Source organism: Panicum virgatum, chromosome 9K, assembly GCF_016808335.1.
Source record: "Panicum virgatum strain AP13 chromosome 9K, P.virgatum_v5, whole genome shotgun sequence".
NCBI lineage: Eukaryota > Viridiplantae > Streptophyta > Magnoliopsida > Poales > Poaceae > Panicum > Panicum virgatum.
Window position 1 is genome coordinate 23334649 of NC_053144.1, and position 143481 is coordinate 23478129.

At 49.9% G+C, this 143481-nt stretch overlaps 3 protein-coding genes, 1 long non-coding RNA gene and 1 pseudogene across 4 annotated transcripts; 3 read left to right on the forward strand and 2 right to left on the reverse strand.

Annotated features, from left to right (window-relative positions):
* Positions 1-26446: 26446 nt before the first annotated feature.
* LOC120650852 lies at positions 26447-27275 on the reverse strand. Its single transcript, XM_039928141.1, has one exon. The coding sequence runs from the start codon at positions 27195-27197 to the stop codon at positions 26811-26813; it is 387 nt and encodes a 128-aa protein (XP_039784075.1). The 5' UTR covers positions 27198-27275; the 3' UTR covers positions 26447-26810.
* A 2499-nt stretch (positions 27276-29774) lies between these two features.
* LOC120650853 lies at positions 29775-40186 on the forward strand. Its single transcript, XM_039928142.1, has 7 exons — positions 29775-30149; positions 31177-31326; positions 31443-31655; positions 32349-32470; positions 32638-32801; positions 39375-39529; positions 39906-40186. Exons 1-7 carry the CDS (start codon positions 29862-29864, stop codon positions 40002-40004), a joined length of 1191 nt encoding a protein of 396 aa, XP_039784076.1. The 5' UTR covers positions 29775-29861; the 3' UTR covers positions 40005-40186.
* A 3552-nt stretch (positions 40187-43738) lies between these two features.
* LOC120650854 lies at positions 43739-44694 on the forward strand. Its single transcript, XR_005665831.1, has 2 exons — positions 43739-44049; positions 44144-44694. It is a non-coding gene; the product is annotated as an uncharacterized LOC120650854 (long non-coding RNA).
* A 2958-nt stretch (positions 44695-47652) lies between these two features.
* LOC120650855 (two-component response regulator EHD1-like) lies at positions 47653-77719 on the forward strand. Its single transcript, XM_039928143.1, has 6 exons — positions 47653-47890; positions 61442-61554; positions 61700-61852; positions 62016-62354; positions 62443-62519; positions 77129-77719. Exons 2-6 carry the CDS (start codon positions 61449-61451, stop codon positions 77444-77446), a joined length of 993 nt encoding a protein of 330 aa, XP_039784077.1. The 5' UTR covers positions 47653-47890; positions 61442-61448; the 3' UTR covers positions 77447-77719.
* Positions 77720-135780: 58061 nt separating this feature from the next.
* LOC120648597 lies at positions 135781-136753 on the reverse strand (annotated as a pseudogene).
* Positions 136754-143481: the final 6728 nt, after the last annotated feature.

Consider the following 143481-nt stretch of genomic DNA (forward strand, 5'->3'; position numbering starts at 1 on the left):
GTTATGCTCCACGTGCGTGGAATCGAACCCAAACCCCCTCCCGACGCCGTTCCCCTCTTGCGCCGCCGCCGGCGAGCTCGGGCTCACCGCGGACCAGCCAGCTCCGAAGGAGACCGAGCCCGACAGCTACCCCAGAAGCATCCACGAGCTCACGCGGTGCTCGTGCGTGCCTTGTTCCCCTACCCCGAGCCCTCCTTCGCCTCCAGCGCCGGCGAACCGAACAACCGACCCGCCATCAACGCCGACGAGCTTGAACCCGTGCACCAAACGCTCGAACGTCGACCAGGGTAGGTGTTCCTCGAACCTTTCTCTCCCACGCGCCTCCCCGTGGCAGCCCCGGTAAGCCCTGCACCGCAGAACACCACCGGCAAGATGCCACGGCGGAGAAGGCCGGCGAAGGACCCGGTTGTAATTTGTTTTTTTTCGTTTAAGGGTGTTTCTGCAAGTTTTTCAGTGTATACCAGTGAACTCCTAAAAGGCGAAACAAATCACAAAAAAATCGGAAAAATGCAAACTCAACTGATCTGGATTCCTTGTAACAAGATCTACAAATTTTGTAACATTCACATTTGCAGAAACTCAACCGAGTTTAATCTAGGGAAAAGATTAAGAAAACCACCTTATGCATGTTCATGAAGTTCTGCTCATCAAATGACCTTGATTTTTGGATATGTTATCACTAATGGAATTTTAAGATCACAGTGAAAATATGACACAAACCCAAAACAGTTATCATGTTGGAACAATCAAGATTCTCTAATCTATTGTTAGCTTTCTCGATTTAATTCTGGAAAATATGCACATGAACTTGCCCTGGAATTTTTACTGCGTGCATGTAAAACTAAAACACTGTTAATACCTAAATTTCAGATTTATTAGAGTTTATTTGCTATATACCATGATTTATGCTTGTTTAGTCAACTTAATTCCTCATATATAGTTCTTATGCTTAGAAAAATCCATATTTATTTCTGGAGTCTCTTTTTAGATCTGTGTTCCTGTCAAAAAAATTTGAGCTGCAGTTACGGAGTTTGGCTTTGTCGAATAGTCATGCTTAGCATCTTAGGGCTAGATTTACTATTTTTGTTCTGAGTAATCTACAATGTTTCTGATCATTATTTTTGGGCATGATCTTGTTTAGAGTATATTCTACCTGTGATAAAAAGTTCAGATGCAATACTGGTCAAATGCATCTTGAGAAATTTATGCAAACTCATGTTAAGTTAACTGAATAACTAATTTATCATAGTGAGTTAAATCTTGAAAAATTTTCTGGAGTATGTTTAACTCAGGACTAGTCTGTGGTAAACATTTGAGAACCAAATCCTTAGTAAAACTTTCTGTAGAATTAATCTTTGTTAATGGCTTGCTGTTTTTATTCTTTTTATCACCTCTGCTGTATAAGTGTATAAAATCTGGAAAAATTTCAGTGCTGAGTACATGCTGTGAGCTTGCTCCCATAAAATTTGCAGCACCAGAACCCATGTTGAACATTCTGTACAAAAAGATGAAGCAACTAGAGTAATCCATTTGCATGAATAGTTATAGTTTTTGCTCTATGGTAGATGCTAAAATTTATACCATGAATGTTCAAGTTTGGATCTGAGTTACTTTAGTGTTTCATCACTAGCTCTTTAGTAGTTGTGTTGTTAAGAAAGAATGAAAGCATGCTATGTGTTGAAATTAAAAATGAAAACCCAAAACCCCACCCATTCATGAATAAACGTAGTTATGTTTACTACTCTATAAACGTTTGCCCATGCATTGAAATGTGAAATCGTCACTAAATTAACTTTCATTGGACTACAACTTTATAGTGAAGGAAAGAAATTGTTATCCATGAATAACTCATAATCTTGCATGGCATATAGAAACGATTAATCTCGCGGACGGTGACTACGAACTGGTGCCCGCGGACTCTCGTGCGGATCAGGAGGTCTCCTTGAACTGTACTAACTTGTCTCAAGACCTGGGCCAAGCCCCAGAAGCTTTTCTGCCTGACAGTGCCCAAGAAGTCAAGCCCCGGAGCATAATCCCACTATTTTTTTTCGAATTATCATTCTGCTATCTATTTATTAATGTATGGTAATAGTTGGTTTTCTGCATTTAAGTTCTCTAGGCGTTGATCGAAAACCCTAGATGCATGATCCATAGGAATCTATGTTTGATACCGGATCTCTCTATCGACTAGTTGCCATGCTAAATAGGTACGGTAGAAGTCGAGTGGTTTTCTGCCTCTCGCGAGCAAATAGGAATTGTACTGACTTTAATTCCTGTTGAAATGTAAGGACAACGGGCGGGGTTGTGTAGTTGTGATACCCCGCTGGTGTAGTCAAAAATGGCTAAGGTCGAGGTGTGTGGCTCATTTCGTTAAGCGTTTGAAAGTACTAGCCACATACCGAGAAATATGATAATCGGTAAGCTTAAGTACCTGATTGGACCGGCGAGTGGAACGATCTCGCACCCTCCTGGTAGAAGTAGGGTTTATTTTTATGTCGCGACGTACGGGTGCAGAGTGGTCGGACTCTGTAGTCGGGGAGGGTGTTCCGGATCCACGGACTGGAAAGAAAGGGGAAAAGTAGCGTGGGCGGGAGCGAAGTCAATCCCCATGCGTGTGGTCTAGGTTCCCCTGGCCAGGTTGAAATTCGATTCGGAATCGTCCGCCTCTCACGGCATGAGATTGCTTAATAATTTCGGTCACATAGAGTAACAAGTGGAATATGATGATGAAAATACTGCTGGTTGAATAAATGGTTGCTCTACCATGTTTGAGTAGAGTTAGTTGCAAATTTAGAATGGTTAATTCCACTAGAATCTGGCTAAGTAAAACCTGAAAGTAAGGATCAACACTTAGCGGCATTTTTGGCAAACAAACCCTACCAACCAAAAAAAAAACCTTGCATGTCTAGTTATCGGACTATGTTATATCCGGAGACGGGTCAGTCTTGCTGAGTATTAGTATACTCAGCCTTGCTTGTGGCACTGTTTTTCAGGTACTAACTTTGAAGATCTGTTTGCGAGTCTTACTTGGCCTTGTACTCTGCCTCCGGGTTGGTCTGTTGAGTGGGATGGCCCTTCAGCTGGTGCTAATCATCCTCCCGCTGAGTGACGCATTCGTACGGGCTTTACCGATGCGTCACGTTATCTCGCTAGTTATCTTTACTACTTTCGCTGAACATGAGACTTAAATAATTGAGTAGTTGTAACTCCGCAGTACTTGCTACTCTGAACATGGTTTGTAATAAAATTTCTTTCCGCTGCAATCACTCTGAGATGTATGAATTAGTTTGTGTTGTAATCTCTGGGCTCACCTTCGTGTGAGTGTTGTCTGCTGATCCTGGAATAGCGTGGCTTTTATCGAGGCTTCACTCGAGGAACTACCGGAGAGTGCCAAATTGGGTCAGAGTTGCTTAGCAACAAAGATCAGTGCACCCGGGCCCAGTAGTTTTGGGTGGTTCCGCCACAGCTGGCATCAGAGCTCGCAGACAGCCTACCAGAGATGGCAACCTCGGTTTTCAAAACAACAATTTAAAACTTGACTTCAAAGCTACTAAAGTTTTTGAAAGAGTTTAGGATCTCCAAGGACAAGTCTAGGACGTAAAGCCCTAGGGAATCTTATGGGTATAATCAGGTGGCTTATTTTGTATGGCTAACTTCCAGCACCTTACTTTTCAGTATTTAAATTCTGTAATTTAAATTCTGCAACTACATCATCGCCACGAAGGTATGCTTACTCAGTCAGCTGAGGGAGTCTGACCTTCCCGTCGATGATGCGAGCCGAACGCTGGAGCTCAAGCAGTGGCCTACTTGAGCTGCTGCCCATATACCAACTTCGGTTGAGTATATGGGGAGTAATGGTTCGAAATTGGAATTCAATTCCCCGTCAAAGACGGTACTCAGTCAATACGTTGTTTCGATAACGTATGATTAACGTTGTCCATACGGCGGTAATGGTATGGATGCCGATTCTATAGTGATCGGTAATGTATGAGGACGCTTTCGTGAGTGCTGGCACGAAAGGTTCATTTTATATACTGTCAATCTTCTGCAGGTACGCTAACTCGAAATCGAATTACAGGCTATCTAGCTATATCGAGTAGCTATATAGTGAGAGACGTAATAGGTAGGCTACCAAAGTCATTGCGTAAGACCAAGGTTACTTGGCAATTTTTTTTCCTTGGTGAGGACGTATAGGTTCTGCATTCATTCTCAAAAAGGTTAGCAAATAAATCTCTGGAGAAATCGCAAGCAAATCAGCTAAAACACTATCCTAAGGAGTATCCAGAAAGTCTGCAACCTGGTTTCCACGAATTTTAACCTTCTGTTAATTTACTCAAATCGACTTGGGGTAGTAAGACTAAATGGTGTTTCCTAAGTTATCCAGCTTCTGTAAAAATTTGAAAAATTTTGAAGCCTTCTAGCATGGTATTTGTATTTTTGGATCAACCCTGTGTAAAACTGTTAACTCTGAACAGTCTATACAACTGAAATTTTTCGACCTTTATAAGTTGTTCAAACTAAAAATCGTTCAACATGAAAGTTGTAGACAACTAAGTGATGAGCTTACTATAAAAATTTGAAATTTTTTTGACGTCTGGGTTGAGAGTTATAGTCAAAATACACCCTCTCTGGACACTCAGTTTTCCTGGTTGACATCACTCTGAATACCTGAGCATATCACCCCCATGGAATCCGAATTGAGCTTAGTGATGACTAGGTGAATTGTTCCTTAACATCAGAGCGATCTTTTGTAAATTTTTGAGAATTTTTGAAGCAAGTTCTCTACAGTTTTGGCCATTTCTTTCACTGTTCCAGAGTTAGTAGTTCTTGTTACCATCAGCTGATCCATCGGTCTTTTGTTGGGACAGATGGAAGAGCTGCTGGTCGTTGACGCGCAGGGACACGTGCACTCCGCTTGCCTGCACTGGGACGGGTTTCCCCGCCGTCTCTGGGAGCTTTTGAGTGCAGCCGGTTACCTCCAGCCACCGATTTACGATGGCCACGAGTTTGTGGAGGACGGAGTTCGTCGCTGCAGTGTGACGATGGTGATCCCACAGCACCCGCTCAACGGGTGGGAGCCGATCGTGACCCAGGTGGTCGGTCACTACCTGCTGGACACTTGGGAGCTTACCGCCATGAGGGCGATGACCGCTTTTTGCTCTTCGCACCCTCTGGAGGTGGTTCTGACCGCGTTCGGGTTGTTCCCTGCACCTGACCCGGCAGACCCGCTTTGGCTCGACCGGATGGCACACGTGGACGTGGTCGCTACCCTTGACCCGGTCGGGGCACTTCGGACGACAGCGATGTGCTTGGACGGCCTTTACAGACTTCACACTTACCAGAGTTACGCCATCGCTCAGTTGGTGGACCACGCTCAGGCCCTGCACCTGGCGGTCCAGCTGAGAGATGGGCAGCTTCAGGAGGCTAGTACCGAGCTCGAGAGCAGGGCTACTCTTATCGCCCAGCTCCACGGCCAGGTTCACGAGCTTCAGGACACTGTGTCGGATCGTGACGCTACGATCAACTTTCTGGAGGACCAGTTTCACGACCTGCAGCTTGAGATGGACGAGGCCCAGGGGCAGCTCCACGCGATACAGCACGCGCAGGATGCCCTTCACGCACCTCCCGACGAGATGCAGGTGGACGAGGAGGACGAGCCCCAGGAGATCGAGGGCGTTTCAGAGATGGACTCCGAGGACCAGGCGCCACAGCCCGCACCGGTTGAGGTTCACACTCCCGCGGCGAGTGAGGCATCGGTCAACATGTAGACCGAGGCGCGGTTGTCTAGCTTTTGTAGACTCCTCTTAGTGTGGCCTACCTTTGGATCATGGCTACTAGGCTAACCTAGAGTTGAGTAACCCCCTTAGTACTGATGTTAGGAGTGACCAAGTAGAAATGAGAGAACGATGGATGTAATGAACCCCTAATGCTACAAGCGTTAATTATCAGTGAACTGTGAAAAGCTGAAAGCAGCAGCTAGTTCGAATTTTTATCCTCTTTTCCTTTCGGATTTAGCTCCTGAGTTGAATACCAAAATTGTTCCAAATTTCATCGGGAACCTGCTCGCAAAATTTCAGCCCAAACGGATCAGTATCGCAGGAGATAATCGCAAATTACAGAAGCTCTGTTTTCTGTGAAACAGAAAAACCAGAGGAGGAGTAAATGAATTTTTCGACTAACCTACTCTGGAAATCTGACTTTGTGATGACTACCAAAGTTGTAGATCATGAAATTATCTATCTCCTGTGAAAATTTCAAGTTTATATCATGTACAGAACTCCAGTATGAACGTTTTTTGTATCACTGATTTTCTGCACGACGTGATTTAAGCAATTCCGAATATTTACATGTCATCTTGAGTTGAAATTCCCATTCGAGATGATGATAATGATGGGTCTAATGCAAAAGTACTCACATTTCAGATGGTGGGATCGACTCGAGGTACCCCTAGTGGTTTTGGAGCCGGGCGGAATGGCGATCCACCTCCACCTCCTCCACCAGTGGGTATCGCTGAGGTTCTTGCCGCCCAGACGGAAATTTTGCGGCAGCTGGTTCAAGCTCAGCAACAACCGCGGGGTGGGCATCATGCTCATCACGCACAAGAGGCGAGCTACCAAGATTTCCTCAGCACTCAGCCTCCGTTGTTCAATAAAGCGGATGAGCCTCTGGACGCGGACGCTTGGATTCGCACGATCGAGTCCAAGTTTTCTCTATTGACTACTCCTTGTTCCGAAGCGAACAAGACTCGCTATGCCGCGCAGCAGCTTCGCGGATCAGCTCGTATGTGGTGGGATCATTACCACGGGATGCTACCGGCTGATCATGTGGTGAATTGGAATGAATTCAAATTGGCTTTTCGAGATCATCATATTCCAGCTGGACTTCTTGACCGTAAGCTCAACGAGTTCTTGGCCTTGACTCAGGGCACTCGTACTGTGGTGCAGTATGCCCAAGTATTCCATCAATTGTGTCAATATGCTGGACATCACGCGGACACCGACGCTAAGAAGCGTGAACGCTTCCGTCGAGGCCTTAGTACCAAATTACAGGAGAGGCTAAATCTTGTCCGAGCAGACTCATTCAATGAATTGGTGAATATGGCTATATCTCAGGAGGATCTGATTTCTGCACACCGCGCTGAAAAGAAGCGCAAGGCACCTGCTGGACCCTCGAGTGCCTCTGCACCGAGGTATCGTATTGTGCAAAATAACCCACCCGCATCCTCTCAGAAGGCCCCTCAGCCAGGGCGTTGGATTATTCGGCCTCCTCAACAGCAGCAGCAGACTCGATTCGGGCTTCCCCAGCAAGCTCGATTTGCACCTCACCAGCAGCAGAACGGCCCTAGGCCGAATGCTCAGCCAGCCGCTCGCCCGGATAACAATAACCGTTGTTTTAGATGCGGGAGTCCGGATCACTTTGCCAAGATGTGCCCCCAGGCGGGACAATCTCAAGGGCAGGCTTCTCGCAGAAATGATCAGAACAAGGGCAAGAGGCAAACCATTCAAGTCAGGCAGGGCCGACTTAACTTCACCAACCTTGCTGAACTACCCGAGGGAGCACCAATCATGTCGGGTACATTCTCTATAAACCAACACCCCACAGTTATCTTATTCGATTCTGGTGCCTCTCATAGCTTCATTAGTTCTAAATTCGGAGCAAGGGTTGGATTAGATTTCTGTCACACGAAAGGTTCATTCATGATATCTACTCCGGGTGGTAAAGTCGCATCAAACCAAATCGTTCATAATGCGCCACTTAGTTTGGGTAGTAAAACCATTCCTACCACCTTGATATTGTTGCCACTAGAAGGTATGGACATTATTCTAGGAATGGATTGGATGAAAAGACATGGGGTAATGTTAGATATCTCTTCCCGAGCCGTTGAAATAAATTCTCCAACTCATGGTCATTCGGTTCTATATTTACCTCATCACCAATGCAACAACTCTTGTGCCTATGCCATGAAAGATATTCGTCTCGAAGATATTCCGGTAGTCCGTGAATATGCAGATGTGTTTCCGAATGATTTACCTGGTATGCCTCCAGACCGGGATATCGAATTTATCATTGAACTTCAGCCTGGTACAGCCCCTATTTCAAAAAGGCCATATTGAATGCCGCCTAAAGAATTAGCCGAATTAAAAATCCAGCTGCAAGAACTGCTGGACAAGGGTTTTATTCGCCCAAGTGCTTCACCTTGGGGTTGCCCAGCACTATTCGTAAAGAAGAAGGATGACAGTCTGAGGTTGTGTGTTGACTACCGGCCTCTCAATGCGGTGACCATCAAAAATAAATATCCACTTCCCCGCATTGATGTACTATTTGATCAATTGGCTGGAGCAAAGATCTTCTCCAAGATTGATCTTCGTTCGGGTTATCATCAAATTAAAATTCGGCCTTGTGATATTCCCAAGACCGCCTTCTCAACCAGATATGGACTCTATGAGTACTTGGTTATGTCTTTCGGTCTCACCAATGCTCCGGCCTATTTCATGTATCTCATGAACTCGGTATTTATGCCGGAACTTGACAAGTTTGTCGTGGTTTTTATTGACGACATTCTGATCTATTCCAAAGATGAGGCAGAACATGAGCAACATTTGCGCATTGTTCTTCAACGTCTCAGAGATCATAAGCTGTACGCAAAATTCTCCAAGTGTGAATTCTGGCTGGACACAGTCAAATTTCTGGGTCACACTATATCTAGTGAAGGCATATCAGTTGATCCCAGCAAAGTACAAGAAGTGATGGACTGGAAACCTCCTACTTCAGTTCATCAGATCCGCAGTTTTCTCGGCTTGGCGGGGTATTACCGCAGATTTATTCCAGACTTCTCCAGAATCGCTAAGCCCATGACAGAGCTACTAAGGAAGGATGTCAAGTTTAAATGGAACGCAAAGTGTGATGAAGCATTCCATACTTTGAGAGCACATCTAACCACTGCACCAGTCTTGGCTCAACCTGACAACAATAAACCATACGACGTTTATTGTGATGCTTCAGGCACTGGTCTTGGTTGTGTTCTAATGCAAAACAATCGGGTGATAGCGTATGCTTCCCGAGCTCTTCGGCCACACGAGCTAAATTATCCCACTCATGATCTTGAACTAGCCGCCGTTATTCACGCTCTCAAGCTTTGGAGACACTACCTTATGGGTACTCATTGCAATATCTATACCGACCATAAGAGTCTCAAATACATTTTCACTCAAAGTGAGCTGAATATGAGGCAACGAAGATGGCTGGAATTAATCAAAGATTATGATCTGGAGGTCCATTATCATCCGGGCAAGGCGAATGTTGTAGCCGATGCGCTCAGTCGCAAGGTTCACTGCAATTGCTTTTCAGTGGAGTCGTATAATGACACATTGTGTGCTGAAATGCAAAGGCTGAAATTGGAGATCATCCCTCAAGGTTCTTTGAATCATATTTCGGTGGAACCGACACTCTATGACAAGGTCATCATGGCACAATTATACGACAAAAGTGTTGGTATCATCAAGCAGAAAGTAGTAGAAGGTGAAAATAAATATAAGTGTTTCCGAGTAGACCATAAAGGGATTTTGTGGTTCGAGGATCGCCCAGTCGTTCCAAAGAATCATGAGCTGCGGAAACAAATCCTGGACGAAGCACATCTCTCTAAATTTTCTATTCATCCGGGTAGCACCAAGATGTACCAAGATCTCAGACAAAATTTTTGGTGGACTCGCATGAAGAGAGAGATTGCCAAATATGTCACAGAATGTGACACCTGCCAGAGAGTGAAAGCTAGTCACTTGAAAGTTGCTGGAACTCTCCAACCTCTACCAATTCCGTCTTGGAAATGGGAAGATATCAGCATGGATTTCATCGTAGGCTTACCAAATACTTCTCAGCACCATGATTCCATTTGGGTCATTGTTGATAGGCTCACAAAGACCGCTCATTTTATTCCAGTACATACTGAATATCGAGCCAAGAAATATGCTGAGATCTATATTGATCGGATTGTCTGCCTACACGGTATACCAAAAACAATTATATCGGATCGTGGTCCTTAGTTTGTGGCAAGGTTTTGGGAGCAACTTCAAGAGGCTCTCGGAACTAAATTAATTCGAAGCTCAGCTTACCATCCACAGACTGACGGACAGACCGAAAGGGTGAATCAAATTCTGGAGGATATGCTTCGAGCATGTGTCATCCATTATGACAAAAACTGGGACAAATGTTTATCCTTGGCTGAGTTTTCTTATAACAACAGCTATCAGGCCAGTCTGAAGATGGCACCCTTCGAGGCCTTGTATGGTCGACGGTGTCGAACCCCTTTGAGTTGGTCCCAGACTGGAGAACGTCAAATCTTTGGACCTGAATTAGTGGTCGAGGCTGAAGAGAAAGTAAAAATAGTACAAGCAAATCTCCGAGCAGCCCAGTCTCGGCAAAAGAGTTATTTCGATAAAAGAAGGGATCCTTTGAAGTTCATGGTTGGTAACCACGTCTATTTACGAGTGTCCCCAACTCGAGGCGTTCAACGTTTCGGAGTCAGGGGTAAGCTCGCACCTCGCTATGTCGGGCCATATGAAGTCATTGAAGAATGTGGACCCGTGGCTTATCGTTTGCGACTTCCTTCACGACTTGCCGCCATCCATAATGTTTTCCACATATCCCAACTCAAGAAATGTGTTCGAGTTCCTACGGAAATCATTGATCAACAGGAAATTTTAGTGGAGCCCGATCTCTCATATACCGAATATCCACTCAGAATTCTGGATCAAAAAGAGAGAGGTACTCGTCGAAAGGTGGTAAAAATGTATAAAATTCAGTGGTCCCATCACACTGAAGAAGAAGCCACCTGGGAGACGGAGGATTATCTTAATCGACATTATCCGGGTTTCATTAGCTCCACCTCAGGTATATCATTTTCCCCGCCTCAATTCAATCATCCAATCTCGGGACGAGATTCTTTTTAAGGGGGGTAGGTTGTGACACCTCAGGTGTCAGTATTTTTAAATACAATCAATGTACCTTAGTTAAAGTTAAAATAAAAATTTGAGAAATTAATTCAAAGAGAAAGGACCAAATAAAATACAAATCATACAAAAGAAATTAAAGGAAAAAAAGAAAGGAGTGAAAAGCTACTCAAAATTTAATTCAAAAATGTGCACAAAATTTTTGTTGGCTCATGAGAGGTGTTTCAATTGACATGTGCTCAATTGAACTTCAGCCAAAATCAAGTCAAAAACTGAATAAAACTAAAGTCCTTTTGTGCAAATATGCAAATGTACCAATAGTTCAAAATGTGAGTTTCAAACGAAAATTTGCATAACACAAAAGTTGTAGATCTTGAAAAGTTATGCAAAAATGGTATTCAACACTTTTCCATTTGAGCCCTCCAATTAGGAGATAATTTTAGTTTACTGAGAGGTCCCTGGATTTTCAGAAATCACAAATATGCCCTTATCTCCATCTCTCTCTCCCCCGGCCTGCTCTGTTCGCGCCGCCCGCCGTACGCCGCCGGTGGACTTCGTCCACCGCGCGCCCACGGCCAAATGGACCCGGGGAAACCGTTTAGCGCCACCTGGCCCGCCCCTTGGCATCTCCTCGCGCGCACACGCGTCCAGGCCACTCCCCGTGCCGCCACGACACCCTCCGCCATGCGCCGCGCCGCTGCCTCCTCCGCCCGCTCGCCGTCGAGTCGCCCAGGACCAAATCGACCGCCCCCAGTCACTGCATTCCTCCCCCAGGAGCTCCTTGGCCTATAAAGACCCCCAGCACCCCACAGTCGCGCCCCTTCTCCCTCTTCTTCCTCCTCCCGCCGCTCCGCCATGGCCGCCGAGATCCAGCTCGCGCGGGCCGGCTAGCCCAGCCCCACATTGCCCCCTCCGACCACAGCAGAAGCTTCTCCACCTCCTAGTTATGCTCCACGTGCGCGGAATCGAACCCAAACCCCCTCCCGACGCCGTTCCCCTCTTGCGCCGCCGCCGGCGAGCTCGGGCTCACCGCGGACCGGCCAGCTCCGAAGGAGACCGAGCCCGACAGCTACCCCAGAAGCATCCACGAGCTCACGCGGTGCTCGTGCGTGCCTTGTTCCCCTACCCCGAGCCCTCCTTCGCCTCCAGCGCCGGCGAACCGAACAACCGACCCGCCATCAACGCCGACGAGCTTGAACCCGTGCACCAAACGCTCGAACGTCGACCAGGGTAGGTGTTCCTCGAACCTTTCTCTCCCACGCGCCTCCCCGTGGCAGCCCCGGTAAGCCCTGCACCGCAGAACACCACCGGCAAGATGCCACGGCGGAGAAGGCCGGCGAAGGACCCGGTTGTAATTTGTTTTTTTTCGTTTAAGGGTGTTTCTGCAAGTTTTTCAGTGTATACCAGTGAACTCCTAAAAGGCGAAACAAATCACAGAAAAATCGGAAAAATGCAAACTCAACTGATCTGGATTCCTTGTAACAAGATCTACAAATTTTGTAACATTCACATTTGCATAAACTCAACCGAGTTTAATCTAGGGAAAAGATTAAGAAAACCACCTTATGCATGTTCATGAAGTTCTGCTCATCAAATGACCTTGATTTTTGGATATGTTATCACTAATGGAATTTTAAGATCACAGTGAAAAGATGACACCAACCCAAAACAGTTATCATGTTGGAACAATCAAGATTCTCTAATCTATTGTTAGCTTTCTCGATTTAATTCTGGAAAATATGCACATGAACTTGCCCTGGAATTTTTACTACGTGCATGTAAAACTAAAACACTGTTAATACCTAAATTTCAGATTTATTAGAGTTTATTTGCTATATACCATGATTTATGCTTGTTTAATCAACTTAATTCCTCATATATAGTTCTTATGCTCAGAAAAATCCATATTTATTTCTGGAGTCTCTTTTTATATCTGTATTCCTGTCAAAAAAATTTGAGCTGCAGTTACGGAGTTTGGCTTTGTCGAATAGTCATGCTTAGCATCTTAGGGCTAGATTTACTATTTTTGTTATGAGTAATCTACATTGTTTCTGATCATTATTTTTGGGCATGATCTTGTTTAGAGTATGTTCTACCTGTGATAAAAAGTTCAGATGCAATACTGGTCAAATGCATCTTGAGAAATTTATGCAAACTCATGTTAAGTTAACTGAATAACTAATTTATCATAGTGAGTTAAATCTTGAAAAATTTTCTGGAGTATGTTTAACTCAGGACTAGTCTCTGGTAAAAATTTGAGAACCAAATCCTTAGTCAAACTTTCTGTAGAATTAATCTTTGTTAATGGCTTGCTGTTTTTATTCTTTTTATCACCTCTTCTGTATAAGTGTATAAAATCTGGAAAAATTTCAGTGCTGAATACATGCTGTGAAGTTGCTCCCATAAAATTTGCAGCACCATAACCCATGTTGAACATTCTGTACAAAAAGATGAAGCAACTAGAGTAATCCATTTGCATGAATAGTTATAGTTTTTGCTCTATGGTAGATGCTGAAATTTATACCATGAATGTTCAAGTTTGGATCTGAGTTACTTTAGTGTTTCATCACTAGCTCTTTAGTAGTTGTGTTGTTAAGAAAGAATGAAAGCATGCTATGTGTTGAAATTAAAAATGAAAACCCAAAACCCCACCCATTCATGAATAAACGTAGTTATGTTTACTACTCTATAAACGTTTGCCCATGCATTGAAATGTGAAATCGTCACTAAATTAACTTTCATTGGACTACAACTTTATAGTGAAGGAAAGAAATTGTTATCCATGAATAACTCATAATCTTGCATGGCATATAGAAACGATTAATCTCGCGGACGGTGACTACGAACTGGTGCCCGCGGACTCTCGTGCGGATCAGGAGGTCTCCTTGAACTGTACTAACTTGTCTCAAGACCTGGGCCAAGCCCCAGAAGCTTTTCTGCCTGACAGTGCCCAAGAAGTCAAGCCCCGGAGCATAATCCCACTATTTTTTTTCGAATTATCATTCTGCTATCTATTTATTAATGTATGGTAATAGTTGGTTTTCTGCATTTAAGTTCTCTAGGCGTTGATCGAAAACCCTAGATGCATGATCCATAGGAATCTATGTTTGATACCGGATCTCTCTATCGACTAGTTGCCATGCTAAATAGGTACGGTAGAAGTCGAGTGGTTTTCTGCCTCTCGCGAGCAAATAGGAATTGTACTGACTTTAATTCCTGTTGAAATGTAAGGACAACGGGCGGGGTTGTGTAGTTGTGATACCCCGCTGGTGTAGTCAAAAATGGCTAAGGTCGAGGTGTGTGGCTCATTTCGTTAAGCGTTTGAAAGTACTAGCCACATACCGAGAAATATGATAATCGGTAAGCTTAAGTACCTGATTGGACCGGCGAGTGGAACGATCTCGCACCCTCCTGGTAGAAGTAGGGTTTATTTTTATGTCGCGACGTACGGGTGCAGAGTGGTCGGACTCTGTAGTCGGGGAGGGTGTTCCGGATCCACGGACTGGAAAGAAAGGGGAAAAGTAGCGTGGGCGGGAGCGAAGTCAATCCCCATGCGTGTGGTCTAGGTTCCCCTGGCCAGGTTGAAATTCGATTCGGAATCGTCCGCCTCTCACGGCATGAGATTGCTTAATAATTTCGGTCACATAGAGTAACAAGTGGAATATGATGATGAAAATACTGCTGGTTGAATAAATGGTTGCTCTACCATGTTTGAGTAGAGTTAGTTGCAAATTTAGAATGGTTAATTCCACTAGAATCTGGCTAAGTAAAACCTGAAAGTAAGGATCAACACTTAGCGGCATTTTTGGCAAACAAACCCTACCAACCAAAAAAAAAACCTTGCATGTCTAGTTATCGGACTATGTTATATCCGGAGACGGGTCAGTCTTGCTGAGTATTAGTATACTCAGCCTTGCTTGTGGCACTGTTTTTCAGGTACTAACTTTGAAGATCTGTTTGCGAGTCTTACTTGGCCTTGTACTCTGCCTCCGGGTTGGTCTGTTGAGTGGGATGGCCCTTCAGCTGGTGCTAATCATCCTCCCGCTGAGTGACGCATTCGTACGGGCTTTACCGATGCGTCACGTTATCTCGCTAGTTATCTTTACTACTTTCGCTGAACATGAGACTTAAATAATTGAGTAGTTGTAACTCCGCAGTACTTGCTACTCTGAACATGGTTTGTAATAAAATTTCTTTCCGCTGCAATCACTCTGAGATGTATGAATTGGTTTGTGTTGTAATCTCTGGGCTCACCTTCGTGTGAGTGTTGTCTGCTGATCCTGGAATAGCGTGGCTTTTATCGAGGCTTCACTCGAGGAACTACCGGAGAGTGCCAAATTGGGTCAGAGTTGCTTAGCAACAAAGATCAGTGCACCCGGGCCCAGTAGTTTTGGGTGGTTCCGCCACAAAGCGCACCATGCTACCCATGCCCGGGCCGCGAGCTATGGCTGCTTCGGTGAGCTATTATCGGGTAGTTCAAGTGGACGTCCGTGCCCCGTTCGATAAGGGTCGGCTCGTGGTTCGTGGACACGTCACATAAAGCGCTTGCGAAGGTTCGTTAGGCAGGGCTCGGACCCATTCGATCGGGTCCGAGGGCTCGATGCTCTCCCTCGATAGGATCCTCCTGCTAGGCACCCTCGACTGGCCTTGAACACTGCGTAGGACGTCTCGAACTCCGCATTCGAGGGTAGCTTGTACGGCACGTCCATGCAGTCCCTGACTCTGGCGATCTGGGGCGCCTGTCGAACCCTCGACGGGCCAGGCTTCGAACCCCTAATCAGTAAGGCCTCGGAATAAGGTTCCCTCGAGGGTGAGGGGCCCCCGAAAGGAATATTCCGTCACGGTTCGCGAGCGGCGCGGAGTCGCTGGTCGTGTGCGTGGGCCTTCCGCTGATCGTGGGCAACGTGGCCCGGTTCATGCGGTGCAGTGTGGGCGCGCCTTTTCAGGCGGCAACAGTCGCGCCGCGCCCATCGGTTACCGCGCCGTAGTCATAGGGCCCATCCGTCAGCAACACAAAATCTACCGCATTCAATGCGGGGGATTCGTGCCGTGGCGGCGAATCTGCCCGTCTCGGTGAATAAAAGCGAGAAAAGGGGGGATTGTTTGGGCTCACCTGGCCATTTGCCTTCATCTCCCTTGCCTTCTCCACCTCCCCTGCATCCCGAGCCACCGGCGAGCGTGACGTCCAGAGGGCCGCAGCGGAGCAGAAGGCACAGGAAGCCGAGGCGCAAACCGCCAAGCTGCAGCGCACTAGGATGGCACTCGAGCAGAAGGAAGCCGAGCTCCAACGCAAGGAGGCCGAGCTCCAGCGCAAGAAGGCAACCATCGCTACACTCACCGGGACCCTCGAGGAGAAGGGCAAAGCCCTCGAGGGAAAGGAGGTGGCCCTCCGGAAAGCGGAGGCCGCTCTCAAGGAGAAGGAGAACTCCTTGTCTTCACTCGAGGAGGCCGCCCGAGTCCAGCAGGAGGAGGCACAGAAGAACGTCGCAGGTGGGTGCTCGAAATTTCGCTATTGTTGGATTCTAGTTTTTCGCAGCTTATCTTGGTTCCTTTGATCAGAGCTGAGGCAGAGAATGGCGGACGAGACTACAGCGAAGGAGGCGGTCAACACCGCGCTCATGGCGGCGCAGGCGGAATACGCTGACCTGGAGCGGACCGCTGTGAGCGTGTGCCAGGAGCTAGAGGGGGAGGGCGCCGTGTGTGGTAGCTCGGTGATCAGCCGCCTGCAAGCGCTAGGTGGCCGGATCGCCGAGCACGCCAAGAGCACCTTTCGTCTTGGTGTCCTGTGAGCCCTCGCCGTGGCCTCTACGCACAATATCATGGACCTCCAGAGGGTGTCGTCGGGGTACGTCGTTCCCAACGACGCCGATGCGGACGCCGTGTAACGTCCCGCCTCCCCGAGGCCGGGCCCACTTACATCTGGCTGCTTTCTAGGGCATAGACTGTCCTCACATACCAACACCAGTCTTTTCTGCACACTTTGTCCTCACTCGTGCGCACCCGGGAAGAACTTCTCGGTCGGTCACCCATCCCCAAATTTCTCCAGGCCAAGCACGCTTAACCTCGGAGTTCTTTGGAGACCAGCTTCCGGAAAAAAGTTGCAACTTGTTGGTATGAGTATCCTATTAATCCTATTAAGCCCTGGGCCGGGGTGTCACACGCCGCGTCGGCCATCATGGACGACGCCGACGCAGCCGCTGAGGAGTTCGCCACAGTCCTGGCCGGGAAGCTCGAAGCTGACATGCCCCCGATAGCCGAATTCGATGCTGCTGCAGACCCGCAAAGGGGGGATGATAACATGTAGGGAGACTGGGCCTCGGAGCCCATGTAATGAATTAGTACTTGTTGTGATTGTACTTGTAAATTAAGAAATTCGTTATCATTAAATCGACAGTGTGGCCCATCGAGGCCTTGTGCATTCGAGCCCCCGTGTTCTTTACTCTACTTCCGTGTTCTCGTATGCGACTTTGGTAAACTTCTGCGAGGAATTTTGCGTTCATAAGCGACTTAGGCGTGGGGTGGTGAGGGGGGTGCCGTATCCCGGAGGCGTAGGCGGCCCCACGACTCGGCCGGCCCCGTACCGTAGTTGCTTATGCCTCGCGTCCGTTTTTTCCAATTGTACGATAAGCTTAGGGACGGAAATTTTTCGAAAAAACGCTGGCGATTTTTTGGGGACGTTCGGGGGTTCCCCCCGTAGTAGCCCCCGAGGGAGGCTTGGCTTTGCCGAGGGTAAAGCCAGGCGTACCTCAGTGTTCGTGCACATCCGAGCCCCCGAGGGTCCGGAAGGTTCCCAAAAAATAAATAAGTAAAGCATACTCCTTTATTGTTTCGGGAAATCGAAGATGCGAGTACAAACGATGTACAAATAGCTCGGAACTCTAAGGATAGAAGCGACGTAGCTGCTGTATGTTCCAAACATTGGTGAAGACTTCGCCGTTTTCGTTCTCCAGCTTGTACGTGCCGGGCTTGAGCACCTCGGCGATGATGTATGGGCCTTCCCACGGTGGTGAGAGCTTGTGGCGGCCCCTATTGTCTTGTCGAAGTCTCAGCACCAAGTCCCCTTTGTTGAGGTCACGGCGTTGAACTCTCTGCGCTTGATATCTTCGCAGGGACTGCTGATAACGCGCGGAGTGTAGGAGCGCCACGTCTCGAGCCTCGTCCACTCGATCTAGCGAGTCATCGCGGGCTTGCTGGTTCTGCTGCTCTTGATAGGCCTTGAGCCTCAGTGACCCATACTCCAGGTCCGTGGGGAGTATGGCCTCGGTGCCATAGACGAGGAAGAACGGGGTAAAGCCCGTGGCTCTGCTTGGGGTCGTCCTCAGGCTCCAAATAACCGAGGGTAGCTCTGTGAGCCACCTTCGGCCAAACTTTTTCAGCTTGTTGAAGATCCTTGGTTTCAGTCCTTGGAGGATCATGCCATTAGCACGCTCCACTTGCCTGTTCGTCTGTGGATGCACCACAGCCGACCACTCCACACGTATGTGGAAGCTGTCGCAGAACGCCAAGAATTTCTTGCCTGTGAACTGGGTGCCGTTGTCGGTGATGATCGAGTTCGGGACCCCGAACCTGAAGACAATATCAGTAAAGAACAGAACGGCTTGCTCGGATTTAATCCAGAACGGCTTGCTCGGATTTAATCTTGCCGATGGGTCGAGACTCGATCCACTTGGAGAATTTGTCGATCGCTACCAACAAGTGGGTGACGCCCCCGGGCGCCTTCTGCAGTGGGCCGACGAGGTCCGGCCCCCACACGGTAAACGACCACGTAATGGGGATGGTCTGCAGAGCGTGGGCCGGGAGGTGCGTCTTTCGAGCGTAGAACTGGCAACCCTCGTAGGTCCGCAGGACGTCGGTGGCGTCGGCAGCCGCGGTGGGCCAGTAAAAACCTTGTCGAAACGCGTTACCCACGAGGATTCGTGGCGCGGCGTGATGACCGCAGGTGCCAGCGTGGATGTCACAGATCGGCTCCTTGCCCTCGGGGATGGGAATGCATCGCTGCAAGACACCCGAGGGACTGCGCTTGTACAGCTCGTCGTTGATTAGGGTGAAGGACTTGGCCCGCCTATCGAGGCACTGCGCCTGAGCGCGGTCCGAGGGTAGGATCCCTTGAAGCATCCAGTCGAGGTACTGGGCGCGCCAATCTCGCGAAGTGGGGGCCTTGTCGATCTCCATTGCTTCGGCCTCGTCCGTGGAGGAGGTCTCGAAGTCAATGTCCATGGGCTCGACCTCGTCCGCCGGGGGTTCCCGCTGGAGGGCCCGGCGTTCGAGGGGCCTGGCTCTGCCGGATCCTTGAATTCGACGGAAGGGTTAGTGATGTCGCGAGTGAAGATATTCGGGGGAACGGTGGTCCGCCCTGATGCGATCTTGGCTAGTTCGTCGGCATCCTCGTTGTACTTGCGCGGGACATGATTGAGTTCTAGGCCGTCGAACTTGTCTTCAAGGTGGCGTGCCGCTTTGCAGTATGCCTCCATCTTCGGGTTGTGGCAGCTAGACTCCTTCATCACTTGGTCGATGATGAGTTGAGAGTCACCGCGTACGTCGAGGCGTTTGACGCCAAGCTCGATGGCGATGCGGAGGCCACTGAGGAGGGCTTCGTACTCCGCCATATTGTTGGACGCAGGAAAGTGCAAGCGTATTACGTATCGCATGTGATCTCCGAGGGGTGAGATGAAGAGGAGGCCAGTGCCGGCGCCGGTTTTCATCACCGACCCTTCGAAGTACATGGTCCTGCATTCAGCCTGGATTTGTGGTGGGGTAGCTGAGTGTCCGTCCACTCAGCCACGAAGTCAGCCAAGACTTGGGACTTGATCGCTTTGCGGGGCGTAGGTGAGAGTTTCTCCCATCAGCTCCACGGACCATTTGGCAATTCTACCCTCGGCTTCCCTGTTGCGGACTATCTCTCCCAGAGGGAAAGACGAGACCACGGTGACGGGATGGGCCTCGAAGTAGTGGCGCAGCTTGCGCCGTGCCAAAACCACTGCGTATAGCAGCTTCTGAATCTGCGGATAGCGTGTCTTGGTTTCAGACAACGCCTCGCTGATGTAGTACACCGGTCGTTGGATAGGCAGAGCATGGCCCTCCTCTTGTCTTTCGACGACGACCACCGCACTGACCACTTGGGTCATCGCGGCTACGTACAGATAGAGGGGCTCGCCATCCACGGGTGGCGTGAGAATGGGGGCGTGAGTGAGCGATGCTTTCAACCTGTCGAGGGCTTCTTGAGCTTCAGGGGTCCATGTGAAGCACTCAGTTTTCCTTAGGAGTCGATACAGGGGTAAGCCTTTCTCGCCGAGACGCGAGATGAATCGGCTGAGGGATGCTAGGCATCCCATGACTCTCTGTACCCCCTTTAGGTCTCGGATCGGTCCCATCCGAGTGATGGCCGAGACTTTCTCAGGGTTGGGTTCGATGCCCCGCTGGGAGACAATGAAGCCCAAGAGCATGCCTCGAGGGACTCCGAACATGCACTTCTCGGGGTTGAGTTTTACCCCTTTGGCCCTTAGGCAGTCGAATGCGATCCTGAGATCAGCAACCAGGTCGTCCGCCTTCCTAGATTTTACAACGATGTCGTCGACATGTGCCTCTACGTTCCACCCGAGATGGTCCCCAAAAACGTGGAGCATACACCGCTGATATGTAGCTCCGGTGTTTCTGAGGCCAAAGGGCATCGTGACGTAGCAGTACATGCCGAAAGGTGTGATAAAAGAAGTCGCGAGCTGGTCGGACTCTTTCATCTTGATTTGGTGGTAACCGGAGTAAGCATCAAGAAAGGATAAAAGTTCACATCCCGCAATTGAATCTACGATTTGATCAATGCGTGGCAAAGGAAAGTGAATCTTCGGACATACTTTATTTAAACTAGTGTAGTCTACGCACATCCGCCAACTCCCATTCTTTTTCTTCAATAATACAGGATTAGCTAGCCACTCGGGATGGAATACTTCCTTGATGAATCCGGCCGCCAGAAGTTTCTGCAGCTCTTCGCCGATCGCCCAGCGCTTGAGCTCGTCGAAGCGTCGCAGGCGCTGCTTCACCAGCTTGGAGTTGGGTCGGATATCAAGGGAGTGCTCGGCGACCTCCCTCGGTATGCCAGACACGTCCGAGGGGCTCCACACGAAGATGTCTGCGTTGGCGCGGAGAAAGTCGACGAGCACCACTTCCTATTTGCTGTCGAGGGTGGCGTTGACCTGCAACGCCTTGTCGTCGGGGCGATTCGGGTCGAGGGGCACCTTCTTGATACCCTTGGCGGGTTCGAAGCTTCCCGCATGTTGGTGCGTGGAGTCCAAGGCCTCGCTTGCCATTTTATCGAGGGTGGCTGCGAGGGCCTCATCCTCGTAGGCGTGCTCGAACGAAGAGCCGATGGTGATGACACCCTTCGGACCCGGCATCTTTAGCTTGAGGTAGGTGTAGTTGGGGATGGCCATGAACTTGACGTAACAGGGACGACCAAGAATGGCATGATAGGATCCCCGAAACCCCACCACCTCAAAGGTGAGTACTTCCTTGCGAAAGTTGGCTGCCGTGCCGAAGCAGACGGGTATGTCGATCTGGGCGAGGGGTTGGACTCGCCTCCCCGGCGCAATGCCATGAAATGGCGAATTGCTGGGGCGAAGCTTGTTCAATCCAATCCCCATGAGTTCTAAGGTGTGGGCGTACATGATGTTGAGGCTGCTACCTTCGTCCATGAGCACCTTGGAGAAGCGGGTGTTGCCGATGATGGGGTCGACAACAATCGGGTACCGTCCCAGGTGTGGGACGTAGTCGGGGTGGTCCTTGCGGCCAAAGGAAATGGTGTCCTTCGAACAGTCGAGGTAGGATGGCGTGGCCTTGGTGACGGAGAAGACTTCCTGGCGCTCACGCTTGCGTTGCCGAGAGATCATGTTCGTCGTTGGCCCTCCAAAGATGAAGAAGGTGTTCTCCACCGGGGGGAACTCGTCATCTCCACCTTTGTCGCCAGTGTCCTTCTCATCCTCGTCGCGATGCGCGATGTGGTTGTAGTACTTCCTGAGCATTTCGCACTGCTCGAGGGTGTGGTTGACCGAGCCCTTGTGGTAAGGGCACGGCTTCTTGAGCATGTCATCGAATAGGCCGCCTCCACCTCGAGGGGGGCCTCGAGGTCCTTTGCGGTCCGGAGCGGCGACGAAGGCCTCGTCGGAGTCTTCCGCCTGCCCCGATCCACGCTGGATTGGTGGGGGCTGCTTCTTCCCTCTCTTCCCCCGCTTTTGTTTCTTAGCGAGGGCGTTGATCTTGGCGTTGCCGCCCTCTGCGGGCACATCTTCCTTGCGTTTGTTCGGCTTGTTGTCGAAAATGGCACCAACTGCCTCCTCGCCGGCGGCGTAGTTGGTGGCAGCGTCGAATAGTTCGTTGGTATTGGCGGGATGGCTTCGCGCAAGCTCGTGCACTAGGTTCCTGCACGTCGTGCCCTCGAGGAAGGCGTTGATGACCTCGACGTGGGTGATGCTGGGAGCTCGGTGCATTGTTTGGAGAAGCGCCACACATAGTCGCGCAGGGACTCATTGGGCTTCTGGCGACACCCTTTGAGGTCCCAGGAGTTCCCAGGGCGCACGTACGTGCCCTGGAAGCTGCCCACGAAGATCTTCACTAAGTCGGCCCAGTTGTGGATCTGGACCACGGGCAAGTGCTCAAGCCACGTTCGTGTGGCGTCAGCAAGGTGAAGGGGAAGGTTGCGGATGATAACCGCATCTTCCGTCGCACCGCCTAGTTGGCATGCTAGGCGGTAGTCGTTGAGCCAGACTGCAGGATCGGTCTCGCCCGAGTACTTGACGAGGGTGGTGGGCTATCGAAAGCGTGGGGGAAAAGGAGCGGTTCGAATCTCCGGGCTGAACACACGGGTGACCGGAGGCTCAGGTGACTCGCCCCTGTCGTGCTCGGGGTCGAAGCGTCCACCCCGTCGAGTGGTGTACTTCCTGCCGTTGATGATGTAGCGGGCGTCGCCGTCGCCGGCATGCCCGCGCATGTCGTGGAGTCGCTCCCTTGCGGGAGCCTTTCCGATGTGGTCGTGCACCGAGGGTGCCTTCGCATCATGCGCTGCGGCTGCCTTTCCCTTCCCTCCTGGTGGAGTGTGCACCGAAACCTCGTGGTCCTGCCGTGCAGTCCCACCGGGCTGCTTCGAGACTATCAAGCGCATGCGAGACGCAGAGCTCTCGGCCTACTGCACTGCAGCTTGCTCGATGAGCGCCTGTGCCTCGCGGCGCAGGTTGCGACCCGAAGTTGTCGACGGCTCGGGCATCGCTGGGAATAGGTAGGCCACAGCGACGAGTTTTTCGCCGGTCGTTTTCAGTTCCGGAGGTTTGTCGAGTGGTGTGCTGCTGCTCGAGTGCGGTGCGCAGCTCCTAAGTCTACCGACGGTGCTCTTCGAGCTTGGATTGAAGCTCCTTGAGTTGCGCCAGCTATGCCTGCCGCGCTGCCGAGCTTGACGAAGAAGAAGGGGCCGCAGCTGGCACCACCGATTGGTTTGCCTGCGCGTCTGCCCCGCCGTTCCCGTCATCACCCGGAGCGTTGTCCTCTTGCCCTTCCGCAAGCTAGACCATGAAGCACTCCCGGGTGGGATCGTAATCCCCCTCGCTGGAGTTCTCGGAGCAGGTGAGGCAGTAAGCCGCCGCGAGCTAGAACGAGCGGATAGCGTCGGGGTCGCGGACCCCAGAGTAGTCCTCGGCCTCCTCGGCCGTGAAGTTGTCCATGAAGAAGCTGACGTCGTCGGCGATCGAGCTCGCCGTCTCGGGGTAGGAGTCGTTAGGAGATGATGTGATGAGGTTGCGGATCGACAGGAAGTGATGACCCGGCAGATCCTCATACTCGGCGAAGTTGGTGCTGGACGAAGAGGCGTAGGAGGCAGCGTTGCGCATCCCAATGGGGAAGGGCGACGCCGCAGTCGCGCCCCCCGTGGGAGGCACTAGGGCTGCAGTCGATGATGGTGCCGGCGTAGCTGGCGCCGAAGCACGTGACGACAAAGCGGTGGCCCCGTCGGCCGCGACGCTGAGCCGTGACATGGCGACCTCAACCCACGTGGGGGAGCTGAGGCGTGCCGCCCGGCGCCGCTCTACGCGCGCTTGTCGCGAGTGCTGGCCCTAGCGCCTGTTGCGCCAGGCTGGTGAAGTCGGAGTGTCCGGGTTGCGTCTGGGCGAGAGGAGCTCCATGAGGTAACCGTTGCCGGTTGCTCTGAACTCGAGGCTCCCGAACCAGATCACGTATTCTGCTGGGAGCGGATCCGAGACGCCCATGGGAATGGGTTGGATCTGCTCGCCATCCTTGGAGATCAAATGGGAACAAAAGAGAAAATGCCACGCAGCACCCCTACCTGGCGCGCCAACTGTCGGTGTCCTGACCCGGCGGCCCGGACCCAACTAGTGATGATGACGCGTGTTTCCTCGTCCCAGATGTTGATGCAAGAGGCAACACAGTAACGCATGGGTTTATCCTGGTTCCAGCCGCGGGGCCGTACGTCCAGCAAGGGGGTGTGCGAGGGCACTGTATTATCTTTCACCGGAGGTGCATGTAGTAGGGGGTACAGGCGAGGCGAGAGAGGGAGGGAGGCTCCCAAGTCTCTGCTAGAGGAGAAGTTGATTGAGGCGAGTGCCAATATCGGGTGCTCAGTGGTGCTGAGTGTTGCGTTCTATCGAATGGGTCTGATCGCGCGACCCCCTTAAAGGAAGCACGCCTCCTCCTTTTATAGACACAAAGAGGGACGATGTACATGCGCAGGGGATCTTGAAAGTCGTCGTCTTTCCCCCGAATCGCGGGGGTGCAGTGGTTGAGCACTGTGGGAAGTACACTGTGGGGCATGGCGTCGGGCGTGGCAGTCGTCCTGGATATCGTCCTTGGTCTTGCGGAGATCGCGCCAGCATCCTGCCAGCCCCAGCAGGCGGCGTGGTCGTCGTTGTAGGGTGTTCCATCTTCCAGATGTAGCGTGGCGGCGTTCCTTGGGCCCTGCAGGCCAGGGTCTTGCATATATATGTGCACCGGCGGTAGTGGGGCACGTGGCGGTCCCGGACCCCCCTGGGCGGAGTGCTAGCGCATGCACTAAGGGGGTCCGGGAGTCACGTGGAGGTCCCGGACCCCTCGAGGGGGGGGGGAGGTCCGGGCCTCCGGCTGCTAATGCTGAGCATCCCTCCTTGGGGGACATGTGGCGACGCCGGATCCCTTCCCGAGTAGGGGACGGGTCCGGGGCCGTAGGTGTGGTGAGGTGGAGTCCGGACAGCAGGAGTTGGCAGAATAGTAACGGGAGCTGTGCCGAGCACGTCTCGCACCGCGTCGCAGGTTCCCACAGTGCTGCCACAGCGTCCGGGATGGCGGAGCAGTGACCGGAGTTGGCGGATGGGACTCCGGTCACAGCCACTGTGGGGAATGGCGGCCTGACGCCGCCTGTCCTAGGCGATGTGGAGGAGTGGTTGGCATTTAATGCCTCCGTACGACGGGCAGGTGAGCGGAAGGGTTGTTTGTCCCTTTCGTCGAGGGGTGGCCTCGAGCGAGGCGGAGATGATTCGCCCTGCTCGAGGGTAGGTTCGCTACCCTCGAGCGAGGCGGAGACGATTCGCCTCCCCGAGGGTAGGCTCACTACCCTCGAGCGAGGCGGAGACGCGGGGCGCGGTCGAGGGTCTCGATGGGAGCCCTCGAGCGAGACGGAGATGACCCCGCGGGTCCGAGGGGGGTGCGGATGGACTGCGTGCTGGGCTCCTTTGAGTCCTTTACTTTCTTCCAGATTGGAAGGAGGCCGTGGGCCTTCGTGGGCTCTGTTGCCTAATATGTGTTTGCATTTTTAGGGGAGTTTTAGTACCCCGATTAGGGTGCCCCTAATCGTAGTCCTTGACAGAATCCATCTGGACCTGGGGCTTTGTCAGAGGGTAATGATCTGATTGTTTGCCACACTTCTTCCTCTGAGAAGGGTGCTTCAAGTGTATGAAGGTCAATACATGGCATGCCTAGCTCAGAGAGGTCGACAGTCACATTCCTGTCAACACTGCTGGCCAGCAAGCCATTGTAAAACTCAAATATATTCTGCTCCTTCTCTTCAAGCTTGGTAAGAATTGTCCCATCTGCTGTGGTGAGTTCAGCAATTAAGTTTTTCCTCTTGCGAGCATGCGCATGGAAAAGCACTGTATTGGCATCACCATCCGTAAGCTTATTCTAGACCTACTTCTTGCAATGGTGCGCTGCAGGGATGAGAGGGCTAAACAATGCGGCTTGAGCTTGTTTTTTTAGCCACAGTTCAAGTCTGGACAGCCCTCTGGAATCTTGTGCTATTTCCAATTGATGCAACACTTCCCTAGCAAGTGCAAGTTGAGTATTGACATGTTGTTTTCACAGACTCAGCAGTCCATTGTAAGGTTACACATTATCATATTTTGCCAGAGAGCCGCACTCCTAGGCAAATTTTGCAGTATTAAGCCAAATACGAAATCAAAATCAAGGGTAACACCTAAGAACTTAAATGGCCATTCAAAATATGAATTCATCAAACTATGAAAATTAGACCAACCACATCAATCGAACGGCACTGCATTGTACATGAGAACATTTCCAGTTAGCCAGTCTAGTACTCTCAAGTTATGAAAACATGGAGATTGCAGGATTGGGACCTCAAGTTCTGCCAATTTCATTTCAAAATCTCTAAAGGATAGATTCTACATGAAACAAGTCAATTCTCTGTGCAGAGCTTGAAGCTGGCAACATTTTCTCCCTTTTACAAAGGTGCAAACACTACCAGTCACAGTCAGAGCAACAAGTAGCTACTACTCGATTACCAACAACCAACAAGGAGTAAAATCTAGTCTACCTTGCCTTCGCAATCCCACACGAACCCATCAACAAGTCCTTCGCACCTAAGCAGAGGTGACGCGGCATGCGTCAGTAGGGGTGGTCTTCTTTGGAGAACCCTTCCTCCGGCCAGTAGCTCAGCCACGCAAACATGGGCCCCTTCGCCATGGCCAGCTCCAGGATGTCGGCACCCGCCACCCCCACCTCGACGTCCCTCCCGACCACCCTCACCGCCTCGGCAAGCCTGTCTATCCTCCGCCCTCGCGCCCCAACCGAATCCGGAGGCTGCGCGTCGGCTTTCCTCCTCCCGCCGCCGCGCGCGCCCCGGGACCTCCCGCTGGAGGAAGGAGGCGGGGGGACGAGGAGCAGCGTGCGGGGGAGCGCGCGAGGGACTGATGCGGGGGCCGAGGAAGTGGATGGACCGCCTTCGCCGGCGGGCGCCGCCGGGGGTGAGGTCAGCGGCGGCGCGTCCGCCATGGCTTCGCGCGGAAGGGCGCCGCTGCTCGCATTTGCGCGGTTTCTCCTTTTTTTATTAAAAAAACCCGGGTGCGTGGATTCATAATTTGCCAACTCCATTCTAAATTATAGTTGTTTGAAATTTTTTATCTCAAATTTGACTACTCATCTTATTCTAAAATTTAAGTAAAATGTTAGTTGGGGCTGTTTTATCACTACAAGGTCTTAAAAATAATTTAAATCTGATTATATTTGTACAAATTTTTTAAATGAGATAAGTGGTTAAATTTTAAATAAAAAATAAATGCATTATAATTTAAAATGGAAGTGGTAATAATTAAATAATAACTGAATTTTTCTAGACAGAGATTTTACGGATCAGTTTCGACCTTCCAATTCCACGGCCCAAGGCTTTGCTTTTTTTTTTGAGCAAACATACCTGTATTTTACAGAGATAAGGAAGAGTACAAAGACTAGTACAGATACGAATACACCGTACAAAGATACGGAATACAGCTTCTCCACCCTAACAGCACAAAGGGCCCTAAGAAAAACAAAAATTAGACAGGTCCTTGGACCCCTTGCTCGCCGGATTCCTCTAGACACCCCGCCGGCTGCCGGCGAGGAAGACGAGGACCAGCCGCCGCCACACCACAGGCCAAAGAGAACTCCATCGCTCAGAAGCTTTGGAAAGAGCCGCAGAAGACCCCCGACCCGGAGATCGAGGGAGAGCCGTCGGCGAACGCATCTCGGCCGGGGACACACCCCGAGCTCCCATGACCTTGGATCCGTCCTCGCCGGTGACGACAGCCGCCATGGGAGAGTCGAGGAATATCCATCCACCGCGCAACCGTAAGACCCGCAGCCACCTCCGTATTCTTGCAGCAAAAGACCGTGGGCAGCGTGGCAGGGGCGGCCAGGGGCAAGCGCGTGTGGGGGGAAAAGGGAGAGGGAGGACCAGGGCGCCTACCTTGGCCCTTGGCTCGAGTGGGGAGGCAGCAGGGCGGTGGCGCGGCTAGGGCCGGCGGCGGGCGGCCGTGGCAGCCGTGGTGGTGGCGCAACGAGCTAGGGGAGGCGGCTAGCGGTGGTGGGGTGAGTGGTGGTGGTGGTGGGCGACGTCGAGTGCCCTTTTATAGGCGGGGGTAAGGCGGTGGTGGAGGGGCCTCGTGGTGGCCGTCCGGCGAGCTTGGCGGGGCGCCTTCAATGGCGATGAGGCCGGCTCGGTGGCGCTGAGACGACAGCGTGCAGGCGACGCGACAGGTGGGCGGTGGCGCATAGCGGGGGAGGCGAGCTCAGGGGAGTCGCGGCGCATCGTGGCCGGCGGCAATGGCGGGGCGCCGTGCGCGGCTTTGCTCGCGGGCGTGCGTGCGGCTCGGGCGTCGAGGCGGCTACAAGGGCACGACGCAGGGGTTGGTGGCGAGCTGCTGGCGTCGGTGCTGTGCAGAATCGACGGGCGGTGCGGGAACAGGGTGACGATACCCGTCGGGCAGGGGCGCGTGTGCGGCGTGGAGCTCAGGAACGGCCGGCGGCGAAGGCGGGCACAGGAAGGCGGTGGCGGTGCTGACCAGCGGGCGGCGCGGCCGCGTGGCGCGCGTGGGCGCGCGCGTGCATCGCGTGGGGGCGGCCGGGAGCGGGCGCGCGCACGTGCATGCGGGGAGCAGGGCGTGTGCAGGCAAAGCAGGAAGAAAGGAGAAGGAAGGAGAAGAGAAAAAGAAAAAAAGGAAAAAGAAAAGGGAAAAAGAAAAAGAAAGGGAGAGAGAGAAAAAGACAGAGAGATTCGTGGCGGGATTCACGGCGGTGACCGCGGCTGGACGAGCACGCGCGCCGGTCGGCGACGCGCAGTGCATTGCGCGGAACGAGAGAGGGAGACGGGATGACATTTGAAATCGGGTGTCGGGACGGCGAAAATTTCTGGGAAGGGATTAGGGGTTTAGGGATGATCGAGCTCAACGATGAAAAAGTTTTGAAAATTATTTTTAGCGCGTGTTTTATTTTGGTAGATTTTTCGGGATGTCACACGACGAGCCGCCGCGAACGAGCTCCTGTACCATGGCTCCACAGACGAAGCCCTTCCTCCATGGACTCACCGTCGGAGCCAGAGCGGAGCGTCGACGGGGTGAGGAAGAATCCAGAAGGACTTATTCCGCGGCGACGCTGGCGCCGCCGCCTCGCCGTCGCCACCAGGAAACTAAACCTAGATTCACTAGGATCTAAACTACTAACTGCACCCCCAGCCGGCAGGAAGCCAATGGTCTCCGCCACCTCGCGACGCCACAGGGGCTGTCGGAGGTGGAAGAGACCGCCGGCGAGGACCGTTGCTGTCCCTTTCGCCTCTCTCAACAATAGCAGGTAGAAGAAGAGGAGAGGGTTCCAATGCCTTGCTTGACGACGCCTGTGAAAGCCCATTTCTAACTCAACACCCAGTGTACCCTATCTCTCCAAACGCATCGGTTTGTCATAAAACCAAAAAAAAAAAAAACCCTCGGAGGAGTCGAGCAGGCCCACTTCTAGACGGATCTCCGCCGGAGGTGGACAAACCCGCTCGCAACTCCAACTCCTTTCCACGTCAGCCCCGCCGTCGTCCGCTTCCTTCCATTCCATCCCCGTCCTCTTCCGCTGGCTTCCTTCGCGGGCACGACTTGTCCACCCCGCCCCGCTCCGCTCTTCATCACCCGCACCGCACGCATGTACTCTGCTGCTCTGCTCGCTTGTCGTGCTGATCCGCTCCACTCCGCTTTCCCCCCCGCTGCTCGCCTTATCTCGTCGGCTCCCCGAACCCCCATGTCCGCCGGGAGCGCGATCCTCGCCGCCGCTCGCTGCCCGGGGGCCGCGCTTCTCCGCCTGCGCCGTGGTGTCCCCGCGGCCGCTCCCCTCCGCATCCCCGCTCTTGGTGCCGGACCCGGGTACCGTCGCATTGCCATGGCCGCCGCGGCGGATAGCGGGGCTCCCGCCCCCGCCGACCCGCTTCCCAAGGTACGAACTCGCCGCCGCGAACGGGCGTGCTTTGCTTTCCACCTGCTGTCGCAAAGGGGATGTCAGTCTCTAGTCCTTTTTTTTTCCCGTTACATGTTTAAAAGATCTTATGCATGTCTCTGTAGTATGGGTAATTTAGTTCGTCACGCACATCCTTTCTTTTTTTTCTTTTTGAAAAAAAAACATTCGTTACGTACTTTCGGGGATGGAATTTGGTAGCATAGCAGGGCTGATGGATCTGCTTGCTATCTGCTCCTGATGCAGCTAGCTTGTTATTGTCAGAGGGACAGTGATAAGTCTCAAATGCGTAGGTGTACAATTTGGTTGTACCACAAGTCAGCACATATGGAAACACATTGAGGGGGGGCATGCGAGCATACAGATGTTCTGTTTGATTATTTGATCGATTAGCGCCATTAAGAAAAAAATTAATTGATTGATTTCACATATTTACGAAAAAAATCCATGATCCACCAAGTTATCAAAGAAACACCTTCTGGACTTAATAATCGCAGTTAGCAAAGTACGCTTCAGACGATTCTTTTACTTTTGGTACCTTCATATGAGCATTGGGCAGTGTCCTGGTTCCTGAGTCTGACTCTGATGGGGATATGAAAATTAAGTAGACTTTACCCATGGTGAGGCATGAGGCTCTGCAAATTTCTGTTGGTTGCACATGAAAACTACTAGCGGAAGATCTAAATACTGTAGTGATGGAAGACGCATCTTATAAGTTCTCTCCTGTAGAAAAAGCAGGGCATCCTACTGTGCCAGTGCCTGCTAAAATATTTATATAACCAATATTGGCATGGTTTGTTCCTTCCAATGTGGCAATGCTGTTCAAGACGGATATTAGACATGGCATATAAGATACTTGTGTGGCTGTAGTTGTCTGAATGATAAATATTCTTATTCACATTTGTTCACCTTGATGTACACCTTTTGTTTTTGTGCTGTGTTATTTATATATTTTTCCAAATTTCTGAGTGAAAATGGAGTGATGCTCTTAATTTTTTTTATATTTCAGGGTGCTGATTCCTTTTTCCGAACAGTTATATCAAATATGGAAAAGGTTTATTTGAACAGGAATCCAACAGCCAAAACAATTTTGGAGCTTATCCGTTCTTATGATGGTGACCACATTTGTTATGATCACCTTGCTTTCCGGACATTTGGGGTGAGTACAAGCATTAATAAAGTTACATAGTTTCCCTTTATGATTTGTGCTACATAGTGTCGAATCATGCAGTATATGGTAAATATAAGTAACGTGTTTATCTGCTACAATTGCAGGTTAATGGTTATGGAATAAATTCACTTGCTGATTTTTTTATTGATTTTGGTTATCTACCTCGTGAAGAACTAAGATTTCCCGCCAAAAAGCTTAGGGCAATATGGTTTTCGCCTCCAACCAATGATGGCTACACTGGAACTGGTGTATATGGACCTTTGCCAAGGATATTCATTTCGGAACTTCTTGTGGATCAGTTGAGTGCCCAAAGCCAGGTAAATTCCTGACTTTCTGCTTCACTTATTTCACCTATTTATTTTGTAAGAGGTATCACAATGAAGAACTGCACATTTCATTGATCACACTTAGCTGAAGGAAGGATTTTAAAATGCATCGCGAAGACATTGCATGTCTAAGGAGAAAAATAGGGGTATCAAATAAGTCAAATAAGAGTGATCTACATGACCATAGCTCCCATATCAGTTACAATTTCCTTTAATTAAAACAACTCTAAGTGTGATCAATGAAATGTGCAAAGTGCTTTCTGTGTTGCATGCCTTTTTGTTTTTAAAGGATCCAAAGTGCTTTCTATGTTGCATGTCTTTTTGTTTTTTCTGTGTTTCAGGTAGATGGCAGTGCCGCAATCAGTTCCTAATCTCTGATTAGGCAGACTAGGAGGCTGCTCTGCCCAGGCAGCTATTGCACTAGACAGAAGGAAGGGTGGTGCTTAGTGCCTAATTGTATTAGGTGATAGATTTTCGAAACAGAGATAGTACATAGTTTTTATACTCTCTATTACGAGATCAGACTGTAACCAACTGGTTTTAAAATCAGTTATGCTCTCAGACAGGGGATAGGATAGGATGTTATTTTCTGATAATAAGTCTCGCTTTATTTTTAATAGTTCATTATTTTTGTTGATATCTTTTGTGTACCAAACAAATTCACCAGGTTTCTTTTCTGTACAGGAAATTATACATAAGTACATTAAAACTTCTGGCAAAGGAAACAAACATGCTGTTGTTGCAAGTATATCTGGGGAGCTGACATGGGAGAAGCCCATTTATTCAGATTTCCAGGTTTTGTCTAGGTACAAGATTAACTACTGTTTGCAGAGTTAAAACACATGTTTGAACATATTAGTTATTCAATGCAAATGCTGGAAGATCTGAAGTTACCCTTTGGTTCCACCTTTTTCAATTTTGTTTTTGTTCTGTTGACACCTGTGCTTTCTTCACTCTTGTTTTTGGACATCAGGGAAAGTGAATATGCAGCATGGACTCTTGTTAATGGCTATGCACTAAATCATGCCACAATTGCCACACATTGCCTAGAGTCAGATATCAGAAGTATTAATAGGTTCAACAAATTTGTGGAGGACAATGGTTTCAAGTTAAATTCAGAAGGAGGGATTCTGAAAGGTCTGCTGCTGATATCTGCTCCATCCAGATTATATTTAGTAGTTAGTGGCTTCTTATATATTACCTTTATTGTTTTATGCTCTATATCACACTGAACATTGAATATATATTTGCTCGGGTGCACTACAGATAACTGCATTTCTGGTACTTGAAGTTTAATAAGTAGTGCAGTTTGACCATGTTGAAGACAAATATTTTTTTTTTTCGGGAAATAAGTAGACATGTATTGGGAGAAAGCTATTAGCTCTCTTGTCATCTTGAAATAAAAATTCTTTTTGTTAAGTGTATATCTGGCCCATCCCATATTGGTCCATACATTGTATCCATGTACACATCAAGACTATGGATTGATCTTTGCAAAATTTCCATCAAGATATTTTAAGTATATACAGCTAACTTATATGTTACCAACTTACCATGTTACTTTGACCTGAATCATGGGAAGAACAATGTCTCCATTAGTCTTGATGTATAATGTATTAGCCTGTCGGATAGATTAGCCTGATATATATACTCCACACTGCCACATTCTTTCCAGTCATTTGACATTTATATAGAGCTATTTACTATGTTTATTATGCATAGCAGTTCAAACAAAAAAAGTTTAAGGCACTTGTAGGAGAGAATAATGAGATGTATTCCTCCAAACCCTAGAAGGGTGGGATATATAGTAGCTATACATGGGCTCACATATACACCAACACCCCCCCGCAGGCTGAACTACCGGCGCAGCGGTGTTCAAGACTGGACAACAAGAAAGCCAACACCCCCCCGCAGTCTGAACAACCGGCGCAGCGGTGTTCAAGACTGGACAACGAGAAAGTACACACAGGGCAAATACCCCCCCCCCCCCCCCCCCCCCCGCAGCCACAACTAGCCACCGGCTACGTTGAGGCTGGAGCGAAACTCCGCGAAAGTCGAAGAGGGAAGACCCTTGGTGAAGATGTCAGCAAACTGGGAGGTGGTCGGGACATGGAGAACCCGAACATCGCAGATTGCGACCCTGTCGCCCACGAAGTGCAAGTCGATCTCCACATGCTTCGTCCGCTGATGCTGGACGGGGTTGGTGGAGAGATAGACGGCGCCGACTTGTCGCAGTAGACGAGCGTGCTCTTGGCGAGCGGGCTGTAGAGCTCTGCCAAGAGCTGTCGAAGCCAGAACGCCTCCGCCACGCCGTTAGCGACAACCCGGTACTCCGCCTCGGCACTGGAGCGGGAGACAACGGGCTGCCGCTTGGACGACCAGGAGACAAGGTTGCTGCCCAGAAGACAGCATAGCCGGAAGTGGAGCGTCGAGTGTCCGGACAGCCAGTCCAATCAGCGTCGGTGTAGACGACCAGCTCAGTAGAGTGCGAGCGGTGAAGAACCAAGCCGAAGCCAACAATGCCACGGACGTAGCGGAGGAGACGCTTCAGCGCAGCAAGGTGTGACTCCCGGGGATCATGCATGTGAAGACAGACCTGCTGAACGGCATATGTGAGATCCGGCCTGGTGAAGGTGAGATACTGCAAGGCACCGGCAAGGCTTCGGTAGGCAGTACGATCAGCCATGAGATCACCCAGATCAGCAGACAGCTTCGCTTGAGTGTCGATAAGAGTGGAGCAGGGCTTGCAATCAGTCATCCCAGCCCGCTCCAGAATGTCGAGAGCATACTGCCGCTGGTGAAGGAGAAGGCCAGACGGGCGATGCTCAACAGCAACACCCAAGAAGTGGAGCTGACCAAGATCCTTTATATCAAACTCCTGCTGTAGGGAGGAGATGACACGCTGAAGCAACTGCTGACTGGAGGCTGGGAGCACAATGTCATCAACATATAGCAGCAGGTAGGCAGTCTCATCCCCACGGCGGTAGATGAACAGAAAAGTGTCAGACTTGGCCTCGGTGAACCCCAATGTCAGCAAAAACGTGACGAACCGAGAATACCAAGCCCGAAGAGCCTGCTTCAGACCATAGAGAGACTTGTTGAGCCGACAGACCATGTTTGGACGACTGGAGTCCACAAATTCCGCCGGCTGAGAGCAGTAGACTGTCTCTAACAGAGTGCCATGGAGAAACGCATTCTTTACATCCAGCTGGTGCATAGGCCAAGAGCGAGAGAGCGCAAGCGAGAGGACCGTGCGCACCGTAGCATGCTTCACCACTGGACTGAAGGTCTCATCATAGTTCACACCAGGCCGCTGGGTGAAACCCCGGAGAACCCAGCGAGCCTTGTAGCGCTCCAGTGTGCCATCAGCCTGACGCTTATGTGTCCTGATCCACTTGCCGGTGACCACATTGCAACCAGACGGACGCGACACGAGGTCCCACGTCTGGTTGGCAAGAAGAGTCACGTACTCTTCCATCGCGCAACGGCAGTGAGGGTCCGCCAAGGCGTTGCGGACAGAGGAGGGTACCGGAGAGACCCGCGGCTCTCCCTCGGTGGCAGAGAATCGCGGCCTGAGACGCCATCCGCCGAGTCACCATGGGATGGATATGCCGAGGATCCCGATGGACTGTCGGGTGGTACTCCGCCGGCTCGACACGAGAGCGAGTTGGCGGAGGTGGCGGCTCCGGCGGCGACGACTCCGGTGTAGGCGCCGTAGGAGCCTCCGGAGTCGGAGGTGGCGCCGGTGTCGGCGCCGAACGACGCCGGTACACCTGCAGCGGCTGAGCGTACCGCACAGGTGCAGGGGGAGGCACCGGGGCCGCGCGTGGCGCAGCAGGAGACCGGGTCTGCGCGCGGCACGACCGGAGGTCCGGGGGCCGCGTGTGGCGCAGCAGGGATCTCCGGAAGCGATGCCGGTGTGCCGAGAAAACCTGCAGGGAAAGAACAGACAGGTAAAGGTGGCTGAACCACCGGGTCAGTCGAAAACAGGGACTCCAACTCGGGGTCAGGAGAAGGTGTGGAGGAGGTGGAGTAGGGGAAATCCGACTCGTCAAACACAATGTGTTGGGAGATCAGGACCCGGCGAGAGGTGAGATCAAAGCATCGGTACCCCTTGTGGTCAGGCGAGTAACCAAGAAATACATAACGAGTCGAGCGGGCGCCAGCTTGTGAGAAGCAGTGGCGGAGATGTTAGGGTAACATGCGCACCCGAAGACTCGAAGGTGGTCGTAGCGAGGAGGGGTACCGAACTGAGCGTGGTGTGGAGTGGGAGCAGGAGAAGCAGTGGACGGAAAACGGTTAAGCATGTAGGTGGCGGTGTGGAGGCTCTCTGCCTAGAAGCGGGGAGGCAGAGAGGCCTGGATCAGAAGGGTGCGCATGATGTCGTTCGTCGTGCGAATTATCCACTCAGTCTTACCGTGTATACAGACAAGACATACGTAGCTGAACACCCCGAGAGAGGAAGAAGGAACGGGAGGTGAAGTTATCGAACTCTCGCCCGTTGTCACACTGGACGGCCTTAATGGTGAGGCCGAACTGAGTGGACACCCAGGCAAAGAAGTGGAGGAGGGTGGGAAGGTCTCAGACTTGGCGCGCAAAGGAAAAGTCCAAGAGTAATGAGAAAAATCATCAACCACCACCAGATAGTATTTATAACCAGAAATGCTGAGTACAGGATAGGTCCACAGGTCACAGTGAACAAGATCAAAAGCATGCGTCGCATGCGAAGAAGAAGAAAAGGGAAGTCTAACATGACGATCTAACTGGCACGCATGACAAATGTGCTCAGCAGGAGCCCTAGTACATGGAACATGGATACTACGACTGAGCTGAGCCAAAACGTCGCGGCCGGGGTGACCAAGCCGGCGGTGCCAGGTGGTGGAAGATGGCGTCACAACAAAAGCAGCAGACGAAGAAGTCGAAGGCGGAGCAGCGGAAGCAGGAAGCAGGAAGAGTGTAAAGGGGCCCCGTGCTGTCACATCGGAGGAGCGGACGCCAGGAAACCGAATCCTTCACAGTAAGACCAGAAGAGTCAAATTCGATGGAACAAGAATTATCAGCAGTAAACTGGCAAATGGAAAGAATATTATGAACCATCTGAGGAGCAATAAGGACATTGGGAAGACGAAAAGAACCAGGAGCAGAACCCACGGCGGTGACAGGAAGGTAAGACCCATCACCAACCATGATGGAAGAAGGACAAGAGGAGTGTGGGGGTCAGACAGAAGAGAGGATACCGGCATCTGGGGTGGTGTGGAAGGAGGCACCCGAGTCGGCGATCCACTCGGTGCTGACCGGCGGCGTCAGCCCCATGGTGCTGAAGGACTGTGCCAGTGCGGCCTGGTCCCACCCCCCAGGCCAGGTCGTCTGCTGGCTGGGCTGAGCGGGCGGGGTCCAGGACGGCGCGAGCAGGGGAGCAGCACTGGTGAACATGGCAGCCGACTGGAGCTGAGGGCGAGGCACCTCCCCCACCGACCTTGAAACGGCCACATCGAGATGCGCCCTGACCATGGGTTGCTGAAGGATGGCCAGGGCGTACCTCCAGGGGCAGGAGCGAGAGCTGGAGCCGGAGTCGGCGCGCCCCGACGGCCCCCACCGGTACCAGTACCCCCAGAAGTAGGGCCACCAGTACCACCACCACCCCCCGCCGGCAACGTCCACGCCCCCTCCCCCCAACCTCCGGTCTGCCCGGCGGGAGCAGCACCAAGGAGGGAGGTGGCAGGAGCGACGGAGGAAGCCGGTGGAGCAGTAACGAGCGCGGTGGGGGTGGACGAGGACGATCCGGGCGCGAGACCCCTGGTGATCTCCTCGAGGACGAGGTCGTCCCGGACCTGCAGGAAGGAGTGGAAGGGCCTCTGGCGGGTGATCCATGTCTTCAGGTGGTCATAGGTGCTGCTCAGGCTCCGCAGGACATTGAGCACCAAGACCCGATCGGACACCGGACACCCGAGGTCGTGAAGAGCATCAGCCATGCCCTTCGTCCTCCTGCAGAACTCACCAACGGAGAGGTCCCCCTGCTCGAAGGTGTGGAAGGTGACGTCAAGCTGGAGAGCGCGGAACTCGGCATTGCCCAGGAACTGCCCCTCGAGCGCCAGCCAGGCCTGTCGTGCGATGCCGCCGTGGGTCCTGACGATGTCCTGAAGATATAGAGAGATGGTCCCAAAGATCCAGGACATGGCGACGCTGTCGAGGCGGAGCCACACCATGTCCCGCGCCTCGATCGGCGTGTCGAGAAGGACGTGGTCATCGATGGCGTAGCGGCGGAGGGCGAGGAGGACCTGGTCCCGCCAGCGTCCGTAGGAGGAGGACGTGGGGTCGAGGAGGATGGTGACCAGGGCCCTGATGTTCTGGACGCCGGCGGCCTGGAGGTGGAGCTGGGCGACCATGGGGTCGGTCGGGTCGTGCCGGGGTCCTGATCCAGCGGGCGGGGCCTGGTGGGAGGAAGAGGCACCGTGCTCGGGGACGACGGGCAGCTGGCCGGAGGAGACACGGAAGTAGTGCTCCGCCTCGGCGACCCGGAGAGCGAGGGCGTCGGCCGTGGCGCGCTCGCGCTCCCAAGCGAGGGTAGCCACGCGGACCCGCTCATGAGCCGCCGAAGCCTCCAACTTGGCGGCGAGGAGGGCCGCGGCGAGAGCGGCGTCGGCCTGCTGCCCACGAAGGACGGCGGCGGCGCACGGCGCATCCGCGGGGGACATCCTGAGCCCAAACCACACGAGCGTGGGCGCGGCGGCCAGTGCGGGGAAGGCTTCAGGAAGGGCGGCGCCGGCGGCGGGCTGCTTGCCCGCAGCAACAGCGGCGCGGTGGGCGGCGGCGGCGGCGGCGGTGGCCTGGACGGCGGCGGCTGTGGCGGCGGCGGCTGCGGCGGCCGCAGCATCGGGCGTCGGGGGCTGGGGCAGCTGGGCCGGTGCGTGCGGCCCAGGCGGCGGGGCCGGGCCCTCCGCGTCCGTGGCTCCCGCGCCCGCGGCCCCTGCCCTAGCAGCACCACCGGCGGCGGCGGCGGCGGTGGGATCTGGCAGGGGCGCGAGGACTGCCGGGACGGCGGTGGCGGCCGGGATCCCGGCGGTGGCCGAGGCAGAGTACCCGGCGCCGGTGGATCTGGGCCAAACGGCCGGAGAAGGGAAGGAGAGATTGGCGGACGGAACAGGGGAGGAAGAGGGTAGGGGAGGGAAGGAGGAGAGGGGTGGAGGCGCCGGTGGCCAGCCATGGCGGCGGCGGCTGGAGAGGGAGGAGAGAGAGAGAGACTATGATACCATGTAGGAGAGAATAATGAGATGTATTCCTCAAAACCCTAGAAGAGTGGGATATATAGTAGCTATACATGGGCTTCTAGATGGGCCTCTATATATGGGCTCACATATACACCAACAACACTAACATGCTGATTGGTCTTTCTCCCACCAACTTTTTCGATGTAAATGCTTTTATGTGCTGTTAATATAACCCCAAGTTTGTTCGATTATGCAAATGGAAAATGAAGTTTGAAAAATCTCAGAGGGCAATTTTGGTATTTCTTCCATGAAAGTTTAACCTGTTGCAATCCTGTTTTGACTGGATCTGGTTGCTTGAACCTTAGATTATAGCATATCATGGAAGTTTGTTGCATTAAGTGTACATGTTTTTCATTATTGTTCCACATTTTGTAGAGAAGCTAATTTGCATGCTTACTCCTTTTTTTTTGACATTAACTCCTTTTTTTGTATATGATCATAGTGAGTCCTGATGGTCTCCTTCAGCAAAGCTCAACAGTAGCTGATTCATCATTGTTTACATTTGCTGATGGAATCATTGAATCTGTTCCTCGATCCTATATTGAATTTGCTGAACGCCTACTGCTACCGCAGTTCAAAGATTTGCAAGATGAAGAGGTTTGCACAATTTTCTCACTGATTCATACCTTTTGTACATGACTTAGAATTATTCTTGTCAAATATTTCTGTTTCCTGCTGATAAATTAACATGGGGGGATGTTTCACTTCAACCTCCATGGTTAGTGTATAAATGTTACTCTTCTGAAATATTAAATTATTGGTAACAACTATTATATGAGTATTTAATTCTCTGGATTAAATAATTCTCCTAAGTACCGGCAACGGCAATAATCACTTCTATCAACTCTTTATAGAACTTTTGGGTGTCCTGTATTACGGTATCAATTCGCAGAAGAATTATTACGCCTTACTCTTTACCTGTATCAAATGCCTTAACCTGCTAAACATAATGCTCCTTTTGTAATTTCTGTAGGTGAAAGAACACCACAGGCGCGACGGTTTTGAGGTAGGCAACGCAGACAAGATATTTGAGAGCACGTCGAAGGATCAGCTGACCCGGAGATCTGCATAAACAGTGAATTCTTGATGAACTGTTCTGCTAATGATCCAGTGTGCCTCTTGGAAGAAGTGTGTTGGAGGCATGCATTGTATAAATGATTGTATCCACCAGGTTAAAGAAAAACATGAGAATCAATAAAAATTAAATGTTTTCTAATCTACATCCCTCGTGGTGTAGGCTACATCCCTGTTAAATCTAAAGCTACTGTTGTCACCTGCTTTGGCCCTACACTGGCTCATCCACTCTAAACCCTTTTCTGGGTGCTGGGACTGCATGCCGCTTTTGATGTACATGTACTAGAATAAACATGGAACCCATAGTAGGGGCTTCCCCTACTCTCCCCTCAAAAAAACATTGCAGGATGACCAGTTCCACTTTCCAAGGAGACTCTAAGGACATCCTATCATTTATGGCTATTTTGTTTTGGGCCTCCTTAGGACTATGGCAACAGGCAAGTCAAAGGAGGTGCTGCCTGCTGGGGTGATGGAACTGAACACAAATCTTTCAATAAAGTCTTTTCTAGGTAGTAGCATACTACTACAATATAGCTTGGCGCTGGTCCTTTTCAGGGTACAACTGGGGTTGATGATTGTTCCAATTGTCAGAAAGAATACCTGGGGTGTGTTTAGATCCGCTAAAATCCGGTAGAAAAGGTCACATTGGACACTGTAGCAACTGTAGCATTTTTCGTTTATTTGTGGTAAATATTGTCCTATTATAGGCTAACTAGGCTCAAAAGATTCGTCTCGCAATGTATATCAAAACTGTGCAATTAGTCATTTGCTATATTTAATATTTCGATGTGATGGAAAGTTTGGAAAGTTTGGAGGAGTTTGGGGGAAGTGAACACAGCCCTGGTGAAGTTCCAGAAAAAAAAGTATTTGGCACTTGACAGATGTTTGTTTGTATATGTTTTGTCTTTCTACTGAATTGACAGATCTTTCTTCGCAGATGTTTGTCTTTGACCGAAGCACGGTTTCCTGTCATTCATTCACTTTGTGACTCTTGGTACCAGTTCTTCAATTGTCACATCAGGTATGAATGTTCAATATCTAGTACCTACTTTCTGGGTTCTAATAGAAATACGCAGAGCACTTGCTGTATCTATATACTTCATGATAAGTTGCAGTGGCCAGTTGTATTAATCTACGTGTAGTTTATGATCAATGAACACTGAGAATTTCCTATCTGAGATGACCCTTCCGATGCAATGAAAATGCCACCAAAGCAGAGAAGTAAATTAATACAGCACGACAAAGTTTTTTGTCCCAATCAAGTTGGGGTAGGCTAAGAAAATAAATAAGTAGAACCACTAAAATGGACAACCATAAAGGTAGCAGGGTTCTTGACTCTTCGTGCAACCAAAGAGTCAAAGGAAACCAAAGCAGCAGGCTGAAAACGAAGGACCCCCCACCCCCTCCCTGGCTTTAGGTGCATTTTCTCACTTAAATTTTGACAAAGCTGTGCTCGCGTGCAGACATGAACCATAATTCCAGCACTTAGCATGTGGCGAAAAGAAACTGAAAGAAATGGTACATTCTGGGGTAGGAAAATGTTGGGCCACCATGAGCTCTACACTTGCCCTTCCACATATATAGTAATCAATTAGCCTCCTTTTAGCAGTGCTTCCGTACGTATGCTGCATTAGGAATATTACCGCATTTTCATATTGCAGAATCTTTGTCCAATTGTTAAAATAGTTTTGACATCACAGACTTGAGCAATTGCAAATGGTTGGAATTGTTATTTGCAAACATTTCAGACTAATAACTTGCCCAATTCACACAAAGGAGAAATGTTAACGCTTCATGTTCTGGTGAAAAATTGGTCCTAGTTTGCAAGTTCAACACACTAAAAAAAATCCTCTCACGCATGCACTTTTTTCATCCAAGCCACAAAAGCTGTTTTACAATCATCCCCATCTCCAGGTGGTAATCCCAGTTGTCCTTGCGCACTTGAAAGGAATTCTTGCATTATCCTTAGTAGCAACTAGCAACCTTTCACAGTCCATCTTCAGTTTGCCTATGTACATATCTACTCAGACACCTGGACTCCCAGTGGCTGAAACCTAGGTGTAGCATCCAATCCATGGCCCAAATCCAACGCTGAGCTCACATGAGGTTATGGATTTATCTGAGCCAAACGTGGCATCTGAGTTGCAAGCTTTCTGGTCATGCATGTACACGCGTGAAGCAAACCCATCTGCTGACATTTGTGCGCACAACCTGGTTGCAAGCTGAGATTTGTCTCATCCACTTATAACAATGCTGTGTTTTCCCTTTCAGAGAGGAGGAAAGTAGGAAATGCAATGTTCTTATGAAGCTTCGTGGCGCTTGCTGGTGCAGTAGTGAATGCGAACTTCCAAAAAGGTGTCAGCTTGGGCCATGTAGTGAATCAATTCCATTTGGGTCACTATTCTATTCCTAATAACCGTGAAAAAGGCCACATGATTCAACACATTTAAAGTTTTGCCGGTGCAGAACTTGAAAAACCTGCTTTCAGAGCTCTAAAGAAACAGTGGGAATTACAGGCTTAATGATGAATTAGATTTAAGGCAGATGATACGATCTTCCAAATGTTAGAAGATAGGTGTTTAGATCCGATGGTCTGGACACAAGAATTAGATGTCATTTTCCACTTTGAAGTTGGTATGCAACTTTAGTTTAAAGACAAACAGTTAGCTGAATGGGCAAACACTAATCCATCTCACTGCTACCGGAGTCTTAATCCTTAAGATTCTAAAGTCATGGTGGCGAGATGGAAAGGTTAAAGCGAAGATTCTGCGTCCCTTGCATAACAACGCAGAATCAGCTTTGGCCGCACTGGCTTCAGCAATGCATTCTCCATCCGCCCGCAGTGAGGCAGACACTTGATGAATCTGAAGCGCTTTAACGGTTTGTTTGTTACGTGTGCTGATTCTCTGGTCAGCACATATTTGCACGCCTAGATTCCCAGCTCCTGCTTTAACCTTTAGGTTTTCCCCTACTATCCATATTTTAACCAAAAAGATTAACGGGTTGGACAAGAATGCATTAGCCCTTGCTTTTAAGTAGAATCGTTTCACTGTTCTAAAGGTGACATGTTCCACGGGTTGGACAAGAATGCATTAGCCCTTGCTTTTAAGTAGAATCGTTTCACTGTTCTAAAGGTGACATGTCCCCCCCCCCCCCCCCCCCCCCACCACAAAAAAAAAAATTGAAGTGACCCAGCTTGTCGCAGCTGCTGGGTTACAATGTTTCTCTTCTTGTTTTGCTTGTTAAGAGCCTGATGGATCCGATCATTTATCTTCAGTAATTTTAGCCGTACGAAGGCGCAGAGTCTATTAAGACATGCGCAGGGATCTCACCGACAGAGACTAGGTGACCAGCTGTTACTTAACAAGATTTTAATGATGCAACAGCACCTTGGCAATAATATTTCCCGTACACCACCTAACATTTCTGGTGACCGGCGCGCCCTTTAATTAAGTGCACCTAACAATCCCTCGAAAAAAAAACTAGCACCTAACAAGGGCGTGATGAGACGTGCCATTTCCTAATCCCATTTGCGAGTGGCAGCATTTCAGGTCAATACGTGCTTGTAGTCGCCAGTTCCTACCAGTTCTGCAGCAAAAAAAAGAAGCTACAGATGACAGTTCAAAATGGACGATTTCAGGAGGAAATCGTGCTGTTTTCACATGAAATTCATGCGTTCCAAACAGTCGTCAAACCAAGATATATGTTGCTGCCTGTCATCTAGAGGTACGCCGCCGGCAATCTGATCCACCAGCTTCTGTTGACAAGGCAGCCATTGGTGAATACTTGATTCTGTGAGAGACAGTGGGGATGTGATATAAAAAGTGGAGATTTTCTCAAGATCCACCCCATCTCTCGCCTAGTTTAGTCCGTGTAAGATTCCAAGAGCGTTAGGCACTTAGGCCCTCTCTCCATGGCCTAATCATTGCCATTAGTTTAGTCCCATCGCTTTGAGGTGCACCCCTCGTTGGCTGCCCTCATTCTCCTCCTTTCCTGCCAATGGGAAGTGGAGTGGATGCGCCCGTCACTCGTGCCTTTGTGAGGTAGAAAGGCACTTGGTACTATCCACTCCGTCCCCTCCTTTTTAGCCCTCCGGCACCTCTCTAAATCCTCTGATCTGTGACCGTCCGTCCACAGCTCGGATCCCGGTCAATGGCGCGGCGAGGCGGCGGCGATCGGTGTCGACAGCGGCGGTGCTGGGGGCACTGCAGGAGGAGGCCGGTGATGCGGAGGGGCCAGGGGGCGGCGACGGCGGGATCAGGAGGAGCGGCGAGGTGATCGCCTGAAGGATTTCCTACAGTGGTAGGCAAGTCTCATTCTTGGCTGATGTCTTCACACGATGGAAGGAAGTATCTTTTTTTTTTCTTCTTTTGGGGTGGTGGTTTTCTTTGAACTGTCTGACCAGGTGTCCTGCGGTGGCTCACGTCGATTTGTTCAAATAGATGCTTGAGGTGTCTTGTGATCTGTTTGTGTGTCTGGAGTTGTGTTGTGCCCCGGTTGTGTTGTTTGCGTGTGAAAATAACGCGTGTGTTGGTCTGAAGGATGTAAACACAGGCAGAGATGATTGAAAGAGTTGTGAGGGAAACAGAACGCAGAGATTGGTCAATAATTCTCGCATTTGTAATTCGGTTGTTCACGTGTCTGCCATCCTGTTTGCTTCGAGAATTTAAGGGACTCGTTTTGTGTCACTACTGTGCTGTAGGTCCTCACCTTCCTGCATGTTTCTCAATTACAAGGCAAATAATAGCCACATGATGAAACTCTGCCGCGTTTTCTTCACTGCCGTGGCCTTTGTTTTTCTATCGTCGAGGCTATGGCTGGTGTGGTGTCTTTTTTCTTGCCAGTTATTCCCCGAGCTTAATCAATTCGAACTCGCTCATTTTTGCACTTTTTTGTGGAAGGGATTAGGACATGTATTATGCGTAGGGTTGCAATGATCTGGCCAACACTTTGTTCTGTTGGCAACGAGCAACAGTGATTTTCTTTTACACCAAATCAACACCAGCCACCAGCCAGTCAACACCAGCCACCAGCTAGTTAGCAGTATTTTTCTCTCATAGCAAATCATCACTAGTCACAGCCAGCCGAACAGAGCGCATAGCACCATCCAAGGTCCAAATCACGTCCAAGAAAGTCAAAGGCTTCATTTGCAATGATGTGAAACTGAAATGTGGTGGAATCGTGAGTTAAATATATATAATGACCGGCGAACCACGAGAATTTCTTGTCACAAAAATTTAGCCACACAACATGATTTGGTTCATCGGTATTCCGTGATGTGGTTCATTTCATGTTTGCCCGTACAACTTGGTGGGTGGGAGAGCCTAATCAAGAAGTTTCATGCCTATGGCGCGGCGTATAATTGGGTTGTGCCGAACATTTCCACCGTTTGGGCTGAAAGCTCTACTAGGCCTGGTTGTTTCATTGGTGTAAGTAACCTCGATTAGTCATAGGTTTTTGCCGTGGGCCTAAATAATTGGGCCATCATGTTGTGACTTGTGTGGGCCGAAGTACAAGTCACCCAGGTGGATTGCTCCGAAAACTCCTTCCTTAGTTGGAAACTTTCTTTCTTTTAAAAGGCCAATTTTCACCCTTTCATGCACCGATTTTCAATCTTAAACTATAAAATTGAATAAAAAGATCGTCCAAGTTTTAAAGCCGGATAAATTTAACCCCTGGTTGGTATCAATGATGTTTTTTTTTGAAAATACTAATTTTTTTTTGAAAATTCAAAATCAATTCATTTTAAATAGCAAAGATGAAATTGGTACTAAACGTTTTCTCAAATTAACCTATCTATTGTTGCTCTATTTGGATCTTATTTATTCAAAATAATTGACATAACTATAAATAAAAATAGAACAAATAGAACAAAGTGGAATAAAATAATTGACAGAGTACTAATAGATAGGTTACATTTTTAGACATGTTTTTAATTTAAAATGAATTATTCATAACTTAATTATTTTTAAAATTTCCACAAAATGAGAAAAGTCATATTTGAAACCATCCATCCAAATGGCCAATTGGCCTTGTTTCAACTGTTGGATGCCTGGAGCTAATAATTAGATTATGCAGAGTAGATGGCAAAACTAAATGGTCCCCAAGCTATCGAACATTAAGAACTAGTTGCCTATCGTACGTGATAAGTAGTGCTATGACATTAAGGCACCGCAGTATTTTTCTTTTTACTCTAATACATGTGTTCTAATAATTGACATATGGCGATAGAATAAAAATATATATTTATTATGGAAATAAAATCATAACCCTAAATTCTAAATTCTAAACCCTATATATATAAACACACAACACACACACACCCCATTACACGGTTCAGACTACTATTTCCCACCGAACCTAATTATTAACTAGACCAAATGAGAAAGCAATCCATGCATGAAACCCAGTTTTAACACGGAGTTGTTAGCACGGAGTTGGGATAGATTCGTAAGCTGGCTAGGAGTTGGGATTTTACCACCAAGCACGGCGTCAGACCACATTGAAGGGGTGGCGGAAAAGTTGCAGAGCTAGATTCGACAAGCATAACAAACCTTTCTTCGATGACATTATTATCTACTTTTGGTGGAATATTTGAGAAGAGCGCAATAGAAGAACTTTCAATCACGTCTCGAAGTCAGTAGAGGAAGTGGCTTTTCTAGCAAAAGAAGACTTCCAGCAATTCAGTTTAGCCTTTTCTTTTACCAATACCATGGCTAGTGATTAGTTGTTTGGTTAGTTGCCCCCAGGGGTTTAGTGTGCTTTTGGTGCAGAGAGTTGTTAGACGGAGCACCACCGTCTGTTTTCTTTTTTGAGTTGTTGGTTGTTATTTTGTTATTTTTCCTCTTCTAATAAAAATTTGGCAAATCTCTTGCCGTCCGTTCAAAAAAAAAAAAAACACCGTACCAAACCGTTGTTAGCAGCTTGACATAAAAATGCGCAGCGCCGTCGTCCATATATATGGTCGCCGTAGATATGCGCATGCACTTTAATTTGGTGAGCAAGCAGTGTGAGTGTGCATGTTATTAGCTTTTCCGAATCCCATCCTGATCATCACGCACATATATACCCTCCTGATCGTCGTACGAGACGTCGCCGTCGCCGGCCGCTCTTTTTGTTCACATCATCACATGGCCACACAACGCGAGAAAGAAAGCGCGCATACTACTATATGCTCTCTTCGTCTCATACGTCGTCGTCCTCACCCATCCTAGTCTAGCTCCGGTGGTGTGTGGATCGGAACGGATATATCGTATGCAGAAAGCTAGCGTATATATGTACATGGGCGGGCCCACGAAAGGCCGGGGCGACCGGGCGAGCGCAATACGCTCCAGCAGCTAGCTAGCCCCTGCTGCTGCTGATGATGAGGGAGATCGATATGGTATATACGTGGTCGTGACCTAGCAGCTAGTATTACGTTGTACATTCCACGCACCGGCGCCGGGATTATTCTCTTATCGCCGTCTCGCCGACGACGACCCGGTGCATGCGCTGCATATGTTCCGGCCTCTCACCGCCGCACGTTAGGGTTGTTAAGGTTGTGGAGGAGATCGAGGAGCTTCACGTGGGGCTCTCCACCCCCCGCCCTTCGAGTCGATATATACCCCTCTCCTTCCTTCTACGGTTCCTGACCCACAGGGAAAAAACGGTTTCCCGTAGTGCATGCATTAACAGGATCAGAATCTCACATATCCATAAGCATGGCTCTTCAATTATATATATTATTATTCCTCATATAGCCTACTATCCCCGGATCGTACTATATTTACGCATCTTGTAATTACTTGTCTTGGAGCACCAGCTGGCCGGCCTCTCGGTCGTCTAGCTAGATCATTGTGGGATATCAGTGGATGCATAACTCTGTCGACGATCCGTCCCCCCGCGGTAAGTGCTTCCTTCAATATCGCATGTGTGAAAAAGGATGCCAATGGATATCATCCGTCTTCATATCAAGCACGTGAAAGGTGGTTCTTTGCATGAGTGCACATATATGTTTTTGGTCAAGTTAAGCTGGCTAGCTTAGCTTGCAAAGAATGCATGCTGGTGGTGATATTGTGTCTAGTTTCATCAATACCTTCCCCCCCCCCCCCCCCCCCCCCCAAATTTGCAATGTTTTGGATAAAAATATATATTAAGTGTGTCATCAGTGGTAGATTGATTCGTATGTGTATAGTACATCGCTAAATTAAAGGAAGGCATGTACACCGGTTATACATATCTAGCTACTGTTCGTTTCTTCCATCTTGTTATTTGCAATGAGCAGCACACTTAAACTCCATACTTTTTCGTTAATGATTGAAAATCACATGCATCATGTTTAAATTTAGAACACATATTTGATTCCTAGACTCCAGTTGGTAGTGAACGAACTAATGCGTGCTCTCGCTCCGTCCTGAAATAGTGAAATATAGTGGGTCCTAACATTTTCACAACAGATTAAGGAGATGAGGAAATGACGCATGTACCCTGTGTTAATGCCTTGTTCAATAGTCATTTTGCTGATTTCACGGAAGGCTGTTAGGCACACTTACAAAAAATGAAGCAGATTTGCATGCCATATTCTCCCCCAGCCAACGGAAAATAATTAGATTTCATAAAAAAACACCCTAGAATGCCTTATATTTATGTATAATTTTGAATTATATTTTAGGATGGAGGGAGTATTATTCAAAAAGAATGTGAATTATATTTTGAATTATATATATATATATATATATATATATATATATATATATATATATATATATATATATATATATATATATATATATATATATATATATATATATATATATATATATATATATATATATATATATATATATATATATATATATATATATATATATATATATATTGTCGATGTCCAGACCCGACGGGCCGGACCCAACTAGTGATGATGCTGCGTGTTCCTCATCCCAGATGTTGATGCAAGAGGCAACACAGTAACGCACGGGTTTATCCTGGTTCCGGCCGTGGGGCCGTACGTCTAGCAAAGGGATGTGCGAGAGCACTGTACTGTCTTGCACCGGGGATGCCTGTAGTAGGGGGTACAAGCGAGGCGAGAGAGGGAGGAAAGCTCCCAAGTCTCTACTAGAGGGGGAGTTGATTGAGGCGAGTGCCAATATCAGGGCTCAGAAGAGCGCATGTGCTCTGTGAGTAGTGCTGAGCGTTGTGTTCTACCGAATGGGCTGACCCCCTTAAGAGAAAGCCCGCCTCCTCCTTTTATAGACACAAGGAGGGACGATGTACATGCACAGGGGATCGTGGAAGTCGTCATCTTCTCCCCGAATCGCGGGGGCGCAACGGCGCTCCGGGGAGCATTGTTGGAGGAGTCTGATCCAGGGTCGGGCTTTGACGCTGGAGAAGCAGTGAGGTGGCCACTCCGAGTTGCCTATGCAGATCATGGTCGCCTCAAGTACCATGGTGCCGCCGCTGGGCATGTCGACATCGTGCTGCTGAGGGCGTCCGAGCAAGCCTGCAGAGGATTTTGGTCCTCGAATGTGTGAAGTTTTCTCCGTGGGAGCGCGCTAGCGCACCCGCGGGTGTAGCCCCCGAGGCCTTGGAGGAGTGTTTGCACTCGTCCAAGGCCTATAAACGTCGCCCTGTTTGGTTGCTTTACTGGGGTGGCCGTCCAGGGTCTTTTTCAGCCGGCATCGGCATTCCTTTCAGCCGGCCTCGACATTTTTCGTGCTGGCGCAGCGACTCAGAGTCCTGCTGAACCATCTGGCAGGCGCGCGTTAAGAGTGGGGGTTTTGGTTAAACACGTGGAACTTCATAATCGACGGTTGTCGATCCATTCGAGGGTGCAGCCTGAGCCACGGTGTGCGAGGAGCCCCCGAGCCCCGGCCTGCGTGAAGGCGTTCAAGGGACCCTCGACTTTTATTACGACCCTCGTCGCCCTTCCGCATGGAGGAGGGGTGAAGCGCACCATACTACCCATGCCCGGGCCGCGAGCTATGACTGCTTTAGTGAGCTGCTAGCGTGTGGTTCAAGTGGACGTCCGTGCCCCATTCGATAAGGGTCGGCTCGTGGTCCGTGGACACGTCACATAAAGCGCTCGCAAAGGTTCGCTAGGCAGGGCTCGGACCCGTTCGATAGGGTCCGAGGACTCGATGCTCTCCCTCGATGGGATCCCCCTGCTAGGCACCCTCGACTGGCCTTGAACACTGCGTAGGATGTCCCGAACTCCGCATTCGAGGGTAGCTTGTATGTCACATCCATGCAGTCCCTGATTTTGGCAATCTGGGGCACCTGTCGAACCCTCGATGGGCCAGGCTTCGAACCCCTGATCAGTAAGGCCTCGGAATAAGGCTCCTTCGAGGGTGAAGAGCCCCTGAAAGGAATATTCCGTCACGGTTCGCAAACGGCGCGGAGTCGTAGGTCGTGCGCGCGGGTCTTCTGCTGGTCGTGGGTAACGTGGCCCGGTACGTGCGGTGCAGTGCGGGCGCGCCTTTTCAGGTGGCTGCCTCGGGTAGACGAAGCGGCATGGGTGGCGGCTGACGGATGGAACAGTGCTACAGTTGCGCCGCGCCCGTCGGTTACCGCATCATAATTATTGCCAAGTGCGCGCGTGGGGGACTCCGCGGTCATGGGGCCCATCCGTCAGCAATAGCAAAATCTACCACATTCAATGCGGTGGATTCGGGCTGTGGCGGCAAATCCGCCCGTCTTGATGGATAAAAGCAGGGAAGGGGGGATTGTTTGGGCTTACCTGGCCACTTTGCCTTCGTCTCCCCTGCCTTCTCCGCCTCCCCTGCATCCTGAGCCTATAGCCGAGAGCGAGAGGAGGAAGAAGGAGAGAGAGCAGGAGCACACCTTAGCCACCGTAGAGCTCGTCTTCCTGCATCCCTCAGCGGTTCGAAGCGATGTCGGATGTCTAGGAGCCGTTGTCGTGGGGGAAGTCCACCGCCACCGCGGCGGTTTTGGAGCAGCTGGTTGCCGACAGGCTGCTGCCGGTGAACATCAACTCGGAGCGGCCGGCGTGGATTCCCCCGCGGCCGGAGGAGACCGAACCGAATCCCCCTGAGGGCTACGTCGTGAGCCTCGTGCGACTCCACGAGCGGGGATTCGGCGTCCCCGTCAGCAAATTCATGCGGGCGCTGTGCGAGTACTACGGGGTGGAGCTGCACAACTTCGGCCCCAACTCCATCTCGCAGGCGGTGGTCTTCATCGCTGTCTGCGAGGGGTATCTGGGGATCGAGGCGCACTGGGATCTATGGATCCATTTGTTCCACGGCAAGCTCTTCATCGAGAACGTGCGGGGCCAGCCGAAGGGGTTCGCCCGCACCGGCAGTCTGATGCTTCACTTGCGCCCAACTCGGAGGAATTTGTACATCCCCAACAGGATGACGACGAACAACGCCGGGTGGACCCGAGGGTGGTTTTACCTGTGCAACTTCGGCAACCGGCTCCCGGCGTTCACCAACAAGGTGCTCCGGGAGAGGCCGGAGAAGTGGGACTGGGGGGTATCGCCCCCACTGCATCAGGCCAGGCTCGAGGTACTCACCGATGCGTTGCGGCATCTGGCGAGTAAGGGGTTGACGGCGGCAACCGTCATCGGGAACTTTCACCGGTAGAGGGTGATTCCTCTCACGGAGAGGAGCCTGCCAATTTTTGACCTCACCCCCGAGGCCCTGGGCTCGGGCTCGAGGACGTCGCTCGTGCTGCTCCCCCGTGACGTTGCTACCCGGAGGGCGAAGAACGCGGTGGCGGAGTTCCCCGACAACCCGAACGATCTTTGGGAGATCAAGATGCGCCCCGAGACAGAGTACCTTTCTGTGGTAAGTTCCAGTTTCATTTCGTTGCCGATTTGTGCTACTCCTCTCCCCAGTCCCTGATTCTGACTTGGTTGCGTTTCGCAGGGGGTAAGCCACAGGGGCTACACCTCGAGGCCTCCGGTCCCGTAGGAACGCGAAGTCAAACGCCTGCACACAGAGGCTGTGAAGAAGCAGAAGGACGCGGCGGAGGCGGCCGCCACCAGCAAGAGGAAGAGGAAGGAAAAATACGATAAGGCGTGCAAATTTGCACACGCGGAGGGAAAGCCGCGGCCCGCCACGCCTGAGTCCACCAAAGAGGAGGAGGGCTCCTCGTATGCCGAGATCAACTTCTCGGACGACGATGAGCCGGCGACTGGCGCGGGTTCCCCGCCGGTCTATCGAGGGGTTGGTGACCAGGATGTGCCCGTGACGCTGGGTGAGGCGAGGCGGCGGAGGTCGCCCACGCTAGCGGCGGGACAAAGGTCGCCCACGCCGGCAGTGGGCGGGAGATCGTCTATGCCCGTGACAGGACAGAGGTCGTCTCCACCGGTGACGGGTAGGAGGACACCCGCGCCCGCAGTATCGACGGGTGGCGGCGGGTCTGCGGCGAGTGCGGAGACGCCCGCGCAGACAGCTTCGAGGCTCCAGGCCGATCCGAGGACGACGCACTCGGGTCAGTCGTCGAGAGGTGTCAGTGTGCCGCGGGCCCGAAGGAGCGGCTCGGGCAAGTGCAGCATGAGCGTCCGGTCAGTGTAAGTGATTTTGATTTTATTCTTCGTGTTCGTTTAATCGACCCCAATCCTGCTGACTTCAGCGCTTCTTCCCCGATTACCAGCTCCGGGGCCATCGCCAGGGATGCAGGCCAGCTTGTGCCGACCAAGGCCCTCAAGACCGTGGCGTGCGCCACGCCGCGCACGGTACCGCAGCCCCTGCCCATTGTGGACATTGTGGCGGAGGCCGCGAGGCTCCAGGAGGCGATGACTCAAAGGGCCCAGAAGGCCCAACAGGCTCGAGCACCGGAGAGCAGGGGCGACGCCGGCCAGGCGGCGCTGTAACGGCCGCTTAGGCTGATGCCGAGGGGGAGGTCGACCGGGGCGATGCAAATGACGCCACCCGGCCCGACGTCGAAGTCGAGGCCGGTCAGTGCGACGCGGATAGCACCGCCCGGCTGGTCGCAGGAGAAGGAAAAAACTGGTGGGGGCGCGCAGGAACGCCCCGCCAGCCAAATAGGGGTGGAGACCCTCGTCCTCGAGCCCCCGAGGGCTGGGGTCGAGGGTGTCGCGGAGGAGGAGTCGGCGCCAAGGGCGCCGGCAGTGGAGGAAACCTGCGTCCCGGAGCCTGCGGGGGCCTGGGACGACGGTGTTGTTGCAGCGATGACGGCGCAAACGGCGCCGGAGAACGTGGTGCCGGTGGTGCAGTTGCCGGAGAGTAGCGAGGAGTTTGGGGACTCGAGGGACATCGACCTTGCTACTGCGGCCAGCGCCGCCGACCGGATTGCCGAGTTCATGTCGGCCTCTGAGGAGGTACTCAACGCGGGGACATCCGAGGGGCCCCGTCATGGGGCGATCATTCAGTCCGGGGTCCCCTTGGAGTTCCTCCGCAATGAGCAGGAGGAGGAAGCCGTCTGGAAGGCGCAGTTCTAGGCCGGCTCTCAGATTCTGGGCCACCTCGACTGCGCCTTGGAGCTCCATAGAATGACGGATTTCTAGATCAGCCAGGTAGGTGTCTCTCTCTCCGGAATCGTTTGTATTTGGCCTTGATTTTGTACGTTTCATTCACGCTCTTCCACTTGTAGTGGCTGAGGGACATTTCACGCAAAAAGAGCGACGAGCTGACCCGGCTGTACTCCCAAATGCGCTGGCTTGGGTAGCACAATGCCGACTTGGTGCTCAAGAACATCGACCCCAACACCAAGATGACAGATCTGGGGGCCCGTCAGCGGGCGCTAGAGGAAGAGCTGGCGCAGACCGCCGGCGAGCGCGACGTCCAGAGGGCCGCGGCGGAGCAGAAGGCTCAGGAGGCCGAGACGCAGACTGCCGAGCTGCAGCGTGTTAGGACGATGCTCAAGCAGAAGGAGGCCGAGCTCCAGCGCGAGAAGGCGACCGTCGCCGCGCTCTCCGGGACCCTCGAGGAAAAGGGCAAAGCCCTCGAGGAAAAGGAGGTGGCCATCCGGAACGCGGAGGTCGCCCTCAAGGAGAAGGAGGACTCCTTGTCCTCGCTCGAAGAGGCCGCCCGAGTCCAGCAGGAGGAACCGCAGAAGAATATCGCGGGTGAGTGCTCGAGATTTCGCTATTGTTGGATTCTAATTTATCGCAGCTTATCTTGGTTCCTTTGATCAGAGCTGAGGCAGAGAGTGGCGGACGTGACTACGGCGAAGGAGGCGGTCAACACCGCGCTCATGGCAGGGCAGGCTGAATATACTGACCTGGAGCGGACCGCTGTGAGCGTGTGCCAGGAGCTCGAGGGGGAGGGCGCAGTGTCTGGTAGCTCGGTGATCAGCCGCCTGCGAGCGCTAGGTGGCCGGATCGCCGAGCACGCCAAGAGCACCTTCCGCCTTGGTGTCCTGTGAGCCCTTGCCGTGGCCTCGACGCACTACATCATGGACCTCCAGAGAGTGTCGTCGGGGTACGTGGTCCTCAATGATGCCAGCTCGGACACTGCGTCGGCCATCATGGATGATGCCGACGCCACCGTCGAGGGGTTCGCCACCGTCCTGGCCGCGAAGCTGGAAGCCAACATCCCCCCTCATAGCCAAATTTGATGCTGTAGAAGACCCGCAAGGGGGGATGATAACCTGTAGGTAGTCTGGGCCTCAGAGCCCATGTAATAAGTTAGTACTTTATCGTAATAGTACTTGTGGATGTAAGAAATTGGTAATTGTAAATCAACAGTGTGGCCCATTGAGGCCTTGTACGTTCGAGCCCTTGTTTTCTTTACTCTATTTCCGTGTTCTCGTATGCGACTTTGGTAAACTTCTGCGAGGAATTTTGCGTTCATAAGCGACTTAGGCGTGAGGTGGTGAGGGGGGGGGGGTACCGTATTCCGGAGGCGTCGGCGGCCCCACGGCTCGGCCGGCCCCGTACCGTAGTTGCTCATGCCTCGCGTCCGTTTTTTCCAAGTATACGAGAAACTTAGATACGGAAATTTTTCGAAAAAACGTTGGCAATTTTTTGGGGACGTTCGGGGGTTCCCCCCCGTAGTAGCCCCCGAGGGAGGCTGGGCTTTGCCGAGGGTAAAGCCAAGTGTACCTCAGTGTTCGTGTGCCTCTGAGCCCCCAAGGGTTCGGAAAGTTCCCAAAAATAAACAAGTAAAGCATACTCCTTTATTATTTTGGGAAATCATAAATGTGAGTACAAACAATATACAAATAGCTTGGAACTCTAAGGATAGAAGCGACATAGCTGTTGTATGTTCCAAGCATTGGTGAGGACTTCACCGTTTTCGTTTGCCAGCTTGTACGTGCCGGGCTTGAGCACCTCGGTGATGATGTATGGGCCTTCCCACGGTGGTGAGAGCTTGTGGCGGCCCCTGTTGTCCTGTCGAAGCCTCACCACCAAGTCCCCTTTGTTGAGGTCTCGGCGCCGAACTCTCTACGCTTGATATCTTCGCAGGGACTGCTGATAACGCGCAGAGTGTAGGAGCACCACATCTCGAGCCTCGTCCACTTGATCCAGCGAGTCCTTGTGGGCTTGCTGGTTCTGCTGCTCTTGATAGGCCTTGAGCCTCAGTGACTCGTACTCCAGGTCCGTGGGGAGCATGGCATCGGCGCCATAGACGAGAAAGAATGGGGTAAAGCTCATGGCTCTGCTTGGGGTCGTCCTCAGGCTCCAAATAACCGAGGGTAGCTCTGTGAGCCACCTCCGGCCAAACTTGTTCAGCTTGTTGAAGATCCTTGGCTTCAGTCCTTGGAGGATCATGCCATTGGCATGCTCCACTTGCCCATTCGTCTGTGGGTGCGCCACAGGTGACCAGTCCACGCGTATGTGGTAGCTGTTGCAGAATGCCAAGAATTTCTTGCCTGTGAACTGGGTGCCGTTGTCGGTGATGATCGAGTTCGGGACCCCTAACCTGAAGACAATGTCAGTAAAGAATAGAACAGCTTGCTCGGATCTAATCTTGCTGATGGGTCGAGCCTCGATCCACTTGGAGAATTTGTCGATTGCCACCAACAAGTGGGTGTAGCCCCCGGGCGCCTTCTGCAGCGGGCCAACGAGGTCCAATCCCCACACGGCGAACGGCCACGTGATGGGGATGGTCTGCAGAGCATGGGCCGGGAGGTGCGTCTTTCGAGCACAGAACTAGCAACCCTCGCAGGTCCGCACGACGTCGGTGGCATCGGCGACCGCGGTGAGCAAGTAAAAGCCTTGTCAAAACGTGTTACCCACAAGGGTACGTGGCGTGGCGTGGTGACCGCAGATGCCAGCGTGGATGTCACGGATCAGCTCCTTGCCCTCGGGGATGGGGATGCATCGCTGCAAAACGCCCGAGGGACTGCATTTGTATAGCTCGTCGTCGATTAGGACAAAGGACTTGGCCCGCCTAGCGAGGCGCCGCGCCTGAGCGCGGTCCGAGGGTAGGATCCCTCGAATCATCCTGTCGAGGTACTTGGTGCGGCAATATCGCGAAGTTGGGGCCTCGTCGATCTCCATTGCTTCGGCCTCGTCCATGGAGGAGGTCTCGAAGTCAGTGTCCACGGGCTCGGCCTCGTCCGCTGAGGGGTTCTCGCCGGGGGGCCCGGCATTCGAGGGGCCTGGTTCCGCCGGATCCTTGAAGTCGACGGAGGGCTTGGCGATGTCGCGAGCAAAGATGTTCGGGGGGACGGTGGTCCGCCCTGATGCGATCTTGGCTAGTTCATCGGCATCCTCGTTGTACTTGCGCGGGACGTGGTTGAGTTCTAGGCTGTCGAACTTGTCTTCGAGGCGGCGTTCTGCATTGCAGTATGCCTCCATCTTCGGGTCGTGACAGCTAGACTCCTTCATCACTTGGTCGATGACGAGCTGAGAGTCACCGCGTACGTCCAGGAGCTTGACGCCAAGCTCGATGGCGATGCGGAGGCCACTGAGGAGGGCCTCGTACTCTGCCATGTTGTTAGACGTAGGGAAATGCAGGCGTATTACGTAGCGCATGTGCTTTCCGAGGGGTGACATGAAGTGGAGGCCAGCGCCAGCACCGGTTTTCATCACCGACCCTTCGAAGTACATGGTCCAGCATTCAGCTTGAATTTGTGGTGGGAGTAGCTGAGTGTCCGTCCACTCAGCGATGAAGTCGGCCAAGACTTGGGACTTGATCGCCATACGAGGGGCGTAGGTGAGAGTTTCTCCCATCAGCTCTATGGACCACTTGGCAATTCTATCCTCGGCTTCCCTGTTGCGGACTATCTCTCCCAGAGGGAAAGATAAGACCACGGTGACAGGATGGGCCTCGAAGTAGTGGCGCAGCTTGCGCCGAGCCAAAACCACTGCGTATAGCAGCTTCTGGATCTGTGGATAGCGTGTCTTGGTTTCGGACAACACTTCGCTAATGTAGTACACCGGCCGTTGGACAGGCAGAGCATGGCCCTCCTCTTGTCTTTCAACAACGATCACCGCGCTGACCACTTGGGTCGTCGCAGCTATGTACAGATAGAGGGGCTCGCCGTCTATGGGTGGTGTGAGAATGGGGGCGTGAGTGAGCGATGCCTTTATCCTATCGAGGGCTTCTTGAGCCTCGGGGGTCCACATGAAGCGTTCAGTTTTCCTCAGGAGTCGATACAGGAGCAAGCCTTTCTCGCCGAGACGTGAGATGAATCGGCTGAGGAACGCTAGGCATCCCATGACCCTCTGTACCCCCTTTAGGTCTCGGATCGGTCCCATCCGAGTGATGGCCGAGACTTTCTCAGGGTTGGGTTCGATGCCCCGCTGGGAGACAATGAAGCCCAAGAGCATGCCTCGAGGGACTCCGAACACGCACTTCTCAGGGTTGAGTTTTACCCCTTTGGCCCTTAGGCAATCGAACGCGATCCTGAGATCGGCTACCAGGTCGTCAGCTTTCCTGGATTTTACAACGATGTCATCGACATATGCTCCTATGTTCCACCCGAGATGGTCCCCGAATACATGGAGCATACACCGCTGATATGTAGCTCCGGCGTTTCTGATGCCAAAAGGCATCGTGACGTAGCAGTACATGCCGAAAGGTGTGATAAAAGAGGTCGCGAGCTGATCGGACTCTTTCATCTTGATTTGGTGGTAACCGGAATAAGCATCAAGAAAGGATAAAAGTTCACATCCCGCAGTTGAATCTACGATTTGATCAATACGCGGCAAAGGAAAGGGAACTTTCGAACATGCTTTATTTAAACTAGTGTAGTCTACGCACATCCTCCAACTTCCATTCTTTTTCTTCACTAATACAGGATTATCTAGCCACTCGGGATGGAATACCTCCTTGATGAATCCGGCTGCCAGAAGTTTCTGCAGCTCCTCGCCGATCGCCCGACGCTTGAGCTCATCGAAGAGTCACAAGCGCTGCTTCACCGGCTTGGAGTTGGGTCAGATATCAAGGGAGTGCTTGGCGACCTCCCTCGGTATGCCAGGCATGTCCGAGGGGCTCCACGCAAAGATGTCTACGTTGGCGTGGATAAAGTCGACGAGCACCACTTCCTATTTGCTGTCGAGGGTGGCGCTGACCTGCAACGCCTTGTCATCGGGGTGATTCGGGTCGAGGGGCACCTTCTTGATACCCTCGGCGGGTTCGAAGCTGCCCGCGTGTCGGTGCATGGAGTCCAAGGCCTCGCTTGCCATCTTGTCGAGGGTGGCTGCGAGGGCCTCGTCCTTCGCTTGAGCCTCCGCGTGCTCGACACACTCGGCGTCGCACTCATAGGCGTGCTCAAACGAGGAGCCGACGGTGATGACACCCCTCGGGCCCGGCATCTTCAGCTTGAGATAGGTGTAGTTGGGGATGGCCTTGAATTTGGCGTAGCAGGGACGACCAAGGATGGCGTGGTAGGCTCCCCGAAACCCCACCACCTCGAAGGTGAGCACTTTCTTACGGAAGTTGGCTGCCATGCCGAAACAGACGGGTAGGTCAATCTGGCCAAGGGGTTGGACTCGCTTCCCCGGCGCAACGCCATGGAATGACGACTTGCTGGGGCGGAGCTTGTTCAATCCGATCCCCATGAGCTCCATGGTGTGGGCGTACATGATGTTGAGGCTGCTGCCTCCGTCCATGATCACCTTGGAGAAGAGGGTGTTGGCGGGACGGCTTCGCGCAAGCTCGTGCACCAGGTTCCTGCACGTCGTGCCCTCGAGGAAGGCGTTGATGACCTCGACGTGGATGATGCTGGGGAGCTCGGTGCATTGCTTGGAGAAGCGCCGCTCGTAGTCGCGCAGGGACTCATTGGGCTTCTGCCGGCACCCTTTGAGGTCCCAGGAGTTCCCAGGCCACACGTACATGCCCTGGAAGTTGCCCACGAAGATCTGGACTAAGTCAGCCCAGTTGTGGATCTAGTCCGCGGGCAAGTGCTTGAGCCACGTTCGTGTGGTGTCAGCAAGGTGAAGGGAAAGTGCTGGCATGCTAGGCGGGAGTCGTTGAGCCAGACTACGGGATCGGTCTCGCCCAAGTACTTGACGAGGGTAGTGGACTGTCGAAAGCGTGGGGGGAAAAGGAGCGGTACGAATCTCCCGGCTGAACACACGGGTGCCCGGAGGCTCCGGTGACTCGCCCCTGTCATGTTCAGGGTCGAAACGTCCACCTCGTTGAGGGGTGTACTTCCTGCCATTGATGATGTTGCGGGCGTCGCCGTCGCCGGCATGTCCGCGCGTGTCGTGGAGTCGCTCCCTTGCGGGAGTCTTTCCGATGCGGTCGTGCACCAAGGGTGCCTTCACACCGTGCGCTGCGGCTGCCTTTTCCTTCCCTCCTGGTGGAGTGTGCACCGAAACCTCATGGTCCTGGCGTGCAGTCCCACCAGGCTGCTTTGGGACTATCGAGCGCATGCGAGACACAGAGCTCTCGGCCTGCTGCAAAGCAGCTTGCTCGATGAGCGCCTGTGCCTCGCGGCGCAGGTTGCGACCCGAAGTCGTCGACGACTCGGGCATTGCTTGGAGTAGGTAGGCCGCATCGACGAGTTTTTCGCCGGCCATTTTCAGTTCCGGAGGTTTGTCGACGTTGTCATCGGCTAGGATCCGCTCCCGGGCAACGCGCGCCGCCCCCTGGGCATGTGCACCACGCGCGGTGCACTGCTGCTCGAGTGCGGTGCGCAGCTCCTGTGTCTGCCGACGCTGCTCGTCGAGCTTGCCTTGAATCTCCTTGATCTGCGCCAGTTGTGCCTGCCGCACCGCCGAGCTTGACGAAGAAGAAGGGGTCACGGACGACACCACTGGTTGGTTTGCCTGCACGTCTGCCCCGCCGTTCCCGTCATTGCCCGGAGCGTTGTCGTTTTGCCCGTCCGCAAGCTCGGCCATGAAGCACTCCCGAGTAGGATCGTAATCCCCCTCGCTGGAGTCCTCGGAGCAGGTGAGGCAGTAAGCCGCCGCGAGCTGGAACGAGCGGAAAGCGTCGGGGTCGCGGACCCCGGAGTAGTCCTCGGCCTCCTCGGTCGTGAAGTTGTCCATAAAGAAGCTGATGTCGTCGGCGATCGAACTCGCTGTCTCTGGGTAGGAGTCGTCAGGAGATGATGCGATGAGGTTGCGGATCGACAGGAGGTGATGACCCGGCAGATCCTCGTACTCGGCGAAGTTGGTGCTGGACGAAGAGGCGTAGGTGGCAGCGTTGCGCATCCCGAAGGGAAAGGGCGACGGCACAGTCGCGCCCCCCTGGGAGGCACTAGGGCTGCAGTCGATGATGGTGCCGGCGTGGATGACCCCGTCGGCCGCGACGCTGAGCTGTGACATGGCAACCTCAACCCATGTGGGGGAGCTGAGGCGTGCCGCCCGGCGCCGCTCCATGCGTGCTTGTCGCGAGATTCGGCCCGAGCGCCTGTTGCGCCGGGCTGGTGAAGTCGGAGTGTCAGGGTTGCATCTGGTCGAGAGGAGCTCCATGAGGTAACCGTTGCTGGTTGCTCTGAACTCAAGACTCTCGAACCAAATCACATATCCCGCCGGGAGCGGATCCGAGGCGCCCATGGGGAATGGGTTGGATCTGCTCGCCATCGCTAGATATCAAATGAGAACAAAAGAGAAATGTCACACAGCGGCCCCTACCTGGCCCGCCAACTGTCGATGTCCTGACCCGGCGGGCCGGACCCAACTAGTGATGATGCTGCGTGTTCCTCGTTCCAAATGTTGATGCAAGAGGCAACACAGTAACGCACGGGTTTATCCTGGTTCTGGCCGTGGGGCCGTACGTCCAGCAAAGGGGTGTGCGAGAGCAATGTACTGTCTTGCACCGGGGTGACTGTAGTAGGGAGTACAAGCGAGGCGAGAGAGGGAGGGAAGCTCCCAAGTCTCTGCTAGAGGGGGAGTTGATTGAGGCGAGTGCCAATATCGGGGCTCAGAAGAGCGCTTGTGCTCTATGAGTAGTGTTGAGCGTTGTGTTCTACCGAATGTGCCAACCCCCTTAAGAGAAAGCCCGCCTCCTCCTTTTATAGACACAAGGAGGGACGGTGTACATGCACTGGGGATTGTGGAAGTCGTAGCTAAGCTGCCAAGTTAATCAGCGCACCATAACATGCAGAAAAAAAATTCTTTCTGTTGATTAGGTTCAATATGGATCAAGAGCTGTGGCCTTCTGGGCTAGGAGTCCTGGTCATCGATAACAACTTTTCGTACCTGAAGGTTATGGAGGAACTACTTATCAAGTGCAGCTACAAGGGTAATACGACATCCATCATATGTCTGAAGAGAATGACCATTTTAGTTTAACAACATTCATATATATATATATATATATATATATATATATACATACATACTCATATGATGCTCCCTGACATACTTCAGTCATCAATCTCATCCAGTTACAACATATAATAATGTTAGAGAAGCAATGTCCTTCATCTACGCCAACCAGCAATCAGTTGACCTCATCATTTGCGATTTGTTCTTTCCAACTGAAGACACTTTACTGATTCTGCGAGAAGCTACATCAAAGTTTGGCATCCCCACAGTGAGTAAGTTTCTCTATATCTGTTCTCTTTTTATATAGTTTCCTAAATTAATTAGATGCAATATTAGTTTGATTTAGTGAAGATTCTGGTTCGAGAGAAGGGTTAGCTAGCTGAATTTATCTGTGTGTATATTTACAAAATTTTCCATACGGTTCATCTTAATCAGTAATGTCTTCAAACGGAGATACGAGCACAGTGATGAAGTACATCACCAATGGGGCTTCCGATTTCCTGATAAAACCTCTGAGGATTGAAGAACTGAAGAACATCTGGCAGCATGTGTTCCGGAAGCAAATTGGGGCGGAGCACAGAATGTGCAACAATGTTCAACATATCGATCAGCTGTCATTTCGAACCACTGAAGCCACGGCGACGTTGGACAGTGAGATAAGAGAGAATAACGGGATGGTCACAGATATACAGGACCTCAGGAAGTCAAGGCTCATCTGGACTATGCAGCTGCACCGCCAATTCATTGCAGCTGTGAATTCCCTGGGAGCAGACAGTAAGTGCTCGCTCGATCTCATTTCCTTTTAAGCTCCGTATTTGTTTGTGGTGATTATTGCATTGGTATCACTTGCATTGGTTTGCAGAGGCAGTTCCAAAGAAGATACTGGAGATAATGAAGGTTAAACATTTGACAAGAGAGCAAATCGCAAGCCACCTGCAGGTGATTAATTCATTCTGGTATATATATATATATCTTCTTGTACAAGACAAATATATCGCGCCTACGGTAGTTGCCTAAGACAAATATTTCTACCTCGTTAATAACAATCCATAATATAATTAGTATCACGCATGCTAAGATGCAATTATCAGATTCATCAACGTACTTGATCTATTTATTACTTTTTTATTTTGTGATATAAACAAAAATGTAATGCACGCCAGTAGTTAAGCATACCATGCTGAGACCATGATTATCCACTTAATTAAGTAACTAGATGGAGTAGGCATCATTATTTAAGATTACTCATTTTGTTGTGATTCTCAATACCACATGATAATAAAATTCCACATTGTCAAATTAGTTTATTGGAAATATTGACTTGAGGGACCTAGATTTGTACATGCATGTACGTATATTGATCTAGAAAGGGATTACCAATAAAGCATCATAGCAACCATATAAATCTTATGGTTCTTATAGGCTGTCACCTACTTCCTCTGTTTCAAAATATAGTTCAATTAGCTTTATCCTAAGCTAAACATCTTTAACTTGCTTTGACCAAGTTTATACAAAGAAAATTTTTACAATGCTTGGGGAGGCGTCGGGAGGCGTTTCATGTGTCTATGATTCGTGGATCCAATATGAGGAAAAGCGTTGAGAAGCGTCAATGAGGAGGCGTTACATGTGCCTATGGTCGGTGGGCCTATATGTATCGTAATGCCTTCTAATGCCTCCAAAGTATAGAGGATTAGGAATCCATGGTACTTTCTTTTTTCGTAGTTATTTTTTTAATCAAGGGTAAAAGGATAATTCCCTATTGTGCCGCGTCAGTTCCTCTCGCTCTTGTGCGCCTGCCCCGCAACCACGAGCCGTCCATCCGCAAGCTGCACTGCACCGCCGGCACGGCCTTGTCCTCACGCTCCGCTTCCTCTCCCAGCGCCCTGTTGGGGATCGCCTCCTCCCGAAGGTGGCGTGACACGAAGGAGTACCGAAGGTTCCCGAAGGTCCCTAAAGGTTATGCCGAAGCTTCAGCGAAGATGACGAAGCATCAACCCGAAGGTTCTTCGAAGATGATGAAGCATCGAAGAGTTCGTTGAGGTTCGGCACCAGAAGATGGAATCCTGAGTCATCGGGATGCTTCGGGAAGCGCGGAGGCGAAAAATGATGAAGGTGAAGTCCCTCGAAGCTTATCGAAGGTCGTCGCTAAAGGTCGTCGAACACCACAGAACCCGGAGGTCCACACTCTTGATGGTTATGACAAGAACCTTCGGGTGCGGCGAGCGACCCAAGAATGGCGAGCAATGTAGGCGGCGCCACACGAAGCTTGTCAAGGACCGCTACCGAAGGTTCCCGAGGGGCAAAAAACACGTGATCCGGGTGGGAGTATCCAAGTTGGACTGTCCAACCTAGGGAAATTACCAAATACCCCTGTTGTAACCTCTTGACCTTCTTGGGGACTGCAGGGGCATTTCTGGAAAGATGTAATAAGGTTGGGGGTATAAATACCCCCTCCCACCCAACGTTGTACGTGTTGGAACATTTCGTACTGGTTATAGTGCAATTTCTATTGTGCAATTCGTGCTTTAGTGTTGTAACCTTCGTTCGAAGAGTATTCTCTCTGTCTGGTGATCGGCCCAAAGATCCCAACAGACGTGCCCACCCGAGTTCTTAGCTCAAAAATCACCTTACGATGGCTCCACAAAGAAAAAAAACCACCAACTAGGGCGTTCCGAACGCCGAAGGTTCAAACCTTCACGAAGTTCCCATCGGACAATCTCCTCCAATCGAAACAACTGCCGCCCAGCTGGCTGAGAAAGAAAAGCGTGTCCAAGCAGAACGTGCTATTCTGGCAAAAAAGGCCGCGACAGCAGGCAAAAAAGCAGTATCAGCAGCAACAACAACAACCGAAACTGAAACACTAAACAACCTCTCCCAGCTCGAAGATGACCAGCTCGAACAAAACGCGCACCATGAGCTCAACCTTCAGCTTCGCACACCTTGGCCAGCTCAACACTAGAAATGAAGAAAGCTCATCTGGCCAGTCAACTGGCGACCAAAAAGAGAGCAGCCAAGCAAGCTCAGAGGCTAGTTGAAGCAGAACGCAGAGTTGCAGAAATGCAAGCAGAAGTCCAGAAAATGCAGGAAGAAGTTGGGCAACCACAAGAACCCCCAAACACCCACGAAGTTGCTGAACATTCCAGACATCACGAAGGTCAACACCTTCGCCTGACAACTCAAACATATCAATATCAACATTTCCAACCAAGCCCTCCATTCGACCCAACATCACCGCTGTCAATTGCCTTGCAGCGAACATCCTGGCCATACGGCTACAAGCCAGTTCAACTCCCAAAATATGATGGATCAGTCGACCCCGCACAATTCATAATGACTTACAAAGCTACAATCGCCTCAGCCGGCGGAGATGATCCCATCATGGCAAAATCCTTTGTCATGGCATGCGAAGGTCCAGTCGCAAATTGGTACTCTTACATTCAACCCCTCTCAATTCAAAGTTGGATGCAGCTCATGGAAAAACTAAAGCAAGACTTTCAAGTCTTCAAAAAATTATCCATCAACACCTTGCAACAATTCAGCTGCATACAGATGGACAGAGAGCCACTACCCGAATATCTTCGGAGATTTGTGCAGAAAAAAGCGCAAACTCCAAACTTCTCTGAGGAAGACGCAATAGCAAAATTCATCGAAGGTCTCCTCCCAAGCCAATTGGCATCCCACCTCGACAGAGAGCCACCAAGAAGTCTGTCAGAATTGTATGCGGAGGCAGAGAAATACGCAAAGTCCGAAGCAAACCACAAGCGAAGGGTCGAACAAAGAAAGTTAATGAGGCAACAGTTGAGCTGGCAACAAAACAATCAAACAAACACCAACCAGCAGAATCAGTACATACCCCCTGTTGAACCTTCGCAAGATATTGATCAACCAGAAGAATTCGATCCTTACATAATCCCACCACCTACACAACCCCTGAAGCAACATGACAACAGCTCCAAAGAACATCATCAAAGGGGCAGGTCCAACAGGGGCCAAGGGAAAGGAAGAGGCCGAGGCCGCGGACCTTTGCAGGGCCCGCAGAAATTGTTCTGTCACTTTCATGGGGAAGATGCTGGCCACAGAACTAATCGGTGTCCTGAAAAGAAAAGGACACTCGAAAGAATGGAAGCTGAAAAGAATGCCAAGCTCGTAGCGCACACCAGCTGGCCTGCCCAGCAAACACTGCAATTCCAACCTCCGCAACCAACTTTTAACCCTCCTTTCCAAACAATGCCAACTTTCGGCTATAACTCATATCCCATCAACTGGCAACCCCCGCAGCAAAACCAACCAAGGCTGCCTCCCCCGCCCACAGCTCAAGCAACTCAAGAAGAGCTGCCCCCACCTCCGCCAGGCCCCCCACTCAAGCAAGAAAACCAAACTAACCAAAATGCCCAGCCTGCAGCACTACCAACCTTCGGCAGGATAATGCCAATATCCGGAGGGTCATCTCTAGAATTCGAGAACAAAAAACAAAGAAGAAACTATTTTCGACAAGTTCGTTCCATCATGGTGGATGGACCCATTCAGAAAACGCAATGGTCTCACATGCCCATAGTGTTTTCTGAAGAAGATGTAAACCTGCTCAGCTTTCCCCACACAGATGCACTAGTTATCTAAGCCAATATACAAGGCTGGACAATCGGTAAAATTCTGGTTGACACGGGAAGCTCCGCAGGCATCATCTTTTCAAGTACCTTCGACCGCATGAACATCGACCGCAACCTTCTGCAGCCAGCGGACATCCCGCTCATTGGCTTTGGGGGCAAACGAGTGAACGCCCTTGGAAAGATAACCCTTCCAGTATCCTTCGGAGATCTCTCAAACCCAAAGACCGAATCCTTCACCTTCGATGTTGTGGAAATTAATTACCCATACAATGCAATCTTTGGCCGTGGCCTCATCAACAAATTTGAGGCAATCATCCATCAGCTGTATCTATGCATGAAAATGCCTGCAAACAAAGGAGTAATCACAGTCCGAGGCAACCAACAATTGGCTAGAGATATCGAGCGGGGTGTCTCTCCCGGACAAAGAAATGTCCATTTGGTCGAAGCTGACAAAAAACCCCCGCCACTAAAAGAGCCAAAAAGGGACAAAGAAGAAACATTCCAACAAGAGTGCAAAGTAAAAAAAGTACCACTTGACAAGTTCTTGCCGGACCGCAAGTAACAATCAGCGCGGCCCTCGAGCCAGAAGAAGAGCGCGAACTCTTGGAGTTCCTAAAAAAAAACAAGGATGTCTTCGCTTGGTTAGCAAATGACCTTCGCGGCATCAGCCGAGACATCATAGAGCACAAACTGGACATTGACCCAAAGATAAAGCCCAAAAAGTAGAAGCTTCGCAAGATGTCTGACGATAAAGTCGCAGCTGTTAAAGCAGAAGTCCAAAGGCTTCTTGATGCGAAGGTCATAATAGAAGTAAAGTATCCCACTTGGCTGGCCAACACTGTGCCAGTAAAAAAGAAAAATGGTAAATGGAGAATGTGCATAGATTTCACTGATCTAAACAAAGCCTGTCCAAAGGACGACTTCCCCTTACCAAGGATCGACAAAGTTGTCGATGATGCATCAAACAGTCAACTGATGTCACTCTTAGACTGCTTCTCCGGATACCATCAAATCTGGATGAAAAGAGAAGATGAAGAAAAAACTAGTTTCACAACCCCTTTCGGAACATAATGTTTCGTCAGGATGCCCGAAGGTTTGAAAAACGCTGGACAGTCATTCTCACGAATGTCCTCAAAAGTTCTGGGCCCTCAACTCAGAAAAAATGTGTTGACCTATGTTGACGACATAGTGGTCACTAGTGCAGAAAGAAAAAAAACATGTGGCAGATCTGGCCGAAACCTTCGCGAACCTTCGGAAGGCAAACCTAAGTTTGAATCCTGAAAAATGCGTCTTTGGAATAGACTAAGGCAAAGTCCTCAGATGCCTTGTTTCAACAAAAGGCATAGAGGCAAACCCAGACAAAGTCAGAGCACTTCAAAATATGGAAGAGCCACAATCTGTAAGAGATGTGCAGAAACTGACAGGTAGAATAGCAGCGCTGAACAGATTCATCCCTCAATCAGCAGACCGAAGCTCTTCATTCTTCAAAACTCTCCGAAGCTCCAGTAAGTTTGAGTGGGGAGAAGAACAGAAGAAAGCATTCAGAGAACTAAAGGACTACTTAGAAAACTTGACCAAGATGACCTCACCCTATCCCCAGGAAACTCTTCTGCTATATACGTCTGCTTCACAAACAGCCGTTAGTGCAGCCCTGGTGGTGGAAAGAACAATCGAAGGTCGGCAGAAACAACTGCCTATATACTTCACTTCAGAGGCACTCTCCGGTTCAAAGTTATTCTATTCTGAGCTAGAGAAAATTGCCTATGCAGTTGTCATGGCATCAAAAAAATTGAGACACTACTTCGAAGGTCATAAAATAGTAGCAATTACTGACCAACCACTGCATGACCTCTTTCATAATAGAGAAGCTTCGGCAAGAATAAGCAAGTGGGCTTCAGAACTTTCGGAGCACTACATTGACTTCGAGAAAAGAACAGCCATTAAATGCCAGGTCCTAGCAGACTTCGAGGTGGATTGGACCTCGCCAACCTTCGATACAGAAGCACCAATTGAACCTTGGACAGTACATTGTGATGGTGCATGGTGTAACAAAGGAGTTGGCGTCGCGGCAATCATTCAGTCTCACCTTCGGGTACGAAGCTAAGATATGCCGTGCGCCTCGAATTCAGTGATCCAGACCCCTGAACATACAACACCACAGAGTACGAAGCACTGCTGCTAGGCCTCAGGAAAATGAAGGCCTTGGGTCATCCAAACTTTGTCATCAAATCAGATTCAAAGGTCATCACCGACCATGTGGAAAAAGAGTCAGAAGCGAAGAAGCCAAAAATGAAAATGTACTTAGATGTAGTGAGAGCTATGGAGAAATATTTCAAAGACTTCACCGCCATTCACATACCAAGGAGCCAGAATGAAGAAGCTGACAAGTTAGCAAAAGCTGCTGCTCGCAAAGAACCACTACCTCCGGATGTTTTTTACGAGAAAATCAGAAAACCTTCCACAAAACAAGAAAAAGCGAAACAAATCAACGTCATAGCAAGCGAAGATTGGCGATCACCAATCATGGCATACCTTCGGGGACACTTCGAGCCTTCGGATGAAAAGGAAGGAAAAAGAATGTTCCAAAGGGCAAGAAGCTACACCTTGTACGAAGGTGAACTATACAAGTCTGGAGTGGTCGCCCCCTGGCTCAAGTGCATAACGACGGCCGAAGGTTAGGAGCTACTGAAGGAAATACATTCCGGAATTTGTGGATCTCACATTGGCATAAGACCTCTGGTTACCAAAGCCTTCAAGAAAGGATTCTTTTGGCCATCTGCATTGAAAGATGCTGAGAAAATAGTCAACACTTGCGAAGGATGCCAAATGATGGCACCCAAATCAAACAGACCTTCGCAACCAATACAACTCATACCTCCGGCGTGGCCACTCCAAAGATGGGGCATGGACTTGGTCGGTCCACTACCAACAGCTCAAGGCAACTACAAATATGCTGTGGTTGCAGTGGAGTACTTCACCAAATGGATAGAGGCAAAACCACTAGTGAACATCACTTCCGAAGCAGTCAGAAAATTCTTCTGGCAAAACATAATCTGTAGGTTCGGAGTGCCAAAAGAACTAACCGTTGATAACGGGAAGCAATTTGATTCTCAACTGTTCAGAGAATTCTGCCACTCAGTAGGAACAAAGGTCATGTTTGCATCAGTGTATCACCCTCAGTCCAATGGTGCCGTGGAAAGGGCCAACGACATAATTTTCAACGCCATAAAAAATGCATGTTCGGTCTGAAAAAAGGAAAATGGGTAGACGAACTGCCGAAGGTCATCTGGTCCCATAACACAACTGAATGCAGAGCAACAAAATTTACCCCATTCAGATTGCTGTATGGAGCCGAAGCTATGAGCCCAGAAGAACTCAAACACAAAAGTGCCAGAGTTCTAAACAACATCGAACCTTCGATAGAAGCAGATCTCACAGAACTCGACATCTTGGAAGCTTCGAAAAATTTAGAAGCATACCAAGAAGAAACAAGGAAGTGGCAAAACAAAAAAATAGCCAACAGAGAAATTACCGAAGGAGACTTCTAAGAAGAAAGCCAAACGCAGAAACCATCGGCAAGCTTCAATCCAAGTGGGACGGACCATACATTGTGTTATACTCCAACAGGCCAGGATCTTACCACTTGGTGGATATCGAAGGAAACGAGCTGCAGCATTCCTAGAATGCTGACAGTCTCAAAAAGTATCATGTCTAGGGTAAAAGTTGTAAAAGGATGAGCGACAAGAAAGCAAGCTCATACCTTCGCGTCGTTTTTCCTTTCATTTGAGTCTTGGACCGTACTCTTTTCCTCACAAAAGGGAACTCCAATTCGGAGGTGTGGTTTTTAATTAGGCGGTTCCTATGTAAATTCCCCAAATTATATGAACAATTCCCTTCAGAAAAATGTCTCATGTCGAAGCAACCACAGGGTCGCAAACATCGACCTTCGCATTTGCACCAAGGCTGAAAATAATTAAGTCAGTACAACTCATAACCGTAACAAGCTGTACATACTTATCTTAAAGTGTATTCTATACACTAAAAAAGCCAAGGGGCTACCGACTCGAAACACAAGTCGAAGCCAAGAAACCTTCGGCTGCAAAATGAAAGTGTATTCTATACACTAAGAAAGCCAAGGGGCAGTCGACTCGAAACACGAGTCGAAGCCAAGAAACCTTCGGCTACAAATCAAAGTGTATGCTACAAAAAATGCCAAGGGGCTGTCGACTCGAAACATGAGTCGAAGCCAAGAAACCTTCGGCCAAAAATCAAAGTGTATGCTACACAATAAGAAAGCCAAGGGGCCGTCGACTCGAAACACGAGTCGAAGCCAATAAACCTTCGGCCAAAAAATAAAAGTATATACTACACAATAAGAAAGCCAAGGGGCTGTCGACTCGAAACACGAGTCAAAGCCAAGAAACCTTCGGCCAAAAATTAAAGTGTATACTACACAATAAGAAAGGCAAGGGGCTATCGACTCGAAACACGAGTCAAAGCCAAGAAACCTTCGGCCAAAAACTAAAGTGTTTGCTATACACCAAGAAAGCCAAGGGGCTGTCAACTCGAAACACAAGTCGAAGCCAAGAAACCTTCAGCTAAAAATAAAAAGTGCATAATAAACAAGCCAAGAAGCCTTCGGCCAAAACGAAGTACAAACTACCGAAGTCTTTAGAGCAAGACTGCAAGGGAGGGGGGAGACGCTCCCGCACAATATTGCAGCCTTCCTCCCAAAGATTTCGTCACTTCAAAACAATGAAACCCCGAAGAAACAAGAGCTTGGGAGGGGGAAATGCTATTGAAATAAAAAGCTCTTATCCCTCCAGAGATCTACAAAAGCCATCACGAAGGATGGAACAGTTCCAAAACAAGAGCCACCACGAAGGATGGAACACATATAAACTAAAGCCATCTCGAATGATGGAACAGTTCCAGAACAAGAGCCACCATGAAGGATGGAACACATATAAGCTAAAGCCATCTCAAAGGATGAATCAGATCCAATACAAAGTCAGGCATCCACGAATCCAAGTACTAAACGAGGCTACCATCAAACCACCTCAAAAATTCACCGACACTAGCACCTGGATTAGCAAAACTAAAACGTTCCCAATCTGTCCCGCTCACGATAACACCTCCGCCATGGATACGCAGCGGTCGAGCGTAAAGAGCACGGTTGGCAGGCACGATTGCCTAATCAAGAAACAACGAGTGAGTAGCTATACAAGTCTGGATCTCTCCCCACCACACAAAAACCCCTAACCAAAGTTGTCGCGGCTCTAAACCTGAGAAGCATCACTCTCAGTTAGAGCCCCGGAGCTTCCGCCAGCCACGGACCCTCCCGTGATATCCTCAAGACGCGCACCTTCCTCCACAACATCCTTCGCGGCTTAGCGAGCATGCCTTACCTGCGAAGAAGGATCAAAACAGTCAATAGCATAATCAAGTTTGTTCAACAAGGGAAGGCAGAGTGTAAAAGGAAAAACAAACCTCATCTAGTCTCCGTCATGCAGCTTCCTGAACCACTTGCCAACCAGAAAGCTTCCAAAATTTACGAAGGAAAGCCTTTTTAACAGGCTGAACCTTCATAATCTCTTCCTCAAGCTCTGCATAATCTGGAAAGGCATAGTCCCGCACTCCAACTATTTCCAGCTCTCGGCAACCTTCGCGAGCCAAAACAGCCATGACACTCTCACAAGTCATCACCGCAGTGTTGTCCGACACGCTGGCCAAAATCTTACCCAAGTCCTCAAACTCACCCAACAGCCAATCTAGCAGCCCTGATGCGCCACCTTCGGAGTCCTCCGGGAAAGGTGAGGGCTCAGCACCGAAAGACGCCAAAGCCTTGCTGTATTCTTCGCGGATGGCCGCACTCTTGTTCAAGATGTCTTGCGAGGCGGATTCCCACATCACACGGTCCTCCTCAACCTCCTTCTCAAGCTCTGAGATCTTGACATTTTTTCTCTCAACATCGGCTTTGAGCTGGCGAACCTCCGTTTGAAGGTTAACAACCTTCGCGTCATCTCTCTCTACCACACCCCGAAGGTTCTCAAGAACACTCTCGTCTAGACTCATTTTCTCCTGCATCTTTGAAATGGTCTCCTCCTGTTCGAAAACTCTCCCCTTCAGGAGTCGATTCTCCGATGTCAAAGAACCGCGAAGGTTCTCCAAGGCCTTGTTCTCCTTCTCCAAAGCGCTAATCCGCTCCAACAGGTGAGCCTTTTCAGCAGAGTGAGCAAGAAAATTATGCTCATCCTTCCTCGCACTACCCACAACCGCGCGGCCGGCAAGCAAAGCTTGAAAAGAAAACAAGGTTTAAAACCAACAGCGCCATTCATAGAAAATTAACAACACTCGTCACAAACATTTGCGCACAATGACGCTGTGATTCGGCCAAGACTTCCGGTCCCGTAAACTCCCAAACCCTTCATAAAACCTACACAAGCCAAAACACATGACAAACCTACACAAAATACAAGACCTAAAAGAAGACAAGGCCAGAGCGCCGTACCCTCAGCATCAAAATTCTCAACATCCCCGGGGAGAGCTGGCCGGCCCCTCGACGCGACCCCAGCAGCCTCATCCTCCGAAGGTTCCAGCTCCAGCAAATCCCCGAGCTCCTTCATCACGCTTGCAACATCTACTTGAAGGGGGAACCAAAGATAAGGGTCCATGTCAGGCCCTTGGAAAGCAAGGCGCCCAGAGATCGAGAAGGTACCTAGTTCAGAAAAATGATCTTTCGCTTCAACCAAGTGGACATCAGCCCCCGCGGTCCCTTGGGCCTTGTCGTCTTCGCCAGCATGAAAAGCAATTGAATCCTTCGGGGCCTCCATGAGATCATTCCTCCCGTCAGCACCCTGGGATCCTCCAGTGGGAATATCCTTCCCCCCATACCTGTCATCATCCTTCTCTGGGGATAACTTCTCTTCAAGCAAGAGCCGGGGGGTGCTCCACAACTCTCTTCGGCTGAACCTTCGCGAGAACCGAAGGTGCCTCCTCGTCACTTTCCTCGTCCAGAAGATTCACAACGCGAAGGGAATATTTACCCCCCTTTGCACTGCCGTCAAGACAGCACCTACAGTATCTGGCTCTGCACGAAACGAACCAAATTGATCAAGATAAAGGTGAACCCTTTCACCAGTGCGCGAGCGCCAGGGAACGCTACTCTCCGTAGTGCGAAGCTCCCGCATAAAAGCATCGCTACCCAAATCCTCCCTAGCAATATGAAAAGAGTAACTGCAAGGAAAGATACCTTTCCCCCTTGAATCTTTCTCCGCGCCCGCCGCAGGCCTGATCTTGGAGGCGCCCGAAGGTTTCTCAGCAACTACCTTCGAAGCCCTCGCAGACTGAGAAACAACGGGATCAGCCTTCTTAGCCTTCTTAGCGGTTGGACCTTCGGATAACCTCGCAAAGGGCGCAGAAGTGTTTGCCCCCCTTTTCCTCTCACGAGGAGCCTCGCGGGGGCCATACGAAATGCCCATCTTCAGAAAACTCCAGTTCACCCTAACCTTCTCGGAGCAAATAGCCTCAAATGAGTCACGCTCCTTCGACAAAAAAGGATCGGCAATAGCAACTGCCTCCTGCTCGATCTCTTCAACGATCATATCGTCAGAAACACCTTCGGGTTTCCGCAAGCCAAAATCTGGGAAAGGAAGCTTATCTTTCAAGCCATCAACTTGAACCTTCGAAAAACCCTGGTAACCAATCCCTCGTCAACGGACAGACCTTCGGGGCCAGATATTCTTCAATCAGATCCCCACCGCTCACGACACGGGGCGCAGAAGCGAACGCGGAGCAGCACTCCTTGTAACCGGCTGCTATCCTCCGGAAGTCTGCCTTGGTAGTATGTTTGAATTCCGCAACCTTCGAGGCAAGGGGATAGGAGACTCCTCCCGAAGAATCAACACTAGGAAAACCAATCTTGGCATAAAATCAGTACTGCTCCCAATCATCTTCTCATTTGTTCCTCTGGCAATAAGATACCTCTATTCTGTCGATCCCTTGGGTCTTGTTGGTCCTCCTTGGGTGGAATGAACAACACCCACTCTGAGCAGAATATACTTGTGGATCTTCGCCAAAAGAAACCTTCCGAGTCTGTGGATGCATCTCATAGAGTCTACAGAAAGCATCCACGCTAATCGGTCCATCGAAGGTTTTGACCGCCCAGAAGAACTTCGACAGCTGCACGATGGCATTGGGGGTAAGATGGTGCATCCGAAGACCAAACCGGGCCAGAATCTTCGGAAAAACGAGGTCCAGCGGAAAATGCAGACCGGCAGAAAAGAAGTCCCGGAACACAACACACTCTCCATCGCGAGGGTCCGGTGTAATCTCATCACCAGGGGCATGGCAAACTCCGGGGCCAAAATACCCTTTCTGCACATAACTCTCGACCAACTCCCGGGTCGCCCACGACTGACCAAAAATGAGGGTCACAGGAGGCTTCTCCCGGGACCCCATCAGCTCCGAAGGATCAGCGTCCACGTTGGTCAAATCCTCCTCTCCCTCAGACAACTGCCTTCTCTCCTCTTCCGAAGGCTCGATGTCCTCGGATCCAATTTGCCTTGCAGTAACCTTCAACCGAGCCATCCCTAAACAAACCAAATGTTCAGAATCGTAATGAACAAACCTCGAAGATCCCAGCAAAAAGTCGAAGCGAAAACTCACAAAGGCTTAGCAGAACAATCCTTCCCTTTCCACAACCGCCGCGAAGAATGGGACGGAACAGGTCGCTTTCACAACCCGAAGACTGGGGCGAATTAGAAAGCGTCGCGTGTCAAAATTCGACAAGCGGGCGAAAGTTCGTAAGGAATAAGAGCGTGAAAGTGACCTGTCATCTCCACCCCCTTTTATAGGGGGGTAACTTCGCACTGTTCCAACAACGGTAAAAACGAGGAGAAGTCAGAACAACGGCAAATCAGACCGCGACATGTGTAAACAACACACCTTCGGGGGAGACGCTTTTGCACAAATGTCTTGACCGATCTTTGTTTTTTTCGAGGGTTCGGCCGGCTGGAATCGGACCTCGCCCACGAGGGGCTACTGTTGGGGATCGCCTCCTCCCGAAGGTGGCGTGACACGAAGGAGTACCGAAGGTTCCCGAAGGTCCCTAAAGGTTATGCCGAAGCTTCAGTGAAGATGACGAAGCATCAACCCGAAGGTTCTTCGAAGATGATGAAGCATCGAAGAGTTCGTTGAGGTTCGGCGCCAGAAGATGGAATCCTGAGTCGCCGAGATGCTTCGGGAAGCGCAGAGGTGAAAAATGATGAAGGTGAAGTCCCTCGAAGCTTATCGAAGGTTGTCACTAAAGGTCGTCGAACACCATAGAACCCAGAGGTCCACACTCTTGAAGGTTATGACAAGAACCTTCGGGTGCGGCAGGCGACCCAAGAATGGCGAGCGATGAAGGCGGCACCACACGAAGCTTGTCAAGGACCGCTACCGAAGGTTCCCGAGGGGCAAAAAACACGTGATCCGGGTGGGAGTATCCAAGTCGGACTGTCCAACCTAGGGAAATTACCAAATACCCCTGTTGTAACCTCTTGACCTTCGTGGGGACCGCAGGGGCATTTCTGGAAAGATGTAATAAGGTTGGGGGTATAAATACCCCTTCCCACCTAACGTTGTATGGGTTGGAACATTTCGTTCTGGCTATAGTGCAATTTCTATTGTGCAATTCGTGCTTTAGTGTTCTAACCTTCATTCGAAGAGTATTCTCTCTGTCTGGTGATCGGTCCAAAGATCCCAACACGCCCCGCCATCTTCGTCTCCGGCAACTCTGCCTGGCTGGTCTGGTACTCTGGTCTCCGACCTCAGGCGCCGGTGCAAGGAGAGCGGAGGCGAGTTGGCCCTGGGTGGCCATCGTGGAGTGCCTCCGACTCGCGACTGTGAGGAAAAAAATTGCAGCGCTCAAGCTTGTCGTCGTGATCATCTAGACAAGCAGAGGGTGTCAGCTTCGCTCATTCCCAGTCCTAGCAACCCATCACAACGCATGCATAAAACAAAATCAATCTCCAATTGCTCCGGAGAGTGCCTCGATCGATCAGAAGGCAAACACTCTTGCGGCCGGCGATGGCAGCAACGCGGGCGGCCAGCACGGCAGCACCCCGAGGTCGGTGCCAGGCGGGTAGGGGAGCTCGAGCTTGGGCTCGGTCATCATGGCGGCGGTGTGCGCGTCGTCGTCGTCTTCCATGGAGTCATTGTCGGAGGCCGGCGTGTCGCCATCGAAGGAGCCCAGTGGGGCGCGGTGTTTGCGCAACGGGGGTCAGGATGGTTGGCTTGGCGTCGCCGGTGGACATGACGGCAGCTAGGGCCGCGATGACCGCCGTGGTGAGGAAGAGCAGCAGCTCCCGATGAGCGGCCATGGTCTGGAGCGGAGATGTGGCATGATCGAGCAGGACATTGAAGAGCCGCAGACATAGGGAAGAAGACGATGGAGGTTGAAGGGTATCCCAATTACTATTCTATCCTTCAATAATTAAAATTAATTAAAAATAATATTACGGGTAAGCGTTGGGAGGCATTAGAAAGCGGTAGAAAGTATTTCCAAGCATTGTAAAAGGGCTCTTATACAAAATATATTTATAGTACCAAATAAATGTATTATCAGGATATTTTTCATGGTGAATTTAATAAGAAACTCATTGGATATTCTGAATGGTGTTTTCCGTTATAAACTTGGTCAAAGTTAGAGATGTTAGGCTAGGACAAAAGGAGTGTCAGCTTATGATATAAATTCCTGTTTTCAAACAACCGGAGCTTCGTTTGTGTGTGTGGTTTAGGAAGTGCAAACGGATCATGTTCTAGAATGCATTCATGCACTAAGCTAGTTCAAATGTCATTCGTTTTGGAGATTTTTGCTGCATAGTGATGAAGAAGCTGGGGACTGTAATTGTTCGTGGATATGTTAAGACAGAAAACTCTTCTTTTAAATTGATGCAGAAGTACAGGCTGCACCTAAGAAATTCAACCCAAACATTGCACAAAGATGACACGCCTTCATCGTCAAGCTATCCCAATAATGAATCAAGCATTCTCAGAACCCAACTCAACAGTTCTTCGAATTCATTGTATTTTGATCAAGATGGATGCATGGAGATCACAGACTATTCTTTGCCCAAGGACGACCTCTCAAGTGGCTCAGAATGTATTCTGGGAGAACGAAACAACTACTCACCTGAATGTTTTCAGGATTTCAGATGGGATTCAGATAAACAGGGATCTGAAACAACATATCTATGGAACTTCGAGGCAGAGTGATTCTGTCACAAACAGCATGCATGTCTCTGCCAGGAACAGTATTAACACCATAAGTAATAAGCATACAATGTGCACTCATGTGGCGTGTGCTGAATAATAGCCTGTGTACAGCAGTACATCCTGAATAATAGCCGAGAGCCACTTTATCTTCCCAGAAGTATATGTATTGCGTTGCGTTGCCTATGTCTCTATAGTTCTGGAATATGATCAACTCATCATTTTGTGTTCGTTGCGCTACAACAGAGCCCAGAACGGGAAAATATTTGTTGTTAATGTCCAATAGTTTTGTTGTTTATATATTTGTTTTGCAACAAATCCTGCCAAATACATGTCTCATTGCACAATTTATGATGCCATTTGCTTAATAAACATTCATTCTGAATATCTAGATTCTGAGACCCCAACTCACCTAATTGTTACTTAGCTAGGTTGGCATAAAAGTCCCACTTTACTAATCTACACTTCTTTTTATGCTGATTGTTTGCAAGAAGTACCTTGATCTAAAAGCATTAATACCTTGATCGAAACAAGATGTATACTGCATTCGAAATGAACCTTGCCGCATGGCAATCGAAAAATAAATGTTGTATGGTCTCATTAGAGTTACAAAAGCAACATTTGGTGCACCCTGTCCAGTTTCTTTTGACAAGATTGTCCTTTGTTAGGATGACCCATTTCCTTAAATACTGCAAAAATACCTTTATCTTAAGTGGTATTTTCAACTTCCATGATACACACTTAGCAGGCACATTTTCGAATATCATCATGTCAGAATACATAGATTTTACTATGACAGCAACATTTTTGTTTAGATTCCAAAAAAAGTTATCATTTTACTCACCCAGTTCAACATTCATTACCTTTTCTACCAAGTCGAGCCACAACCTCAACTTGTCTCCCACCACTACGGGAGACAGAGTCTTTGCCGTGTGCCAAAGCACACAAAAAAGGCCGATATGCACACGGCAAAGCCTTTGCCGTGTGCCGCACACGGCAAAGCCTTTGCCGTGTGCCGCACACGGCAAAGCCCACACAGCAACCAGGCATCGGCAAAGCCGGACTTTGCCGTGTGCTATATATCGGGCACACGGCAAAGCCTTTGCCGTGTGCAAAATTGGCCCACGGCAAAAAAAAAGGACCATCCAGGAAAGGACTTTGCACACGGCAAATAATGGTTTCTTTGCCGTGTGTCATGGTAAAAGCACACGACAAAGGTCCCAGATTCATTTTTTTTTGTTTTGTTGTTTACGTATATGGTACCCCCAAGCATTTCATATATATCACAATGAGCATTTCATGTATCAGAATAAGCATCGCATGCATTTGATACACATATACAAATAAACTCTTGTTTCGTTCATCGATAACCACAAGTACAAGTCAGTCCATACAAGTTCATACAAATCAAGTCCATACAAATCTTTACAAATTCATACAAAGCAAGTCCATACAACTCACGGGGCCGACGGCGGCGGCGGAGGTGGCGGGTGCTGCGGCCACATCGGCGGGGGCGGCCATGTAGGCGTCTGCGACCAAGCTTGCTGCTGCTGCTGAATCCAAGCCACCCATTGAGGCGGTGGCCACATAACCTGCTGAGGCTGCTGCACCGGAGGCGAGAAGTCAAGATTTACCGGTCCATCATTGGATGCCGCCGACTGATTCTGCACATAAGCGAATATATATTGCATGTGTTACATAAGAATTAAGTTACAGGCATTCAAACTTAGTCATTCTAGATGTATCCTAAGTTGCGATCATGTGTATTGTGAGAAATGAAACTACAAGCATTAGCCTAAGTTTTAAGTCATTGTAGATGTATCATAAGGTATTAGTTCTAAGTCATTCTAGATTAATGCTAAGTCACTAAGACGAATGAAACTCGATAGGAGTCAAAGTCACTTACGGTAGGAGAAGTTTTTGCCCGAGGAGCAAGTGGGGCCGGAGGGAATTGTGGAGGCGAAAGACCCATCGCTGAGCCCAGGCTTTGCATATATGTTAGAGCTTGATCCAATTTTTGCTGCATCTTGTCCCGCTCGGCCCACCACCTCTCCTCCGCCACCTCCTGCCGTGCTTGAAAGGTTGCTTCCATTTGGGCCTACAGGATTTGATCCTAGGGTGAGAATTCAAAGCAAACGTATGTAAAAATCAAGGAACGACGGATGAAACAGAAATAACCTTGACAGCCTCAATCTGAGTCTGTGCAGTGTCTGGCTGTGGGCGTATGGCCGGGCTTGAGCTGGTACTCCTAGCTCGAATCTGCGAGAGAGTGGGAGTAGTAGCCGTGTGTTGACGGTCACTGACGACCCATTTTAACCGTCAACTATCATGCAAAAGTCGAGCATCCGAAGGAATAAATATTAGCATAGGACGATTATTTGACGATTCCACAGATGCTGGTCTGAGAATGTGTGCAGGTGAATTTGGGCCAAAATTGCATGTAACAAGCATATTATCCAAGGCATAAATTCATAGGCCAAGTACAAGCAAGCCCAAAGGCCAAAAAGGCCCATTCGGCAGCCACACAAGAGGAGGAGAAGCAGCCCATGCGCATGACACATCATCAATCCAAGGCGATCTCCTCTCAACCAATCAGATGCAAGCACGAGGATCAATGGGCCCACATGGCAGCCATGCATAAGGAGGAAACTTGGTACCCACTCTTCCTTGCATGAGGGGTCCACATGTCAATCACCCAGCCAAAGGAGAGGCCGGTGGGCAGCTGGGCCAGGTCGGCCGACGGCCCAGTGGGCCCCACCGCCTCAAGCTTCCACGTGTCACTTCCCTATTGTCTCTAGAAGGCAGTTTGAGGAGGATTGGCTGCATTCCCGGGGTGGCTCCCTCCTATAAATACAGGGGGAGGGGGTGAGAATAGGAACACACACACACACACCACACCCAACTCAACTCACCTTCTCTCTTGGAGCTTGAGGCCTTCATCCTAGATTCTTAGGTAGACTAGGAGGTGTAGAAGAAGGGGAGAGAGTGAGGAGGAGTCGGGGAAGTGCCGGGTCTATCGGCACTCTTCTCTACTTGTACTTCGACGGATGCTTATTCGGTTGTAAGTGTTCGAGACTTTCTTTGTTTATTTAGAATTAGAGTTTAGATCGCAAGTTATCATCTCTGCCTTATATTAGTTGTTGTGTATGCTAGCGAGTAGCATTTGATTTTAGCTTAAGACCCCGGATAGAAAAGGGTAGTCTTGGCCAGGGTTAAGGTTAGTAGGGAAAGGCGTAGACATGGTGTCTAGGCTGGACTATACCACTCAGTTGTCTGATAGTCCCACGGTTTGTAGAGGTAACCGGTAGGTGGTGACAGCCCTGTTCGAGCCCTAGTAATCCTCCACGTTTTGATATTGGATAGAGCAATATTACTGGAGCTATCGGCTTGTATTAGCCGGTCGAAACCGGTAGCTCGAAGTATAACAGCGACGTGGTCTCTTCTTCTTGGCATAGATTTGCCAATGGAATTGGCTTTCTAATGAGCCATAAGAGCCCCCAGCCTAAGAGGGAGTGGGTCTAAAAGGATTCATCCTTTCCCCCTAAGAGCTAACTCACTAGGCGGTGAAGCCTACTGATCTAATGAGCCGGTAAACACAAATTTGCCAATAGAATTGGCTTTCTTTGTGAGAGAAGTGAGTCCCGGCTCTGATACCAATTGAAAGTAATCGGGTGCTCTAGCCTAAGAGGGGGAGGGGGTGAATTAGACACTCTAAAAACCTTAACTTATGGCTCCAACTAGTTTGCACATATAATTAAACTATTGCATACTATCTAGATGTGCAACTACGGTTCATCTTAGTGTGAAACCCTCATCCCAAAAGAGTTTTGCAACCTATAGCCAATCCTAGCAAGATACTAGACTAAGAAAGTAAAGGCACACAAGTTGCAATATGAAATGCGGAAGCTTAAAGAGAGGGATGAGAGGAAGCAAACTCTCGGCATGAGGATTTATCCCGTGGTTCGGATTGCCACAATGGCGCCCCTACATCCACATTGTTGAAATACTCACGAAGAGTATCACTTCCCGGCAATCAAGTCTCTCCCGTGAACACAATCACGGTCACCTTGATCCCGATCTTCACTAAGGGAGCTTGTCCACGAAGGAGGGGTCTCCGTCCCCCGCACAATGTTGTCGACGCCGCTCCACACCAAGCCGGAGGGTCGTTGACTTGCCGGCGAGCCACCAATGCTCCAAGGAGGCCAGCGCACCGAAATGCAAGTTTGGTTCACTCTAGAACCAGCCACAAGGATCTCAACCTTGCTAACTCACTCACTTAGGAGCTAACCTAGCACTAACACTTACAAAGCTTGTGCTAAGAACTAAGGATTTGATCTCTATGCTCTTGGATGGCTTGGAGGTGTTCTTAGATGTGTGTGTGATGTCTTGGGACTCCAGCAAGCTTCAAATGGCCGGGGGAACACATATATATAGGCCACCAACTTGAACTAGCCGTTTAGAGCCGTTGGGCACTTTTCTGCGAAGGCTTCGGAACTTCCGGAGCTAGGGCAGTGGTTCTTTTGGTCACACTGCGCTCTGAAGTAGCCGTTGGCTCCTCTGACATGTCTGCAGCAAACTTCAGGGACCATCGGTTAAACTGATGCTTAGACGTTGGTTCTTCCGGTGACACTTGATCTTCTTGTAGCCGTTGCACTTGATCAATTCTTGCTAACGTCATTGCACCAACGCTTGCTTCGGTGGACCGTCGGTTCAACCGGTGTTGAAGACTTGGCTTTTGCACGCTTGACATCATCTCTGGACAATAGTACACTTATTGCACAGGTGCCTACTCCTGACCCGTCGGTTAAACCGGTGCTACTGAGTTTTTCTCACTTGGCTCAGTATGCACGCCCTAATGCACCGATGCAAGGGCGTCGGTGTATCCGGCAACCATCGGATGCACCGATGGTGGGGCATCGGTTCAACTGGTGCAGCTGAATCTACACTGCTTCGTCCAATTCGTCGCGGCAATCATTTGGATCTTCGAAATATATTCTATCTCTGGATTTCCACTATGCTTTGGCACCTCTACGACTGATTGGGCTTATCATCTTGATGGTGGATTGGACATTGCGTCTCGACGATGAATTAGACGTGTTAACTCACATCCATGGGACCTAAAAACTCCTACAAATGCGATCTCACAAATTCATTAGTCCCATTGAATATGTTGTCACTCAATCACTAAAATCACAAACAATGGCCTAAAAGAGGCCATGTTCCTTACAGATTCTAGATATAGAAAGTCCTCTCTTCTGTCTTCTCCACACCGGCGTGTGTGTCCTTAGATGAGTCTGAACCCGTAGATAGCGTACTCACATTCCTCAGTGGATACGATACCCTGGAATACTCTTGGGTGAAAGCTACAGCGGTATCCGTGCGCTTGGGAATTTATTCTTGACGTTACAAAGTACCAACACAGTGTAGACTAAGCTGTCGCCAAACTAGTACCGTCCATTCTTCTTGCCTCCTCCCGCCCTCATGACGACTTCTCCATCAATGGGCTCATTGATCGGATCAAACTCCAGCCCATGAACTTCTTGTGCCATCGAGGTGTACCCACTGAGGCGGTTGTGGATGCTTGCGTTGCTGTACGCTTCGAGTGGATCCTGCATGTTGAAGGTGACATCGGACGTCGCCTTCCCTTTGTGGGCCAAATAGTATGCTTGGACTTGGGAGCAAAGCACACCACCATGTGCCGCCGACTACGAAAAAAGGAAGATGATTAGAAATTATACAGATTTGAGTGTTAGAATAAAGAAATTAATTCACATACATATCTAGCCGCGTACGCCTTGAGTTACTTTTGCCCTGATGGTGCGATGAACCTGGCATCATCAGACGCCGCTGCCGGGCAGCCTCGTGCATCTCCAGCCATTCTTGCGAGCACCACCGGTCCACTATCATTTCCCAGCACGGATGATCCGAGGCAATCCACCACGGAGGCACCTGCACATCATCAAGTTATGACATGTAAGAAGAACAAATGGAGCATAGTTGATTTAAAAAAGATTAAGTATTTACCCGCAAGTATTGTTCCCGGGTGAGTCTGATGTCTCTTGCAGGTCCTTTGTAGATCCTCACTTTTTCGATCTTAGCCTTATAGTCTATGATGGCCTGGATGCGTGCCTCGTAAAGCATATCCGCCACCAGCTTGTAACATGCTTTGCTAGCCACCTGCATCGCCCTGAGCATCATTCCCTCCTCGCATCTATAGAAATCCTGCACAAAAACGTGAACAAAGTCATTATTTCAAAAATGTGCAATGAATATGATGTATTCGTAAATGTAGTGCCATGAAGACTTACCCATAGTTCGCTCAACACCTGGTGCGCCTTGTTGTCGTATGCCATGCCTTCCGAATCTGGTGCATCCGGTGCGGCGATGTAGTGCTCCCACAAAGACGCCGGCTGATGTACCCCAGCAATATCCATGCAGCCTGGGTAGTGTCGCTTGCAGAGCAGTCCCAAGATGCCATTGGGCATGCGGTTGTGAGTAACACCTGGAACAACTATCACAAAGTTCCTGCGCAAGTTATTGAGAGATAATATTAGTATCAATTGTGATTTTGAATATATCAAAAGGAAACATATTGAAATCTTCTAAACTTACTTACCTTTTTCCGTCAGATCGAAGGACCGGTCGTTGCTCTAGAGGTATCGGATGATTCGGGAGCCTCGAGGGGCCTCGCTGCCAGATGGCAGGTACGGCCACCTCCTCCTCCTCCTCCTTCTTCTCAGGAGGAGCCCCTCTCCTAGCCCTCCTCCCTGCAGCCGTGTCGGAGTCCTCAGCGGCATCACGCATTAACAAACCCGCTCGACTCCTCCGACTTCTCCTACCTGTCCGTCGAGTCCTCTGGGAGGACTCACCTGTCCCGGTAGATCTGCCGCCCATTAGGTCTGTGAGTGACCTCATCAGACCTCCACCGCGCCCCACCATCTTCGATCAATCTCCTGAAATTAAAATGAGTAAATCAATCAGTAGATGTTATTAAAAAGTAGTACAATTAGTATATAAAGAAAGTACAATAACTAAAATGAACAAAAATAGTACAAAAAATAAATTAGTACAGTTCTTACATGTATTAGAAATAGTCATCATGATCTTGATTAGCTAGATCATATGTCTCATCATCGCTATCACGTGTGTCGATATAATCACCGTCGATCTCCATAGGAGGAACGCTGTCATCATCACTGTCATTGCCTAAGCATAATCGCTCTACTAATTCTAAGTCCTTGATATTGCGAACCTCATCCCCTGCATCATCGTTATCAATTCTTTCATTGTCCAGTTCCATTCCCATCGCTTCGGTTAAGTCTATCTGAAAACTCCCTTCTAGCCCATCTTCTTGAAAGAACTCACTGGCATATGTGTTTGGGTCTATGTTGTAATCTTCATTGTTCGGGACAGGTAATTTACCGTGTGGCGATATCTTGTACACTACATCCCAACCCTTGAGATGATTGTTGGTTTGGCACGGGTATGAGAGATAATAAACTTGCGTGGCTTATTGAGCCACAATATAGACATCGTCTCCTAGGTACACGGACGCTTGTTGAATTTCAACTAGCCCAAGATTCGGAGTCCGTCTCACAGCATGAGGATCAAACTAATGGCATTTGAATATGACAGGTTTCAGAGGTTTCGACCCATGAAACATGAGTTCGTATATTTCTTCGATTCTTCCATTGTACTCGAGCCCATCGTCTCCTGGCGTAAACACTTCGGAATTTGTGGTCCTTCTGTTCGGCCGACTCTGCTCGTGCCTTGTTGTGTGAAAGTGGTATCCATTCACATCATAAGCTCCAAATGACTTGACCCTATAGGCACAACCATTGGCAACCTGACACAACACGGCACTCACTGAGGCATCAGTTTGGGCCTGCAAGTTCAAGCAGGCCAAATTATTTACACGTATGAGCAACTTGTAATTTCATACTACGAAAGAGCCACGACATAGACATTACCTTTTGTTTGAACCAAGAAATAAAATCAGGCCTTTCATTTCCCGTACCTTGTCTAAGAAGGGTCTCAGCTTTCTAGAGGGTAGGTGTCCTTGATCGACGCCAAAATTGCACATGAAATTCCCTGTTAGAAAGAGAAATGAACGGGTTGGATGCCGAAAAGGGAGTACTCGAGAACTAAATGAATGCAGAGAACTTACTGTATGTACGGCTGCACTTCGGATAGGTTGGTCAACACATATAGCATGATACTGCGCCACTCTTCAAAATTCAAGGTCTTGATGGTCGCAACACTTGCACTTCTGAGTTGCCCTTGGAAAAGGCTGAGGTTCGAGTCAGCTTCCCCAGCATTGTAACGTGAGGGTGGATTATGCACGCTAGGAAGATTCTCAGTATAATATTTTGATGTGAAGTTTGACACCTCCTCTAGAATGTATGCCTCTGCGATGGAAGCTTTAATTTTGCATTTATTTTTATATTTAGTTCGAAGGACTTTTTGATATCTCTCATTTGAATAGCACCAACGACCTTGCACTGCCCCCCATTCATTCCTCGTACGATAGGTGCAAAATCATATGCTGCATCGGGTTGAAGAAGCCGGGTGGAAATATCTTTTCCAACTTACAGAGCAACACAGACGCCATTTTTTCTATTTCTTCAGTAATGGTCAGAGATAACTTCTTAGCACAAAGCTGGTAGAAGAAAAAGCTCAACTCTGCCAGCACTTGCCAGACTTGATCAGGGAGGTATCCTCAAACCATCACCGGAAGAAGCCTCTCTATCCATATGTGATAGTCATGATTCTTGAGCCCGTTGATTCGCATAGTAGACAAGTTGACTCCCCTCCACAGATTCACTGCATGCCCATCAGGGAACATTAAGGTTTGAAACCATTCTAGTACTTCCCTCCTCTGGGGCCTCGTCAGGACAAAATCGGCCTTAGGCTTTTTCCATGCCTTGCCTGACCCAGGAGGCCTCATGTCTAGCTTTGGTCTATCGCATAATGTTGCTTGATCCACTCTGGCCTTAATGTTGTCCTTTGTCTTATCTACAATGTCCATGATAGTTCCGAATAGTGCCTCGGCGACATTCTTTTTAGAGTGCATCATATCAATATTATGTGGAAGGAGGAGATCTTCCATGTAGGGAAGCCTTCACAAGCCCGACTTCTGCGCCCAGGCATGTTGCTCACCATATCCCGCAAAACCACCTTCTGCATTGGCCACAAGACTATTTAACTGAACACAAATACGAGCACCTGTCATAATATGAGGGGGAGGGTCCAGAACTTTGACACCTTTCGTGAAGTTCTTCTTATCGTGTCTGAATGGATGGTCAAGAGGGAGGAATTGTCGATGTTTGTCGAACGAAGAATATTTCCTACCCTTCCGCAACCATATGAACATCAGAGCTGCCTTGCATACTGGGCAAGAGAACTTTCTGTGAACACACCAGCTGCAGAATATCCCATATGCCGGCAAGTCATGTAGGGAATAATGGTACCAAACATACATTCTAAAGTGGCACAAGTGGCCCGGTGGCGGAGGCCGGCGACGGGAACTAGGTGCGGTGCTCGGTTACTGTAAAAAAAACATTTCTCCAATTATAGTCAGCGATGTATTACTTTTGGTCAACTCAACAAAAAACATTGAACTAGTGTTTTGCCTCAGATATGTTTCGTTTCATTTGATCTTGAACTTGCAGAATAAGAAATCATCTCAACAAAAAAGGATACATCATAGACATGGATGTGTCACATGATAGACACACCCAGCCCAACCATCATATCAACACAAACAAGAGTTGCTTTGGGCATGGATGTGTCACATAGTTTGATGACAATCATGAGAAGCATAACTACACGGCACAATGAATACAGCCACAAGCTCAAGATCATCATATGTTACCTAGAACAATTCTAGGTAAAAAATTATATCATCACGGGCAACGAGATCATATAATCTACTACGAACAATAGAAGGAGCGAGAGCCTTTTGCACGTGCTCACCTAGGGCTCGACGGCGGGCGATGCGGGGATGCGCATGTCGGTGCAGATGGATTGTGTCGACGACATCGTTCGGCTAAATGAATGACTCAAGGATGGTGCAACAGCCTCTCCTACAAAAAAAACCAACATGTGTCAATAACCTAGGGCTCGACGACGGGCGTGGAGAGCGCGGCGGCGTGGCAAGCCCGGGCAGCAGCGGCGAGCGTGTCGAGCGCACCGGCGTGGAGGCGTGAGGAGCGCAGGTGGTAGTGGCAAGCATGGGCGTCAGTGGCGAGGGTGGAGAGGGAGCAAGTTACAGTTACCAAGTTCACGGGGTGGGCGTGGCCGTCACCATCGGCGTGGCGAGCCCGGCGGCTTGGGCGTGGCACGCCGGGACGCCGGTGGTGTGGGCGTGGGTGTGGAAGCAGGCGGTGTGAGCATGGCGCGCCGGGGCAGGCCGGGAGCGGCGCAGAGGTGGGGTGGAGGGTCCCCGGCGCGGGGGGACTTCCTTATTTAGAATTAGAGTTTAGATCGCAAGTTATCATCTCTTCCTTATATTAGTTGATGTGTATGCTTAGAGAGTAGCATTTGACTCTAGAGTTGGGCTCCGGATCGAAAAGCATAACCCTGTACGCCTCTAGAGTTAGTAGGGAAATGTGTAGATGTGGTGTCTAGGCTGGACTATACCACTCAGTTGTCCGATAGTCCCACAATTTGTAAAAGTAGCCGGCAGGTGGTGACAGCCCTGTTCGAGCCCTAGTAATCCTCCACGTTCGGATATCGGATAGAGCACTATTACTGGAGCTATCGGCTTGTATAAGCTGATCGAAACCGGTAGCTCGAAGTATAACGGCGACATGATCTCTTCTTCTAGGCATAGATTCTAAATCTTAGTCCTCTCTATCCTATCCTTCCCACACCAGTGTGTGTGTCCTTGGACAGCCTAAACCCGTAGATAGTGTACTCACGTTCTCCAGTAGATACGATACCCTGGAATACTCTTGGGTGAAAGCTATAGCGGTATCCGTGTGCTTGCAGATTTTATTCGTAACGTTACAAAATACCAATATGCTTTCTGGCGCCGTTGCCGGAGAACGGCAGCTACATTATCTTCGGACTCAGTCGTTCTCGTATCTTTTTCCTTTTCTTTATTTCTACCTCAACCCCTGCTACCCATGGAGCAGCCATCCTTTCCACAGCTCTCCACCCTAAGGGGCGAGTTCTCTTAGCCATTATCATCTTTCTCATCTAACCATGAACTCGACCCTGGCTTTATAGCCATGGTTCGGAAGCGACCCTTCTCGGGAGAAATTCATGAAGATCCCTATGAGCATTTGCAAGAATTCAAGGAACTATGTTTGGGACTAGTAATCCTAGGCATGACACAGGAAGCCTTGCTGTGGAAATTGTTCCCCTTCTCTCTTATAGAGAGGGCGGAGCAATGGTACACCCGCATGATAGAAAATATGAGCGGTGATTTGTAACACCCTAATTTAAATTTCAGCATTTTAATAATAAATTTAATTGGCTTTATTTAATTTTCTAAGGTTTATTGTGTTAGTCTTGCATTTAATCTAAATTTTTGTTCCTTAAGTAATTAAAATTTATCATAGGTTTAATTTTTTGTTGTTGCATTCATGCTGGTGCATGGTTTTGTTTTGTTTGTTTGAATAGGAGTTTGAATTCAAATTCATTTGAATTCAAATAGTTTTGAGTTGAGAGGAAAGGAAAAGAAATAGAAAAGGAAAGGAACCCAAAACCCAACCCAACAACCCAAACCAAACTCAGGCCCGGACCCCTCTCTCTTCCCCGCTCGGCCCAGCAAACCCCATGCGCGGCCCAATCCCGCGAGGCCCAGCGCGCCCGGCCGCTCCCCCCGGCCCAGCCCGCTCCCCGGCCTGCCCCGCGTCACGCGGCCCGGTCCGCCCCGCGCTCCCGCTCGCGCAGCAGCCCGCAGAGCACGCGCCCCGCCCCTGCCAGCCCGGGCCCAGCCGTCAGCATCGTCCTCCTCCTCCCGTAACGCCCGCCCGCGATCACGGCCGCGTTTCCCGCCGGCCTCTCCCTGGGCGCGCCTCCCCAAGATGCCCGGGCCCCCCTTTAATTGGCCCCGCAGCCCTGCGCCTCCCTCACCCTCCCATCCTCAGCCGCCACCGCAACCCTAGCGCTCCACCCGCCCCTGCTCCACCACACAGGAGCCCGCCGCCGCAACTCGCCGCTGCCGGTGCCGCTCCGGTCGCGCCGCCCCATCCTCCAGCACCGCCGGGTCCCTCTGCGTCGAGCCACCGGGACCAGAAGCCTCAAGGCGCCCTCCTCCAGATCCCTCCACGAACGCCGCCCGCCTCCACCGCCGGAGCTCGACGCCAACGCCCCGCACGACACCCCAGCTCAAATTAGAGCCTCGGTAAGCCCCTTCCCGACCTACTGTCCCGGTTGCGCCCTGGATTATGCTCTGATTCATGCAAATGCGGGCGCGCCGGTAAGCTCCACCGCGCAGAGCCGCCTTTGCTGCCGCGCAAGCCGTTCCGCGCCCCGAACCGCCTCCCTGTTGCCTCCAGTGGGTGACGCATGCCGTGGTGGTGCTCCACGGCCAAACCCCGGCCCAAACCAAGCCCTGGAACCCCCAAAACGCCAAAGTCCGGCGAGGTTTCCGCGCAGCGCCGCCGCGGGACTTGTGTAACACCCGGTTTATAGAAGAACATAAACCGAGCAATCATATACGTGCCAGGATCAAGTCACACGTATATACAACAGAATGAACAGTATATCATAGCACATATCACGTAAAAAGACATAATAAAGCGAATACGAATGTTATTTATTGACAAAAATGTCTGATACAGCGGAAGCGAAGTACAAAATACGATAAAGCTCTCCGAAGCTGAAGCAGGGCGCCACAGGGACGTCGACTGGGAGACGAACACCTAGAAGTCCTCGTAGTCCTGGTAGCGCTGGACGAACTCCCTCGTGTCGGCAGGAACTGAGCAGCAGTAGCGTAACCAAGAGGAAAAAGTAGAGAAGAGGCAAGAGTGAGTACACAACTTGTACTCAACAAGTATAACACAAACTATGAGGCTCTAGGCTGGCTGACTCAACTGCATTAGCTTTTAAGTGTTGGCAAAATTTTATTAAAGCTATTTACTATGAGTTGATGAATTACCATTGACCCAGTTACATAGTAATTAATCAGAATTAATTATACTACTACTGAGAACCAAACCAAAACCAAGCCACCAAGGTAACCCCGAGAAGCACCTCCCTCGTCGGAAGGAGATAACTTCACTAATCAAAAGGAGGATCTGGGCCGCTCATAACCGTGAGCACGGCTAGTATACCAGTTTTACACTCTGCAGAGGTTGCACATCTTTACCCACAAGTCGTGAGCTACGCCAGTTGTTCATCACACTTCCTTAGGTGAGATGGCCAGCGACTCACTACGAGGCCTTTAAAAAGAATCTCGTTGGTAAGGCGTAACCGCAAGAGTTAGGTCGGCGACGATGGGGCCCACCTCCGGGGGTACAAGCACAGGAGCGCAATCCAAGCACAGACCAAGCCGGAGGAGCAGGGACCATTGAAGCTTACTACTCTTACCCCGCAGGTAAGTTACTCCAAACCAAAAAGATCTAATTATTACGCCAAGTCTATCCCATTCTAGCCTTGTGGTAGCGCTGTTGTCCCAGGTTGTCGCTCTATGAACCGGTCCTTATGGAGAGTGGCCAACCAAGCACTAAGCACCGTGTTGGCCCCCTAAACCATGTTTCTACAAAAACATCTTTTAACGAGACGTGAGCCACTCATCCACACAGAGGGCCACTCTCAGAATTAAGTTCAAGTAAACCATTAATCAAATTAATTAAAAAGGACCAGAGTGTGTTATAGCGCAGCAACGTAGCACAACTAACCAAAATGCAACCCAAAGGTATATATAAAGGATATAAAGTGGCTAGGAAAGTCCTTATAGGCATACAGTATTAAAATGCAGTATGAAATTGTATTTAAAGATGATAGGTTGTTCATGTTATACTTGCCTTCCTCGTACTACTCTGGCTGCTGCTCAAACTGCTCCGAAGACGGCTGCTCCGGGTACTGGTACTGGGGCTCCTCAGATGGATCAACGTCTACTCACGAACACATGGCCAAAACAATGCACGAAAATAAGCATACAAACAAACATTAACAAAAACTAAGAAACAGTACATCAATACATAAAAATAGCACACTAAACTACTCTAATACTGTTCTACGCGTTACAACGATCGCGTGGACATAAAGAATGCTAAAAACGGATCTAAAACATATAATCTAGGCTAAAAACAAGGTTCAGGGGCTTATTTGTAAGAAAACTGAAGTTCCAGGGGCTTTTCTGCTAAAACCGAGGGCTAAAACGTAAATAAACATTAATTCTAGGGTCTAACTCGCAAAAGAACAGGGGTTGGACGGCGGGTTCAAAATTAAGGAAGCTCAGGGGGTCAAACGCTAAAAACAGGACTTCTGCGTAATTATTTTTGAACAAGTTCGGACTGCGGGTTGATTTCAACAGAACCAGGGGTCTCTTTAACAAAAGTACCGGCCGAACCGGTACGCGCGGTTTCCGGCCGCTGGATCTAGATCTGAGGGTCTAGATCTAATGGATCCCAGATCTAATCTGGTGCGTTGATCCAAGATCCGGCGGTCCGGGGCAAAGGGGCGCGGGGTGGCGGCGGAACGTCGCCGGAGAAGCCTTCCCCGCGGCGGCGCCTCGCCGGAGAGGCCCGAAATCGGCCATCCAGGGGTCGAATCGACGGTTTATTGGGTCGGGAGGACTCCACGCAACATGCGTGATCCACTGGGAGGTTTTCAGGGGCTCAGGGAGGCTAGGCTGGGGCTCGCCATGGCGCGGGGCGGAGCTGAGCGGCGGTGCTCGCCGGCGCAGGGCGATTCGGGGTCTCTCTGGGCTACAACTACCGAAATCTAGCGCCAAAAGGAATGGGAGGAGTGGCGGGTGCTCACCAGGCTCGGAAACGAAGGAAAAGGGCCGGGCGAAGTCGATGGCGAGGCTGACCGGCGGCGGAGCGGGGACGGTGGTCGCGGGCGGGGTTCGGCGGCCGTTCTCCGGGCGCCTGGATTCCGCGGATCGACTCCTGGCGAGCCTGCGAGGCCGGCAGATGGGTTAACAGGACCGGAGTGGCACCGGCGGCAAGAAAACGGGGCGGCAGAGGGCTCACCGGCGGCGCAGGGGAGCTCTGCTCCGACTCCGGAAGCACGGCGGCGCGGCTTGGGGTTTTGGGGTGGCGGCGGGGTGGAGATGAGGACGCAGGGGGTGCGGCTGGGTTTAAGAAGGGCAGGGCCGGGGGTTGCGGGCGCGGTTGGGGAAGGAAATCCCCGGTGGTTTCGCCGGGGATCTCGGCGGGTCGCCCAGCGGGGAAGACGACCCTGCCAGGCGGGCCCGGCGGGTCAGCGAGACGGGGAGTGAGCCGCGGCAGCGGGCGCTGGTGTGCGGGCCCAGGGCGTCAGCGTCGCGGAGAGGGGAGAGCGAGTGCGGGCGGGTTGGGCCGGCGTTCGCGTGTGAGCAAGCGGCGTGGCATGGGCCGAGCCGGGGCGGAGGCAGGCCGCGGGGCGGACCGGGTCGCGAGCTGGGCCGTGGAAGCGGCCGGGCGCGCTGGGCCTCGCGGGATTGGGCCGCGGGAAGGGAGAGGGAGGAACGGGCCGGGTTTTGGCTGGGTTTTGGGCTTTCTGGGTTTTGGGTTTTTCCTTTCTATTTTCCTTTCTCTTTTTTATTTCTACTTCAACACTTGGTTGGTTCTCTCTGTCTGCCCATCTGTCTGAGGGTGATAAGCCGTACTGAAACGCAGCTTCGTATCCAACGAATCATGAAGCTGCTCCCAGAAACGAGAGGTGAACTGAGACCCTCTGTCGGATATAATCTTCTTGGGCACACCATGCAAGCAGACAATCCGAGAGATGTACAACTCTGCAAGTCTAGCACCGGAGTAAGTAGTGTTCACTGGAATGAAGTGAGCAACCTTCGTCAATCGATCCACTACTACCCATATGGAGTTGTACCCTTTCTGAGTACGAGGCAATCCAACAATGAAGTCCATAGTGATTTCCTCCCATTTCCACTCTGGAATCTTCAAAGGCTGTAACAGACCTGCTGGCCTCTGATGCTCAGCCTTGACACGCTGACAGGTGTCACAAATAGCCACGTACTCTGCCACTGAACGCTTCATCCCGTACCACCAGAAACGTTCCTTCAGATCATAATACATCTTCGTGCTGCCCGGATGAATAGAGTAAGCTGTATCATGGGCCTCACTCAGAATCAACTTCCGGAGATCATGCACATCAGGCACGCAGATCCGGTTCTTGTACCACAAAGTACCCTGATCATCCTCTCTGAAATGAGGAGCCTTGCCCTTCCTGAGCAACTCACGGATCTCCTGCAGCTTCTCATCATCTTTCTGATGCTGCCTGATCTCTGCCTCTAGAGTCGGTACTGCCTCAAATGCTGCACTGGAAGTATGATGCAAGAAGCCCAGACTCAACTGCTCGAACTCCTCGCATAACTCTGGAGGCATCTGGAAAGCCACGGCCATGTTGACATAACTTCTTCTGCTCAAAGCATCTGCTACAACATTGGCCTTGCCCGGATGATAGTGAATCTCCAGGTCATAGTCCTTGACTAACTCTAGCCATCTTCTCTGCCGCATGTTCAGCTCATTCTGCGTGAAAATGTACTTGAGGCTCTTGTGATCGGTGTAGATATCACACCGCTGCCCATACAAGTAATGCCTCCAAATCTTCAGAGCATGCACAACTGCGGCTAACTCAAGATCATGAGTAGGATAATTCAGCTCATGCCGACGTAACTGCCGTGAAGCATAAGCTATCACTCTGCCCTCCTGCATCAGAACACACCCAAGACCATCCTTCGAAGCATCACAATATACCGTGAACCTCTTCGTCTGGTCTGGCAGAGTCAGGACTGGCGCCGTAGTCAACCTTTTCTTCAGCTCATCAAAGGCCATCTGACGCTCATCAGTCCATATGAATGCCGCATTCTTCTCTAGCAAAGAAGTCAAAGGCTTCGCGATCTTGGAGAAATTCTCGATGAACCTCCGATAATATCCAGCTAAGCCCAAGAAAGATCTGACTTCCTTCACTGTCTGCGGTGTCTCCCACTCGAGCACATCCTTCACCTTGCTTGGATCAACAGCAATGCCTCCCTGAGAGATAACATGACCGAGGAATGGAACCTCGTCAATCCAGAACTCGCACTTGCTGAACTTGGCATACAACTGATGCTCTCTCAGTCTCTGCAATACGAGTCTCAGATGCTCCTCATGCTCTTCTTCTGTCTTGGAGAAGATCAGAATATCATCAATAAAGATCACCACGAAGACATCCAGATAATCCATGAAGACCATGTTCATCAGATGCATGAAGAAAGCCGGGGCATTGGTCAAGCCGAAGGACATGACTGTATACTCATATAACCCGTACTTGCAGGTGAATGCCGTCTTCGGAATATCCCCAGGACGGATCCTCAGCTGAAAATAACCCGAACGAAGATCAATCTTCGAGAATATACGAGCACCTCGAAGCAGATCAAAGAGATCCTCAATATGGGGCAGTGGATGCTTGTTCTTGATAGTAACTGCATTCAGCTCCCGATAATCGACACACATCCTCTTCGAGCCATCCTTCTTATCTACCAGCAACAATGGAAAAGCCCAAGGAGAGAAGCTGCGACGGATATAGCCCCTGGCTAGCAACTCATCAATAGTCTTCTTGACTTCTTCATGCTCTATAGGCGCCATACGGTAGGGCCGCTTTGCAATAGGAGCTGTGCCAGGCAAGAGATCAATACAAAACTCAATGGCGCGTTCAGGCGGCATACCTGGCAGATCATCCGGAAAGACATCCGGGAATTCAGACACCACGCGAATACCGTCCGTGGGTCTAGCCTCCATCTGATGAAGAAATCCAGAAGGCTCTACTGCGCTGATAACAACCTCTTGGCCACTGGAAGCTGATAGCAAGACTGTCCTCTGAGCACAATCTATCTGAACTCCCCATTTGGCCAGAGTCTCCATTCCCAGAATGACATCAATGCCCTTGGTGTCTAGCACCATCAGATCAGTACAGAACTCTACTCCCCTCAAAGAAACACTGACTCTCGGGCAGTAAGTGTGAGACCTCAACTGTCCTCCCGGTGAAGATACTAACAGGCACCTCTTTAATGTGCTAGTATGAATACCATGATGCTCGACAAAAGACTGAGTAATGAAGGAATGCGTAGCACCAGTATCAAAAAGCACTGTAGCTGGATATGAATTAACCATGAACGTACCAATAACCACGTTGGGAGCCTCGGCCGCTGACTCGGCCGTCACGTGGTTCACCCTGCCCTGTGCTGGCGCCCTGGGCTGAGCTGGGCGCCCCTGCTGTCCCGCCTGCGCCTTCCGGGGGCAAGCGTTGGCGTAGTGCCCCGGCTGGCCGCAGTGAAAGCAGGTGCGAGGAGGTCCCTGAGCCTGCTGTCCGGTAGGAGCTGCCGGACGTGGAGCCTGCGGTGCCGGTGGAGCTGGTGGAGCAGCACGAGCCGGAGGTGCCGGTAACCTCTGGCCCTGACCTGCCTGCTGCTGCTGTCGAGGCGGGTACTGCTGCGGTGGCCTCTGCTGGTACTGCTGAGGAGGCCGGTACTGAGGCTGGTACTGCTGGGGCTGCTGGAGTCGAGGACGAGTGTTGCTGCCGGAAGCAACGGGGACAACCTTCCTCTTCTTGTCCTCCATCTCCAGGTGCTTGCGCTCGGTGTTGAGCGCGCTGTCAACCAGATGGTTGAAGTCGTCGAAGCGGAGGTTGAGCAGCGCGTACTGGAGGTAGTCCTCAAGACCCTCCATGAAGTGCTCCTGCTTCTTGCGGTCATCCGCAACCTCGGCAGGGGCGTAGCGTGCCAGCTGAAGAAAGCGATCACGATACTCCGTGACCAACATAGTCCCCTGAATTGACAAAGACAGATAGATATCGGAAGATTAACTCAAGATTCATAAGGATAGAACAAGGGGGCATTAGCTCAAAAGAAAACGCTGAATGATTATACTTAAGATTACCTGCTTCAGTGCAAGGAACTCCTTCTGCTTCATCTTCATAACGCCCGCGGGGACGTTGTGGCTGCGAAAGCGCTCCCTGAACTGGAGCCAAGTGAGAGCCTCGCGGTCGTGAACTGGGTGGGACTCCCACCAGTCCAAGGCTGCCCCTCGCAGCTGTCCTGCTGCGTACAAGACGCGCTCACGGTCATCGCACTGGGCGATGTCCAGCTGACGCTCCACTGCACGGAGCCAGTCGTCGGCCTGAAGAGGGTCGGACGTGTGAGAGAACGTCGGCGGGTGACCCCTCAGGAACTCAGCACGCCTGTCGCGAGGCTGCGGCGGTGGAGGAGGCGGAGGCTGAGTGTGAGCGTGCTGAAGAGCCTGAACGGTGTTGTTCAGGGTAGCCATCATCTGCATCTGGAGCTGGAAGTACTGCTCCGGAGTCAAAGGCGGAGGCATCGGGATCCCAGTACCCTGGTTGTTCTGACCCTGCTGCTGGCCAGAACCGGAACCGGTGCTCCTGGTGTTCACCATCTGATTTGATCAAAAGATTTCACGAGTAAGGATATTGCAGGAATAAACTCAGATGGATATGATAACTCTTTGCGGAAAAAGACTCAGCCATGATAAAGTAGACAGGATAGAGTGGACTGTTTTACCCCCCAACGATCTAACTCATTTTATTAATTAGTTAACTTTAACATAAGAGTGATTTTCTTTAAACAATTTTAAACTACTGAGCTATGCAGTCAGTCAAAAATCCAAATCAAGCATGTAGCATAATAACAAGCAGACAATTTTCACAACTTAGCCGAGTTTAGCAATAGACTCGACTAACACAACGCGTCGCAGAACGTGCTATCGTATTATTATAAAAAGGTCACCTAGCTATGCTCATGGTGGTCAGATGACTGGTTCAGGCCAAAATCTACGAAACTATTCTTCAGAGAGAGAAATCAAGGCAAGAAGGGTAAAAAGTCAAAGAAGTCAAGGGGTATAATAGTAAAATAGTTTCAGCAGACAAGGATTGGTGAGAAGAAGTCCTAAAACTCGACCAGTTCTATCTAGGAAGCACGGCCTACGAGGCCGGCAGATGGGTTAACAGGACCGGAGTGGCACCGGCGGCAAGAAAACGGGGCTGCAGAGGGCTCACCGGCGGCGCAGGGGAGCTCTGCTCCGACTCCGGAAGCACGGCGGCGCGGCTTGGGGTTTTGGGGTGGCGGCGGGGTGGAGATGAGGACGCAGGGGGTGCGGCTGGGTTTAAGAAGGGCAGGGCCGGGGGTTGCGGGCGCGGTTGGGGAAGGAAATCCCCGGTGGTTTCGCCGGGGATCTCGGCGGGTCGCCCAGCGGGGAAGACGACCCTACCAGGCGGGCCCGGCGGGTCAGCGAGACGGGGAGTGAGCCGCGGCAGCGGGCGCTGGTGTGCGGGCCCAGGGCGTCAGCGTCGCGGAGAGGGGAGAGCGAGTGCGGGCGGGTTGGGCCGGCGTTCGCGTGTGAGCAAGCGGCGTGGCGTGGGCCGAGCCGGGGCGGAGGCAGGCCGCGGGGCGGACCGGGTCGCGAGCTGGGCCGTGGAAGCGGCCGGGCGCGCTGGGCCTCGCGGGATTGGGCCGCGGGAAGGGAGAGGGAGGAACGGGCCGGGTTTTGGCTGGGTTTTGGGCTTTCTGGGTTTTGGGTTTTTCCTTTCTATTTTCCTTTCTCTTTTCTATTTCTACTTCAAACAAAGTTTGAATTCAAATTAAAATTTGAATTCAAACCACACTCAAATAATTAAAACCATGCACCAGCATGAATGCAACAAAAATTTAAACCTATGATAAATTTTAATTAATTAAGGAACAAAAATTAGATTAAATGCCAACTAAACACAATAAACCTTAGAAAATTTAACTAAAGCCAATTAATTTATTAATAAATACTGAAATTTAAATCAGGGTGTTACAACTTGGGTCTCCGGCGACTCAGCGCCGCCCCACGCGGCCCAAGTCCTGAGCCACCCGATCTAAAACGGACGATCCAGATTAGATCTTGCCCCATTTAGATCTGAGCCGCCAGATCTGAATCCAATGGATCAGATCTGAGGATACCCCTTCGGCTTGTCACTTTTGCTAAAGAGACCCTCGGTTCTGTTGAAATCAACCCGCAGTCCGAACTTATTTAAAAATAATTACGCAGAGGTCCTGATTTTAACGCGTAGCCCCCTGAGTTTTACCAGTTTTGAACCCGCCGTCCACCCTTGGCGTTTTTGCACGCTAGACCCTGGAACTAAGGTTTATTTACGTCTAGGCCCTCGGTTTTAGAAGAAAAACCCCTGGAACCCTGTTTTTCTTACAAATAAGCCCCTGAACCTTGTTTTAAGCCTAGATTACGCGTTTTAGCTCCGTTTTTAGCGTTCTTTATGTCCACGCGATCGTTGTGACGCGTAGAATAGTTCTAGACTAGTTTAGTGTGCTGTTTTTATGTATTGATGTACTGTTTCTTAGTTTTTGTTAGTATTTGCTTGTATGCTTATTACTGTGCATTGTTTTGGCCATGTGTTCGTGAGTAGACGTCGAGTTACCGGAGGAGCCCCAGTACCAGTACCAGGAGCAGCAGTCTTCCGAGCAGTTTGAGCAGCAGCCAGAGCAGTACGAGGAAGGCAAGTATAACATGAACAACCTATCACCTTTAATTACATGTTCATACTGCATTTTAATTCTGTATGTCTATAAGGACTTTCCTAGCCACTTTATATCCTTTATATATGCCTTTGGGTTGCATTTTGGTTAGTTGTGCTAGGTTGCTGCGCTATAACACACTCTGGTCCTTTTAATTAATTTGATTAATGGTTTACTTGAACTTAATTCTGAGAGTGGCCCTCTGTGCTTCGTACTTGAGTGGCTCACGTCTCGTTAAAATATGGTTTTTGTAGAAACATGGTTTAGGGGGCCAGCACGGTGCTTAGTGCTTGGTTGGCCACTCTCCATAAGGACCGGTTCATAGAGCGACAACCTGGGACAACAACGCTACCACAAGGCTAGAATGGGATAGACTTGGCGTAATAATTAGATCTTTTTGGTTTGGAGTAACTTACCTGCGGGGCAGGGGCGGTAAGCTTCTATGGCCCTCGTGCTGAGTGGCCTCGTCTGTGCTTCGTGTCTTGACGCCCACTAGACCTGCTCCATAGTCGCCGAACCACCCTCGCGGTTACTCCCTACCAACGAGTTTCTTTGTAAAGGCCTCGTAGTGAGTCGCTAGTCATCTCACCTAAGGAAGTGTGATGAACAACTGGCGTAGCTCACGACTTGTGGGTAAAGATGTGCAACCTCTGCAGAGTGTAAAACTGGTATACTAGCCGTGCTCACGGTTATGAGCGGCCCAGATCCTCCTTTTGATTAGTGGAGTTATCTCCTTCCGACGAGGGAGGTGCTTCTCGGGGTTACCTTGGTGGCTTGGTTTTGGTTTGGTTTTTCAGTAGATACATGATTAAACTTGACTAATTACTATGTAACCGGGTTAATGGTAATTCATCAACTCGTAGTAAATAGCTTTAATAAAATTTTGCCAACACTTAAAAGCTAATGCAGTTGAGTCAGCCAGCCTAGAGCCTCATAGTTTGTGTTATACTTGTTGAGTACAAGTTGTGTACTCACTCTTGCCTCTTCTCTACTTTTTTCCTCTTGGCTACGCTACTGCTGCTCAGTTCCTGCCGACACGAGGGAGTTCGTCCAGCGCTACCAGGACTACGAGGACTTCTAGGTGTTCGTCTCCCAGTCGACGTCCCTGTGGCGCCCTGCTTCAGCTTCGGAGAGCTTTATCGTATTTTGTACTTCGCTTCCGCTGTATCAGACATTTTTGTCATTATTGTAATAAATAACATTCGTATTCGCTTTATTATATCTTTTACGTAATATGTGCTATGATATACTGTTCATTCTGTTGTATATACGTGTGACTTGATCCTGGCACGTATATGATTGCTCGGTTTATGTTCTCTTATAAACCGGGTGTTACAGAGTGGTATCAGAGCCGTATCGACTGTAGGACGAAGCCTAGATAGAACTGGTCAAGTTTTAGGACTTCTTCTCTCCAATCCTTGTCTGCTGAAACTATTTTACTATTATACCCCTTGACTTCTATGACTTTTTACCCGTCTTGCCTTGATTTTTTCTCTCTGAAGAATAGTTTTCGTAGATTTTGGCCTGAATCAGTCATCTGACCACCATGAGTATTAGCTAGGTGACCCTTTTATAATAATACGATAGCACGTTCTGCGACGCGTTGTGTTAGTCGAGTCTTTTGCTAAACTCAGCTAAGTTGTGAAAAAATGTCTGCTTGTTATTATGCTACATGTTTGATTTGGATTTTTGACTGATTGCATAGCTTAGTTGTTTAAGTTTGTTTAAAGAAAATCACTCAGATGTTAAAGTTAACTAATTAATAAAATGAGTTAGATCGTTGGGGGTAAAACAGTCAACTCTATCCTGTCTACTTTAACATGGCTGAGTCTTTTTCCGCAAAGAGTTATCATATCCATCTGAATTTATTCCTGCAATATCCTTACTCGTGAAATCTTTTGTCCAAAATCAGATGGTGAACACCAGGCGTGGTTTTGACCGGCAGGGGCAGAACAACCAGGGTTAGAACACCCAGGGGACCGGGATCCCGATGCCGCCACCTTTGACTCCGGAGCAGTACTTCCAGCTCCAGATGCAGATGATGGCCACCCTGAACAACACCGTTCAGGCTCTTCAGCAGGCTCACACTCAGCCTCCGCCTCCTCCACCGCCGCAGCCTCGCGACAGGCGTGCTGAGTTCTTGAGGGGTCACCCGCCGACGTTTTCTCACACGTCCGACCCTCTTCAGGCTGACGACTGGCTCCGTGCAGTGGAGCGTCAGCTGGACATCGCCCAGTGCGATGATCGGGAGAGAGTTCTGTACGCAGCAGGACAGCTGCGAGGGGCAGCTTTGGACTGGTGGGAGTCCCACCCAGTTCACGACCGCGAGACTCTCACTTGGCTCCAGTTCAGGGAGCGGTTCCGCAGCCACAACGTCCCCGTGGGCGTTATGAAGATGAAGCAGAAGGAGTTCGTTGCACTGAAGCAGGTAATCTTAAGTATAATCATTCATCGTTTTCTTTTGAGCTAATGCCCCCTTGTTCTATCCTTATGAATCTTGAGTTAATCTTCCGATATCTATCTGTCTTTGTGAATTCAGGGGACTATGTCGGTCACGGAGTATCGTGATCGCTTTCTTCAGCTGGCTCGCTACGCCCCTGCCGATGTTGCGGATGACCGCAAGAAGCAGGAGCACTTCATGGAGGGTCTTGAGGACTACCTCCAGTACGCGCTGCTCAACCTCCGCTTCGACGACTTCAACCATCTGGTTGACAGCGCACTCAACACTGAGCGCAAGCACCTGGAGATGGAGGACAAGAAGAGGAAGATTGTCCCCGTTGCTTCCGGCAGCAACACCCGTCCTCGCCTCCAGCCGCCCCAGCAGTACCAGCAGCAGTACCGGCCTCCTCAGCAGTACCAGCAGAGGCCACCGCAGCAGTACCCGCCTCGACAGCAGCAGGCAGGTCAGGGCCCGAGGCTACCGGCACCTCCAGCTCGTGCTCCACCAGCTCCGCCAGCACCTCAGGCTCCACGTCCGGCAGCTCCTACCGGACAGCGGGCTTCGACACTTGCACGCGTCTGCTATCACTGCGGCCAGCCGGGGCACTACGCCAACACCTGCCCCCGGAAGGCGCAGGCGGGACAGCAGGGGCGCCCAGCTCAGCCCAGGGCGCCAGCACAGGGCAGGGTGAACCACGTGACGGCCGAGTCAGCGGCCGAGGCTCCTAACGTGGTTATTGGTACGTTCATGGTCAACTCTCACCCCGCTACAGTGCTTTTCGATACCGGTGCTACCCATTCTTTCATTTCCAAGTCATTTGCCGAGCAGCATGGTATATCGGTTTCTTGTATGAGGACAGCTATGGTAGTTACCTCACCTGGGGGTCAGATTCGTACATGTTCTATATGCTCCAGAGTTAGTATTGTCATAAAGGGGGTAGAGTTCCGCACTGGCTTGATAGTTATTGACTCCTCGGGGATAGATGTGATTCTGGGCATGGAGACCCTTACTAGATGGGGAGTCTGTATTGATTGTGCTCAGCGGACAGTTCACTTATCGGCATCTGATGGCCAGGAGGTGATAGTCAGTGCTTCAGAGCCTTCTGGATTTCTTCATCAGATGGAGGCTAGACCCACGGACGATATTCGCGTGGTGTCTGAATTCCCGGATGTCTTTCCGGATGATCTGCCAGGTATGCCGCCTGAACGCGCCATTGAGTTTTGTATTGATCTCTTGCCTGGCACAGCTCCTATTGCGAAGCGGCCCTACCGTATGGCACCTATAGAGCATGAAGAAGTCAAGAAAACTATTGATGAGTTGCTAGCCAGGGGCTACATCCGTCGCAGCTTCTCTCCTTGGGCTTTTCCATTATTGCTGGTAGATAAGAAGGATGGCTCGAAGAGAATGTGTGTTGATTATCGGGAGCTGAATGCAGTCACTATCAAGAACAAGCATCCGCTGCCCCGTATTGAGGATCTCTTCGATTTGCTTCGAGGTGCTCGTATATTCTCGAAGATTGATCTTCGTTCGGGTTATTTTCAGCTGAGGATCCGTCCTGGGGATATTCCGAAGACGGCATTCACCTACAAGTACGGGCTATATGAGTATACGGTCATGTCCTTCGGCTTGACTAATGCCCCGGCTTTCTTCATGCATCTGATGAACATGGTTTTCATGGACTATCTGGATGTCTTCGTGGTGATTTTCATTGATGATATTCTGATCTTCTCCAAGACAGAAGAAGAGCATGAGGAGCATCTGAGACTCGTATTGCAGAGATTGAGGGAGCATCAGTTGTATGCTAAGTTCAGCAAGTGCGAGTTCTGGATTGACGAGGTTCCATTCCTCGGTCATGTTATCTCTCAGGGAGGCATTGCTGTTGATCCGAGTAAGGTGAAGGATGTACTCGAGTGGGAGACACCGCAGACAGTAAAGGAAGTCAGGTCTTTCTTGGGCTTAGCTGGATATTATCGGAGATTCATTGAGAATTTCTCCAAGATCGCGAAGCCTTTGACTTCTTTGCTGGAGAAAAATGTGGCATTCATATGGACTGATGAGCGTCAGAAGGCCTTTGATGAGCTGAAGAAAAGGTTGACTATGGCGCCAGTCCTGACTCTGCCAGACCAGACGAAGAGGTTCACGGTGTATTGTGATGCTTCGAAGGATGGTCTTGGGTGTGTTTTGATGCAGGAGGGCAGAGTGATTGCTTATGCTTCACGCCAGTTACGTCGGCATGAGCTGAATTATCCCACCCATGATCTTGAGTTAGCCGCAGTTGTGCATGCTCTGAAGATTTGGAGGCATTACTTGTATGGACAGCGGTGTGATATCTACACTGATCACAAGAGCCTACATCTTCACGCAGAATGAGCTGAATATGCGGCAGAGAAGATGGCTAGAGTTGGTCAAGGATTATGACCTGGAGATTTACTATCATCCGGGCAAGGCCAATGTTGTAGCAGATGCTCTGAGCAGAAGAAGTTATGTCAACATGGCCGTGGCTTTCCAGATGCCTCCAGAGTTATGCGAGGAGTTTGAGCAGTTGAGTATGGGCTTCTTGCATCATACCTCCAGTGCAGCATTTGAGGCAGTACCGACTTTAGAGGCAGAGATCAGGCAGCATCAGAAAGATGATGAGAAGCTGCAGGAGATCCGTGAGTTGCTCAAGAAGGGCAAGGCCCCACATTTTAGAGAGGATGATCAGGGTACCTTGTGGTACAAGAACCGGATATGTGTGCCAGATGTGAAGGATCTCCGGAAATTGATTCTGAGTGAGGACCATGATACAACATATTCTATTCATCCGGGCAGCACAAAGATGTATTATGATTTGAAGGAACGTTTCTGGTGGTATGGGATGAAGCGTTCAGTGGCAGAGTACGTGGCTATTTGTGACACCTGTCAGCGTGTCAAGGCTGAGCATCAGAGACCAGCAGGTCTGTTACAGCCTTTGAAGATTCCAGAGTGGAAATGGGAAGAAATCACTATGGACTTCATTGTTGGATTGCCTCGTACTCAGAAAGGGTACAACTCCATATGGGTAGTAGTGGATCGTTTGACGAAGGTTGCTCACTTCATTCCAGTGAACACTACTTACTCCGGTGCTAGACTTGCAGAGTTGTACATCTCTCGGATTATCTGCTTACATGGTGTGCCCAAGAAGATCATATCTGATAGAGGGTCTCAGTTCACTTCTCGATTCTGGGAGCAGCTCCATGACTCATTGGATACGAAGCTGCGTTTCAGTACGGCTTATCACCCTCAGACCGATGGGCAGATAGAGAGAACCAACCAAGTGTTGGAGGATATGCTGAGAGCTTGTGCTATCCAGTATGGTACTAGTTGGGATAAGTGCCTGTCTTATGCTGAGTTCTCATATAACAACAGCTATCAGGCCAGTCTGAAGAAGTCTCCCTTTGAGGCATTGTATGGCAGAAAGTGCAGGACTCCTCTCTATTGGGATCAGATTGGTGAGAAGTAGCTCTTTGGCCCTGAGATCATAGATGATGCAGAGCAGATGGTTCAGGCTGTGCGAGAAAATCTGAGGATTGCACAGAGCAGACAGAAGAGCTATGCTGATGGCAAAAGGAGAGATCTGACCTTCAGTGTCGGTGGTTATGTGTATCTGAAGGTGTCTCCGATGAGAGGAATCCGCAGATTCAATGTTAAAGGGAAGTTAGCACCTCGGTATGTGGGGCCATTCAAGGTGCTAGAGCGGAAAGGCGAAGTTGCTTATCGCCTGGAGTTACCTCTCAGTCTCTCAGGAGTTCATGATGTCTTCCATATATCTCAGCTGAAGAGGTGTTTGCGAGTACCCGAGGAGCAGGCACCACTGGATGGAGTGGATGTACAGGAAGATCTGACTTATACTGAGCATCCGGTGAAGATTCTGGAGACATCAGAGAGGGTTACTCGGAACAAGCGCATCAGGATGTGCAGAGTTCAGTGGAGTCATCACAGTGAAGCTGAGGCTACATGGGAGCGAGAAGATGAGCTGAAGAAGACATATCCAGACCTCTTTGCTAGCCAGCCCAGCTAAATCTCGGGGACGAGATTTCTTTAAGGGGGTAGGGTCTGTAACACCCTAATTTAAATTTCAGCATTTTAATAATAAATTTAATTGGCTTTATTTAATTTTCTAAGGTTTATTGTGTTAGTCTTGCATTTAATCTAAATTTTTGTTCCTTAAGTAATTAAAATTTATCATAGGTTTAATTTTTTGTTGTTGCATTCATGCTGGTGCATGGTTTTGTTTTGTTTGTTTGAATAGGAGTTTGAATTCAAATTCATTTGAATTCAAATAGTTTTGAGTTGAGAGGAAAGGAAAAGAAATAGAAAAGGAAAGGAACCCAAAACCCAACCCAACAACCCAAACCAAACTCAGGCCCGGACCCCTCTCTCTTCCCCGCTCGGCCCAGCAAACCCCATGCGCGGCCCAATCCCGCGAGGCCCAGCGCGCCCGGCCGCTCCCCCGGCCCAGCCCGCTCCCCGGCCTGCCCCGCGTCACGCGGCCCGGTCCGCCCCGCGCTCCCGCTCGCGCAGCAGCCCGCAGAGCACGCGCCCCGCCCCTGCCAGCCCGGGCCCAGCCGTCAGCATCGTCCTCCTCCTCCCGCAACGCCCGCCCGCGATCACGGCCGCGTTTCCCGCCGGCCTCTCCCTGGGCGCGCCTCCCCAAGATGCCCGGGCCCCCCTTTAATTGGCCCCGCAGCCCTGCGCCTCCCTCACCCTCCCATCCTCAGCCGCCACCGCAACCCTAGCGCTCCACCCGCCCCTGCTCCACCACACAGGAGCCCGCCGCCGCAACTTGCCGCTGCCGGTGCCGCTCCGGTCGCGCCGCCCCATCCTCCAGCACCGCCGGGTCCCTCTGCGTCGAGCCACCGGGACCAGAAGCCTCAAGGCGCCCTCCTCCAGATCCCTCCACGAACGCCGCCCGCCTCCACCGCCGGAGCTCGACGCCAACGCCCCGCACGACACCCCAGCTCAAATTAGAGCCTCGGTAAGCCCCTTCCCGACCTACTGTCCCGGTTGCGCCCTGGATTATGCTCTGATTCATGCAAACGCGGGCGCGCCGGTAAGCTCCACCGCGCAGAGCCGCCTTTGCTGCCGCGCAAGCCGTTCCGCGCCCCGAACCGCCTCCCTGTTGCCTCCAGTGGGTGACGTATGCCGTGGTGGTGCTCCACGGCCAAACCCCGGCCCAAACCAAGCCCTGGAACCCCAAAACGCCGAAGTCCGGCGAGGTTTCCGCGCAGCGCCGCCGCGGGACTTGGGTCTCCGGCGCCTCAGCGCCGCCCCACGCGGCCCAAGTCCTGAGCCACCCGATCTAAAACGGACGATCCAGATTAGATCTTGCCCCATTTAGATCTGAGCCGCCAGATCTGAATCCAACGGATCAGATCTGAGGATACCCCTTCGGCTTGTCACTTTTGCTAAAGAGACCCTCGGTTCTGTTGAAATCAACCCGCAGTCCGAACTTATTCAAAAATAATTACGCAGAGGTCCTGATTTTAACGCGTAGCCCCCTGAGTTTTACCAGTTTTGAACCCGCCGTCCACCCTTGGCGTTTTTGCACGCTAGACCCTGGAACTAAGGTTTATTTACGTCTAGGCCCTCGGTTTTAGAAGAAAAACCCCTGGAACCCTGTTTTTCTTACAAATAAGCCCCTGAACCTTGTTTTAAGCCTAGATTACGCGTTTTAGCTCCGTTTTTAGCGCTCTTTATGTCCACGCGATCGTTGTGACGCGTAGAATAGTTCTAGACTAGTTTAGTGTGCTGTTTTTATGTATTGATGTACTGTTTCTTAGTTTTTGTTAGTATTTGCTTGTATGCTTATTACTGTGCATTGTTTTGGTCATGTGTTCGTGAGTAGACGTCGAGTTACCGGAGGAGCCCCAGTACCAGTACCAGGAGCAGCCGTCTTCCGAGTAGTTTGAGCAGCAGCCAGAGCAGTACGAGGAAGGCAAGTATAACATGAACAACCTATCACCTTTAATTACAAGTTCATACTGCATTTTAATTCTGTATGCCTATAAGGACTTTCCTAGCCACTTTATATCCTTTATATATGCCTTTGGGTTGCATTTTGGTTAGTTGTGCTAGGTTGCTGCGCTATAACACACTCTGGTCCTTTTAATTAATTTGATTAATGGTTTACTTGAACTTAATTCTGAGAGTGGCCCTCTGTGCTTCGTGCTTGAGTGGCTCACGTCTCGTTAAAATATGGTTTTTGTAGAAACATGGTTTAGGGGGCCAGCACGGTGCTTAGTGCTTGGTTGGCCACTCTCCATAAGGACCGGTTCATAGAGCGACAACCTGGGACAACAGCGCTACCACAAGGCTAGAATGGGATAGACTTGGCGTAATAATTAGATCTTTTTGGTTTGGAGTAACTTACCTGCGGGGCAGGGGCGGTAAGCTTCTATGGCCCTCGTGCTGAGTGGCCTCGTCTGTGCTTCGTCTCTTGACGCCCACTAGACCTGCTCCATAGTCGCCGAACCACCCTCGCGGTTACTCCCTACCAACGAGTTTCTTTGTAAAGGCCTCGTAGTGAGTCGCTAGTCATCTCACCTAAGGAAGTGTGATGAACAACTGGCATAGCTCACGACTTGTGGGTAAAGATGTGCAACCTCTGCAGAGTGTAAAACTGGTATACTAGCCGTGCTCACGGTTATGAGCGGCCCAGATCCTCCTTTTGATTAGTGGAGTTATCTCCTTCCGACGAGGGAGGTGCTTCTCGGGGTTACCTTGGTGGCTTGGTTTTGGTTTGGTTTTTCAGTAGATACATGATTAAACTTGACTAACTACTATGTAACTGGGTTAATGGTAATTCATCAACTCGTAGTAAATAGCTTTAATAAAATTTTGCCAACACTTAAAAGCTAATGCAGTTGAGTCAGCCAGCCTAGAGCCTCATAGTTTGTGTTATACTTGTTGAGTACAAGTTGTGTACTCACTCTTGCCTCTTCTCTACTTTTTTCCTCTTGGCTACGCTACTGCTGCTCAGTTCCTGCCGACACGAGGGAGTTCGTCCAGCGCTACCAGGACTACGAGGACTTCTAGGTGTTCGTCTCCCAGTCGACGTCCCTGTGGCGCCCTGCTTCAGCTTCGGAGAGCTTTATCGTATTTTGTACTTCGCTTCCGCTGTATCAGACATTTTTGTCATTATTGTAATAAATAACATTCGTATTCGCTTTATTATATCTTTTACGTAATATGTGCTATGATATACTGTTCATTCTGTTGTATATACGTGTGACTTGATCCTGGCACGTATATGATTGCTCGGTTTTTGTTCTCTTATAAACCGTGTGTTACATGATTGGGAGGAGCTTCGAGATGACTTTTGTTACTCGTTCTCCCTCACCGGACGCATAGACTCCCTACCGGCCGACATCCTCGATTTTGAGCAATTAGAGAAGGAGTCCATAGGTGCAGCATGGGCTAGATTCTCACGTCTTTTGGCATCTATCCCAGACATGTCTATACCCGATGAAATATCATTGAACGTTTTCTACTCGGGTTTACACATGGAAACTGCCCTAGAGCTTGACATCGCCAGCGGAGGATGGTTCGCACACACACAACTCCGGAAGAAGAGACATCCTAGATAGTTTCCTAGAAGACTCTTTCTTCGCTGCCGACCTTAGTGAACCCCGCTGGGAGGAATCCACGTCGAGCCATGAGAGTTTCTCAACACCCGAATCTGAGCCTTCATCTTCCACATCCCAATATTCGTTTGTTGAGCCCTCTCCTGAACCACAAACACCGAAGGAAGAAGAAATTCAACCTTCGGAGTTCTCTTCCCGATTCGAGGACGATCCTTCGGAAAATATCCAAAACCCCTCGAATCATCTTAGGCACGAGGAGCCTATGAAATTAATGTGTCTTTATGAGACCCTCGATATAATTTCCCACCATACACCCGCAATTGATTGGCCAAAGGAGGCAAAGCGTGCTTCCGAAGCGATTCGGATTAGCCCAACCTCTGCAACCATCACTTGTTCTATAAAGGAAAAAATCGTAGAAGCTCTTCATGACCCTGCTGCTGAGGTTTGCATCTTACCCGAGTGCCTTTTGGATACTCTTGTGGGTAACAAGCCTTTAACCTCGACCGACAAATACGTTAAAAGTCCATCTGGACTGTACTTTGAATGTCGGGGGATTGCAAGGGACGTGCCTATCACCATAGACAAAATCGAGGTGCATTTAGATTTTTACATCTACGATATCCTCAATTTTGATCTTCTCCTAGGCCTCCCGCTAGAAAAACTTTTAGCATCTCATGGGAGCCTAGATGAAAAGCTTAGGGAAGTTGCTTCTGCCACTACCACTCCTTGCTTAGAAAATCTTCTAGCAAAGCCTCTCCCCGAGCAAAACCCGCTCAAGAAGATGATGCATACATCTTCGTTCATATCATCCGAGCCCGTTCTCTTGGGAGTTCTAGAATCCTGTGAAGAATACGAATCGGAGGGTAGCGTTCACTCTTGTGAAGATGAACGATCATCATCATCCTTGACCGAGTTTGAGCCTCTTCCCAATGGCTTAGAAAGTGTTGTTCTCGACCTTGATCAAGATACAACTATGATCTTTCATGATGAATCTCTTGAGATGGAGAAATCATGGGCCAAGGAATCTTGTGAGGCGTCGACTCTGGAGTCCAATGAAAAGGATTCCACAACTGAGCAAGGGAGTTTCACTTCTGACATACCACATAAACCATGCTCATTCAATGCAACCCCAGAGTCAGGCATGCTTAGTGCACCATGTACGCACGAGGACTACAACCAACTTAAGGTCCTCTTTTGCAAAATCTTCAGAAGGTTGGTTGTAGATGTAACACCCAGTTTATAAAAGGACATAAACCGAGCAATCATATACGTGCCAGGATCAAGTCACACGTATATACAATAGAATGAACAATATATCAAAGCACATATCACGTAAAAAGGATATAATAAAGCGAGTATGAATGTTATTTATTACATTAATGACAAAATGTCTGATACAGAGTATGCGGAAGCGTAATACATATACGAATACTCGGAAGATGGGCACCACAGGGACGTCGACTGGGAGACGAACGCCTAGAAGTCCTCGTAGTCCTGGTAGCTCCAGGTGAACTCCCTCGCATCGGCAGGAACTGAGCATCAGTAGAGTATCCCCAAAAGAACAAGAGGAAAAAGAGTAGAGTAGACAAGAGTGAGTACACAACTTGTACTCAACAAGTATAACACAAACTATGAGGCTCTAAGGTTGGCTGACTCAACTGCATTAACTTTTAATCTTGGCAAAATTTTATTAAAGATAATTACTACAAGTTGATGATTTACCATAAACCCAGTTACATAGTAATTAATCAAAATTAATTATGATACTTCTAAGAACCAAACCAAAACCACCAAGGTAACCCCACTAATGTAACACCCTAATTTAAATTCCAGCATCTATTAATAAATTTAATTGGCTTTATTTAATTCCCTAAGGTTTTATATGCCTAGTCTTGCATTTAATCTAATTTTTGTTCCACAAGTAATTAAAATTTGACTAAGTTTAAAATTTTGTTGTTGCATTCATGCTGGTGCATTGTTCTTTTTGTTTGAGTGTTAGAGTTGAATTCAAATTTGAATTTGAATTCAAATAGGTTTGAGTTAGTTTGAATTAGGAAAAAGAAATAGAAATAGAAAAGAAAAACCCACACCAACCCAGCCCACCTTCTCTTCTTTTCCATCTCCGCAGCCCAGCCCGCTCACCCCTCTCCTTTTCTTGCGCCCGGCCCGGGCGGCCCAGGTCGCTTCTCCCCACTCCGGCCTGCGTTGCACCGGCCCGGTCCGCTCTTGCTTTTCCTCAGGTCGGCCCAGTCCCGCGTCGTCCATTCCAACCCCGCTCAGGCCCGCAAGCACGCGACCCCTCGCTCGCTGACGCCGCGGCCCCACCGGGCAGCTCCTTCTTCCCCGCCGTGACACCCGCGCCTCCGCTCCGCAGCGCCGTGACCCCGCTGTCCCGTGGCCCCGCTCCGCCCGTGCGCGCGCCCGAGACCCACCGGCCAGTCACACCGCGCGATCCGTTTCCCCCGCGAGCAATCACGCCCGCGATCCCCACGACAGCGCCCGGCATGGCCGCCCAAGATCCCCGGACCCCTCCTTAAGTGGCCCGTGATCCCTCCTGCGAGCCACGACACCACATCGCAGCCGCCGCCCCGAATCCCTCTGCCCCTGCCTAGCTCCGCCGTGCAGAGGATCCACGCCGCCGTAGTTATGCCGCCCCACTCCAGCATAGCCACCGCGAGCCACCGCCGGAGCTCTGCCCGAGCACCGGGAACGACCCCGAGCCCGCTGCCCTCGGTCTCCGCCACGGCCACATCGGGATTTTGCCTCTGGAATCGCCACCGCAGGTACACGGTTTCCCGAGCAATTGCTCACCGTCGTAGAGCACCGGACCTCCCTGATCCTCGATATACCTCTGCAGCACCTCCACGCGTCGAACCTCGGGATCCAGAAGCCGGAGGACCACCGCACCGCCCTGTCCGCGAGCTCCGCCCTGACCACGCCGTTGATCAACGTCGCCGCCGACCCTGCACGCCGCTTTCGCCTGTTCCAACCCTCGGTAAGCACCCTCAGTCCATCCCAAACCTTTTGCGCTAGATTAGGTAGGCCGTAGCCCCTGGAGTCCCCGGAGCACCCGCTCGCTGGCGTGTCCCGCCGCGCACACCCGCCACCGCAGCTACTAGCACCGCCACGGACCTCCCCGAGGCCCGCAAAGGCCCCAGGTGGACTACGCGTGTCGCGTAGTCCCCTCCCGACCCAAATCCCGCTCGATTCAACCCCGGGAAGGCCGAGATCGACCTACTCCGGTCGAGCGCCGCCGCGGAACCTCTGTTCCGGCGACCTTCTGCCGCCGCCCGTACGCCCCTTCGCCCAGGTCTTTTTGCTAAAGAACCCCCCAGTTTACTTGATATCAACCCGCGGTCCATCTTTATTCAAAAGTATTCACAGCTGAGTCCTATTTTTTATGTTTAGGCCCCTGAGCTTTCTAGAATTCGAATCCGCCATCCAGCACCAGCCTTTTTGCGAGTTAGAGCCCACAGTTTTAGTTTAATTATGTTTTAGTCCTCGGTTTTGCCCAGAAACCAGCTGGAACTCCAGTTGTCTCACAAATTGGTCCCTAGAACTTGTTTTGGCCTAAATTTTGCGTTTTAGCTCCGTTTTAGGCGTTCTTTATATCCACGGGATCGTTGTAACGCGTAGAATAGTTTTAGACTAGTTTAGTGTGCTGTTTTTATGTATTGATGTACTGATTCTTAGCTTTTGTTAGTGCTTGCATGTATGCTTATTGTGTGCCTTGCTTTTGACCATGTGTTCGTGAGTAGACGGTGATCCATCTGAGGAGCCCCAGTACCAGTACCCGGAGCAGCCATCTTTCAACCAGTTTGAGCAGCAGCAGGAGCAGTATGAGGAAGGCAAGTATAACATGAACACCATCTATCACTTTTAAATACAAATTCATACTGCATTTTAATACTGTATGCCTATAAGGATTTCCTAGCCACTTTATATCCTTTATATATATCCTTTGGGTTGCATTTTGTTTAGTTGTGCTAGGTGCCGTGCTATAACACACTTGGTACTTTTTAATTAATTTGATTAATGGTTTATGCAACTTAATTCTGAGATTGGCCGTTGAAGGGCTCATGTCTCGTTAAAATTGGTTTTTGTTAGAAACATGGTTTAGGGGGCCAGCACAGTGCTTAGTGCTTGGTTGGCCACTCTCCATAAGGACTGGTTCATAGAGCGACAACCTGGGACAACAGAGCTACCACAAAACTGGAATGGGACGGTCTTGGCTTACTAATTAGGTCTTTTTGGTTTGGAGTAACTTACCTGCGGGGCAAAGGCTGGTAAGCTTCAATGGTCCCTGCTCCTCCGGCTTGGTCTGTGCTTGGTTTGCGCACCTGTGCTTGTACCCCTGTGAGGTGGGCCCCATCGTCGCCGATCCAACTCTTCGCGGTTACGCCTTACCAACGAGATCCTTTGTAACGGCCTCGTAGTGAGTTTGCTAGTCATCTCACCTAAGGAAGTGTGATGAAAAACTAGCGTAGCTCACGACTTGTGGGTAAAGATGTGCAACCTCTGCAGAGTGTAAAACTGGTATACTAGCCCTGCACAGCTTCCGACGAGAGTTATCGTTTATGTATTATGCTTCCGCATACTTTGTATCAGATATTTTGTCATTAATGTAATAAATAACATTCGTACTCACTTTATTACATCATTTTACGTGATATGTGCTGTGATATATTGTTCATTCTGTTGTATATACGTGTGACTTGATCCTGGCACGTATATGAGTGCTCGGTTTATGTCCTTTTATAAACCGGGTGTTACAGAGTGGTATCAGAGCCGTATCGACTGTAGGACGAAAGGCTAGATAGAACTGGTCGAGTTTTAAGTCTTCTTATCTCTCAGCCTTGTCTGCTGAAACTATTTTGCTATTATATTCCTTGAAATTCCAAGATTCTTACTCGTCTTGCCTTGAATTCTCTCTATAGAATAGTCTCCGTAGATTCTGGCCTGGAGTAAGTCGTCTGACCATCATAGGTATAAGCTAAATGACCCCTTTATAATAATATGATAGCACGTTCCGCGACGCATTGTGGTTAGTCGAGTTGGATGTTAAACTCGGCTAAGTTGTGAAATTGTATGCTTGTTATTATGCAACATGTTTGATTCGAATTTTTTTGGTTGATTGCATAGCTCAGTAGTTAAATTTGTTTAATGAAAATCAGTATTAAGTTAAAATTAATTAATTAATAAAACGAGTTAGATCGTTGGGGGTAAAACCGTCCACTCTATCCTGTCTACTTTATCATGTCTAAGTCTTTCTTGCAGAAAAATATCGTATCCATCTGAATTTATTTCTGCAATATCCTTACTCAAGAAATCTTTTGTCCAAAAATCAGATGGTGAACACCAGGTGTGGTTCTGACCAGCAGGGACAGAACAACCAGGGTACCGGGATCCCGATGCCTCCGCCTCTGACCCCGGAGCAGTACTTCCAGCTCCAGATGCAGATGACGGCTACCCTGAACTACACTGTTCAGGCACTTCAGCAGGCTCACACTCAGCCCCCGCCTCCTCCACCGTCGCAGACCCGCGACAGGCGTGCGGAGTTCCTGAGGGGTCACCCGCCGACATTCTCTCACACGTCCGACCCTCTTCAGGCTGACGACTGGCTCCGTGCAGTGGAACGCCAGCTGGACATCGCCCAGTGCGATGATCGGGAGCGAGTCTTGTACGCAGCAGGACAGCTGCGAGGTGAAGCTTTGGACTGGTGGGAGTCCCACCCAGTTCAGGACCGCGAGGCTCTCACCTAGCTCCAGTTCCGGGAGCGGTTCCGCAGTGACAACGTCCCCGCGGGCGTTATGAAGATGAAGCAGAAGGAGTTCCTTGCACTGAAGCAGGTAATCTTAGATATAATCATTCAGCATTTCCTTTTGATCTAATACCCCCTTGTTCTATCTTTCTGAGTCATGAATTAATCCTTCGATATATATATCTGTCTTCTTCACTTCAGGGGACTATGACGGTCATGGAGTATCGTGATTGTTTTCTGCAGCTTGCTCGCTACGCCCCTGCCGAGGTTGCGGATGACCGCAAGAAGCAGGAGCACTTCATGGAGGGTCTTGAGGACTACCTCCAGTACACGCTGCTCAACCTCCGCTTCGACGACTTCAACCATCTGGTTGACAGCGCGCTCAACACGGAGCGCAAGCACCTGGAGATGGAGGACAAGAAGAGGAAGATTGTTCCCGTTGCCTCCGGCAGCAACACCCGTCCTCGCCTCCAGCCGCCCCAGCAGTACTAGCAGCAGCAGTACCAGCCTCCCCAGCAGTATCAGCAGAGGCCGCAGCAGTACCCGACGTGACAGCAGCAGCAGGCAGGTCAGGGCCCGAGGTTACCGGCACCTCCGGCTCGTACTGCTCCACCAGCTCCGCCAGCACGTCAGGCTCCACGGCAGGCAGCTCCTCCTACCAGACAGCAGGCTCAGGGACCCCCTCGCACCTGCTATCACTGCAGCCAGCCGGGGCACTACGCCAACTCTTGCCCCCGGAAGGCGCAGGCGGGACAGCAGGGGTGCCCAGCTCAGCCCAGGGCGCCACTTCAGGGGAGAGTGAACCACGTGACGGCCGAGTCAGCGGCCGAGGCTCCCAACGTGGTTATTGGTACGTTAATGGTCAATTCATATCCAGCTACAGTGTTTTTCGATACTGGTGCTACGCATTCCTTCATTACACAGTCTTTTGTCAACCATCATGGTATTCGTACTAGCACATTAAAGAGGTGCCTATTAGTATCTTCACCGGGAGGACAGTTGAGATCTCATACTTTCTGCCCCAGAGTTAGTGTATCCTTGAGGGGAGTAGAGTTCAGTACAGATCTGATGGTGCTAGACACCAAGGGCATCGATGTCATTCTGGGGATGGAGACTCTCGCTAAGTGGGGAGTCCAGATAGATTGTGCTCAGAGGACAGTCTTATTGTTGGCTTCCAGTGGTCAGGAGGTTACTATCAGTGCAGTGGAACCTTCTGGATTTCTTCATCAGATGGAGGCTAGACCCACGGACGGTATTTGCGTGGTGTCTGAATTCCCAGATGTCTTTCCGGATGATTTGCCAGGTATGCCGTCTGAACGCGACATCGAGTTTTCTATTGATCTCTTGCCTAGCACAGCTCTTATTGCAAAGCGGCCCTACCGCATGGCACCTATAGAGCATGAGGAAGTCAAGAAGACTATTGATGAGTTGCTAGCCAAGGGCTATATCCGTCGCAGCTTCTCTCCTTGGGCTTTTCCATTGTTGCTAGTAGATAAGAAGGATGGCTCGAAGAGAATGTGTGTCGATTATCGGGAGCTGAATGCAGTTACCATCAAGAACAAGCATCCACTGCCCCGTATTGAGGATCTCTTCGATCTGCTTCGAGGTGCTCATATATTCTCGAAGATTGACCTGCGTTCGGGTTATTTTCAGCTGAGGATCCGTCCTGGGGATATTCCGAAGACGGCATTCACCTGCAAGTATATGCCGTATGAGTACGCGGTCATGTCTTTCGGCTTGACTAATGCCCCGGCTTTTTTCATGCACTTGATGAACATGGTTTTCATGGATTATCTGGATGTCTTCGTGGTGATCTTCATTGATGATATTCTGATTTTCTCCAAGATAGAGGAAGAGCATGAAGAGCATCTAAGGCTCATGTTGCAGAGATTGAGAGAGCATCAGCTGTATGCTAAGTTTAGCAAGTGCGAGTTCTGGATTGACGAGGTTCCATTCCTCGGTCATATCATCTCCAAGGGAGGTATTGTAGTTGATCCGAGCAAGGTGAAGGATGTGCTCGAGTGGGAGACACCGCAGACGGTGAAGGAAGTCCGGTCATTCTTGGGCTTAGCAGTTTATTATCGGAGGTTCATTGAGAATTTCTCCAAGATCGCAAAGCCTTTGACTTCTTTGCTGGAGAAGAATGCGGCATTCTTATGGACTGATGAGCGTCAGATGGCCTTTGATGAGCTGAAAAAGCGGTTGACTACGGCGCCAGTCCTTACTCTGCCAGACCAGAGCAAGAGGTTCACGGTGTATTGTGATGCTTCGAAGGATGGTCTTGGTTGTGTTCTGATGCAGGAGGGTAGAGTTATTGCTTATGCTTCACGGCAGTTACGTCGGCATGAGCTGAATTATCCCACTCATGATCTTGAGTTAGCTGCAGTTGTGCATGCCCTGAAGATTTGGAGGCATTACTTGTATGGGCAGCAGTGTGATATCTACACTGATCACAAGAGCCTCAAGTATATATTCACGCAGAATGAGCTGAACATGCGGCAGAGGAGATGGTTAGAGTTGGTCAAGGACTATGACCTGGAGTTTCACTATCATCCGGGTAAGGCCAATGTCGTGGCAGATGCTTTGAGCAGAAGAAGCTATGTCAACAAGGCCGTTGCCTTCCAGATGCCTCCAGAGTTATGTGAGGAGTTTGAGCAGTTGAGTCTGGGTTTCTTGCATCATACTTCGAGTGCTACATTCGAGGCAGTGCCCACTCTAGAGGTAGAGATCCGGCAGCATCAGAAGGAAGATAAGAAGCTGCAGGAGATCCGTGAGTTGCTCAAGAAAGGCAAGGCTCCTCATTTTAGAGAGGATGATCATGGTACCTTGTGGTACAAGAACCGGATCTGTGTGCCAGATGTGAAGGATCTCCGGAAGTTGATTCTGAGTGAGGCTCATGATACAGCTTATTCTATTCATCCGGGCAACACGAAGATGTATTATGATCTCAAGGAACATTTCTGGTGGTATGGGATGAAGCGTTCAGTGGTATAATACGTGGCTATTTGTGACACCTGTCAGCGTGTCAAGGCTGAGCATCAGAGGCCAGCAGGTCTGTTACAGCCTTTGAAGATTCCAGAGTGGAAATGGGAAGAGATCACTGTGGACTTCATTGTTGGATTGCCTTGTACTCAGAAAGGGTACAACTCTATATGTGTAGTAGTGGACTGTCTGACGAAGGTTGTTCACTTCATTCCAGTGAACACTACTTACTCCGGTGCTAGACTTGCAGAGTTGTACATCTCTCGGATTGTCTGTTTGCATGGTGTGCCCAAGAAGATCATATCAGACAGAGGATCTCAGTTCACTTCACGGTTCTGGGAGCAGCTCCATGATTCGTTGGATATGAAGCTGTGTTTCAGTACTGCCTATCATCCTCAGACAGATGGGCAGACAGAGAGAACCAACCAAGTGTTGGAGGATATGCTGAGAGCCTGTGCTATTCAGTATGGTACTAGTTGGGATAAGTGCCTGTCGTATGCTGAGTTTTCCTACAACAACAGCTACCAGGCCAGTTTGAAGAAGTCCCCCTTTGAGGCATTGTATGGCAGAAAGTGCAGGACTCCTCTCTATTGGGATCAGATTGGTGAGAAACAGCTCTTTGGCCCTGATATTATATAATATGCAGAGCATATGGTACAAGCTGTGTAGGAAAATCTGAGGATTGCACAGAGTAGACAAAAGAGCTATGCAGATGGCAAACGGAGAGACCTGACTTTCAGTGTTGGTGATCATGTATACCTGAAGGTGTCTCCGATGAGAGGAATCCGCAGGTTTAATGTCAAGGAGAAGTTAGCACCTCGGTATGTGGGTCCATTCAAGGTGCTAGAGAGGAAAGGCGAAGTTGAATATCGCCTGGAGTTGCCTACCAGCCTCTCAGGAGTTCATGATGTCTTCCATATTTCTCAGCTGAAGAAGTGTTTGCGAGTACCCGAGGAGCAGGCACCACTGGATGGAGTAGATGTGCAGGAAGATCTGACTTATACTGAGCATCCGGTGAAGATTCTGGAGACATCAGAAAGGGTTACTCGGAACAAGCGCATCAAGATGTGCAGAGTTCAGTGGAGTCACCACAGTGAAGCTGAGTCTACATGGGAGCGAGAAGATGAGCTGAGGAAAACATATCCAGATCTCTTTGCTAGCCAGCCTAGCTGAATCTTGGGGACGAGATTCCTATAAGGGGGTAGGGTCTGTAACACCCTAATTTAAATTCCAGCATTTATTAATAAATTTAATTGCCTTTATTTAATTCTCTAAGGTTTTATATGCCTAGTCTTGCATTTAATCTAATTTTTGTTCCACAAGTAATTAAAATTTGACTAAGTTTAAAATTTTGTTGTTGCATTCATGCTGGTGCATTGTTCTTTTTGTTTGAGTGTTAGAGTTGAATTCAAATTTGAATTTGAATTCAAATAGGTTTGAGTTAGTTTGAATTAGGAAAAAGAAATAGAAATAGAAAAGAAAAACCCACACCAACCCAGCCCACCTTCTCTTCTTTTCCATCTCCGCAGCCCAGCCCGCTCACCTCTCTCCTTTTCTCGCGCCCGGCCCAGGCGGCCCAGGTCGCTTCTCCCCACTCCGGCCCGCGTTGCACCAGCCCGGTCCGCTCTTGCTTTTCCTCAGGTCGGCCCAGTCCCGCGTCGTCCGTTCCAACCCTGCTCAGGCCCGCAAGCGCGCGCCCCCTCGCTCGCTGATGCCACGGCCCCACCGGGCAGCTCCTTCTTCCCCGCCATGATGTCCGCGCCTCTGCTCCGCAGCGCCACGACCCCGCTGTCCCGTGGCCCCGTTCCGCCCGTGCGCGCGCCCAAGACCCACCGGCCAGCCACACTGCGCCCTTTCCCTCTAGAAGCTTCGCCCAGAGCCGGGATCACGCCGAGGCCCAGAGCCAGCGCCCGGCACGGCCGCCCAAGATCCCCGTACCCCTCCTTAAGTGGCCCGTGATCCCCTCCTGCGAGCCACGACGCCACACCGCAACCGCCGCCCCGAATCACTCTGCCCCTGCCTAGCTCCGCCGTGCAGAGGATCCACGCCGCCGTAGTTACGCCGCCCCACTCCACCACAGCCACCGCGAGCCATCGTCGGAGCTCTGCCCGAGCACCAGGAACGACCCTGAGCCTGCTGCCCTCGGTCTCCGCCACGGCCACGCCGGGATTTTGCCTCTGGAATCGCCGCCGTTGGTACACGGTTTCCCGAGCAATTGCTCACTGTCGTAGAGCACCGGACCTCCCTGACTCTCGATATACCTCTGCAGCTCCTCCATGCGTCGAACCTCGGGATCCAGAAGCCGGAGGACCACCGCACCGCCCTGTCCGGGAGCTCTGCCCTGACCACGCCGCCGATCAACGTCGCCGCCGACCCTGCACGCCGCTTTCGCCCGTTCCGACCCTCAGTAAGCACCCTCAGGCCATCCCAAACCTTTTGCGCTAGATTAGGTAGGCTGTAGCCCTTGGAATCCCCAGAACACCCGCTCGCCGGCGTGTCCCACCGCGCACACCCGCCGCCGCAGCTACTAGCACCGCCACGGACCTCCCCGAGGCCCGCAAAGGCCCCAGGTGGACTAGGCGTGTTGCGTAGTCCCCTCCCGACCCAAATCCCGCTCGATTCAACCCCGGGAAGGCCGAGATCGACCTACTCCAGTCGAGCGCCGCCGCGGAACCTCTGTTCCGGCGACCTTCCGCTGCCGCCCGCACGCCCCTTCGCCCGTGGCCATCCGATCTCAAGCGAACGCCTCAGATTAGATCGTGGCCCGACCCGATCTGATCCGCCAGATCGTGATCCAACAGATCAGATCTGAAGATACCCCTTCGCCCAGGTCTTTTTGCTAAAGAACCCCCCAGTTTACTTGATATCTACCCGCGGTCCATCTTTATTCAAAAGTATTCACAGCTGAGTCCTGTTTTTTATGTTTAGGCCCCTGAGCTTTCTAGAATTCAAATCCGCCATCCAGCACCAGCCTTTTTGCGAGTTAGACCCCAGAGTTTTAGTTTAATTACATTTTAGTCCTCGGTTTTGCCCAGAAACCCCCTGGAACTCCAGTTGTCTCACAAATAGGTCCCTGGAACTTGTTTTTGGCCTAGATTTTGCGTTTTAGCTATGTTTTAGGCGTTCTTTATATCCACGGGATCATTGTAATGCGTAGAATAGTTTTAAACTAGTTTAGTATGATGTTTTTATGTATTGATGTACTGATTCTTAGCTTTTGTTAGTGCTTGCTTGTATGCTTATTGTGTGCCTTGCTTTTGGCCATGTGTTCGTGAGTAGACGGTGATCCATCTGAGGAGCCCCAGTACCAGTACCCGGAGCAACCGCCTTCTGACCAGTTTGAGCAACAGCAAGAGCAGTACGAGGAAGGCAAGTATAACAGGAACACCACCTATCACTTTTAAATACAAATTCATACTGCATTTTAATATTGTATGCCTATAAAGATTTCGTAGCCACTTTATATCCTTTATATATATCCTTTGGGTTGCATTTTGGTTAGTTGTGCTAGGTGCCGCGCTATAACACACTTGGTCCTTTTTAATTAATTTGATTAATGGTTTATGCAACTTAATTCTGAGAGTGGCCGTTGAAGGGCTCACGTCTCGTTAAACTTAGTTTTTGTTAGAAACATGGTTTAGGGGGCCAACACGGTGCTTAGTGCTTGGTTGGCCACTCTCCATAAGGACCGGTTCATAGAGCGACAACTTGGGACAACAGCGCTACCACAAGACTGGAATGGGATGGTCTTGGCTTACTAATTAGGTCTTTTTGGTTTGGAGTAACTTACCTGCGGGGCAAAGGGTGGTAAGCTTAAATGGTCCCTGCTCCTCCGGCTTGGTCTGTACTTGGTTTGCGCACCTGTGCTTGTACCCCCGTGAGGTGGGCCCCATCGTCGCCGATCCAACTCTTCGCGGTTACGCCTTACCAACGATATCCTTTGTAACGGCCTCGTAGTGAGTTTGCTAGTCATCTCACCTAAGGAAGTGTGATGAAAAACTAGCGTAGCTCACGACTTGTGGGTAAAGATGTGCAACCTCTGCAGAGTGTAAAACTGGTATACTAGCCATGCTCACGGTCATGAGCGGCCCAGATCCTCCTTTTGATTAGTGGGGTTATCTTCCTTTGACGAGGCAGGTTTCCCCAGGTGGCTTGGTTTGGTTTGGATCTTAGTAGTAACATGATTAATTTTGATTAATTACTATGTAACTGGGTTTATGGTAATTCATCAACTTGTAGTAAATAGCTTTAATAAAATTTTGCCAAGATTAAAAGCTAATGCAGTTGAGTCAGCCAACCTTAGAGCCTCATAGTTTATGTTATACTTGTTGAGTACAAGTTGTGTACTCACTCTTGCCTACTCTACTCTTTTTCCTCTTGGGGACACTCTACTGCTGCTCAGTTCCTGCCGACACAAGGGAGTTCACTCAGAGCTACCAGGACTACGAGGACTTCTAGGCGTTCGTCTCCCAGTCGACGTCCCTGTGGCGCCCTGCACAGCTTTCGACGAGAGTTATCATTTATGTATTTCGCTTTCGCATACTCTGTATCAGACATTTTGTCATTAATGTAATAAATAACATTCGTACTCGCTTTATTACATCTTTTTACGTGATATGTGCTGTGATATATTGTTCATTCTGTTGTATATACGTGTGACTTGATCCTGGCATGTATATGATTGCTTGGTTTATGTCCTTTTATAAACCGGGTGTTACAACTAATCAAAAGGAGGATCTGGGCCGCTCATGACCGTGAGCACGGCTAGTATACCAGTTTTACACTCTGCAGAGGTTGCACATCTTTACCCACAAGTCGTGTGCTATGCTAGTTGTTCATCACACTTCCTTTGGTGAGATGACTAGCAAACTCACTACGAGGCCGTTACAAAGGACCACATTGGTAAGGGGTAACCGCTAAGGATTCAGGCTCCGCAACGATGGGGCCCACCTCGAGGGAGTACAAGATAACACAGACCAAGCCTCGTAGTGTAGGGACCATTGAAGCTCACCACCCCTCCTGCCCCGTCGGTAAGTTACTCCCGAACCAAAATGACCTAATTAGTAAGCCAAGACCGTCCCATTCCAGTCTTGTGGTTGCGCGGTTGTCCCAGGTTGTCGCTCTAATGACGTACGGTCCTTATGGAGAGTAGCTAGCACAAAACACAGTACGAGCCCCCTAAACCAAGTTTCTAGAAAAACCAATTTTTAATGAGACGTGAGCCACTCAAACGGGCCACTCCCAGAATTAAGTTACATATACCATTAATCAAATTAATTAAAAAGGACCAAGTGTGTTATAGCACAGCAACCTAGCACAACTAACCAAAATGCAACCCAAGGGATAAATATAAAGGATATAAAGTGGCTAGGAAAGTCCTTATAGGCATACATTATTAAAATGCAGTATGAAAATGTATTTAAAGTGATAGGTGTTGTTCATGTTATACTTGCCTTCCTCAAAGTTCTCCTGCTGCTCAATCTGTTGTGAAGACGGTGGCTGCTCCGGGTATTGGTACTCCTCCGAAGGCTCAGCGTCTACTCACGATCACAACACCAAAACAAGTCGAGCATATACACATACATGCAAGCAAAGGCAAACACTAAAAAATAGTACAATAATACATAAAAACAGCAAACAAAACTAAGCTAGAACTATTCTATGCGTTACAACGATCGCGTGGACATAAAGAACGCCTGAAACTGAGCTAGAACGTGAAAACTACGCTTAAAACAAGTTCTAGGGGCTTAACTGTAAGAAAAACTAAGTTCTAGGGGCTTCTGCGCAAGAAACCTGGGACCTTTGTGCAAAAACCGAAAAGATCCAGGGGCTAACGCATGAAAAAACCAGAGGTGGACGGCGGGTTCTAATAGGGAAAAGCGCAGGGGTCTAAGTGATAAAAACAGGACCTAGTTCTAATTGTTTTTGAACTATCAGAACCGCGGGTTGATTTCAAATAAGAACAAGGGCTTTTGTGCAAGAGTGGAGGCGCTGACCGTTTTTTGGTCTTGTTGACCTCGGGCCGATCAGATCGTAGCCGTCGGATGCCGATCCGGTGGTTCAGGACGCGAGGCGAGGCTGCGGTGGTGCGGGTCGCCGGTGTTGGGCTCCGTGGCGGTGGGCTCGCCGGCGCTCAGGAAATCCGGCGATCCAGGCCCCAAGTTATGGAGTTTCGGGTCAGGGTTGGTGAGCGTGAGACTGAGAACGCATTCCCGGGCTCGGGTTAGTCTGGGGACATAGCGAGAAAGGCCATCGGCGGTGAGGTGGCAAGCATCTATTCCGACGAGCGATTCCCGCCGGTCGGTGAGGATGCGCGTGGCAAAAGGAGCGCCAGCGGCTTGCTTACCTAGGTGTGCGGCTCCGCGCGTGGATGGACGCCTCAGGGAGGCAGCGGCCCCTCGGATCTACGGCGGCAGGTGAAGTAACGGCGTCGGGTCACCGGCGTGCTGCGGTAGCGCGGTTCCAGTCTCGGCTGATCTCAGTTTTGGGGTCGGGTAGCACGCACGAGAGCGGTCTACAGCAACACGGAAGAGCCTACCCACACGTAACCGAGAGGGAAAAAAAGAGGGAGAAAAGGCACGGCATGTTCCTCACCCCCGCTAGAAGCTGTGGCTGAGCGCAGATGTCGACGAGCGGCGGTGTAGGGGCAGAATTGCAGCGGTGCAGAGGTGGAAGACGATGCTCCTCCACATCAATTCCCGTGTACACAGGGGTCGAGGTCGGAGGCTGCGGGCTCGGCGAAGCTCGTGGCCTCCGGGCGGAGCTCCTCCTGTAGCTCGCGGCGGTCAAGGTGCCCGGGAGTGCTGAGAATGCGGCGGCGCAAAGAGCTTGGCATGGCGAAGCAAGGTGGATCTCGGGCTAGGGTTTGGGGCGGCGCTGCGAGGTGGGGGTTGGGGTTCCAGAGGTGCGGAGCGCTATATATAGGGCGGCTCAGGCGATCCTGGGCGTGCGTGCCCAGGGAACAAGTCACACCGAGATCCCCGGCCGGTTTCTGTTGCGCGAGCGGAAGACGCGGGAGGAGGAGGGCGAAGCTGACGTGTGGGTCCGGGAGCGCAGCGAGAGGAGTCGGGCGCGGGCGGGTGAGCGCGCTGGGCGAGCGGGAGCTGGGCCTTGGGTGGTTTGCTGGGCTGAGGCGGGAGAGCGCGCCGGTCGGGCCAGGAGAGGAGAAGCGACGCGCAGAGTGGGCTGCGGGGAAAGGCGAGAGAGATGGGCCGCGGGGAAGGGCTGGGTCGGGAGAGAAGGGAACTGGGCCGCGGGGAATGGAGGGGGTCGGGCTGGGTGCTGGGCCGCCTGGGTTGGATTGGTTTCCTGGGCCGGGTTTTCTTCCTTTCCTTTTCTTTCTCCTTTCTATTTCTTTTCTTTTTCAAACTCCACACAAACTATTTGAATTCAAATGAAATTTGAATTCAAACTCCTATGCACTCAACGAAATAAAAGTATGCACCAGCATGATTGCACAACAAGTTAAACCTAAAATAAATTTTAATTACTTGTGAGAGAAAATTAATTTAAATGCAAGTCTAAGCATATAAAAGCTTAGAAAATTAAATAAAGCTAATTAAATTTATTATTAAATGTTGAAATTTAAATTAGGGTGTTACAAATCCTACCCCCTTACAGGAATCTCGTCCCGAGATTCTGGGCTGGCTAGCAAAGAGAAACAAGGATGGGTTTAAGCTCTACTCACTCCTGAGTTGGGATCTCATACCCACATGTCTTGAGTTGGCAGTATGTTGAATCTCATGCTCAATTTGCTCTCTTGACGAGGTTTGGACCTTTACCACTCTTTTGGTAGGCCGCATTTCAAGTTTATATCGAATTGACCAATTTTGACCAAGAATAATGTCGATTCCTGTTGACTCCATTACAATAAGGTCCTCAGGGAAGGTTGCCTCGCCTATCCTCATGCTGACTCGAGGACAAATGTAACTGGAGATCTGTTCTTTTCCTGATGATTTGACGACCATTCTCTTCCTCATGGGAAGCTTCAATATCTCATGCTTAGTAGCAAACTGCGTGCTGATGAATGAATGTGTAGCACGAGGATCTATCAACACTGAGGCTGGAAATGAGTTGACTAGAAGCATACCAAGAATGATTGGACTATCATCCCGAATGGTTTCTGCTGACACATGGTGAACTCTACCCTGGAGGTACTCTTTTGGTCCCTTCTTGGATTGCTCATGCTTTGTACGATCACTGCACTCTGGTATCACCTGCTGCTGAGCCTGATCATTCTGGGCATCTTGCTTGGAGTAGTTCCCGGAAATAAGGTGGGTCTCGTCACCACTGCTACGCGGGATTGGTGAAGGGTCCTGGACTGGTGCTACCGGTGGCAGGTGATTCTATGGACAACTTTTGGCATAATGACCTTCTTGCCTGCATTGGTAGCACAGGCGACGGCGGTGAATGGCGCTACTTGGTTGAATCACATTCATAGTGATAGTCAACTCATCAACATAATCATAGAGTGCTGGGTTCTTGACCTGTGTATCTCTAGAGCACTCAGGATCCTTTCTCTTCTGGATGGTCTGTAGTTCACTGACCGATGGACCGTCAGGGAAAAGGGAATCCTCTGCTAGCTGCTCTTGACGAGACCTCTTTCTCTTTGTATGGGAGAACAACCTCTGGTTCCTCCTAGTTGTGGCTTCATCTTCAGTCGCACGAACTTGACGACAAGGAACGCCATAGAATTGGCAACACGGGCAAGCTTTCTCACCATTCTTCGGATGGCATGTTGTTTGCGAAGACTGATCTTGTAACGTCATTGGCTGCTCCACGAAAACTGTTGCATGAACACCATCACCCATTGCACTGTCTCCAAGGCGTTTTTGTTCTGCTGACATCTGAGCTGGGGTAAAGAGGAAACATAGATTGGTAAGGTCAAGGAAGAGAGAAAAACCCCACTATCTAAGGTTCTATCTTATTTAGACAACACTACCCATGCATCACTGCTGCTAACTCTAGATAGGTGTGGCATAAATCCGAAAGAGGGAATTATAGCATAACTCTTCTGCCTCATCTGAGAGATTCTCAAATTCTCCTGTACTATCTGCAGACCGGGGTGTCACATCCCTACCCCCTTACAGAAACCGACGTCCTCGTCGGTGAATCCTGGAATATCACATCCTCTTCGTGCTATCCTTCTTCTCGACGAGCAAGACAAGAGAAACCCAAGGCATGATAAGGTAGAGAGAACAGAGTGGATGGTTTTACCCCCAACGATCTAACTCATTTTATTAATTAATTAACTTTAACTTAAAACTGATTTTTATTAAACCAAATTAAACTACTAAACTATGCAATCAACCAAAAATCCAAATCAAACATGTAGCATAATAACAAGCATACAACACATCACACTTTAGTCGAGTTTAACACACCACTCGACTAACACAACTCGTCGCAGAACATTCTATAATGCTATTATAAAGGGGTCGTTTAGCTTACACCTATGATGGTCAGTTGACTTACTTCAGGCCAAAATCTACGGAAACTATTCTGTAGAGAGAAATCAAGGTAAGACGAGTAAAAAATCTCGGAAGTTCAAGGAATATAATAGCAAAATAGTTTAAGTAGACAAGGATTAGAGAGAAGAAGACCTAAAACTTGACCAGTTCTATCTAGGCTTTCGTCCTACAGTCGATATAGCTCTGATACCATTCTGTAACACCCGATTTATAAAAGAACATAAACCGAGCAATCATATACGTGCCAGGATCAAGTCACACATATATACAACAGAATGAACAATATATCACAGCACATATCACGTAAAAAGGATATAATAAAGCGAGTACGAATGTTATTTATTACATTAATGACAAAATGTCTGATACAGAGTATGCGGAAGCGTAATACATATACGAATAATCGGAAGCTGGGCACCACAGGGACGTCGACTGGGAGACGAACGCCTAGAAGTCCTCGTACTCCTGGTAGCTCCGGATGAACTCCCTCGTGTCGGCAGGAACTGAGCAGCAGTAGAGTATCCCCAAAAGAACAAGAGAAAAAGAGTAGAGTAGGCAAGAGTGAGTACACAACTTGTACTCAACAAGTATAACACAAACTATGAGGCTCTAAGGTTGGCTGACTCAACTGCATTAGCTTTTAATCTTGGCAAAATTTTATTAAAGCTAATTACTACAAGTTGATGATTTACCATAAACCCAGTTACATAGTAATTAATCAAAATTAATTATGATACTGCTGAGAACCAAACCAAAACCACCAAGGTAACCCCCTAATCAAAAGGAGGATCTGGGCCGCTCATGATCGTGAGCACGGCTAGTATACCAGTTTTACACTCTGCAGAGGTTGCACATCTTTACCCACAAGTCGTGAGCTACGCTAGTTGTTCATCACACTTCCTTAGGTGAGATGACTAGCAAACTCACTACGAGGCCGTCACAAAGGACCACGTTGGTAAGGGGTAACCGCTAAGGATTCAGGCTCCGCAACGATGGGGCCCACCTCGAGGGGGTACAACATAACACAAACCAAGCCTCGTAGTGCAGGAACCATTGAAGCTCACCACCCCTCCTGCCCCATCGGTAAGTTACTCCCGAACCAAAATGACCTAATTAGTAAGCCAAGACCGTCCCATTCCAGTCTTGTGGTTGCGCGGTTGTCCCAGGTTGTCGCTCTAATGACGTACGGTCCTTATGGAGAGTAGCTAGCACAAAACACAGTGCGAGCCCCCTAAACCAAGTTTCTAGAAAAACCAATTTTTAACGAGACGTGAGCCACTCAAACGGGCCACTCCCAGAATTAAGTTGCATATACCATTAATCAAATTAATTAAAAAGGACCAAGTGTGTTATAGCACAGCAACCTAGCACAACTAACCAAAATGCAACCCAAGGGATAAATATAAAGGATATAAAGTGGCTAGGAAAGTCCTTATAGGCATACAGTATTAAAATGCAGTATGAAAATGTATTTAAAGTGATAGGTGTTGTTCATGTTATACTTGCCTTCCTCAAAGTTCTCATGTTGCTCAATCTGCTGTGAAGACGGTGGCTGCTCCGGGTACTGGTACTCCTCCGAAGGCTCAGCGTCTACTCACGATCGCAACGCCAAAACAAGTCCAGCATATACACATACATGCAAGCAAAGGCAAACACTAAAAAATAGTACAATAATACATAAAAACAGCAAACAAAACTAAGCTAGAACTGTTCTACGCGTTACAACGATCGCGTGGACATAAAGAACGCCTGAAACGGAGCTAGAATGTGAAAACTACGCTTAAAACAAGTTCTAGGGGCTTAACTATAAGAAAAACTAAGTTCTAGTGGCTTCTGCGCAAGAAACCTGGGACCTTTGTGCAAAAACCGAAAAGATCCAGGGGCTAACGCGTGAAAAAGCCAGAGGTGGACGGCGGGTTCTAATAGGGAAAAGCGCAGGGGTCTAAGTGATAAGAACAGGACCTAGTTCTAATTGTTTTTGAACTATCAGAACCGCTGGTTGATTTCAAATAAGAACAAGGGCTTTTGTGCAAGAGTGGAGGCGCTGACCGTTTTCTGGTCTTGTTGACCTCGGGCCGATCAGATTGCAGCCATCGGATGCCGATCCGGTGGTTCAGGACGCAAGGCGAGGCTGCGGTGGTGCGGGTCGCCGGTGCTGGGCTCTATGGCGGTGGGCTCGCCGGCGCTCGGGAAATCCAGAGATCCAGGCCCCAAGCTATGGAGTTTCGGGTTAGGGTTGGTGAGCGTGAGACCGAGAGCGCATTCCCGGGCTCGGGTTAGTCTAGTGACATAGCGAGAAAGGCCATCGGCGGTTAGGTGGCACGCATCTATTCCGACGAGCAATTCCCGCCGGTCGGTGAGGATGCGCGTGGCAAAAGGAGCGCCATCGGCTTGCTTACCTAGGCGTGCGGCTCCGCGCGTGGATGGACGCCTCAGGGAGGCAGCGGCCCCTCGGATCTACGGCGGCGGGTGAAGCAACGGCGTCGGGTCACCGGCATGCTGCGGGAGTGCGGTTCCGGTCTCGGCTGACCTCGGTTTTGGGGTCAGGTAGCACGCACGAGACAAGGCCAAACTTCTCACGGGCTCAGAGCGGTCTACAGCAACACGGCAGAGCCTACTCCATGGACCGGCGGCGCAGCTAAGCTACGGCGAGTAGAACCACGCATAACCGAGAGGGAAAAAAAGAGGGAGAAAAGGCACGGCGTGTTCCTCACCCCTGCAAGAAGCTGTGGCTGAGCGCAGACGTCGACGAGCGGCGGTGTAGGGGCGGAATTGCAGTGGCGCAGAGGTGGAAGACGATGCTCCTCCACATCAATTCCCGTGCACACAGGGGTCGAGGTCGGAGGCTGCGGGCTCGGCGAAGCTCGTGGCCTCCGGGCGTAGCTCCTCCTGCAGCTCGCGGTGGTCGAGGTGCCCTGGAGTGCTGGGAACATGGCGGCGCAAAGAGCTCGGCATGGCGAAGAAAGGCGGATCTCGGGCTAGGGTTTGGGGCGGCGCTGCGAGGTGGGGGTTGGGGTTCCAGAGGTGCGGGGCGCTATATATAGGGCGGCTCAGGCGATCCTGGGCGTGCGTGCCCAGGGAACAAGTCACGGTGAGATCCCCGGCCGGTTTCTGTTGCACGAGCGGAAGACGCGGGAGGAGGAGGGCGAAGCTGACGTGTGGGTCCGGGAGCGCGGCGATAGGAGTGGGGCGCGGGCGGGCGAGCGCGCTGGGCGAGCGGGAGCTGGGCCTTGGGTGGTTTGCTGGGCTGAGGCGGGAGAGCGCGCCGGTTGGGCCAGGAGGGGAGAAGCGACGCACAGCGTGGGCTGCGGGGAAAGGCGAGAGAGATGGGCCGCGGGGAAGGTTTGGGTCGGGAGAGAAGGGAACTGGGCCGCGGGGAATGGAGGGGGTCGGGCTGGGTGCTGGGCCGCCTGGGTTGGATTGGTTTCCTGGGCCAGGTTTTCTTCCTTTCCTTTCCCTTTCTTTCTCCTTTCTATTTCTTTTCTTTTTCAAACTCCACACAAACTATTTGAATTCAAACTCCTATGCACTCAACCAAATAAAAGTATGCACCAGCATGAATGCACAACAAGTTAAACCTAAAATAAATTTTAATTACTTGTGAGCGAAAATTAATTTAAATGCAAGTCGAAGCATATAAAACCTTAGAAAAATAAATGAAGCCAATTAAATTTATTATTAAATGTTGAAATTTAAATTAGGGTGTTACAGTAGATGTATATGTTTATCGTAAACATTGCTGATTTCGTGGGTCCACCGTGGCACTAACCTTGTAGCTAGCTGCAACAATTGGTGGTGAAACAATGACCCATCACCAATTATGACCGCAAGAGTTATCATGGTCGAGCTTATGACCAAAAACAAAGCACTACCGAGAGATAGCCCGGATTATTATTTATTTATTTACTTATTTATTTCCATTTTTAATAAAAAGCAAGAGCATGTTCTAGGACATAGTTTTTCTTCGGGTATTTTTGGTCGCTAACCTTTTTAGGGGAAGATCAAGAAGAACGACGGACAAGCAACACCTACGAATATGTGAGCTACACTGACTACAACACGTCAATATGCTTTGATGAAGGAACAACTACAGAAGGAGACTTGAACTCCATACATTTGAAGTTTTGCAAACTCCAAGTATGGGGGAGGTATGTGAGTGCCCCGAAGTAAGTTTCTTTCTCAATTCATATCTTGTCTTGGAATTGTTGTATGTCCTCTCACCTTGCTCTATAAAAAAATGAAAAAAATGAGAGGAGTTGCCATGGTGACAACATTATCTCCATCGACAAAATGCCGTGGTAAGCACTCTCAATGTCCTGCTTTTGACATTAAACAAAACCCTGCTGGGAGGTCGCCCGAGGATCACCAAGTATAAACTCATACACTGTGTTCGGCTGGCTGGTGCTGGAGGCTGGTGCTGATTTTTTGTGAGAGAAAAGTACTGCTAGCTGGCTGGTACTAGTGGTTGGTGCTAGTTTTACGTGAGAGAGAAATACTGTTGGCTAGATGCAGTGAAGATGAAGCGAACAGAGTGCCTATCTCCTTTTAAATAAATGCTCAATCATGCTTCCATGCCCCCTTTATCCGTTCTTGTATGCTCTGGTTTGAATGTATGACGCAACGATTACATTAATAGGCATTTTAAATCAAGCATGGTATTTGGGTTAAAATGTCTTCTTCAGTCAAACTGACATGGTGTCGAGTTTGATTGATGTTCTAGATTTAATACTTGTATAGATATTGGTTGCATATATGGACTAACCCCTGTAGGAAAATCAAATCTAATTGGGTGAGTCATTGAGCTGAATTCAGATAGAAAGGTAAGACAAGGTTTTGGAATAATATTGCACAACATACTCACGTTTATGCAATCTTAGTTCAGCCTTGCTTGAGTAAGTATCTTGGTGAGATTAAATTTTAGTTTCAATAAATTTTAGGAGCTCCCTGGTTCCCAAAACCAGTAGAGCTATTAGTTTGTTTCCACATTTTTGACTTTGAATAAGCACCAGGTACAAGAATACGTGTGTGGGAGATCTCACGGAACTTTCAAGCATATACACTCGAGATCTCTCACAACACGTGCACAACACCGAACGAACCAGAATGCAAAAAGCCAAGATGAATCAGAGCTAGTATTGGGCAGCAGAACCTCAGGTTTGGGTGACTAGCACCAGCTCTGATCATCTTCATCGCGACGGTTTGTGCACTCTACCCTTCATATTCTCCCTAACCTATGAGTTTAAATTAAATCTTGATCAATAATTAAAATTAAATCAAGGTATCCTGTTCTTGTGCTTTCTATGATTGGTTTGCATACCTTTTATTCTTTGCTAAACCTGAGTTTGTGAATCATATCTTAGGGAACCCATAATTGTTAAGTTGTTGACTAGTGAGATATGGTTTGAGCGGGCGGGTGCGGGCGGCGCGCAGCGGGTGGACAGGGGGCGCTGGTTTGCCGTATGCCCCCGTCCGGCCCACGACAAAGGGCCCAGGCGGCGGCACAGGCCGGCCGGAGCGGCGGTCTGGCACGGCGGCGTAGCGGCCCAGGTTTGCCATGTGCCTTTGGCCCGGCGCACGGCAAAGGACACGTTTGTCATGTGCCTTGGACTGTGCACACGGCAAACAATTTTCAATTTTCGATTTCAATTTTGAATTGTTTTCTTTTCAATTTTTGTTTTCAGTCGCTTTGGTATTCTGACATTGCTAAAGTGATTGAACAATTCATTTTTTTTATTTTGATATTGTCATTATTTCATGTGTTTCAAAAAAATATTTGATTGCAAAAAAATTTAAATATACCACTTATCCGAAAATTAACCAAAATTTGGCATTAAAGAACCTAAGTTGTTTTTTGCAAACACAAAAAGTTTTAAAGTCAACCGCTAATTTGTTCGTAATGTTCCGTCCAAATGTAAACGATTCCTTCTCAACTCTATGGATCTTCTCTGGAGATGTTTCGATTTGTAATAAGCGTACATAAAAACTTTTGCAAAACGTTCCCAAAATTTTACCACCATCTCCATGCATGAAATCATGATACCATGACAAATTTCTTGATTTCTGAATTCGTTTGCTGTTAATGGAATTTTAAAATGATTCGTTCAAACAGTTCTAAGCATGGTTCGCGAGCAAGATCTTCGAAATCTACTTCTGTTTCATGCTTATGTCATCAAATTAAACTCCATAACATGAAGATCATTTTTCTATCCATTATACTCCACTATTCAAAACACTTCCAGTTCAACCCCAAAAATTTGATTAATGAAATTAAATGACTAAATATAGCCAAAATAATGAGAAATATATCAGATTTTAACAAGGAGTCCAATACACTATATATGTATAGCAAAAAAAATTAGGAGTGCTAAATCTACTTTTTTTGCACAATTTTGCCGTGTGCCACGGTTTTGCCGTGTGCAATATAGCAGGCACACGGCAAACAATGACTCTTTGCCGTGTGCTTCCTTTTGTAGCACACGGCAAATGCTAAAGTTTGCTGTGTGTTGGACATTTGCCGTGTGTTGGACCTTTGTCGTGTGTTTTTTGGCCTGATACACGGCAAAGAAAAAGTTTGCCGTGTGCTGTTTCTATTGGCACACGGCAAATGGAAAGTTTGCCGTGTGCCCGAGTTTGCGCACACGGCAAATGTTTTGGTACATGGCAATCTGGGGGTTTCCGGTAGTGCACCTGAGCCTTGTGCATAGCACATCGGCTACAGTTTGATTTTTTTCCCTATCACTGTTGTACAACAACGGATATTGTTTCATTATTAGAGTCTTTCCCTATCCAAAGATCCTCCCAAAACCTAGTTTGACTTCCATTTCGTACTATAAATTTTTCTCTTGTAAAGAAGGGGTCCATAATATATCCATGAGGCCTGCCCAAAATTAGAGTCTCCTCGTTTATGTACCGCCTGTGCCAATGTCTTGTTATTTAGATATTTCTTCCTAAGCAGATTTTGCCAAGCTACATCCTCTTTTAAGAGTTTGAGCAGCAATTTGCATACCAAACCAATATTTTGAAATTCCAGGTTCGTGATACCTAATAAACACCCTACACACTTAGGTGTACAAAGGATGCTCCATTTGGCCAACCTATACTTCTTTTGATGCTCATCACACTGCTACAAAAATCTGGACTTGTAATAATCTAATATTTTAAGAACTCCCTTAGGAGTTCTTGAAAAAGATAATATGAATATCGGTAGGCTGGAGAGTATGGAGTTAATGGGCACTGATCTTCCTTCCAACTGCATAAAGGACTATAGCTTATAGGGATCCCCAAGTACTTAAAGGGAAAAGTCCCCTCCTTACTCCCAAATGATTGAGTATAGGTCGAGAGTCGAGACCTTAGCTTTAGTTTCATCAAGACAAAATATCTCACTCTTATGGAAATTTATCTTATGGCTAGATAGCTTTTCAAAAGTACATAGTACTAGTTTCAAGTTTTTGGCCTGTTCTAAATCATTTTCCAAGAAGAGGATTATATCATCAACATATTGCAGAATCGATGGCACGTCGTCCACCAAATGAGGTACCAAACCATTAGTGTGTGTCCTGCATTTCTAGCTCTCATAATTAGAACCGCAAACATATCAACCACGACATTAAAAAGAATGGGTGATAAAGAATCCCTTGTCTTATCCCTTTATTAGTTTGGAAAAAAATCCCAACATCGTCATTTACTTTTACACTGCCCCTGGTGACAGTATTCTTGATCCAATTACACCATTGTGGCGGAAAAACCCTTCATTCTTAAAGCTTGTTGTAGAAAGGACCAATCGACCCTGTCCCATTGCTTTTCAAAATCGAGCTTAAGAATAATCCCGCTTTGTTTTCTTCCTATGGAGTTCGTCGTTTCATGTAGTATGACAACTCCCTTGATAATATACCTTCCAGGTAAGAAGGCCATCCATGAGGGTCTGATTATCCTATTTGCAACATTTGGATTACATTAAGCATACAAATTGGTTGATCTTAACCTCTTTTAGTTTCAGAAGTAAAGTACCCCGAAGTTCAGACTAAAGAGAGGAAGATCACCTTAAATTTGTGGCAATCATTGAAAATGGCCATTAGGTCATCTTTTATACAACTCCAAAACACTTGGTAGAACTCTGCTGGAAAGCTATGAAGCCCCGTAGCTTTATTGTGTTTCATTTGGAAAATCGCTTCTCTGACCTCTCTCTAAAAAGTTTTCTATTAAAGTATCACTTTCCTCCCCGGTAACTTGAGCAATATCCTCCTTCATGGACTCATCCAGGGGTCCAAAGGTTTGTGTTGCATTTGCACAATTCACAGTGTTCAGGAAAAGAGAAGTGGATGCTCGCTCTCTCTCTCTCTCTCTCTCTCTCTCTCTCTCTCTCTCTCTCTCTCTCTCTCTCTCTCTCTCTCTCTCTTTCTCTCTCTCTCTCTCTGTGCAAGACGCATCATTAGCCGAGCTGATCGAGTGATTATATATAATACAAAAAGGGCGAACCATCACAAACAAAGCCAGACATGCTGCCTCCTCCCCTCGTACCCGCCAGTTCAAGCCAGAGCTGATCTAATTTGAAGACAAGCAAATCCAATCCGCCATCAATGGAAGACGAACGAACCGATGAGCACATGCTGTGTGTTCATGCCAGGAGCCAGAAGTTCCTGTGGGTCTTTGTGTTGAGCAGGTAGCCGGCGTTCTGGCCCTTCTTCTGCACGCTCACGCACAGGCATTTGCTATGCTCGATCAAGAACTCCGCCGTGCTGTCATGCGCGCGGCTCGACCCGCTCGAGCTTCTCAACCTGATCCATGAGCGAGCATGCATCGTCAGAGACGGTGTTTAATTTGTCTATGAGAGTAGCAAGATTGGGAACATTAATGGTGGTTACATTACAACAAGCAGAGGAGCGCTTACCCGAGGAACGAGGAGAGACGGCGGTGGCCGATGACGAGGAGCTCGACGCCGCGGTGCTGGGACTCGGCGAGGATGGTCTGCGCCTTTGCCTCGCGGCCCTCCGTGGCGGGCTCGACGCGCCTCCCGACCACCCGCGCGCGGGGGTAGCGCGCCTTGCACGCGGCGCGCATGGCCTCCATGAAATCCCCGCCGTCCGCGCCAGCGCCCCCGCCGAGGAGCGCCGCGATCGGGGAGCCGGTGGACCCGCCGGACGACGAGCGCGAGGGCCCGGGCCCGGCGGCGCCGTTGTGCGGGGGGGCATGTTGACGTACAGGAGCAGGATGTCGTCGCCCTCGACGATGGAGTGGGAGAGTGCCCACTCCATGGCCGCCGTCGACTCGCGGCAGGGGTCGGCGACGATCATGACGAGCCGCGGCATGGCCGGCGCGCCGCGGCCGCCGCTGCCGCTGCCGCCGCCGGCGGCGGCGGCCCGCCCGAGGTCGATCAGGGCCATGCTGCTGCCGCTGCCGGCCGACGATGCCGCATGCACGCACGAGCGGCACGCAGCCTCGCCGGCCTGGCTCGCTTAATCGGGGATCGGACAAGTGCGAAGGGCTGCAGCGTTTGCCAAGAATGGGGGAGGAGGTCTAGAGGAGGGGGAGAGAGAGGCGTACGCCAGCTACGATCTCGTGCAGCGGTTTTGGCGGGCGACGCGGCCCCGCGGTGTAGCCGGTAGCCCGCCCGGGTTCACGGGAGCTGCCGGCTGAGCAATATTTACTATTTAGACACCGTTTGGAGCAGATAAAGTTTAGCTAAATTTTAGCGCATACTAAAATGAAGCGCATCTAGGCCGATAGATGCTGATGGTAAGTTTCGGTAATTAATAACAACCGTATACGACTAACATGTGTTTTGAAGGAAAAATCAATGATTAGATTAGTCTCATATGAAATATGAAATGAGACCCCTCAATTCGAAACAATCATGCGTGCCAAGGACTCAATTCCAAAGATTAAGGACCTTTCTAGTCTCATGTGTCACAAGAAGATGAAGGACACTTGATTTAGCTAAGTTTTATAGTTTCTAGTTCTTGACCGTACTATTAAGAGTGATTCGTGAGTTAGTAGCTTGACCAAAATTGAGTTGGCCTTAGAAATCTTGCACACTCGCTCAAAAACAGCTCAAGATAGTCAAAAGAAGTCGACACAACACTTGGAAGAAGAAACAATCAAAGTTACATTCAACTCCAAGTCAATTCAGCTGAAAATCAAGAAAAACTGCAGCACCGGTTTAACCGATGCCTTAGCATCGGTGCATCTGACGCTTGGCGGAAGTTCTGACGCCCCTGTCGGTCTATCTTCTCTGGATACAAGGGAAAATCAAGTCAACAATTTCTATTACACCGGTTGAACCGATGGTCCCAAGCAAAGCACCGATGCATTAGATGTACTTTGTTCCAGAGAGCATGTTTTGATGGACCTCAACTCGTCTTCAGCACTGGTTGAACCGACGCTTAAGAATCAACCATCGGTGCATTGGATGTAGTATGTTTCAGAAAGCTTGTTTGAGTTGATCAGTGAACCTCTTCAGCACCGGTTGAACCGATACCCCTATGGATCATGGACCGGTGCAATGACGCAAGTCTGGATACTGTGTCAGAACCCCCAACGGCTACTATTTGGACACAGAGAGACCGGTTGAACCGACGCCTTCAATTTCTCACCCGTCGGTTCTTCCGATGGTCATGATTTTTCTGCAGTGGACTTCCAACGGCTATGTGACCCTCTCCACTCTATATAAGGGCACCCCCTGGCTCATTTGAACTGTCTTTGACGTATTGAATACCTAAGGCCACCCTTGAGAAGAAGAGAGAGTGCTTTGAGCAAAAGAGTGAAGATCTAGAGCAGTGATTGTGCTTCAACCTTGAAGAATACAACCTTTACAAGTGTAGCAAGTGTGCTTGAGCAAGGGCCAACTGAGTGTAGGTCAAGTTAAGGCTTAGGAGCTTGTTACTCTTGGTGTTTGACGGCACCTAGCCGGTCTCGGTGATCGGGAGGTTCTTGGTGAGCTTTTGGAGTTTGTGGGAGCCCCAAGACAAGAAGCTTGTACACGGTGTGAAGCTCGCCGTTCTGGAGATGGAGAAGGAGCATTCTTAGTGATCACTTGCTCCTTGGTGAATCAAGGGGGCGATACCCTTGTGTGGGTGCTCCAACGTGGATTAGGGGGGAGCGTCAACTCCTCGATACCACAGAAAAAAATCTGGTTGTCTCGTGTCCTTCGCATTTACATTCAAGCATTAAATTTTCTTTATTGTGATCTTGCTCTTCTTTGCTTGTTTGTTTGACTAGGACAATGGCATGTTAGTTTGATCTCTTGACTAGAAATTGTTCTTGCTAAGTGTGGTTTTTCCTAGGAAAGATGATCATGTTAGTTTGTTCTCCCACCTAAGGACCCTTTTCTAGTGTGCTCTAATAATTAGGTTTCAAATTTGTAGATTGGGCAATACTAGTCTAGGCTAAGGACTCTCTAGAAATTTGAAAAAGTCTCAATTCAATCCCCCTTCTTGGGCCTCGATCCTTTCAATTGGTATCAGATCTTAGACTCTCTTTTCATAGGCTTAAAATCATAGAGATGGCTCCGGGCAGTAGTGGACCGCCCAAACTTGATGGGAGAAAATATAGCTATTGGAAAGCCCGCATGACGGGTTACCTAGAGGCTCTCCATGTCATATGTTGGGAGGTCACCGAAAAACCTATTGTTGGTGATTGGAGTGAAGACCAAGTTAAGTACTATGCTAGAGCCAAAAATGTTTTATTTGATGCTCTTAGTGAGGACATCTTTGCGCGTGTCCATAGCAAGAAAACGGCTCACGAAGTTTGGAAAGAGCTTGAGACCATTCATGTTGGGTCTACAAAGCTTCGTGAGGAGAAGTACCAAGTGCTTAAGGAAAAACTCAATGATTTCAAAATGTTCCCCAATGAGTTAGTTGAATAAATGTATGCTAGATTGAATGTACTTGTTGAGGACATTAATGCTCTTGAAATTTCTCCTTTGACTACTAGTGACATCATCCGGAAGGTCCTACATTCTCTACACAAGCCCAAGTACAACATTGTCACCGCATTGCTTTATGAAAAGGATCTTGCAACACTTGAAGTTGGTGAGGTCATTGGAAAAATTCAGTCTCATGAGATGTTTCTTATGGGTGAAGTTGATCCTCCAAATGCCAAGAAGGATCTTGCACTTAAAGCTAAGCGTGATCACAAGTTCAAAAAGAAAAACAAGTAAAAGGCTCCCTCACCAAGCTCAAGTGATGATGAAGCTAGCGAAGATTCAAGTGATGAGGATGGTAATGTTGAGCTTGCACTCCTCATGAGAAATACCTCCAAGATGATGTCAAGATTAAACAAGAAAGGGTACAACTATGATCCAAAGAAGTACAAATTCCGTACCCGGAAAACCAATGACAATGCCAAGAATGTGTGCTACAATTGTGGAAAATATGGGCATCTCTCCTATGATTTTCCCGAACCCTCAAGGCTCAATGAATTGAATGTTAAACATGAGGAAGTAGTTGTGCTTAATAAGTCACTTACTTCATGCAACAAAAAACTTATGCTTGATTATGCCAACTTAAGTATGAAGTATCAAGAACTTGACCTTGCCTTTAATGCCTTGGATGAAGAACTAAAAGAAACTCAAAAAGAAGTCAGCAAAGTCAATATATCTACTTTTTGTGATGATCTTGTGGAGTTGCCTCACCCTACTACTTGTCATCATACTTCTTTTTTTTGTTCAAAGACTAACCATGATAGGGAGAAACAACTTGAGGAGGAACTTGAAAGCATGACCAAATGCATGTTCAATGTGACAAGGGGAGAATACTTGCATAAGGAGATTCTCTTCCACAATGCAAGGCACTTTGGGACAAATGGACTTGGATCATTTCCCAAACCTCCGGAAAATTGTCCCAAGTCACCGGAGCTCAAGGCATGCTTCAACAAGAAAGTTGGCTCATATTTCCAACATTGTCAAATCACCGGGCATCATACAAGGGAGTGTCCAATTCCTACTCGCCCACCTCCTACCTTATCTCCTAATTACAAGTATCAATTCAATGAACATCATTTCTTGTTAAGCAAGCTTAAAAGTGGCAAGGTTGAGGCAAAGTTCATTGGCACTCATGTAACACCCTAATTTAAATTTCAGCATTTATTAATAAATTAAATTGGCTATATTTAATTTTCTAAGGTTTATTGTGTTTAGTTGGCATTTAATCTAATTTTTGTTCCTTAAGTAATTAAAAATTTATCATAGGTTTAAATTTTTGTTGCATTCATGCTGGTGCATACTTTTATTTGAGTGTGGTTTGAATTCAAATTCATATTTGAATTCAAACTTTGTTTGAATTAGACTTAGAAAGGAGAAGAGTAGGAAAAAGAAAAGGAAAATAGAAACCCAATAGGAAACCCAAACCCAACCCAGCAGCTCCAGCCCGTCCGGCCCACCTTTCCTCCTGGCCCAACTCCTTTTCCCCACCCCGAGCCCACTCACGAGCGGCCCAGCCTCTCCCCACCCCGGCCCATACGCGCGCGCCAGCACCCAGCCCGCTCGCCCCGCATAGCGGCCCGTCCCGCGCTCAGCATCAGCGCCCAAACCGCAGGCCCACCTGCCAGCGCTCGCACCTTCGCTGACAGGGATGGCCCGTCGGTCAGCTCCGTCTCTCCCCCGCGCCCGCGCCACGCAGCACCGGCCTCTCCGCAATCCCGCCGTGTTTCTCGCCGTGATCCGTTTCCGCGTGACCCGCACGCCGAGACTCGCCCTGCCCTTCTTAACCCCAGCCCGCGGATACCCCTGCACCCCATCCCGCTAGCGCCGCCACCCCGCAAACCCTAGCCCACCATCGTCCTCGCCGTGAATCTCCGCCCGAGCACGGTGAGCTCGCCAAACCCGGCGCCATCAGCGTGCCTCCCCTCCCTGACCTGCCCTCTCGCCTTGCAGGGCAGTCGCGCGTCGATTCTCGCCGGGCCGGACGACCAGGGAGGCACTGCACGGCCATCCACCGGACTCCGCCACCCCGCTGAGCTCGGAGCTCCGCCGCGCGGCCGCGGATCCGCCCCGGCACCACCGCTCTCCCACGTCTACACGTCCCAGGACCTTCGCGCCGTGGTAACACAACCCTCCCGTGCCCAGTCACCCTTAGATTTCCCCTGCACCGTGAGCGATTGCTCACCGGCGTGGCACCAACCCGCCCCGCCGCTGCGCTCGCACGCCGCCGTGCCACGGCCCTTCGCCGAGGCTGTAGTTGGGTTAGGTACGTTATGCGCGTTCCCCTAGACCCGAAATCCGGTTGAGTAGAGCCCTGAGACGCCATTGCGGCGAACTCTGGCGAGCTTCAGCCCGCGCCGCCGCGGAGCAGAGGCGCTCCGGCGACCCAGCGCCGCCGGTGAGCCCCAATCACCTGGGACCGTCCGATCTGAAGTGTGTGTCCAGGATTAGATCTTGGATCCATTAGATCTAGACCCTCAGATCTAGATCCAACGGCCAGAAACCGCGCGTACCGGTTCGGCCCGCTCTTTTTGCATAAGAGCCCCCCAACTTCCTCGAAATGAACCCGCGCTCCACACCAGTAGAAAAATATTTCCAAACCCGCCCCTGCTTTTACGTTTTAGACCCTGGGTTTCTTTAAAATACAACCCGCCATCCAGCCTGGTAGTTTTTGCGAGTTAGACCCTGGAGTTAACAATTAATTATGTTTTAGCCCTCGGTTTTAGCAGAAAAGCCCCTGAAACTTCAGTTTTCTTGCAAATAAGCCCCTAGGACTTGTTTTTAGCCTAGAAAATGCGTTTTAGCTCCGTTTTAAGCGTTCTTTATATCCACGCGATCGTTGTAATGAGTAGAATAGTTTTAGCTTAGTTTTTCTTGCTGTTTTTATGTATTGATGTACTGTTTCTTAGTTTTTGTTAGTATTTGCTTGTATGCTTATTGTTGTGCATTGTTTTGGCCATGTGTTCGTGAGTAGACGCTGATCCAGTTGAGGAGCCCCAGTACCAGTACCCGGAGCAGCCATCTTCCGAGCACTTTGAGCAGCAGCCAGAGCAGTACGAGGAAGGCAAGTATAACATGAACAACCTATCACTTTTAATTACAATTTCATACTGCATTTTAATACTGTATGCCTTTAAGGATTTCCTAGCCAGTTTATATCCTTTAAATATACCTTTGGGTTGCATTTTGGTTAGTTGTGCTAGGTTGCTGCGCTATAACACACTTCTGGTCCTTTTTAGTTAAATTGATTAATGGTTTACTTGAACTTAATTCTGAGAGTGGCACTCTGTGTGGCTTGAGTGGCTCACGTCTCGTTAAAAGATGGTTTTTGTAGAAACATGGTTTAGGGGGCCAGCACGGTGCTTACTGCCTGGTTGGCCACTCTCCATAAGGACCGGTTCATAGAGCGACAACCTGGGACAACAGCGCTACCACAAGGCTAGAATGGGATAGACTTGGCGTAATAATTAGATCTTTTTGGTTTGGAGTAACTTACCTGCGGGGCAAGAGTAGTAAGCTTCAATGGTCCCTGCTCCTCCGGCTTGGTCTGTGCTTGGATTGCGCTCCTGTGCTTGTACCCCCGGAGGTGGGCCCCATCGTCGCCGACCTATCTCTCGCGGTTACGCCTTACCAACGAGATTCTTTTTAAAGGCCTCGTAGTGAGTCGCTGGCCATCTCACCTAAGGAAGTGTGATGAACAACTGGCGTAGCTCACGACTTGTGAGTAAAGATGTGCAACCTCTGCAGAGTGTAAAACTGGTATACTAGCCGTGCTCACGGTTATGAGCGGCCCAGATCCTCCTTTTGATTAGTGGAGTTATCTCCTTCCGACGAGGGAGGTGCTTCTCGGGGTTACCTTGGTGGCTTGGTCTTGGTTTGGTTCTTAGTAGTTTCCTAATTAATTCTGATTAATTACTATGTAACTTGGTTAATGGTAATTCATCAACTCGTAGTAAATAGCTTTAATAAAATTTTGCCAACACTTAAAAGCTAATGCAGTGAGTCAGCCAGCCTAGAGCCTCATAGTTTGTGTTATACTTGTTGAGTACAAGTTGTGTACTCACTCTTGCCTCTTCTCTACTTTTTCCTCTTGGCTATGCTACTGCTGCTCAGTTCCTGCCGACACGAGGGAGTTCGCTCAGCGCTACCAGGACTACGAGGACTTCTAGGTGTTCGTCTCCCAGTCGACGTCCC

What these genes read in the sequence shown, in the direction of transcription:
- LOC120650852 (XM_039928141.1), bottom strand. Translation starts at nt 27,197, where the DNA reads ATGGCGGACGCGCCGCCGCTGACCTCACCCCCGGCGGCGCCCGCCGGC.
- LOC120650853 (XM_039928142.1), top strand. Translation starts at nt 29,862, where the DNA reads ATGTACTCTGCTGCTCTGCTCGCTTGTCGTGCTGATCCGCTCCACTCC. An exon ending in GATTTCCAGGTTTTGTCTAG is followed by an intron (nt 32,471 to 32,637) that starts GTACAAGATTAA and finishes TTTGGACATCAG; the next exon opens with GGAAAGTGAATATGCAGCAT. An exon ending in AAGATTTGCAAGATGAAGAG is followed by an intron (nt 39,530 to 39,905) that starts GTTTGCACAATT and finishes TAATTTCTGTAG; the next exon opens with GTGAAAGAACACCACAGGCG.
- LOC120650855 (XM_039928143.1), top strand. Translation starts at nt 61,449, where the DNA reads ATGGATCAAGAGCTGTGGCCTTCTGGGCTAGGAGTCCTGGTCATCGAT. An exon ending in GTTTGGCATCCCCACAGTGA is followed by an intron (nt 61,853 to 62,015) that starts GTAAGTTTCTCT and finishes CATCTTAATCAG; the next exon opens with TAATGTCTTCAAACGGAGAT. An exon ending in GAATTCCCTGGGAGCAGACA is followed by an intron (nt 62,355 to 62,442) that starts GTAAGTGCTCGC and finishes ATTGGTTTGCAG; the next exon opens with AGGCAGTTCCAAAGAAGATA.